Source organism: Pinus tabuliformis, chromosome Q, assembly GCF_031772625.1.
Source record: "Pinus tabuliformis cultivar Carrire ecotype Pingquan chromosome Q, CPIR1, whole genome shotgun sequence".
Taxonomy (NCBI): domain Eukaryota; kingdom Viridiplantae; phylum Streptophyta; class Pinopsida; order Pinales; family Pinaceae; genus Pinus; species Pinus tabuliformis.
The window spans coordinates 666,422,968-666,562,488 of NC_142296.1; the positions used below are offsets into that span (position 1 = coordinate 666,422,968).

The window sequence follows — 139,521 nt, forward strand, 5'->3', positions numbered from 1 at the left end:
GAGAATAGGGATTTTGTACCCCTATTGCATGCATCTTCGTGCCTTAGTAGATTGAGGACTTCGCGCCCTGATCTACTCTAAAGATCCAAGATTCCACACCTTGATCTTTTTAAATATTCAAGAATCTGCGCCCTAAACATTTTATTATAGATACAATACTCCACGTCTTTATCTTTCATGGATTTAGGACTCCGCGCCCTAATTTCCATGACTTCTCATTTACACTGCTTTGAAACTCCACACTTCACCTTAAGGTAATAATTGTGAGCTCATACCCATTTGATGGTTTGTTGGTAAGGCTTTGTTCCAAGACTTGCACATTGATGAGCCTAGGGATTGCAGCAAGAATGATGCAACTCCCAGGATTACCAGCTTTACTTATCAACCCGGGGTTCGTACAAACTTGGAGGTGACTGTGCTATATACACAAGTAGAAGTGAAGATACTACCTGTTGTCACTGCTCATCTGACAAGAGACCCCAGGGGTTCCAAGCCAGAGTTCTATAGGGTCAGAAGAAGCTTGATTTTGATGGAAGGAGAGCAAACCTAATCTAGGGGAGAGCTATTCTACTGTAGAAATGGAGAAATCAACATGCAAGCCTAACTCACACCAAACCCTAGCTAACCAATTACACAACTATGCTAAGAAGAATCAGAAATTAACACTAACCTACTGCTACTATCTAGGTTGCAGAAGCAAAAAGCACCAAAACTAGGCTAAGGGGTGAACAATGGAAACTAGGCTAAGTCTGTGTTTCGGCGGAAGAAGTGGTCAAAGGTCAAAATGGTGAAAAGAGAACGTAATGGGAAACAACGCATGAGGACTGTTGGATCAGGAGGGTGAAGGGAAAATGAAGACACGAGATCATATAGTAGGACAGTACGTAGGAAAATGGGCGAACATGGTGGACTAATAGAATGGATGGATGGGGTTATGTCACGGAGGCGAGCGATAGATGAATGGAGAAGATCGACCAAGCTAGTTGGCGATCGGGTGATGCGACAACTATTAGATCAAGAGACAAATCGACGGTGGAGAGTCTAGGGAAACAAAGCGATCGGGTGATGCGACAGCCATCAGATCTGGCAGGGCAGATCGATCGTGCAGGATTGAGCGTGAAAAGAAATGTGCGGAAATGACGAGTAGGTTTGGAGGGCAGTAAGATGTATCTTGCGCGCCCTCAAAGATGTAAATGGTTTTTTGAGAATTCACGTGACTAGCCTCCTCGGCCAACATGTAGCATGGGGAAACCAACCATCTCGCGCGCTGTTAGCTCGATAACGTTCTGACAGAAATCCATGCGATATGGCGCGACGGTCGTCGGATCTAGCAAAGTAGACCTACGATGGAGATGTGACTGAGTAGGTTGGTGAGCGACCACATGATAGCTGTCGGATCTGACAAGGCAGATGACGGTGGGGATTTAAAGGGCAAAAAGTCAAATGCGAAAAGTGGATTTGAGCGATGATTGGATGATTTGGCTTGTGAAAGGAATTTGATGATTAAAAACCGTTTGAACATGGATGAACAACTTTCGCTGAGCTTTTCATGCTATAGGGGAATGAAAGGGGTATGCGAGTGAGGTTTGATGATAAAAAGAGAGTGAACGAGAAGATGAAGGTTAGGGGAACAAAGCAATATGAAATGATTCCAGTTCCTGGATTAAACAACAAACTCCATGAAAAATCAAAACTGTGTGTTTTTCGGGTTGCTGCAGGGTTTCTTCCTCACATCATAGTCCCAGAGGGAGGAGGTGAGGCTAAGACACCTGTGAACAACCTTAGGAACATTTTTCTTTGCCAACCTACTGCTTAGATGAAAGCATGAAGGGAACAAACCGAAACACAACTACTCTGTTCTACCCTGCTGTAATGAAACTGCAACCACTCAGTAAATGAACAGGAAAGTCAGGAATCTATGTCGAGCCACTATAATGAACATGCATCTACTTAACCAAATGAACAATCAAACCATGCATCTATGCTAGTGCTGTAATGGAAATGAACTACTCTAAGTGAATGAAAAAAAATCATGAATCTATAGTGCTGCTGTAATGAGACTCATCATCACCCCCTTACTGAAAATGTTGCTCATCCTCTGAGCAACTTAGTGACTTTGGTAGCCTCTCTGACATCTCATGCTTCTGCTGTGGTCTTTTATTCTTGTTTATATCAGTCTTCTTTCCTTTCTCCTTCTTCCCACTGATATTCTTTGATCTTCAAGCTATGTGGCAGTGTGTTATCTATTTTAGCAGTGTTATAGACATTTTTGTGCCTTACAACATTGAGCATGAAATGTCAATAATCCAAGGGATCCAAAGTCCCTAAATGAGTTGTTCCTACCCCTAAAGGAACAAGGTCAACCAATGACAGCTTCTCCCAGAAGTTCTCCACCAAAAACCACTCAGAAACAGTCAATTCAGGATCAATTCAGAGGCTCCACTAGCTGTCTGTGCTGAAATGCAGAGGTTACATTGGCCATTTGCACTGAAACGCAGGTAGAAGCACTACCAGGGTGCGTTGAGCGGGAAATGATAAATGAAAAGTTCATTCAATGAGGTGGAAAGACCCTGGAAGCTTCCAGAATCTTTCTCAATGACACTTGCCTCAATGAATTCGACTAGTGATGAGTAAGAGGTTCTCAACCTCCAAGTGGAAACAAGAACTGACAGAGAGAAGCCACAAGTCAAAACATGAGCTGACTCATCCTCTCTGCTCACATCTATATATGGATCTCTCACCCAGAGGTTCAGGAGGCTGGAATTTTGTACTTTGCAGAGAATTACTGTTGGTTTGAGATTGAGATTAGTACATTGGGTGATTTATGCTTTGTTGGAGGAGAGGAAGGGATTCTTTTGCTGGGAGGTAGATGCTAGATCGGGACTCACTTGGTTGTATTTCCTCTTGAACCTTGTTTATCATATCAATAAAGCTACTTGATTTTCTCCTATATGCTTGTATTTCAATGATGTTTTGTTGTATTTGCATATTTAGTTTATATCTGATCCTAAACTAGTTATGAATGTGAATCTATATCTTTCATGTAGTCTTCTGCTCTTGTGATCTTGCAGGAACCATGTGAAGCTAGACTAGTGAAAGAGCAGGCAGCAGGAAGTGAACGAAAGAGAGAGTGATTGGATTGACAAACTAGCGGAAGACACCGGTTAGTTACATCCTTCTTTCTCTATTTGCATCTCATAAAGAAGAATACTCAGATAGCTTTCCTTGTTTGTTGTTAAGGCACTATCACCTCTTAGAGTGGGATAGGGGCATTCCGTATTGGATACTTTTCCCAACAACAAATTGGCGACTCCGCTGGGGAGAGTATCTTGTTAGTTTATTTGTGTTTCTATTGCTATTCATTTCATAAACTCAAGAGTGCCGAATCGAACTGCATTTGCTATTCACAAATGCAAAGTAGAGATCAGCTACTCTAGTCCTCTCACTGGGCCTGTTTATGATCTGAGAAGCTGATCCACAAGTGCTCTAACAGCCCTTTGTGATAGATCTTAGTCCTCCTATAAATCATCCTCCTAATTGTACCTAATTGATAGCTTTTATCCGGCCAAAAACTGTAGAAAAAACTGCAAACCGTAGCCCAGAACCCAGAAACAACTCTCGTTTCTGCTTCAGCGCAGACTCTGTGAAGAGGTTCTACATTTCAACGCAGGTCCTGTGAAGGCTACTTGCGCTGAATGTCAAAACCTCTGTGTTAGGAGTGCGCTGATCAGTCTTTGCCTTGTGCAGCTGTGGTTCCCTGCTTCCTTTTGCTCAGTTTCATCTCTGTTTTTTGCAGCCTGTTATCAGTCAGTGTACCTATCTGAAACCCCTTTTCTTTGCCTCAATTCCGCCTCGGTTATATAAAGAAACTGTATTTGTTCTTTGTGTATTTGTTACATCATTTGCAGTTTCCCATTACAGAAGTAAACTAGTCATACTGTCGCCCCTAGATCTAGACCTGTCGTAAGTGTCGTTTTGATCTTAGGAGTGAGTTTGTTTGCTGTTCACAGTTGATTTAGCTTTTACTTTTGTCTTTTGGTTTGAATTTATGCATTTCAAAGTGTCGAAACAAGTAAATCATAAAGTGTCGTAATCGTCTTTTTGATTTCGAAAAAGGAACTTGTTTGTGTTTTCACTTGAAATCGAATTCAAATTTATAAAACAACTTTCTTTTAGGCATCAATATTAAGAAAGCGAAAACAAATACATGCATATGTGCATTTGCATTTTGACAGTTTGTATGTTGATTTAGGGAAAAGTGAATTACTGTGTGCTCTATGCTCTTTGAGAAAAGACGATGTCTTTCTTTTCCCATTGTAGCTAGGATTTTCATTGTTGAAAAGATATAAAAGCTTGCTTATCATCTTTAGACTGCATTTAGGAATTGTATCATACATCTCGTGGTGATCCAAAAAGGCAAACTTCTAAAAAGATCAACCTAAAATAAATTGAATGAACTTAACAACGCTTTGTAACATAACGCACAACATAGAGGTCTAAGCTAGAGACGTGTTCCGGCGTCGTAAAACCTGGTCACTGGTCGCCTCACTGATGGTTGGGTGATTCCTCCTGAGAGACGATTAGTACCAGTACGGATTGTGCTCCCACGTACCGTCGCGTATATATTGGGAGACCCCTATAGGAATATAACCTTTATCCATAAGAAGCCGTGTCGGCCGCCCTACTGGTCGCAATGCACTGAACACAGCATTCAGGAAGATTGACCGCCCGTACCCTAAAAAGTATTCTGTGGTTTTGCGAAAAGTTTGGCACACCCTCTACCTAGAACTCCAGAGCAGTTCCTTTTGGCCTTTTTCAGACTCTATAACGGAAAAAGTCCATTTGAGCATTTGTCACTTCGGGCTCGTTAAAACATCGAAGGAGACTAGAGTCATCTTTAGCTTTTTCTCGACTCTTTAAAATTGAAAAAGCAAGTTGTGTCTAAGCGTCGTTAAAATTTATTTTAAACGGAACAATCACCCCTTTTTCCTGCGTTGATCTTTAGGTTGAGAAAATGGAGCCCACCAACCAAGGAATTCCCCTTGGTGGAAATCCTAGTCCTTTCTCCTCTTGGGGAGATGTTGGTGCACCCCATATGGCCACATTGTCGCTTCCAGGACTGACAATTGGTCTACCGGTCTGGCTTTTCTCAACCAATGTCGTTCAGAACACCACTATTCCTAAACAGTCGAATCAACAATTAGACGAGTCTAGAATTTCCCACCAACCTTCTACTTCCTATAATTCTTCCTCTCTTCCTTCCTCTTCGCGTGACGGAACTGGTAAAACTAAAAACCAAGTTCCTAAGGAGAAGAAGGAAAAGAAGAAGAAAGAGAAAAAGAAGAAGGAGCCAAAGGCAAATAAGGGAAAACAAGTGTCGTCTGATGAAAATTCACACACAACACTGACCAGGCCTAAATCGCCATGTGTCATCTACAAGGGAGACCACTTTCATAGAGATTGTCCCTGCATCCCTAGGATACTAAGGGACTGGTCTCCCCGTTTGCACAATCCGGTGTCTTCAACCTCTGATAGCCATGTTGAAAGTACACCGTCAACTAGCGAAAGTGAAGTTCTAGGACAGAAAGGGAGGGCTAGACCTCCCTGTAGACTCTGCGAAGGAAACCATGCCCTCCACCGTTGTCCCTTCTTAGATGAGGCTAAAAGAGTCTTGGAAGATCGTCCGGTTTCACCGTTACGGCTTCCTCCTGGATATCAAAAACTCTTGCCAAGTCCTTCGTTAGTTGAGAATCCAGCTGGCCCGCTCAAGTGGTCAGCTGAAGCGTCTATCATTGAGGATAAACCGACTGAATCCATACCCGATGAAAGTCAAAAGGTCGAGGTGGCAGTTGACCCGGTCTTGCCTTCAGAGGATTTATCTTCGAATGATGCAGTCACTGAAGAGGGTAAGGATGACACCATCCAGATTCTTTTCATCAACAAAAACTCCGACGAACACGGGGGCAATGCACCCATTCCTTTATCGCAGGAAGGAAGTTCGTCAGAGCGATATCCGGCCGTCTATTCGGTCCCACCACCAAGCAACCTAGTTGTGTCCTTCGACTGGAACCAACTAGGCAGACCCCGGTTGCCAGCCAGCATACCATTCAGAATTATCGTTCAAATATACAGAATGGTAATGGCTGGCACCATCATCGATGAGGGGGCATCTGTGAGTATCCTTTCCTCTATTGCTTGGAAAGCGCTTGGTTCGCCAACACTTTTGCCTGAAATGAGAAATATGACAGGCTTCGATAAAGGAACCAGTCGACCTTTAGGGATCCTCCCCAATGTGCCTATCACATTGAAAGGGAAGACCGTTCAAATGAACATGATGGTCGTTCAAGGACCCTTAGATTATAACCTACTCCTTGGATGAGACTATATATATTGCATGGGAGCCATCGTCTCCTCACTCTTTAGAGTAATGTGTTTTCCGCACGAAGGAAGAGTGGTCAAGCTCGTGGACCAGCTTTCATTTCCCGGATCACGCATCGCAAATAGTCACATACCATCCCTAAATGGTCTCTTCACGCAAGAAATTTCTCAACCCACGGTCCGTCCTCTCGATGAGCGTGAGTGATTCGGAAGGATATGACTGGAACCCAGGGGGCATGTGTCCTGGTCTGTTTCGGCAGGAAAACTTTGGGTATAGAGTAGGTTTCCGCGGGAGAATATGACTAGTCCGTACCCCGTCCGTGATTGGAAGAGGGGTTGTTCTAGAATACAATTCTTTTTTCAAAGTTATGTGTTTGGCGCTCGTTGTCACTCACCTTTATCTATCTCGGTAAACATCGCCGAAGAAGTGTTTTGTTTGCTGCATTGATGAAACAATCTTTGGGTAACCTGAAAGAGGTAGGCCTCTCTCGGTTAAACAAATGTTTTTCCTGCAAATTGAGGGGTAACCTTGAAACTCTATTTTATACTTGGGGGCATGCAAACCTTTTGGAGTGCAAGCAAGGGGCGGCTATTTATTTTTTAAAATTTTAGGTCCTCCCTTTAAACCTGTAGGTCTAACCCTTTAAACTCGTAGGATTAGTCGTTTCCGAACTTGCATAACGAAAGGATTTCAGGGCAAAGCTTTGTAAGGCGCAAGCTCCATAAAAAATGGCATCTTACATGAGACATTCTTATCATATGACTGGAATCGAGCAGTTTTATTGTATAGTTCATGCTCGTTAAAAAATAAACATAAGATCGAGCAAGTGTTTCAATCCGCGTTTAAGCTCGTTAAAAAATGAACTACCCGGTAAATAGCCACTGCGAACGTAAATTATCAGCCATTAAAGCCTTGGTCGTGTTTGCACCATCACCTCCACTTTTCCATTGGTCGATCATTCACCTCCATTTGATTGTTTACCTATTTTGAGGAACAGCTGCGAAGAGTGATTTCACTTAGCCATCCTTGTGACACTGCCGTGATTGAAAAATTCCAAGCCTTACCTGGAATCAGCTGCTAACCCGTTTATCACTCGTTCCTCAAAAGACGAGTCTTCTTTAAGCTCTTTTCATCTGACTCGTAAAATATGAAAATATTGCCGAGTTTTGGCCTTCCAGCTCGTTGAACCAACCGGAAGTGCTATCCCTCCTCTAGATTTTAATCTTTTTGGACCTGAGGGATTATTGCACAAAAAGATCGAGCGTTTGTTTTGTTCGGCTCGTTAAAACTATCGAAAACTCATCCCTTCTGTATTGTTTTATACTTTTTTGGACTTAAGGGATTAGATGACGAAAAAGGAACTTTGGAGTTACCTTTACGTACCTTTTCAGACTCTCTAAAATTGAAAAGGACCGAGTTATCTTTGTCGTTAGACTCGTTAAAAAGCATTAATAGCGAAAAACTTGTCTTTAAACGAGAACGAGTTTCACTATCGCTAGGCTCGTTAAAAAATAGCGATGGGTTTGCCCGAAGGGAAAATTATAGAACAAGCATATGTTATCCTCCTCAAGATTGACAAAAATAAAGAGGTACTGGTCAGAAATGACTGGGGAAAAATTGGGAAGAAACTCAAGGAACTTTTATTGATAGCAAGTCGCTCTTGAACATGACACTTCCACTCCGTGCCTGAGTCGGGTTGGGTTGTTTCATTCACCAGTCACATCGCCATGGTCTCGCCATACCATCCACCTTTGGGGTAAATGCTACCGATCCATCACACAAGTGTCGCCGATATGTTCAAGAGAAGTCATTCAGAGAAGTCAACCGTGTCCCATCCACTACCATACATTATCCTTCATCCTTTCATGACCGCCACCCTGAACCATATATCATCAGATCGTTTTCACCTCCATCAAAATCATTTGCTCCGTTCCGTGTCACTGATGTGGGATACATTAAGGCCCTCCTTTGACGGATCACTTCTTGTCGACATCAGCTCATTATCCAAGAAGTTGATCTAGGAACACACCCTTCAATACTTTGAAGCTTGCATGCCTCAATGGCAAGTTTCTCACTTCTGGCGACAGGTATACATCAATGACCTTCGACCGAAAGATTTTTCGTGGTGTTCGACGCCAAGTCCTTTATTCACACCACGTGAATTGTACTGCAGTACCTTGAGGGTCATTATCATTATCGGTGATTCCTCTCGCGCTTGTTAACAGTTTACATCATTGACTGGTAATCAAGCGATGTATTTCCATGTTCGACTTCAGAACATTTCTCACATGGATCGACTTGTACTTAGAGTGAAGATCGAATGAGATTGAAGACCCCGGATCTAGTTTCATCCATCTGGGCTGCGATATATATTCAGGAAAAATAAAGACATTGACATGTACATCATTGCAGCAGATAATCATCCTACCAAAAGGATGATGATTTCATCAAAATCATCAGTCTACCATCAGAAGATTGTCTGTTCTATGTACAGAAAAATGAATTTATAAAGCTGAGCATGGGAATGCCCGCCTCAACTAGATCATGAAAGCAGTATGAAAAATAATGTATTGTATTGTATCTTATTATAGGTCTCCTCCCAGCATTGGAAGAACTTCGGATCCTCCTAATAAAGCATTTCACCCGATAAACGGCCTCATACTTTAGGGGGCAACTGTTATAGACATTTTTGTGCCTTACAGCATTGAGCATGAAATGTCAATAATCCAAGGGATCCAAAGTCCCTAAATGAGTTGTTCCTACCCCTAAAGGAACAAGGTCAACCAATGACAGCTTCTCCCAGAAGTTCTCCACCAAAAACCACTCAGAAACAGTCAATTCAGGATCAATTCAGAGGCTCCACTAGCTGTCTGCGCTGAAATGCAGAGGTTACACTGGCCAGTTGCACTGCAACGCAGGTAGAAGCACTACCAGGGTGCGCTGAGCGGGAAATGACAAATGGAAAGTTCATTCAACGAGGTGGAAAGACCCTGGAAGCTTCCAGAATCTTCCTCAATGACACTTGCCTCAATGAATTCGACTAGTGATGAGTAAGAGGTTCTCAACCTCCAAGTGGAAACAAGAACTGACAGAGAGAAGCCACAAGTCAAAACATGAGCTGACTCATCCTCTCTGCTCACATCTATATATGGATCTCTCACCCAGAGGTTCAGGAGGCTGGAATTTTGTACTTTGCAGAGAATTGCTGTTGGTTTGAGATTGAGATTAGTAAATTGGGTGATTTATGCTTTGTTGGAGGAGAGGAAGGGATTCTTTTGCTGGGAGGTAGATGCTGGATCGGGACTCACTTGGTTGTATCTCCTCTTGAACCTTGTTTATCATATCAATAAAGCTACTTGAGTTTCTCCTATATGCTTGTATTTCAATGATGTTTTGTTGTATTTGCATATTTAGTTTATATCTGATCCTAAACTAGTTATGAATGTGAATCTATATCTTTTGTGTAGTCTTCTGCTCTTGTGATCTTGCAGGAACCGTGTGAAGCTGGACCAGTGAAAGAGCAAGCAGCAGGAAGCGAACGAAAGAGAGAGTGATTGGATCGACAAAATAGCGGAAGACATCAGTTAGTTACATCCTTCTTTCTCTATTTGCATCTCATAAAGAAGAATACTCAGATAGCTTTCCTTGTTTGTTGCTAAGGCACTATCACCTCTTATAGTGGGATAGGGGCATTCCGTATTGGATACTTTTCCCAACAACAAGCAGGCATGTATATTATCATTTCTTTAGCATCCTAAATAGATCCTCATAATGTGTGCTTTCTTTCCTTTGGAGAACAAGATATCTAAGTGTTATCTGAGGATTACTTGCAATTATATGCTGATTAGGGCCATGGGATTTGATTGTTCAGCTGCTTCTCCGTCCCTGAAGCCACTTATCTCTTTTGTTTCTTTTTGCTTGTTCTTGTTTGTTTCAATGCCTTATTTCTCTTTTGTTTCAACATCATGTTCCTTTGTGTTCTCCTTCATTATGTCCCTCTGTATTAGTTTCTTCTGGATTCATCTCCTCCCCATATAGCTCTGTATCAACTGTTTCTTATTTTGTCTCCTCCTTACTGACAGAAGGAATAACACCGTAGATGAAGGATTTGAAGTCATCCTTTGCTGGTAAGTCATTAAATACTATCCATGTTATAGGGATCCCGAGGTTTTCCAGGGCATAGCCTTTTTAAAGGAAGCTGGCCACCTCTTTACTTACAAACCACTACCTCTTAACCTTTGCAACGGTTGATCACATGATGCAGATGAGTGAGTGAGTAGGATACTTACCTGTGGCTTAAATGCCACGTTGCAAGTGTCAAGGATCAGTGGTGCTGCTGATGATCATTCTTCTTCCTCCTCTAATGTTTGTTGATGGTTTCTTGATTGTAGATCGGATGCTGCTACTGTTGCTATATGGTCATATTTCTGCCTCTTCTTCTATATGTTGATGATGTCTGTGATTGCAGATTAGATGCTTATGCATGTACAGAGGGAGTAGGGGTGTGTGTGAAGGCAGGGATGATGGTAATGGATGAGGTGATGCTGTAGAAAACACAATCTTCCCCTGAATTGAAGTAGTGAAGTGAAAAACAATGGAATTTATGGAGGGATGCATGGTAAGGAGTGGGGGAGATGAACATATGTGAGGCAAGGCCCCCTTTGGATCTTCTCCTTGCTCCTTGATTGTCTTTCTCATCCTCCTTCAAATAACAATTATGTTTTTATTATTATAATTATATTTTTTTGAAAAACACCTAGGTTGCCTCAGAGAGGTTTTCACCCTAGGTCTCTGCCTTGGGCACCTCATGGAAGGTTTTCACCCAGGGATCTTCTTTTTCTTTCCTTTTTATCATCCTTGGGCCACCTCATGGAGGTTTTCAACCCAAATATGGGACTCTGATGCCTCATGGAGGTTTTCACCTGAATCCTTATTCTGTTTTTTCTTTCTTTTTTAGTGACCTGATGAGAGAGGAGCTGAAACTTACTCCACCATCATCACTATCTTATTGATTTTGTCAACGAACTCTTGTTTAGATGAAGGCCTCTTGTATAATTTCAATTTGTTTCCATTAACTAGCAATGGAATGGCTTCTTCATCTATAGTCTTGATTCACACTGAACCATTGTCATGGCATCTTTCCACCACATATGGTCCGAGCCATCTTGTTCTTAGCTTTCCCTTGAAGTCTTTGTACCTTGAATCATATAATAAGGCCCAATATCCCTCTTGAAATAGATTCTCCTTGATATGATTGTCATGCCATATCTTTCTCTAAAGCTGAACTATCTCTGTATGGAGGAGTGCCTGCATTGTGAATTCATCTAGGCCATTCAAATGGAACAACCTTTCTTTTTGTGCATGTCTGAGATCTAGATCTAGTTGGGCTACCATCCAAAATGTGTTTTATTCAAATTCAATGGACAAAAAATACTTTTTCCCATAGACCAACTCATAGGGTGTGAATCCAGTGGTGGTCTTCCATGTTGTATTATAGGCCTAGGTGTCTTCAACTAGTCTCTAAGCCTAGTCCTTTCTGCTGTTGTTCACTACCTTGGTTAGGATGTTCCACAATGCTTTGTTGGTCACCTCCACTTGCCCATTATCTTGTGGGTGATAAGGAGTGGAGGTCCTATGTTTGATCTTGTGATGCTTGAGCAGTTCTTCGATCATGCTAGAGGTGAACTGGCTGCCTTGGTCTATGACTAGTTCTCTAGGGTACCCAAATTTGTAGAATATGTTCTCCCTTAGGAACTCAACCACCTTTTCTTCTATTTTTGCCTTGATTTCTTTGGTTTCTTCCCACTTAGTCAGATAATCAGTGCACACAATGATGTACTGTTTTTTCTTGGAAGGAGGGTTGATAGGCCCAATGAAGTCAATGCCCCACTTATCAAATGGCTCAAAAGTCACTTGAGGCTGCAGGGGAATTTCATCCCTTAGAGTAGGCTTTCCCATCCTCTCGCACTGATCACACTGAATAACATACTTCTTCACATCCTGATGAAGAGTAGGCCAATAATAGCCTGTTTGAAGAACCTTGAATGTTGTCCTTTTTGCTACAAAGTGACCTCCACAAGACCCATCATGATAGGTTAGAAGGATTTCAAAGACCTCTTCTTCCCTTACACATCTTCTCAAGATTTGATTTGGGCCAAGTTTGAATAGATTGCCCCCAATCCAAGTGAATGGGGTACTTTTCCTGATTATATTATTTTTTCTGGAGGGCAGGTTTGGTGGGAATTATGCTGACACCAGATAGTTTTCTATATCAGCAAACCATGGGGAGAGCACTAAAATAGAAAGCAAATGCTCATATGGGAATTGATCATCCACCATTCCTTCTTCACCTGCAGGTAGATTCATTCTAGACAGAAATTCAGCAACAACATTTTCTTTACCAGGCTTACCAACAACAGTTAAATCAAACAGCTGCAATAAAAGTAGCCGTCTGATGATTCTAGCATTTACATCTGGTTTGTTCATTAAATATTTAATTGCAGCATGATCAATATGCACAAATTTTTGATAGCCTGTAATGTATTGCCTAAACTTGTTCAATGGATGCACAATGGCCAAGAGTTCTTTTTTTGTCATAGTATAGTTTAGTTCAGCCTTTGACAGGTTTTTACTGATAAAATAAATGGCATAAGGCAATTTCTCTTCTACTTGTCCTAAGGCTGCTCCTACGGCTCTATGTGAGGCATCAACATGAATGTGAAATGGGAGGGCCCAGTTTGGGTCTATAAGGATTGGTGCAGTGGTTACCTTACCCTTTAAAATGTCCATGGCCTCTTGACAGCTCTTTGACCATATAAATTCAGAATCTTTGGCCAATAAACCAAACAAAGGAGAGGCTAGCTTGCTGAAGTCTTTTATGAATCTTCTATAATATCCATCTAGCCCTAAGAAACTCCTAACATATCTCTACTTTTGTGGAGGAGGGACCCTTTGAATTATTTCTACTTTGTTTGGGTCCACTTGCAGTCCTTGCTGAGATATTGAGTGACCTAGCACAATCCCTTCAGTCATTAAGAATTCACATTTTTCTGGATTAAGGGACAGGTTCATCTCAATGCATTTGCATAATACTTTGCCCAGGTTAGTCAGGGCCTCTTGGAAATCACAACCATAAGGTGTAAAATCATCCATGTAGATCTCCACAACGTCATGAACTAATTCAACAAAAATACTTAGGACTACTCTCTAGAAAGTGGTAGGAGCATTGCACAGGATGAAAGGAAGGAATCTATAAGCAAAACTACCCCATGGATAGGTGAAAGTGGTCTTATCCTGGTCTTCTGGGCAAATTTGGATTTGGTTGTACCCACTGAATCCATCTAGGAAAGAAAAGAACTTCTTCCCTGCCAGGCCATCTAACACTTGGTCAATGAAGGGTAATGGGAAATGATCCTTCTTGGTGGCTTTGTTCAGCTCCCTATAATCGACAAAAATCCTCCAATTCCCATTTTTCTTGGGCACTAACACCAAAGGAGAGATCCACTCACTGTCAGAGATAGGGTAAATGAACCCTGCATCTAACAGTTTCTTCAGTTCTTCTTTGACTATGTCTTTAAGGGTTGGATTCATTCTCCTCTGTGGTTCCCTGACTAGGTTGCAACCTTCCTTGATGTATATGTGGTGAGTACACACCGAGGGGTGTACTCCCTTCATTTCCTTGTAGTTCCAAGCAAAGGCTTCTAGGTTCTCTTTCAACAAGTTGCATAGCTGCTCCTCCTCTGAAGTACAGAGATGGATTAAACTTCAAAGTTTTCTCTGGCCCAAATTCTATGGTTTTGATTTTGAATGGGTTTAAATTGGCCAAGCATAAGTCAATTTGATGACTGTTCATTGTTTCTTTTACTTCTTCTTCTATGGGTAATGGACTAGGAGTTGGACTCTGGAGCAGGTATTCAATTAAATCGTCCTCATCTTGCTGTCCTCCCCCTATGATGGCTTCCAAAGTATATAGTTTGATAGAATAAAGCTCATCTTATTCCTCCTCCTCCAACCATAAAGGTAAGTCATGCTCTAGGGAGGGTTGTGCAGGAGGGTATAGGACTAATTGTTTGGACATATGCCCATTCTTAATGGTCACATTCCTAGCTTTGTAGCTAATGTAGGCATCAACTGTGGCCAAACATGGCCTCCCAAGGATGAGAGGGTAACGAGTTAGATTAGCCTTAGGTTGGAGAACTAGGAAATTTGCTGGGTACTCCCAAGAATCAATGGAGACCATCACATCCTCCACAATTCCCTCAAGGGTGATTGTGGAACGGTCTGCAAGTTGCAGCACTGTTTTGGTCTTCCTTAATGACCCTTGGAGGTTAAGCTTGAGAATGGTGTCCTTTGTCACCACATTAATGGCAGCCCCAAGATCAATCAGAGTGTGTGGGAGACTAGTGCCATTGATGTGGACATCAACTACTAGGCTTCCACGGTCTAAGTATTTTGGACATATTACCTGCCCCAACATTAAGTCAGATAACTGCCCAATGACATTAATGGTAGGGCGATCCCTTTTTCTTCTTCCTGGATGCTTAAAGCACTTCTCCTTAATCAATTTATTGTAAATAGGCACATCTTTGATTACTTGTAGAAGGGGAATATTTACACATGGGTTTTCCAATTCTCCCAGAAGTTTAGTTTATTTTGGGGTAGGCTAGTGTGGTTGGGCTAATATTTTAGGAAAGGGTGGATTTGCTTTAAAATTTCTTTCCTTTTTTTCTTCCTCAACCTCCTTATGTGGAGAGGGAGGTTGGTTATATGGGAGAATTCTCCTAGATCTTAGGTTGATCTCCTAAATTTCAACAACATAAGCTGGGTATGATGTCTCTCCACCATATGTTGGTTGGGCCTACCTATTGTTTGGGTTTGGATTTGGCTGGGCAGAAATCTGGGGTTGCCTAGGTGGAGCATAGTGCAGGAGTTGTGGTTGGGTAGGTGATGGAGGCAATAGAGTTGGACCATTGTTGAATTGGGGCCTCCACCCCTGGGGTGGGGTATTCCATTGATGTTGTGGCTGATTGTAAGGTTGAAATGACTGGTTGGGTGGCTGGGCATGATATTGAGATGAATAGGACCAAGGAGGGGGTGTAGACTAGGAAGGATTGGTAGGGCCCCTCCAAGAAGGTTTAGCTATGTTTTGGTTGGGTATGTAATATGCATGGGATGATCCTTGCATACACTGCTGGTATGATCTAGGCCCAAGAGGTATCCTTTGGTTAATGTAGAAAAGCTGCTCAATGACCCCTTCAGCTCCTTGATATACAAATTTGAGTCCAGGAAAGGAAGGGCACTTGTCTGTGGAGTGATTTTCTTCATATACTGAGAAAATCTCAATACAGTTTAATGGGCATTCATTCCTAGGATGCCTTCTGGTGCACCTAGGACATAAGATGGCCAGGGCTCTCTCTGTTTCCTCTTGCTCTATTATGATATTCATGGTATCCAATTGTAAGGCAAGGGTTTGCAGCATCTCACTTTTGAAGCCCTTCAACATATTTCCAATTTCACCCTTGATGGATGAGTTGGAGGATGATGTACTGGACATAGGTTGACTACTTCTACCCTTGTTTCTGGTTGCCCTAGAATGGTTTCTAAACATAGTCTTGATGTCCTCATAGGGTAGTTGGTAGATATCTCCTCCTGATAACATATGTAAGGTGTCTAGGATATCCTCCCTTACTCCTCTAAGTAGGACCAACTTCAGTGACTCAGGGTCAAGTGTGCACTTGGCCCTTTTGTAGCTGAGTTGGAATCTTTCTTCGTAGTCTTCTAGGGATTCATAATGGCCTATGACCATCTTTAAGATTTCATCTTTAGTGTCCTTTGACCTAGAGTAGTCCCTATATTTGTTGTTAAAGGTTTGCTGCATCTGAGCCCAAATTGTTATGCTATCTCTAGGTAAACCCATGAACCAGCGCAATGCTACCTGCTTGAGGGTAGATGAAAACAATTTCAACTTCTGCTCATCATCTGTGTAGTCATAGGTTCGAAAAACAACAAACTCAAATAGGAAAGTGTCAGGGTCCTCTGTGGTCAAACCATGGAAATGAGGTAGAGTAGAGGGGCTTATGTTCTTCATTTTCGTGTCCCCATTGGTTTCCCTAATGGGGAAGGCACTCCCAATTCTCCCTCTATCTCCTCTGTAATTTAAGTGTTCAACCATTGGTTCAGTAGGAATGGGTTCTTCCTCTTCTTCTTCCCCTATAGGTTCTTCAAATATTTCAGGTTTCTCAACCAAAGGGGCTTCCAATTCACCGTCAGTGAAGAAGAAAGAAGGTTGACTATGGGATGAGGTGGGGTTGTTTGGAAAGAATTTTCCTGAAATATCCCTAATCCTACGAGGCATGAAAGGAAATGTTTTTAGGTTTTTGTGAGATTTTATTTAGAGTTGGAGAGTATTTTGTGGAAAGGGGATTGCTGATTAAATGAAAGAAAACTAGCAGAATGGAAACTACTTGCATAACGAAATTGTTGAATTGAATGAAAACCACTAACAAAAGGAAACTACTTGCTGAATTGAAACTGCTGAATGAAAGACTATTGACTGAAAGAGAACTACTTACTGAATTGAAATTCTATTTGCATGAAAGGTAACTAGATTAACTTGTAGAATGGAAAGGAAAGAAGATAAATGACAAAATGAAAGAAAGAAACTAGATTACTTTTGTAGAAATAAACTAATGGAAGAAGGTTGGAAACTAGAAAAGATAAGAAAAGAGAAGTAAGCACTACTACTCTAACACCTCCACGGAAATGGCACCAAAAAGTGATGAGCCTACGTATTGTAGCAAGAATGCTACAACTCCTAGGGCTACCAGCTTTACTTATCAACCTCGGGTTCATACAAAATTGGAGGTGATTGTGCTATATACACAAGTAAAAGTGAGGATACTGTCTGTTGTCACTGCTCATCTGACAAGAGACCTCAGGGGTTCCAAGCCAGATTTCTATAGGGTCAGAAGAAGCTTGATTTTGATGGAAGGAGAGCAAACCTAATTGATCTGAAATGGGGCACTAAAGGATTCTTGTCTTGCTTAAAAGAACCTCTACCACTCCAAAGCTTATATATATTCCCTAGATCTATGCTTATGAATGATGATTGCGGAATTAAAAGTGCTTAAAAGAGGTGTATACTTATGTTTGTTTTTAGACTGTTTATGTGCTTTGTGTTCTTTGCTTATGCTAATATTTAAACACATGCAAAAATAAATAATGCAACAAATAAGCAAACACAAAAGACAACATTGTAATATGGAGTTCACCCTGATATCTTGGGCTACGTCTCCTTGAGCTCTAATCAACTCGACTAGGCTCTTTGGGATTATGGTAATGATTCTTTTACAAGTTCGACACTTAACTCCATTGGTTTAAAACTGCACCTATGGGCTTAGAATAACATCTTATCTCTGCTGGCTATCCATACTCTGTAGACAGATCTAGGCTTCTCTGGACTAGATTCCTTCAATCAGCACTCTGGGCTATCTTGAGCTCCTGGCTTGCACCAACTCCCTCAGAATTCTTTTACTATCTCTAGAATTCCTTCTTCTATCTTCAACACACTTCAGACACTAGCAACAACTTGATCATTCGATCTCTTTGCTGTTCGGAACTTCATTGCAGCTTCATGGCTCTTTAGAAGTCCATTGAGCCCTCTAGCTCTGCAGCTCTGCCTCCAACCTCTGGTGGCTATGCCTCTGTCAGTGCTCTAGCTCTGCCTTCCAACCTCTGGTGGCTATCTCAAGCTTCTCTAAGCTTCTCCGAGATTCCTCTAAGCGTTACTCTGCCTAAGCCTCTGAGAATCCTCTTTCTCTGTGCTTTCTGTGTTTTGCACGGCCTCTGCGCAAAATCCTTGTCAATTCTATTGTCTGTGTATTTGTAACCATTTGGTTACAATAATCTAATGCCTGGAAACTTGACTATTTCCCAAAAGAATCAGTTTTCAATTGGAAAGGAATCGGTGGGCACGGGAACTCGATTGTTTGGCCTTCCCACTGCCATAATCACAAAAATAGCAATATAACGAAATACACAGGAAACACATGAAAAACAAATCATGATCCGTTTAATCGAACTTCAAATAATGTGTAATCGTGCTTAAAATCCTATCAGGTCTGCCTTTCCATCGCATGTCGCATATTGCGTTGCGTATGGCCAAAAAACCCAATACATGGAAAATACACAGAAAATCTGAAATTCTGGTTTTCAAAATTTATGCAATCGCGTTTATAACACTATTGGGTCCACGCTTTGATTGCAAATCATAATCGAATATGTCAACAACCCTTTATATTGGGGATCCACCGATTTCCAATCGCCAATTGCTGATATCGGCGCATCGTATATCGCTATCGACCCCATCACATCGGCGTATCGCTCTCGCCCCCCTCGCATCGGCGCTATCGCTGATCGACGCCATCGCATATTGCAATTGCAACGGCCCGATGGATTGTATCTCTGCTCCTCCGATCACTTGATCACCTGATCGACGCTTATTGCATATCGCTTATCGACATATTGCATTTGTAATGGCCCCAGGGTCCAACCACTATTCCATGGTGTTTCGCGATGCAATATCGCAGCGATCGCATATCGCAATCACTCGGGGTTGCAGTCCTGCACACTCCGCCCTTTATATGATTACGATGCAATATATATATATATATATATATATATATATATATATATATATATATATATATATATATATATATATATATATAGATAGCATTCCCTTTATGCCTTTGCGATGAGATATTCTTTAAGGAGCCCTTAAGTCCCATTTATAAGAAATTGCCTCCTTTTGTAAGGATAATGAGCAATCTTCTTTTTACCATAACTCCTTCGTCTGGAGTCCATTCTGGTCCATTCAAATTACAGTAGATTTAGATTGAAAAGATCTATGCAATGAGACTATTCCCAAGCGCATCCTTTGACTTTCATATTCCTCTGTGAGGAAGATTCATAGACTTAGAAGTCTATGTTAGATCCATTTTGGATCATGCCTTCCCACTAAAAAGCTTTTGGGCTCCAAAAGACTGATATACTGATCTGAATAGTAAATGAGAGTACCTCACCCTCTTCTTTCAGCCTCTATACACTTGCCTTGGATAGTGCCTCTGAACCCAAGCCTTTGAACACTTCCTTCCCAGATGTGCTTGTCCTCCTAGGAAGAACTGTCTTCCTCCTTGACTTCCTGCAGAACTCCTGCTGAGAAGGTCATAGAAGGTAGTTTGAACTTCTCTTCCTTGATCATTGATCCCAGGCGGCTCAAACCAATGTGAAGTTACATCTGCTTCACAAAATTTTCATTTGCACCTGTTTGACATACTGTCAACAACAACAGGATTACATACAACAATTGGATGGTCTAAACTCTTGCTTCAAAAAAAAAAACAGATTTCACATCTTGTGAACACCTCCATGTCTTTACATCTGCATGAAAATGATTGAATATATAACAAGCCAACAAAACATGCCTTTAGAACAATTGACCCTTCAAGTCAAGCATGTGGAAAAATATCTGTAGGATTCTTTTTCAAAGATGAAACACTTCATCATTATCTCCATCTTGGAGACCAAATCAACTTTTTCCAAGTCAACAATAACATTACATGCATGTTTAAAAACAAAGCAATCAACCCTTCAAGTTAATTACACATACATGTTCAAATACAAGGAAATCATCAACATCCCTATGTTCATGCACACCATGCTTATGCATGCATTTCATCTTTCAAATTTCGCTTAAGTACACTGTGCTTTCGAAGCTGAAACGAATATAATGTTGCAATAATAAAGTGAGTCTCCTACTCAAATTTTCCATTCACTTTCTTGGTAAAATCCTACAACTTTCATTCCATTAACAAAGAAATGCAAATAGATGTGATACATTTCTGTTCACATCAAAAGATATGCAACTTTAATTAGATAAGAACTCTAACCATTTCTTACCAATCCATTTGAAAGGTCCTTCCTTTGTCTGCACATCAACAAAAACATGTGAATCATCTTGAAACACGCCATTTATGGAAACTTCCTTTCCATTCCTACCATTTTCTCTTTCCACCTTCTTCAAGTTTCATGGAAGAATTGTTGGATTCAGAGTCCAACATTTTGCAGTAATATGTCCTTGCTTATGGAAGTAAGTGCAACACATGTGCATATTCTTGACAGCATGATGTGCCTTGTCCAATGGACCTTTGGCTCTTTGCTTATTTTCCTTAAAAAGTTTCCTGTATGTGGCCATTCTCTTCCAACATCTAGAAACATTATGGTTATTCGAACCACAAAAGGAACATGCAATTCTTTTCCCATACTTATATGGAAATTTACCATGCTGAATATAATCAAAAGGAATATGATTAGAACCAGATTTATACCTTTCTTTTTCACCTTTATTGCCTTCATGAGGAGGTGAATCAAATGAAGAAGTGGTTCCCTTTGGAACACCATCAATCTCTTCAAGGCTTTCAGAGTTTCCAAAACTCTCTAGTTCAAGTGCATGCTGATATACACCTTCTTTCTACAAAGTATGCTTCACACTATTGCATTCCCAAAGAATACAATATTCACACTCTTGAGGTAGAAGACCTGAAATGAAACTCCTTCTTGGAACTGTTTCACTTGTCTTCAAGGCAGCTTTGGAACTTTCTCCATAAGCTTGTCCATAGCCAAGACCCAAATACTTAGGCCTTTCCTCAACCATTATTGGCTCAAAAATACCCTGTGCATGTTTTCCCAAGCCTTTTCCTTCATAGCCCATCTTGGGCATTAACTTGGACCCTATGCCTCTGGTATGTTTTTCAAAAGAACCAACATAAACATTCTTAGAAGAATTTGAAGACAAACAAGAATTGTTTACCTCTTCTTTAATCTGATACTTGACTAAGGCTTCTTTGGCAAAGCTGTGTCTCCAACTCATGCACCCTTTCCAGGTTCATATTTGCAATATGAATTTGCCTCTCCATTTCCTGCAATTTGTCAGAAAGAAAATGCTTCTCTTCTTTCATGGAATTCAACTGCTCTCTAAGTATGATGCTCTTCCTTCCATCCCCATACATTTCTCTCACCATATCCATCATGGTGGACAAGTCTTGCTTCATGTCTTCATTAAAGAATCTTGTGAAGAAAGAAGAATTTGAGGACTCACTTGTAGAAGTTGTCATTATCAAAATGAACAAAAGAACTTCAAACAAGATTAACAAAGAGCTTATTCAAGCAACCTTTTGCAACAAACCTCTTGTGCTTCAAGGATTACTTTGAGGTCCTTTGGGATAAGAAGAATGCCTTCAACTCTTCTTCCTTCTTGTCCTCTCTTGGACTTAGCTATCAATAGCTTTCTGTTCACCTCTGCAAACTCAAACAACAATAAATTTCAAACAATCAAACATAAAAATCCTTGCTACTGTTTGAACACCTTTCAAGTCAAACAAGCATATATATATTTCTCTGTCAATCAAGAATTCTAATCTAGTACTACTTGTATCATGATACAACTTGTCTCATGATACAACCTACTCTGGTATAACTTACTCTGATACAACCAACTTGGATATCATCTTCTTTGAAGGTGGGGTTAATCAACCTGATGCTCTGATACAACCTGATCTGAAATGGGGCACTAAAGGCTTCTTGTCTTGCTTGCAAGGACCTCTTCCACTCCAAAGCTTATATATATTCCCCAGTTCTATGCTTATGAATGATAATTGCGAAATTAAAAGTGTTTGAAAGAGGTGTATGCTTATTTTAGTTTTTAGATTGTTTATGTGCTTTGTGTTCTTTTCTTATGCTAATATTTAAAAACATGCAACAGTAAATAATGTAGCAAATAAACAAACACAAAAGACAATAATGTAATATGGAGTTCACCCTGATATCTTGGGGTATGTCTCCTTGGGCTCTAATCAACTCGACTAGGCTCTTTGGGATTATGGTAATGCTTCTTTTACAAGTTCCACACTTAACTCCATTGGTTTACAACTGCACCTATGGGCTTATAATACCATATTATCCCTGCTGGCTGTCCATACTCTGTAGACAGATCTAGGCTTCTCTAGACTAGATTCCTTCAATTAGCGCTTCGGGCTATCTTGAGCTCCTGGCTTGCACCAACTCCCTCAGAATTCTTTTACTGTCTCTGGAATTCCTTCTTCCGTCTTCAGCACACTTCAGACACCAAAAACATCTTGATCATTTGATCTCTTTGCTTTTTGGAACTTCATTATAGCTTCATGTCTCTTTAGAAGTCCATTGATCCCTCTGGCTCTGCGGCTCTACCTCCAACCTCTGGTGGCTATGCCTCTGTCAACACTCTGGCTCTACCTTCCAACCTCTGGTGGCTATGTCGAGCTTCTCTGAGCTTCCTATAAGCATTACTATACCAGAGCCTCTGAGAATCCTCTTTCTTTGTGCTTTCTGTGTTTTGCTCGGCCTTTGCATGAAATCACTGTAAATTCTGTTCCCTGTGTATTTGTAACCATTTGGTTACAGTCCTCTAGTGTCTGGAAATATGACTGTTTCCCAAAAGAATCAGTTTGCAATTGGAAAGGAACCGGTGGGCACGGGAACTTGATTGTTTGGCCTTCCCCCTGCCATAATCCCAAAAATAACAATATAACAGAATACACATGAAACACACGAAAAACACATCATGAGCCGCTTAACCAGGCTTCAAATAACATGTAATCGCGCTTAAAATCCTATCGAGTCTGCCTTTCCATCGCATGTCACATATCGCACTGTGTATGGCCAAAAACCCAATACACGAAAAATACACAGAAAATCCAAAATTCCGGATTTCAAAATTTATGCAATCGCGTCTATAACTCTATCGAGTCTGTGCCCTGATAGCAAATCGCAATCGCATATGTCAAAAACCCTTTTATATTGAGGATCCACTGATCGCCGATCATCGATCGCCGATATCAGCGCATCGCATATCGCTATCGGCCCCATCGCATCGACGTATCACTATCGACCCCCTCGCATCGGCGCTATCGCTGATCGGCGCCATCGCATATCGCAATCAAAATAGACCGATGGACTATATATCTGCTCCTCCAATCACCCAATCGACCGATCGGTGCTTATCGCATATCGCTCATCGGCATATCGTATTTGTAACGGCCTCGGGGTCCAACCACTGTTCCATGGTGTTTCGCGATGCGATATCACTGCGATCACATATTGCAATCGCTTGGGGTTGCGGTCCTGCACACACAACCCTTTATATGATTGAGATGTGATATATATATATATATATATATATATATATATATATATATATATATATATAGCCTGTCCTTTATGCCTTTGGGATGCGATATTGTTTAAGAATCCTTTAAGTCCCATTTGTAATAAATTGCCTCCTTTTCTAAGGATAATGGGCAATCTTTGTTTTACCATAACTGCTTCGTCCGAAGTCCATTATGGTCGATTCAAATTGCAGTAGATTCAGGTTGAAAAGATCTATGCAATGAGACTATTCCCAAGAGCATCCTTTGAATTTCATTTTCCTCTGTGAAGAAGATTCATAGACTTAGAAGTCTATGTTCGATCCATTTTGGATCACTAATCTAGGGGAGAGCTATTCTATTGTAGAAATGGAGAAATCAACATGCAAGCCTAACTCACACCAAACCCTAGCTAACCAGTTACACAACTATTCTAAGCAAAATAAAAAATTAACATTAACCTACTTCTACTATCTAGGTTGCAGAAGCAAAAGCACCAAAACTAGGCTAAGAGGTGAACATGGAAACTAGGCTAAGTCTGTGTTTCGGCGAAAGAAGCGGTCAGAGGTCGAAATGGTGAAAATAGAATATAATGGGAAACAACGCATGAGGATAGTTGGATCAGGTGGTGTTGTGGGGAAAAGTATCCGATGCGGATGACCCTATCCCTACTCTAAAGGTGACAGTCTTTAGCAACAACTGAAAGTAAAGTTTTGATGATTTCCTTTATGAAAGTACAGAGAGAATGAAGAAAGATTAACCAACCTGGTGTCTTTCGCTTAGTCGATCCTTGTCCTCTCTCTTTGTCTCTTGTTCCCAGCTCCTTGCTCTCTTTGCTGGTCCAGCTACACACAGATCCTGCACAAAACAAGAGAGCAAACTACAAGATACATGTACTCATAACTGAAGCATGGATTAGGATGAATCAAATATACATGTAAATACAATACATCAATGCAATACAAGTATATAGGAGAACATGCAAAACTTTATTGATAGAAGTAACAGGGTTCTGAGAAGGTTACAACCAATGATGGCTCCAATCCAGCAGCACCTCCCCAGCAGCAAGAACTCTCCTCTTCACCTCTAGTAAAACAATCACCCAATAGCTCTAACTGTAAACCAACAGCACCTCCTTGCTTTACACAAAATTCCAGCCTTCTTAGACCTCATAGAAGAGCTCTATATATAGGAGAGAAGAAGAGAGGATGAGTCAGCTTGAGACTGACATGAAGCTGCCTTGTGTCCTCTCCCTCTTCAGTTAATCTTCAGTTCTTGAGTCCACTTGGAGATCCTTGCTTACACATGGTGATCAAGTACCTCTTATTCATCACAGGGCGAATCTCATGAACCAAGTGTCAGTTTGGAAGCTTCCTGGGCAGTTGACACCTTGCAGAATGACTGTGCCACTTGGCCAATCTCGCCCAGCGCAGGTAGCCTTCATTAATCTTGACTTCCAGCGCAGGTACAAGGAGGAACAGTTGCATTCCAGCGCAGATGCTCAGTGGAGCAGCTGACATGATCCAAAATTACCCTGTTTTGAAGTGTTTTCAGGTGGAGAACTGATTGGAAGTGCTGTTGTTTGATGACCTTGTTCTTTTAGGGGTAAGAACAACATGTTTAGGGACTGAAGATCCCTGTAATTATTGACATTTCATGCTCCATGTCGCGAGGCACAAAAATGTCTATAACAGGTGGGTGAAGGGCAAACGAACGGACGAGATCAGACAGTAGGAGGGTACATAGGTGATCGAAAATGGATCCTAAAACACTCTCTAAGTTTTCATGAACTCTTTAAAAATCATGCTAAATATTCAAAGTCTTATAAATATCAAGCTATCAGAAGGAATCCTCAGACAGTTGCGAATTGTGGTTAGTGCAGATCAACGAGAGCCGTCGATCTAGTGCGCAGAGCGACAGACCATGGTAACACGCGCTGACACTAACCAGCAAATGCAGGGACAAAATGAAGCAGCAGAGGTAGTTTCTGATATGTGATTAGCGACAAGTCGCTAATTGCATATCGTAGGGCTAACCTCTCAGTGAAGGAAAGCCCCGAGCGCCCGGACCTAAAATAATTATAAAACACGGAAAATAATGCTTCGGTTCCATCGGAGCGGGATTCCAAAAAACCGAAAGGATATCGAAAGGGTTTCGAGCAGTAAGCAGTTTTGGTTGAGTTTTACTCAATGCCATGCAACGATTGCCGCGTGTCCTGGCAGGGAGAGAGAAAACAACTCACATCGGACAGGTAAACGTCATGCTACTTAGCTGCCCGATATGAACGATGATTGTAGGATTTGGAGGCTCTAGATCAATGACGGAGATGCGTTCCGATGGATGACCGGATTTGACGAGGTTAACAGGCAGAGTTGTATAGGATTTGAAGTCCGATATGGATGATGCATTGGCAGAAGGTCGTGTTTCATGGGAATTCTTGGAGTTAACGGTAAAAATGGTCGTTTCAAGTATGTCCAAGAGAACTGACACTCATCCGTTATGAAATAGGTGGCCACCTCTCTATGTGGCTTTATACAGTGACTGATGATGTAGGACAGAGGGATTCTAACAGACAGAGGCAGGGAAACCGAAAAGCCGGGAAGCGGAAACGAACAATCAAGAAGCAGATTGGATTTTAAGCCACAAACTGACAAAAAGCAGAAAAGCAAGAAGCAGAAAGCTAAGAGAAGAGAGTAGAGAGAAAAAGTTGAGCTAACTTGCAGAAGCAAAGGTAGCTTCGAGCCAGTGTTAAGACAGAGCGAGAGAGAGTTAGAGAGTCTGTGTACTCTAGAGAAGGCTTGAGAGGTTCAAGAAAACTCCTCTGTATATGCCCGTCATGTATTGAGTCTCAGATTGGAATCATACCATTGTGACCAATAGAGGTCAAGATTCAATAAGGAGAGTCTGTGTACTCCAGAGACTTGGGGGATCCAAGTACAGTCTTGCTGATTTGTATCTATTGAGTGAGACTCAAATTGAGCTCACTGTTGTAGAAAGTCTGCTTGAAAACATAATAGAGAGGCCACCACTAAAGGCTGGACCAGGAGACGTAGCCCAGGAGTATTGGGTGAACTCCTTATTAAACTTGTTGTGTTTATATGTGTTGTCTGTTATTTTTTCTTTGACTGCTTCAGTGTCTGTGTATTTCAAAATCTTATCGATCCGTTGCACAAAATAACATAGGCACATCCATGCACATGAGTCTTTAATACCTTATTGTTTGTCTCAGATCAATTTCAAATCAAGTGGTATCAGAGATTTAGGTTGCTAAGGTTAGACAAGCTTGTGCTGGATTTTTTTGTTGAATGCTAACTAGGACAAAGCTCAAATTAGGAGAAGGAGAATTGGTTGAAGCTAACCCAGAAATTGGAAGAGTCTATCCTAAGAGGAAAATGGCAGAAGAAAGTCCCTTGGAATCAGACTCCCAGTTCATGGATAGTTTCATGACCATGAGAGCCATGGTAGAGGAAATGTATAGAGAATTTAAGAAAGGTAGAGATGAAGATTCATCAAACTCCAAACAAGATAAAGGAGCAGAAGAATCTCTCCTCCATGACCATTCTAAAGGCAAAGGGAAAGAAGAAAAGCTTCCCACACCTCCTAATAGCCCTGAAAATAAAAAGAAAACATCTTTGATTAAATTAGATGTTAAATTTGATTTACCGATATATGATGGAGAGTTGAATGCAGAGAAGTTGGATAATTGGATTAGACAGATTGATGTATATTGCAGGGTGCAGAGCATTGATTCAGACAAAAGTAAGATTTAGCTGGCCAGCCTACGCCTTGGAGGCACTGCCTTGGTATGGTGGGAAGGCAGGACACAAGTTGACATGAAGAAGCATGGTAAAATCCTTTCTATCTGGAGTGAATTTGTTTATGCAATTAAAAAACAATTCTATCTACTAGATTATATGCAACAAGCCATGATGAGTTGGCAAACTCTTTGCCAATTGAAAGAACAAAGTGTACAAAGCTACACCCAAGAACTTAGAAAAAGAGCTTTGATTCTAGGAATTTCTTTAGACTCACCCGAAACTATGCTGAAGTATATAGGTGGTCTACACAGCTATTTAAAGCACACCATTCTCATGTTTAATCCCACTAGCATAAATGAGGTATTTGTTGAGGCTACACATCTAGAGGTTAGAGGCAAGAATGTGAACCCAGAAGTTGGGGGATCATCAAAATCCACTGCAAGCAAGAATAAGGAAAAGAGAAAGCAGAAATGGAAAAAGAAGAAGACTGCTGCAGCTATTCAAAAAGATTTGGGGTCAGACTCAAGGAATGAAACAACAATCGTAGCCACAGGTATAAAAGGTAAAAATTATGAATCATCTACTAATAATTTTTCACAATCTGTTGATAATGAAGAAAATGAGAGAAAAAGACATGAGCTTTTTCATACTAGAGTTATTTCCAAGCATCAAAAGATTGATACTTTGTTTGATAGTGGCTCACAAGTAAACTTAATTTCTGAAGAAATTGTAAAGAATCTGGGATTACTAACCACACCTCACAAAAGGCCATATCCATTGGGTTGGTTATGTGATAAAGCAAAGCTACAAGTGACTAGACAATGTAAACTTAGGTTTTCTTTTGGGTAAACATTTGTAGATAAGGTTGAGTTAGATATAGTTCCTTTGGATATATGTGGAATTGTTTTAGGAAGTCCTTACTTGTATGATAGAAAAGCCATTTTTTATAGAGCTGAAAACAAGTACCAACTCATTAAAGATGGAATCAAATATATTGTAAGAGCTCATAAACTCAAGAATAATTATACTCTCATAAACTCAGGGTAGATGAAAAGAATTGTAAATTCATGCAAACAATTTTTATTGATGGTTGTAAAGGAAAAGAAACCTGATAAAACCAATGTCTTTAAAGGCTGTAATGCTAAACAACATACTGATTTAGAAAAATTTGTTTCAGAATATGATATACTATTTCAAGAATCTAAGAGTTTGCCACCCAAAAAGGAAATAGTACATGATATTAATTTGCAGCAAGATGCTCCATTGCCTAACATCGGAATGTACAGGTTGTCTGTTTTAGAGAATGCAGAAATCAAGAATTAGGTACAAGAGCTACTCGAGAAAGGGTTCTTAAGACCTAGCACATCACCATGTGGGTCTCCAATTGTCTTGGTGAGAAAGAAAGATGGCTCATGGAGAATGTGCATTGATTACCGAGCACTGAATAAGATAACGATAAAAAATCGTTATCCCCTTCCTCGCATAGATGATCTATTAGATCAGTTGAAAGAAGTTGTTTACTTTTCCAAGTTGGACTTGCATAGTGGCTACCATCAGGTCAGAGTTGCAGAGCAATATGCATGGAATATTGCTTTCAAAACAAAGCAGGGATTGTATGAGTGGCTAGTTATGCCTTTTGGCTTAACTAATGCTCCTGCTATTTTCATGAGAGTAATGAATGATGTACTCATGCCTTTTATTGATGATTTTGTCATTGTATATCTAGATGAAATTCTTATATTTTGTAAAACATGGGAAGAATATTTGAAACATGTAGAGCAAACTCTAGATGTTTTGAAAAAAGAAAATCTTTATGTTAAGCTATCAAAATGTGAATTTGGAAAAAAATCTTTGAATTATTTGAGTCATATTGTAGGGGGTGGTGAATTGAAGATAGATCCCTCTAAGGTTGCATTCATTGTAAACTGGCCTAAACCCAAATATGCTACAGAAGTTAGAAGCTTCCTAGAAGCAGCACAATATTGGAGAAAGTTTATTGCTAACTTTTCCTTGATTGCAGCTCCCTTACATGCTTTAAAAGGATTGAACAAGGTGTTTCAGTGGGGAGGAAAATAGAAGAAAGCCTTCGACACCTTAAAAGAAAAGATTAGTACAGCACTGCCTGATCTTCAAAGACCCTTTGAGATTGAAACGGATGCCAGTGACTATGCTATGGGAGCAATGTTGATGCAGCATGGTAAACCCATATGTTATCATTCTGAGACATTTAACTCTGGAGTAGTTAATTATCCCACATATGATAAGGAATTCTATGCATTAGTACAAAGTGTGAAAAAGTGGAAACATTATCTAATGGGCAAGGAGACAGTTATACATACTGATAATCAAACACTTCAATATTTACACTCACAAACTAAGTTGCAACAATCAAGACACTATAGGTGGATGGGTTTTCTACAACAGTTTCATCTTGTCATCAGATATAGAAAAGGGATACACAATAAAGTTGCAAATATGTTGTCCAGACCAATCATAAATGCTTCTACTATACTTAAGCATAACTCAGTATTGCATGAAAGCTACATTGAACAATCTGCTCAAGATATAGATTTTAAAGATGTATATGCAACTTTAAGTCATGGAAAACAAGTAGAATAACTGGATTATCATGTTAAGGACCGACTCTTGTATCATTTTGGAAAGTTATGCATTCATCAAACCGAAAGAGTAAAGATAATTTGAGAAGCACACACTTCTCTAATATCAGGTCACTTTGGTGTAAGTAAAACAGTTGCACAGCTGCAAAGATTTTGTTATTGGCCAAAAATGAATGAAACAATTTCTAGATATGTAAGAGGGTGTACCATGTGTGCTAAAAGCAAGCCCAGCAATAGAAAACTAGGCTTGTACACTCCACTTCTAGTTCCTTCTCATCCTTGGGAAAGTGTTTCCATGGATTTTGTTGGGGGACTGCCTAAATCTAGAAAAGGTCATGACTATTTATATGTTATTGTGGATAGGTTTAGCAAAATGTGTATTTTAATACCCTGTAACAAACAAATTACAGCTAAACAAACAACAAAGTTGTTCTTTCAGCATGTATGGGTTCATTTTGGATTACCCACTTCCATTATATCTGATCAAGATTCCCGATTTGTTAGGAAGTTTTGGTCAAGTATGTGGGAATTGATGGAAACCAGACTGAAGAAGAGCACAACCTTTCATCCACAAACAGAAGGCCAAATAGAAGTGGTCAACATGACAGTGATCTAGTTGCTCAGAGGCTATTGCAGCAAGCATCCCAAGCTTTGGGATGAACATCTACGTTATGTGCAACATGCTTACAATTGTGCTAAACATTCTTCTACACACAGATCTCCTTTTGAGACCTGTTTTGGTTTCACACCAAGGTCTCCCTTGGATTTTTTCTTTGGTAAAGACATAACAGTTGATGGACACAGTGATTTGGACAAGGCAACCAAGTTCATTGAACAAAACCAAGAAATTCACTAGGCGGTACAGGAACAGCTGGAAAAGAGCCAAGCCAAGTACAAGAGAAGGCATGATAAGCATCAGATTGAGCATAGTTTCCAAGTTGGTGATCAAGTCTAGCTGTATATCAACAAAGATAGAATGCAAAGTGAAGGTAAGAAGTTGAAGCCAATAAGGTATGGACCTTTCAAGATACTTGAGAAAATTGGTGAGAATGCTTTTCGCCTTGATTTTCTAGCTTACATGCACATCTATTCGGTAGTTAATGTAGAAAGCTTGAGACTATTTGAACCTTCATTGATTGAAGATCCAAAAGAGAAGAGTCAATTTCCTTCTATTGATGATCTGTTTCCTGAATATCTTAATGAATTGCAGGAAGATACAGTTCTAGACAAGAAGGTGAGAAATACGCGCAGAGGGGATGCCGAGTACCTCAGGATTGGACTCAATGGTTCAAAACCAAGCAGTACAAGATGGATAGAAATTGGGCAAGCGAGGAATCTATACCCTCACTTAATTGATGCTTAAAAACCAACTTTTGGTGGTCCCAAAGCTTTCTTAGTGGGAAGGACGTGATCCAAAATGGATCCTAAAACACTCTCTAAGTTTTCATGAACTCTTTAAAAATCATGCCAAAGATTCAAAGTCTTATAAAGATCAAGCTATCGGAAGGAATCCTCAGATAGTTTCGAATTGTGGTTAGTGTGGATCAACGAGGCCCGTAGATCTAGCACGTAGAGCGATGGACCATGGTAACGCACGCTAACACCAACCATCAAATGCATGGACAAAATGAAGCAGCGGAGGTAGTTTCTGATATGCGATTAGCGACAAGTTGCTAATTGCATATTGCAGGGCAAACCTCTCAGTGAAGGAAAGCCCTGAGAGCCCGGACCCGAAATTATTATAAAACACGGAAAATAATGCTTCGGTTCCGTCGGAGCGGGATTCCCCAAAACCGGTAGGATATTGGAAGGGCTTCGAGCGGTAAGCGATTTTGGCCGAGTTCCGCCTGATGCCACACAGCGATCGCCACGCGTCTCGCGAGGAGAGAGAAAACTGCTCACATTGAACAGGTAAACGTCATGCTACTTAGCTACCTGATATGAATGATGACCGTAAGATTTGGAGGCTCCAGATCAACGACGGAGATGCGTTCCGATGGATCACCAAATTTGATGAGGTTAATAAGCAGAGTTGTATAGGATTTGAAGTCCGATATGGATGATGCATTGGCAGAAGGTCATGTTTCGTGGGCATTCTTGGAGTTAACGGTAAAAACGGTCGTTTCGATTATGTCCAAGAGAACTGCACTCATCCGTTACAAAATAGGTGGCCACCTCCCTTTGAGGTGTTATACAGTGATTGATGATATAGGACAAAGGGATTCAAATAGACAGAGGCAGGGAAATCGGAAAGCTGGGTAGCGGAAACGAACAATCAAGAAGCAGATTGGATTTTAAGCCACAAACTGACAGAAAGCAGAAAAGCAAGAAGCAGAAAGCTAAGAGTAGAGAGCAGAGAGAAGAAGCCGAGTTGACCTGCAGAAGCAAAGGCAGCATCGAGCCAGAGTTAAGACAGAGCAAGAGAGAGTCAGAGAGTCTCTGTACTCCAAAGAAGGCTTGAGAGGTTCAAGTGAACTCCTCTATATATGCTTGTCATGTATTGAGTCTCAGATTGGAATCATACCATTGTGACCAATAGAGGTCAAGATTTAGTAAGGAGAGTCTGTGTACTCCAGAGACTTGGGGGATCCAAGTACACTCTTGCTGATTTGTATCTGTTGAGTGAGACTCAAATTGAGCTCACTGTTGTAGAAAGTCTGCTTGAAAACATAATATAGAGGCCACCACTGAAGGCTGGACCAGGAGACATAAACCAGGAGTATTGGGTGAACTCCTTATTAAACTTGTTGTGTTTATATGTGTTGCCTGTTATGTTTTCTTTGACTGCTTTAGTGTTTGTGTATTTCACAATCTTATCGATCCGTTGCACAAAATAACATAGGCACATCCATGCACACGAGTCTGTAATACCTTATTGTTTGTCTTAGATCAATTTTGGATCAGTAGGAAAATGGGTAGACATGATGGACTAATAGAATGGACAGCTGGGTTTATATCGTGAAGGTGAGCGACAGATGAATGACGAAGATCGACTAAGCTAGTTGGCAATCGGGTGATGCGACAGCCATCGGATCAAGAGACAGATCGATGGTGGAGAGTCCAGGGCGATAAAGTGATTGGGTGATGCGATAACCATCAGATCTGGTAGGGCAGATCGACGGTGGAGGTTGGAGTGAAAAAAGAAACGTTCAGAAATGGCGAGCAGGTTTGGAGGGCGGTAAGCTGTATCTTGTGTGCCCTCAAAATCGTAAATGGTATTTTGAGAATTCACACGACTAGCCACCCCGGCCAACACGTAGCATGGTGAATCTACCCATATCATGCACTCTCAACCCAATAACGTTCGGACAGAAATCCATGCGAAATGGTACGACAGGCATCGGATCTAGTAAAGAAAATCTACGGCGAAGATGTGACTGAGTAGGTTGGTGAGTGGCCGCGTGACAACCATCAAATCTGACAAGGCAGATCAAAGGTGGGGATTTAAAGGGAAAAATGTCAAACATGAAAAGTGGATTTGAGTGGTGATTGGACGATTTGGTTTGTGAAAGGAATTTGACGGTTAAAAACTATTTGAAAATGGATGATCAGCTTCCGTTGAGATTTTCATGCTACAGGGGAATGAAAGGGGTATGCAAGTGAGTTCGATGACAGAAAGAGAGTGAACGAGTAGATGAAGGTTAGGGAAACAAAGCGATATGAAATGACTCGAGTGCTTGGATTAAATGACAAACTCCATGAAAAACCAAAACCCTGTGTTTTTTGGGTTACTGCGGGGTTTCTTCATCACACCATAGTCCTAGAGGGAGGAGGTGAGGCTGAGACACCTATGAACAACCTTGCGGACCTTTTTCTTTGCCAACCTACTACTTAGATGAAATCATGAAGGGAACAAACTGAAACACAACTACTCTGTTCTACCCTACTGTAATGAAACTGTAACCACTTAGTAAATGAACAGGAAAGCCATGAATCTATGTTGAGCCACTATAATGAACATGCATCTACTTAACGGAATGAACAACCAAACCATGCATCTATGCTAGTGCTGTAATGAAAATGAAATACGCTAAGTGAATGAACAGAAAGCCTGAATCTATACTGCTGCTGTAATGAGAATGCATTTGATTAAGAAAATGAACAGAAAGTAGGAAACTATACTAACATAACAGTACAATAAAGAGGAGCTTTGGCTACTAGGGTTGGGCCCTAACCCAAGAGCTTTAGCCCTCTAAGTTAACTCAGTGTTGGCTCAAATCAAAACTCATCTTCATTATCAAATAACTGTATTACATAAAAACTGTTACAAAGTAGAAGTTCAAATCCTTGTTACTGAATAACTGACTGTCTAGCTGACTGGTAACTAACTGACTAAATAAACTGAGGTCCTAAGCCTCTCTATTTATACATCTGAAGTCCCAATGACTTCCCTTAAAATTAGGGAGGTACAACTTCCAACTTAATGGTAACTTGTCCTTTCACTTTCACTAGCTCAGTTGCCTTCTAGTATGGAGGCTTCTTGTACTTCCACTTGCTTGGCTGTCTTTTAGTACTTCAGATTTGGTTGTTTGTACTTTCAACTGATAGAGGGATATTAGAACAGATGGGTAGTAAATGAGGAGGATTTACCTCCTGTAATTCCTCTCCCTTGTCCCATTTGAGTTTTTACCAAGGTCTTTTACCATAGTTCCTTGCTTTTACCTTTTATCCCTGGATTTCCTTTGCTTTTATCCTTTATTCCTGCATTAGATGCACATTAGACCATAAAGAAAAATATCCTACTCTAACTCATCTCATAAGAAAAATATAATCAAAAGTATGCAATAGGTTGTGAGAATAGTTGGTTTAATTAGGCTAGGAGGTGAATTAATGCCAATTAAGGCCCATATAATTACTCAATGATGAGACTCATCACACACATCACAATCTCATGGATCAAAGGAATCAACGAATTTAATAATTAACGTATTCACATTTTACCAAAGATTGTGCATGACTTCCACAACCATTTTGGTTCTAGAGAAATGACTTCCGCAACCATTTAAAATTTGAACATACTTGTTTGAAAATAACCACATTCCATATCACATCCCACTTAATACAAGATTAAGCATATAAAATCATAAAAATCATGTATGATGACTTCCAAAGTCATTTATAATTTGAGCATCCTTGTTTTCAAATAACTATGTACCTGCCACATCTTTCTCATTACAAGATTAAACATATATAATCATATAAATAATGTATCATCCATAAATCATAAATAACCACATGTTCCACATAACCATGATCATCCATGGATCTATGTGTCTCAATCTTGAATCAACATCCATGTCATACACATATTCTCAAACTAAGATACCAAAAGGGAAAACATCGATAATATGTTCTTAACCAAAATCAATTATTATACACACAACCATAGATATTATCCTAAGCACACAACAACTAGGTGACCCAAACCAGGTCTATAGCATATAAGCATGTACATAAGTTTCTCACGCATAATATTATATCATTATATCAAAATCACCCTCTCTAAGTGTCATCAAAGCTATCTCACCAAGAAGCGACACTACATAGTCCCCCTCTTGGGCTAAACTTGGCCCAAAGTTTTTCCTACAACCATAAGATACTTAGTTATTTTCGATTCTCATATCACTAAGGTGTTAACCTTATGTATATGTATTTGATATATTTTTCTTCATGCCAAACCATAGTTTAATGTTTTCTTAATTGGAAGCAACTCCATGAAAACCAAAACATACCATTCTTAATCAAGTAGAAAATATAGGCATGTTTCTATATAAAATGCCAAATATTTCTATATCAAAACCAACCATACAATTTATTGTACCATATCAAAATACCATTTTATGTAAATGATATGACATCTAATTAAGATATGTATAATATTTTGATATTCTACATGTTCTTTTTCATAGTCTACATGAATCCTACATGTGTCATCTTCTTGGTTCTATAGTACGTTGAGCTTGCCAAACTATAAATAGCCCACACATTGGTTGTAAAAAAAACAATATGGTCCATTCCATATGACAATCAAATTTGCATACAAGAAGCATAAAATCATCCACATGCAATCAAAATCTTTAGGATCTACATGTAGTTTTTACTAAATGCTTAATCTTTAGGAAAAATTAAAATTTTAGGTTTAAGACACCATTTTTTTTTAAACTAACAAGCTAAGGTTCCATACAGTCCTCATTGACCCACTTTTGTATTATAGACCATTCCTTTAATTCCCATAATCTTCATTATTATTCACTTCTTTTACTTGAGAATCAATTATGAATGATTTAGTTAGAAGATATTCATTCCAAAAATAATTAAATATATCTTTTCGAAAGTGGCTTGTAATCAAGAAAATCTTTTGTAATTATACAAATACAAGATCTATATTATTGAATCTATTTTGATAACTATAATTCAACTTGTTTTCCCACTATAAAATCACTCATAATTTCTGTTCAATAATTAATCAATCCATTTGGTTTCACGTCTTATTCCTTACTATTAATACATACAACAAAAAAACAAGTTATGAAAACCATACATTCCTCAAATTATGAAGAATCTTGTTGATTTTAAATAAGCTGTAGAATATCATAAAGACATTTCTAGCCTAAGGATAAGTTTTTTTTTTTTTGTTTTTGTTTTTGTTTTTTGTTTTTTTTTACTACCTCTCAAAAGATTATAACCATTTGTAGGATTACTAACTTCTCATACAACTATACATCCAAGAAAAAAAGTCCTAAATCCTTCAATCTCTTCCATTCCACATATAATACAATCATCTTAGGCTTCTAAATCATGCACGAATTCCAATTCATCAAAATTTGATCTCACTCTCCTTCAATCTCTCCCTCCAAAAATATCACTTCTTGTAAAGCAAGAACTCAAATAAGCTTTTCATTAATCACATACCTTTTTCTTTAAGTTCAAATAAAACAAAATTCTCACCACATAAAATGTTTATCTTCTAAACATGTTATTCTCTTAACAATTTTCAATTTAATCAAATTCCAAGAAAGCAGTTCATCAAGTTGATAAACAACATGAAATTTGACTCGATCACCTAACTAGCAATAGTCTAGAGCAATTCATGAATTAAATCCTCATAATTTCTCTAATTAATTTGGTTAAATAGAATTCAACCAATATTCAACTGACAAAATAATTAAAGAGACTATTATGGATTTCCTATACCTAATTTGTCTTGAGCCAATAGAAAGGATATTTCATCAACTTATCACAATAATATTTTTCTACATTTCAATCATTTGAAAATCATTTTAATTCTACCTAAATCCAACACATACAAAATAATTAAAATACTATAGGATAGATACCTAGTTTACACTTGACTCCATATATCAAAATCAATTATTCCAAACATTCTAAACCACCTAATGGTGTTTAGTATACCAATATTAGTATCTTCATTTGTAATAAAAATAAAATAATGGATTTAAATCTCAAGCAAATTCATGTTACGAATCTCTATCCATTTAACTTTAATTACACATAATCAATCCTCCTTAATCATGTCTGAGATTTCATCAAAATATTTTTGTTCATTCTAACCAGAATAATTACTTAGCTCATAAATATATATTATTATGGATTCCACACCCGTACCTTACCTCATTACTTAGCTCATAGATATACGTTAGTATGTATTCCACACCCATACATTTGCTCATAGATATATGCTAGTATGGATTCCACACCCATATATATATATATATATATATATGCTAGTACAGATTCCACACCCATACATAACTTAGGGAAAACATAACCTTCAAGTGTTCCTTCAAATGGATTCCACAACCCTTCATGCACCAATCATTTAAGCCTCTTGTTTATTAGGAAGGTCATACCTCAACCTAGTATTTGAGTAATTTCAAGTTATTTGATGCATAAATTCAACCCAAACTACACAAATTCATGTCAAAGAAATCATAGGAATTCCATTCTTACTCATTAAGAATGTATTCCCAAATCATATTTTAACACATCAAATTAATGCACATACATTACTCTTGAATCTTCATTCATAGTTAAAAGTGACATCCTTCAAGTTAGCTTATGTTAAGTTTCCATTAGTGTAGGTAAGAAAAGAGTCAAAATTAACATGACGAACTCAATCATCATGTTAATTGAATATTGGCCTTACACTTGACACACATTCCCAAAGAATACACACCAATGCCATCATGCTATAGTTTAGATTAGGCTAATATTTTTCTTGGTAGATACAATTTCAACTAGTAGAGATGACTAGTAGGCCCATATCACATTGATAATGATGCATTAAACATATATGAAACCATGCATCCACTCCACATATCTCACTCACCCATTGAAAATCAAACCATTCACATGCTTGGGTTTAACCCCAACTTCTCAAGCACATCCTTTCCCTACATGTCTTTAAGTCCTTACCATATTTCTTATAATTTGTCTTAACAAAAATATAAAGGAATATAAGAAGCCATTATTTTTCTTTCACGAGTTTCTAAATGACATAATAATAATAATATCCTTTATGCAACCAATATGCTTCCAAGTCAACATGCACAATAATTCAACATGCATGAAAAATAACCATTCATGCATCAACCTACAAGCAAGCATGTTGGCCCATTAGGCCCTAGTGTTTTAACTTGCCTCTGATACCATATGTAAGGTCCCACCTTACTAACCATCAATAGTATAGACAAGTAAAGGTCACATTGAATACTATTACTCAATTTTTATTTTTATTTTATTTTTGTTTTACTCATAATATGACGTATTTAGCTATCATGTAATCATGTTCCTTCAACTATTTCAATGTAAGGATATAACATAAAAAGTCAGGGATAACTTTCCCTTAAGACCAATTCCAAAACACATTTCATCTCAAGTTTAAAAGATCATAACACGTGCTCTTTTCATACTTATACATGAGCTATAAGTAAGAGTGGAAATGAATTTTACCATAATTCCATGTGCGACCATTAAAATAGATCAACCTATTCGATTTCCTAGATTATGCTAAATAAGCTTCATTTACTGACTCTTGATATCATATCCACAAAACTCAAGTAAAGCAAGAACTCAAATAAGCTTTTCATTAATCACATACCTTTTTCTTTAAGTTCAAATAAAACAAAATTCTCACCACATAAAATGTTTATCTTCTAAACATGTTATTCTCTTAACAATTTTCAATTTAATCAAATTCCAAGAAAGCAGTTCATCAAGTTGATAAACAACATGAAATTTGACTCGATCACCTAACTAGCAATAGTCTAGAGCAATTCATGAATTAAATCCTCATAATTTCTCTAATTAATTTGGTTAAATAGAATTCAACCAATATTCAACTGACAAAATAATTAAAGAGACTATTATGGATTTCCTATACCTAATTTGTCTTGAGCCAATAGAAAGGATATTTCATCAACTTATCACAATAATATTTTTCTACATTTCAATCATTTGAAAATCATTTTAATTCTACCTAAATCCAACACATACAAAATAATTAAAATACTATAGGATAGATACCTAGTTCACACTTGACTCCATATATCAAAATCAATTATTCCAAACATTCTAAACCACCTAATGGTGTTTAGTATACCAATCTTAGTATCTTCATTTGTAATAAAAATAAAATAATGGATTTAAATCTCAAGCAAATTCATGTTACGAATCTCTATCCATTTAACTTTAATTACACATAATCAATCCTCCTTAATCATGTCTGAGATTTCATCAAAATATTTTTGTTCATTCTAACCAGAAGAATTACTTAGCTCATAGATATATGTTAGTATGGATTCCACACCCATACCTTACCTCATTACTTAGCTCATAGATATACGTTAGTATGGATTCCACACCCATACATTTGCTCATAGATATATGCTAGTATGGATTCCACACCCATATATATATATATATATATATATATATATATATATATATATGCTAGTATGGATTCCACACCCATACATAACTTAGGGAAAACATAACCTTCAAGTGTTCCTTCAAATGGCTTCCACAACCCTTCATGCACCAATCATTTAAGCCTCTTGTTTATTAGGAAGGTCATACCTCAACCTAGTATTTGAGTAATTTCAAGTTATTTGATGCATAAATTCAACCCAAACTACACAAATTCATGTCAAAGAAATCATAGGAATTCCATTCTTACTCATTAAGAATGTATTCCCAAATCATATTTTAACACATCAAATTAATGCACATACATTACTCTTGAATCTTCATTCATAGTTAAAAGTGACATCCTTCAAGTTAGCTTATGTTAAGTTTCCATTAGTGTAGGTAAGAAAAGAGTCAAAATTAACATGACGAACTCAATCATCATGTTAATTGAATATTGGCCTTACACTTGACACGCATTCCCAAAGAATACACACAAATGCCATCATGCTATAGTTTAGATTAGGCTAATATTTTTCTTGGTAGATACAATTTCAACTAGTAGAGATGACTAGTAGGCCCATATCACATTGATAATGATGCATTAAACATATATGAAACCATGCATCCACTCCACATATCTCACTCACCCATTGAAAATCAAACCATTCACATGCTTGGCTTTAACCCCAACTTCTCAAGCACATCCTTTCCCTACATGTCTTTAATTCCTTACCATATTTCTTATAATTTGTCTTAACAAAAATATAAAGGAATATAAGAAGCCATTATTTTTCTTTCACGAGTTTCTAAATGACATAATAATAATAGTATCCTTTATGCAACCAATATGCTTCCAAGTCAACATGCACAATAAGTCAACATGCATGAGAAATAACCATTCATGCATCAACCTACAAGCAAGCATGTTGGCCCATTAGGCCCTAGTGTTTTAACTTGCCTCTGATACCATATGTAAGGTCCCACCTTACTAACCATCAATAGTATAGACAAGTAAAGGTCACATTGAATACTATTACTCAATTTTTATTTTTATTTTATTTTTGTTTTACTCATAATATGACGTATTTAGCTATCATGTAATCATGTTCCTTCAACTATTTCAATGTAAGGATATAACATAAAAAGTCAGGGATAACTTTCCCTTAAGACCAATTCCAAAACACATTTCATCTCAAGTTTAAAAGATCATAACACGTGCTCTTTTCATACTTATACATGAGCTATAAGTAAGAGTGGAAATGAATTTTACCATAATTCCATGTGCGACCATTAAAATAGATCAACCTATTCGATTTCCTAGATTATGCTAAATAAGCTTCATTTACTGACTCTTGATATCATATCCACAAAAGTATTATACTTATTTTACAATAATCACATATAAGTGTATGACTATTAACCTACCTATAGCAAGGTAACTGAGGGAAGAATATGTCTCTCTTCATCAATAAATATAATAAATATGATATGTTCATGAAATAGAATCACAAAATATATTGACCCAACAACATTTCCAAATTCATCAATTAAAATTCCCAATCCCAATTATTAAGGAAATGCTGCAATCATGAGAATTATATATTGAATGTTGAAACAAAAGCAACTACTATTACTAATTTAGAAGCATGTTATTCTTCAAAAAGTGTCATGTAAAACAATGAAACTACATAAATTGGACACAAGTAGTTGTTTTCTACAGTCATTGAAGCACAAGAATGCACCCATGAACACATGAAGCTCAAACAAAACTTATTATGCCCACTTGTACAAAATCCTACAAAAAGCCACTATAAAATTATTTCCAACAACCCCCCTTTTTTATGAAATATTTAGATAATAAAAGTAACAACAATCCTATTCTCTATTCACATTTCAGCAAATTATTAAATTGATTTTCACGTTCATACCAAAAATTTGCAGACATGAGAAGTTACATCTATCAAATAGTCTATTCATAAATTTCTAGTACATAAAAACTACGGGAAGTAGGACTTTTACTCTAAAAAATTATATGCACAAAAACTACAGCCATTCATTTCTTTTGACAAACACTTTGCATGATGGTAAGTAGAAATTTTACTCTAACAATTTATATGCACAAATACTACAACCATTCATGTCTTTTGACAAACGCTTTGCATGACGCTAAGTAGGACATTTACTCTAACAATTCATATGCACAAAAACTATAGCAGTTAATGTCTTTTGACAAACACTTTGCAAACATGCAATCTACAGCCATTGAGGCATTTTGACAAACACTTTCCAAGCATGAAATCTACAACCATCGAGGCATTTTCCAAACACTTGGCAACAATGAATTTGAGATTCTTCTTCAACTTATTCAGCTCAGAAAATTAAAAAATTGAAACTTCAAATGTTGGCATCTTTAAACAAGGACTAAACAATCTTTGTTTTTCATCAAAAACTTGAAAACAAACACATAATTGACAACAACAATCTGTAAAATCGCCCCAATTTTCAATTTGGGTTCTGTAAAGAACTTTTGTGGAATCAAATGGGGGGTTAAATGGCCAAATGGCACGGATACCCCCTGATGTTGAGAGGAAAAGTAACAGAACATTCTAGAGCTGCGATTTACTAAAACAACAACAAAAACATTCCTACTATCTCATTTATCACTTCGTCAAACACTTAGTGTGAAAAATTCATCTAAAATTGTACATGGAGAAACAAAAACTCAAATTTATGATAATATGGTATTGTAGTCAACTCATGGAAACCTGTAATGGACAAAAATTCATTATAAAAAAAAACTTAAAACTTTGGCAACACGATATTGTTTTAATCCCCCTACACGTACATTCTCAACTACAACGACCATTCATTGGTTAGCTCATAAATAAATATGTAAATATCTCATAAACATTCATAAGTAGAAATTTCCAATGAATTTTAAATTTCTACAACACTTTTATGCTCCAGCTCCAATGATATTGTGCTCTTGCTCCAATATCCTTACCAACTCATTGTGAACGATTCGGTTTTCCTCCCAACCATATCCAGGGAGAATTTCTCCCTCTGGAACCCCTGAGCTGTAAGAGCTCACAAACAATACCAAAATACAACAGTAGAGAGATATCCAAGGCCAGCTGAGGAAGATAAGTTTCACTTCCTCCCAACACCACTCATGGTCAGCTCCACTAGGTAGAGCTACATAGTAATTTAGATTAGGAATTTCAAAATCATTTCAAAAGAAATTGGCTACTCTCCAAGTCTCTCACTCTCATAATACTTTTCAAATCTCTCCAACCCTTGGTATCACAATGCACCTTCCCCCCCCCCCCCCCTACACGTACATTCTCAACTACAACGACCATTCATTGGTTAGCTCATAAATAAATATGTAAATATCTCATAAACATTCATAAGTAGAAATTTCCAATGAATTTTAAAATTCTACAATAATTTTAAATTAATAATAAACTAAAATTTCAAGAATGCTTATGAACATACCTGGCAGTGTATTTATACAATTCCAAAATGATGAGAATATGCTCCAGCTCCAATGATATTGTGCTCCTGCTCCAATATCCTTACCAACTCATTGTGAACCATTCGATTTTCCTCCCAACCATATCCAGGGAGAACTTCTCCCTCTGGAACCCCTGAGCTGTAAGAGCTCACAAACAATACCAAAATACAGCAGTAGAGAGATACCCAAGGCAAGCTGAGGAAGATAAGTTTCACTTCCTTCCAACACCACTCATGGTCAGCTCCACCAGGTAGAGCTACATAGTAATTTAGATTAGGAATTTCAAAATCATTTCGAAAGAAATTGGCTACTCTCCAAGTCTCTCACTCTCATAATATTTTTCAAATCTCTCCAACCCTTGGTATCAGCATGCACCTCCCCCCCCTCCCTCCCCCACAAGTGCGAATACATGAGACACATATATAGGAGAAGAAACAAATTCTTGTCATAAATGAGGAGTAATATGCATGCATTGTATTCCATTTAGAGGAGTGTAAATCATGCCATTAAGGAGAGGTATGCATGCCTTAGTTAAGGATAGTGTAACTTATGCATTAAAGAGAGCATAAGAGGAATTTTTTATGACATGTCTTTAACGAGTTGAAGAGAAATATGCCATTCTTTGATGAGTGCATAAAATAGAGTGTAATGTATTATTAAAAGAGAGAGATTTACATAGAGCCATGAGAGTCATCAAGGAGAGAGGTGTGAAGTGATTGAGGGGATGAAGGTGACTTATAATTCTTTTTTAATAATAATATCGTAGTCTCATAAAGATAATAATAATATTAATAATATTGAGGATTAATTTGAGATTGAATGATTAGGATTGATTAATGATAAGTCAAGTGATTTTCCTTCAGCTATACTTGATTTCCAATTTATGTAAGTTGATTTACTATTTTTGGAAAGTCATGCTTGAGATGCTAGACATGACTTTCTATTTTTAGAAATTCACTCTAGGATTGTTATAAAAGAGGTTTTATTAAGGAAATTCGTCCCTGAGCTTCCCATGAGTGGTATTTTTCTTCTGGAGAATAGGGATTCCATACCCCTATTGCATGCATCTTCGTGCCTTAGTAGATTGAGGACTTCACGCCCTGATCTACTCTAAAGATCCAAGATTCCACACCTTGATCTTTTTAAATATTCAGGACTCTGTGCCCTAAACATTTTATTATAGATACAAGACTCCACGTCTTTATATTTCATGGATTTAGGACTCCACGCCCTAATTTCCATGGTTTCTCATCTACTCTACTTTGAAACTCCACGCTTCACCTTAAGTTACTAATTGTGAGCTCATACCCATCTAATGGTTCGTTGGTAAGGCCTTGTTCCAAGACCTGCACACATCACAATATCATAGATCAAAGGAATCAATGAATTTCATAATTAACTTATTCACATTTTACCAAAGATTGTGCATGACTTCCACAACCATTTTGGTTCTAGAGAAATGACTTCCGCAACCATTTAAAATTTGAACATCCTTGTTTGAAAATAACCACGTTCCATATCACATCCTTCTCAATACAATATTAAGCATATAAAATCATAAAAATCATGTATCATGACTTCCACAGTCATTTATAATTTGAGCATCCTTGTTTGCAAATAACTATGTACCTGCCACATCTTGCTCATTACAAGATTAAACATATATAATCATATAAATCATGTATCATCCATAAATCATAATTAACCATATGTTCCACATAACCATGATCATCCATGGATCTATGTGTCTCAATCCTGAATCAACATCCATGTCATACACATATTGCCAAACTAAGATACCAAAAGAGAAAACATTGATAATATGTTCTTAACCAAAATCAATTCTTATACACACAACCATAGATATTATCCTAAGCACACAACAACTAGGTGACCCAAACCAGATCTATAACATATAAGCATGTACATAAGTTTCTCACGCATAATATTATATCATTATATCAAAATCACCCTCTCTAAGTGTCATCAAAGCTATCTCACCAAGAAGGGACACTACATCTCTGAACACTTTAGAAGCTTTCGATGGTCGAGGTTTCTTCCCATATGGTATTCTCAACTCCTTACTCATTTAGTTGGAGGGAAAGACGACCAACTTAGAAGTCGAGGTTGTTTATGCTAATCTCAATTACAACCTTTTACTTGGTTAAAGTTGGACTCATGTAATGTTTTGTGTGGTCTCATCTCTTTTCTGTGTACTTCATTTTCCTCACCAAGGGAAAATTGTCACTGTTGATCAATTGGATTTCTTTTCCTCTGATTCTTCAATAGGTAATGTGCCTTATGTTGGGAAAACCAACATTCCTTACGAAAGTGTCGGAGTAGGTATTTTCAAGGACCCTGCTTTAATGGGAACTTTTTCCCTTCCTCCTCCCTCTAATGTTGCCTCAATTAACATGATCTCATCTAAGTATGACCCATGGATCATCCCTAGTCTTGACCAGATCAATAATTTTGGTGACACCATGCCACTTAGCCCAGTTGAGCAAGCTTATCAAACTGTCCTTTTGGCTTCTGTGGTTGCATCTACAACTCATGATCGATTGAGATTTTCCCTAGACTCATATCTACAAACTCCTTGGCTCGGTTCTTCTGATTCTGAAGATCCTTTGAATGAGACGTTCCTTACTGATGAAAGCATTGCTGAAGTCAAGTTTCTTGAAGAAAACTCTTGGAATGATTTTCATCATCATTCCTCTCTTCTTCCTAGCCTTGGGTCAATTCCTACTTGTCTAGGTACTTTAATTTCCCCTGAAACAACTACTTCATTTTAGACACCTATCTTGGTTCACGAAGTGTTGTTTGAAGGAAATTTAGGGAACATTTCGGAAACCATTCCCATTGACATCTTGGTTAAACCTAGGATTGTCAAAAACATTCACATAGGGGCTTCTTATTCTCTTGACGAGATTAATATCTATACAGTCATGTTCAAAAAATTTCATGATGTCTTGACTTGGTCTTAAAAAGAGGTGCATGGCATCAATCCCAATATTGTGGTACATGAGATTCCCACCTATCTAGACGCGAATCTTGTGCGACAACATCTTCGTCTCGTGCACCCAAGGAATGCAACCTTGATTAAGGGTGAAGTTGAAAAAATTCTCAAAGCTGGCTTTATTTATCCTATCCCACTGATAGATTGGGTTTCCAACATCATTCTGGTAACTAAGAAACAAGGAACCATATGAGTCTGTGTTGACTATCGAGATATCAATCGAGCCTATCCTAAGGATAATTACCCTACTCCCTTTATCGACCAGATTATTGATGAATGTGCTGGGAGTGAAATTTTCTCCTTCATGGATGGATTCTCTAGATATAATCAAATTAATATCCTTCCTACCGATCAACACAAGATTGCCTTTATCTATCCTTGGGGGACTTTCACCTACAAAAATATTCCTTTTGGCCTGAAAAACGCTGGTGAAACCTTCCAATGGGCTATGTCTTATGCATTCCACACTATTAAAATATCGTTTAGCCATATCTTGATGATTTACCCACACACTCGCTTAAACGTCAAGACCATCCAACTCACCTTCATGTGATTTTTCTTCGCTACCGACACTACAATATCCAATTGAATCCTCATAAGTGTGTCTTTTGCATTGAATATGGTCATCTCTTAGGATTCATAGTCTCCAAAGAAGGCATCTGCATTGATCCTCTCAAGGTGGAGGCCATTGTCAATTTTCCACCTCCATCTTCCTTACATCAACTCCAGAGTTTGCAAGGAAAGGAAAAATTTCTTTGTCGTTTCGTCCCACAAGGGTTTTACTCTCCTTATGAAGAAAGGATTCCCATTCATTTGGGATGAAATTTCTTAGAAGTCATTTTATGCTTCAATGGCCGCACTCATTAGGACTTTTGTTGCATCCTCCGAATTACCATCGCGATTATCTCCTGTACTTGGTCGCCACTGACAATACCATTGGTATGGTGTTGGTTCAGGATGATGATGATGGAAATGAGCATGTTATATACTACTTGAGTCATAACCTTTTTATGCTAAGACTCGATATGCTCATGTAGAAAAGTTGGCATTGGTAGTAGTTCATGTTGTCCAATGTTTTCGTCACTATATTCTCTTACACAAAACTGTAGTGATATCTGATTGCAACCCCATGACCTATATTCTATCTCATCAGTTGCTTAGGGAAAATACTCCAAATTTATTGTCATCCTATAGGAGTTTGACTTAGAATTCACCAAAGCTAAGTCGAAGAAATAACTTGTTTTTGTTGAATTAATTTGTGACCTTCCCTCTGCAAACACGACTGCTATATTTGATGAGTTGATTCCTGATGAATATATCTTCCTTATTAGCACCCACGATCCATGGTATGGAGATATCATCATATATCTCCAAAATTAGACCTTTTGATCAGAGTTATCTCACTCTGAGCAACACCGAATCTGGTACCTGTCCCAACCCTATCACATTATTGGGGATACCTTATACCACCTTGGCATGAATTCAATCCTTCGACGATGTCTAACGCATGAGGAAGCTGAGAAATATTTGAATGACTGCCACTATGGAGCATGTGGTGGTCATATGTCAAGATGTGCCACCGCTCAAATATCCTTTGCGTCACTTATTTTTGGCCCTCTATTTTCAAAGATTGCATTCTTGCAGTCCAAAAATTTCATGCTTACCAGATTTACAACTAGAAATAATGAACCCACCTACTACTTTATACCCAGTTATCACTGTTGACCCATTTTCCAAATGGGGCATTGATTTTATGACTTGTAACCCTCACTCGGTTGGGGGGCATGGATACATCATCATTTCTATTGATTATTTCATAGAATGGCCGAGGAAATGCCTACTTACAATGTTGACGCTGAAACTATGACTTTGTTTCTATTCAACCATGTCATAGCTTAGTTCTGTGTACCGCAAGACATATTCACGGACCATGGATCCCATTTCAAAAATCACATGATCAAAAAACTCACTACTTAGTTGGGCTTACGTCACGATAGCTCAACTCTGTATTATCCACAGGCCAATGTCCAAGTTGAAGCTGTTAACAAATTCTTGGTCACAATGCTTCAACATACCATTTGGATGCATAAAAAGAACTGACATTTCATGCTTTTTTTTGGCATTATCGGCATATTGAACTGCTGCCAAAATGACGATAAGATTCACACCTTTTCAATTGGTTTATGGTCTGGAAGCTGCCCTAGCTGTCCAATGAAAAATCCCATCTTTAAAACTAGCTGTCGAATTATTCCCTAGTACTTCACCTGAGGAAGAACGATTACTTTATTTAGAACATCTTGATGAGACTCGTCGAATTACCACATTGGTAACTGAGTCTTAGAAAAAACGAGTTAAAATTTAGTATGACAAAACTGTGACCCCTCGTGCATATGTAGAAGGTGACTTAGTCCTGTTATATGATTAGGCTAATGACAAATTAGGAGTCAGGAAATTCGAACCTATGTGGCATGGACCCTATATCGTTAAACGTGTATTACAAAAGGGTGAATACGAGTTAATTGACTATGATGGAAATCATTTTTCTGAGCCCCATAATGGGATCAATCTAAAAAAATATTATGCCTAGATTTTGCATAGATACCTTGTACATTAGTGTGTAGTTTTTGGTGTGAATGTTTGCATTTTTGCGAACATGTTTTCCATGCTTACCACGTGTTCCACTTGGTTTGCAGATGTCGACAAACCTTCTTCCTCATATCGGTTTCGTTGATGGTGCTTGCCGTAGTACACAAAATCTCTCTTCCATTACGTGGGAACTCTATGCTCCTAATGGTGAGTTAGTGAGTTTATAGGGCATATGTCTAGGTCGTACAACTAACAATATTGCCGAATATAGTGTGGTTGTTGAACTATTGTCAGAAGCTATTTCTCTTGGTATTAGGGCGTTAATTGTTAAACTTGACTCACAACTCATTGTATTACAGTTAAACGAGCATTATTCCGTCAGAAACCCTAATATTTTAAGGATGTACTTACGTGTTCGTCTCTTGGAAATAAATTTTGATTACATTACCTATCAACATATTCCGAGACATCTAAATACATTAAAAAACATAGTAGGAACAATAGATATAATAGGATATATATATATATCTATATATATATAGATATATATATATATATATATATATATATAGAGAGAGAGAGAGAGAGAGAGAGAGAGAGAGAGTTTTCAAAATGTCTATTACATCAAAATATCAAAATCTGTGTTTTGAGACACATGGCTTCTTGAGCCTACATAAGTGTAGAAAATGAAAACTAGAGATATGGCTATCTGCTGACATGGTGCTCATGGTAGCATGAAACAACTTTGATAACTTGGTTCAACAATCGACATAGTCTGGATGAAACTCCTACAATATGCCTCTAATACCGCAATGGCACCTCATCAATAGAAACATACTCTGGAATGCCTATTGTAAAGGTTTCTAGGCTGTGTTCCACCTCTATTATTGAATCAACTCCCTCATAGAATGCATCCTCGATCCGCCAAGCCACCCTCCTAGCTATCGAAGAAACTCCTGGAGGTCTCTCTGGTCCAACATCTGCAAAAATCATAAGTCTCAAATCTCAATTCACATAAAACAAAAACATCAAAAAACTTGAAAAAATTAAAAAAAAATAGTTTTTCTTTCATCAGTCCACTGTGTTCCTAGTGGAAGTGGGAGGTTGGGACCTCCCTAGAAATATGTACTGGCATATGCCCAATCATCTACCATGATGAGATGCAATTGCAGCTGTCCAAAGAACGTTGAAGGAAAAGACATCTGTTAACCACCTCCATGAAAAGGCATCAACTCATCCCACCTCAGGAGTCATGGATCCCTGGGTCCTAGAGCCTCCACCTCTATCCATTGATACCTGAATAATAGCACATGTTTTAGGAAGAACGTCACCAAGATCAATTTATAGTTGAATTGTTTCAATCTCCTTGTCTTGAATTTTGTGAGGTTGTTTTTCATGTTGACCAACAACCCTTCACACCAATTAAATACTGTGGGACTAAGACAATCTATTACATACTGGAAGTGAGACTTAGTCACTTCATGCAGGGCCTGAGCTCTAGCTATTTGAGCCATGGTATGCATAATTGTTCTCAGTGGGATATTTGTGATAGTTTTTATATCTATCTTCCCACTCTTTGTTTTTCAAGAGCCTGGGCAATGTATCGCTATCAGCATATATGTACTCTCTCCCCTAGTACGAGAACCATACAATTGAATTCATTGTCCCCTTCTGGACAAACCTGTAATGAAATAGATGTCTGCAATATCTATCTCGAGTTCTTGGTCTCCTATGATAAACATTTGGCAGTCTACATCCCACCATCCAACTAAATGTTGCAGTAATTCCATCTGGGTCCTAATCCTAGGGATACAAAAGAATTTGAGTATTCCACATGCCCGAAGAGTCGCTATGTAATTTGGATCTTGGGTTGCTTCATGGTCTTCTGCTTCATGACCTCTTTCCTTCCATTCAATCACCATTTTTCAGTGAATAACCTGTGAAACATCCATAAACAAAGATTTTATTAGCTTCTATGGAAGAAAATTTCAAAAACCATCATTAATATTGGAGGATTTTCGAAATTTTTTATGTCTTGGTGCTAGCGCGACTGTTTCCCAATTTTTCCACACTTCCAACTTGATGGCACAGTTGAGCTTAGGGTGAGCGGCACAGGTCCGATGGGTAAAACTTGCCCTGATCGCCCTCGACATAATTTTTTTTCCAGCCCTCCTTACTGTTAGCACCTAAATCTGCCTTAGGCTGAAGGAAGGCAAAAATTAGAGTAACCACAAACCACGCTCAGTCTGGTAGCTAGCCCTACCAGAGCAGGAGAGGGCTCTCTCCGAGTCACGCTCAGTGAATAGATAATCGAGAACGGTTTGAGATGACTTACAATGCAATATTTACCTTAGGCTAGTAAGTGAAAAGGGATTCTGGAAACAATTTTATGAATGACCGAGCTTCTGGGATGTTATGGGACCGACGCTCAGCAAAGAACAGAGAATTTAATACAAAGGCACAGATTATTTCGTGAGGCAAGGTAGGTGGAAAATGTAACAAGCTAGTTTGAGGTACCGCGGCATGAATAGATTGCTGAAGAAAGTGAAAAGGGCATAGTGACATGAATCCTTTTCAACAGAAGAATAACACTGAACATGAAATTTTCCCACAGGCAGAGCAATAAAATTGAATTCTACCTAATCTCACTCAGAAAATTTCACTGGAAATGAACATGAATTGAATTATGAAACATAATGAAATACATATGAAAACATAAGAGACACATTTTCTACACTCACAACCACAAGAATCTCATGAAACAGAGCTGCTTCCTTTCATTAATTCTCTGTCAAAAATACACAGTGAAGAAATAAAGTTTCTTTCCCACAGTCTCCCAGAAGTTACAAGACAACCAACCCTTTGAAAATAGCTTGCATACACTATATAGAATGTGTGAGGAACAGATAGAACGCCAAAGGGTTGTGGAGTTACTTGAATCATTACAAAATGGAGATGGAGAGACAACCATCAGCTACAGGTGCAGCACTGCAAACATGACATTTGGCTTGGGGTGACCGTTTGCCTTCCTTTGCCACTTGGATAGAAGCCAATATGGAGAAAAAACTCTTTAAATGCCGCCTTTGGTGCCAAAAAACCGAAGTGTAGATGAGCGGGCCCACTTGGAGAAGTCACGAACCGAAATTTCGCGAAACAAAAGCAAATTGGCAATTTTTTCCTCTGTGCGCCGCGCCATTTTTTATGTGCATCATGCTACTTTAGGACCTATTTTGGGGCACTTGCAGGTGTCAAAAATGTGCCCAAGTAAGCTTGTTGGAAAGCTTGTCCTGTCTACTTCCTAACCCAACTGGAATTTTCAAATTTGGTGCTCATTTTCCCCTCCAAATCTCCATTCTCCCAAGACTGCTTTCTGTGTGTCAAAAACGTGGCAGAGAGGCCATTTTTGGGTGTTTTTTTGACCTTTAGAAGACCTAGATCTTGCCGAAATCTCTTGCCTGGACACCAGTAGTCATAATTTTCCATGTTGAATCCAAATCTACAAGCCATTTCTCAATTGGAGCCCTAGAATTTTAGCGTCGCACCAGTGGTGCGGGGCACAGGGAGAAAATCCCTATTTTTTACCCAAAAAATTACCAAGTGACCAAAATTTCCCCAAATTTTTTGAAATTTGGGCTGGAGGATCTCGATGGGCCAAGGAAACCTCAACCAATATTCAAAGCTGATCTTTCTCTTTTGCCCATTTTGCCCTTCTTGTTGCTTTCCTCAATTTTTCTTTCAAGCTCCTTATCCGGGCCTGTGCACTCATGTTTCGCACCCTATAACGGAAAGCCATATGTATCAATAGAGCAAGGTCCTGGTCAGCTTTGTCCAGCAGCCTCTCCAAATGCATGTTGACCCTCCCAAGGTTGGCCTCCCGATCCTCATTGATTGCTTGCTCCAAAGATGTGAGCACAACCCTTCTTCTTTGAGTAGCTTGGCGATGCTCAAGGATTTTCTGCAGTTCCATGATCGTCTGTTGGTCCTCAAGCTGTTTGTTTCTCCACTCCAGGTAGTTCATGTTCCATTTGGCCCTCTCCAAGTCAAGGGACAAGGAGTCAATCACTGACTACTACTCCTGGATGATCTCTGTGAGCTCCTCATTTGTTGGTTCTGCATCTGTCTCATCATCCTAGAGAAGAACAAACTCGGTCTCTCGCTCACCTGATGGCCCTTCCTCCTGTACTGGCTCCTTACCCTTACCCTGCTCCTGTGATGCTGATGTCAGAAGCGAGGCCCCCCTTCCAACCCGGGTGGAGATAACACTCGCATTGATGCTGCAAATAAGGGTCTACTGCCTTTCTGATAGGTGATGTATACTGGCATAGTGGCAGTCTCATGTCGCTCATACTGATGAGATGGACCCCCTACCTCATGCTCTACCTCTGAAACCACCTGTGGAGTGCTGAAGAAGTCATGGGAGATGAAGTCCTCCCAAGCAATACCCTACAATCCCAACTGATGGTCTACCAAAATCCGGATAAGGGCAAAGTGATACATATTGTTGAGCTGCTATCGAGGGGTCTTGTGCTGCATGAAATTTCTCATCCTCTCTATGTTCCCGCAGATGAAAAATGGGAGGTTCATCATCTGCACCCCGGTAAAGTGCATGAGCAACTTGATGTGATAGGCATAAAGGCGAGAAAACCTCCCCTCGCAACTGAAGTACTTCATGATCATTTCATGAGCGGGGCATACTCATCTTTCAGAAATCTAAATGGAAAAACTCTCGTGAGGTGGCTCAAATAACTGCATTTGATGTAAGGCTCATAATGATGCCTCTCTACCTTCTTTTTCTTATGCCACTTCTCTCCAATGTTTGGTATGCCTGTTGCCACTAATATGGTCTCGGGTGTCAATGTGAAAGTGACCCCAGCCAAGATAGACTGTCCTCCATGTAGGTGAAGTGCAAAAATACGGGACAACTCATGATGAACTCTGACATTTTCCACCTTCTGACAAAATTCGAAACATGCTAAGTGTTGGAAACAAGACATAGCAAGAGGGAATGCCTGCAACTCGGTGAGGGTGTTTGGCTCGTCTCTAAGATGTCTGCCACTCCGCTGATGTATCCTTTGGGCCCTTTCTCCTGAAGCTGTGTCACTATGGGTCTCCTCCTTATATTCTGATGAAACTTCGGATGCCATTACTGCTGTTTGTACCCTGAGTTTTATGCTGCCCTTGAAATAAAATGAAGCTGGTAGCTGCTCTGAAAATCTGCTGCCAAGGGGACAATAAAACAAGGAGTATGAGGAGGGGAATGATGAAATAGGAATAGGGGTTTAAAGGGAGAGATTTATCAGGGATTTGGGAGTAGATTGGGTATAGGGTTGATGGGATAGGGTTTGAAACATATTGGCAGCACTGTCACTGTAGCATAAACCCTAGGATTATGTCTTCTTTGTGTCTTCTTTTGTTGGCTTTATAAAAATTTTTGCATTAGATTTATACCCCTACAACCATGTTATCCCTTTCAATTTTGATGCAAGAATGGAGGTAGGTGGCCTACCTTTCAAAATTGGTGAGCATCCAAAAATTTTTAGGCAGATTGAATAGTTTTTGGGCTTTATATCTCTGTGCGCCGCGCGCTGGGTATGCGCTGCGCCAGTGTCGGATTTACACAGCGGACGGGCCCTGTGTGCGCCGCACCCAATGAGTGCGCCGAAATCCTTGGTGTGTGCACCGTGCGCTATGAAAACACCCAAACTTTCTCCTAATCTTTTGACTCTTTAACCCTTCGACCATGCACCCCTCTTCCATAGATTTTCTTGCCCAATAAGCCGGTCCTATGGTGATTTTGCATTAACCAAATAATGGAGGAATAGGGAGAGGGTTTGGTAGTGACTGTTGGGTTGTGTTATATTCTTTCCACGTAGTTAATAGGGGGTTTGAAGGGCACCTGTAACCCCACTTTATGGGGTCCGGGGCAGCGCCCCGAAAAATTTTGGTTTTGGACCATATGTTAGGTTGGGCGGACCCACCTATGGTTTTGTGCATGATTTTCGCACATGTTTTTTGGACGCGATGGTTTTCGGTCCATGGTATTGGATGCTTCGACATGTATAAATATGTATTGTAACATTGAAAGGAACATAATGAGAAATCAAGCTGTGCATATGTGTTTTATGGGTTATGCTCTCGCATTGTTTATTTCAGTAGGCAGTAGCTTTGGATAGATGTCTTTGGAAGGATAGCTTAGCAGGTATGATTGCTTGGAGGTAAGGCAGTAGAATTAGTCGATCTCTTTAGGCCGGTTAGGTTGCTTGCTTGTAGGTTAGCGAGTCATGTTTCTTCCCGTGATTAGCTCTTGGTTCAGTGAGCTAATGTTCTTCCCTTAGCTATTGTTTCAGTGAGACTTTTACGGGCCCTAATCTCTATTTTATGAAGCCGCAACTACCATATGCTCATATATAACTACCACCATTTCACCATCAATTAGGCGGTTTATAGGATTCGCTCGAATCATCAATCATAATATCGTATACAAAGAGATATCTCATTCATGCATAATGACCAGCAGTCACTTACTCATTGTCTTGGTCGGCATTCATTATATACGTAATTACGTCATTCGAGATAGGAACCAGAATAGAATCACCCACCTCCTCTTTTCAATTTAATTATTGGGTCTCTCAAATAAGTAACTAAAGGCAGTCGAGTGTGCTAACGCACCCTCACCATATGAATAGTGAGTGACCCCTCACCATATGAATAGTGAGTGACTCCGTCCCTATGAAGAAGTAAGGGCGATGGCGGCCCCCCTCTCAAATAAGTAACTAAAGGCAGTCGAGTGTGCTAACGCAACCTCTGTGAACCTGGCCTATCGCTATCAAATGGGGTAGGGGCCTAATCGGGAGGAAGCAAGGTGTTCGATTTGCTCTAACCCCGTTATTTTGATAGCAGGGTCGATCTATTAGGGAGAGGTGGTCAAAAAGAAGAAAGGTGGTACCAAGTTGAAGGAAGGCCCTGCTGATTCAAGTTGAAGGACAAGGCAATGGCTTTCTTTACTCGCATCCCGGCGGGCTCTAGTGAACGGGGTTGAATGAGGTGGCAGGGATTGATAGTGAGTTATTTATTTGATAGCACACATTCTACGGTAGAGGTAGAGGTGGTTCCACCGACCAACGATTCACAGCCTTTACCACCGGCCAAGAGTATACGATATTATGATTGATGATTCGAGCGAATCCTATAAACCGCCTAATTGATGGTGAAATGGTGGTAGTTATATATGAGCATATGGTAGTTGCGGCTTCATAAAATAGAGATTAGGGCCCGTAAAAGTCTCACTGAAACAATAGCTAAGGGAAGAACATTAGCTCACTGAACCAAGAGCTAATCACGGGAAGAAACATGACTCGCTAACCTACAAGCAAGCAACCTAACCGGCCTAAAGAGATCGACTGATTCTACTGCCTTACCTCCAAGCAATCATACCTGCTAAGCTATCCTTCCAAAGACATCTATCCAAAGCTACTGCCTACTGAACCATCCTTCTACTGCTACTTCTCGGAACTGCTGCTTCTATCGCTACGGGGAAGAACCTTTTCTCGCGAGCTCACCAATACTTCTCCAAAGCTAACTCACCCAATACTTCTTTGTTCTGTTGGGCCCCAAAAGAGAGGTCCGACAGGGGCTCGACTGATAAGGAGAGGAACGCGAAGAACACAAGGCCGCCATCGACTCACTATTCATATGGTGAGGGATTGGATCGAGAGATGGGAATCGTAAATCGTAAGAGATCAAGAGGTGGCAGGTAGTGCATCATTGGTAAGCGTGTGGTAGCGTAAGGGGTAGGGTGAGAACCGTAGGGGATAGATCGAGTGAGAGAGATGGGAATTTCACTAACGAAAGTGGGCGTATCCAGATGATAGAGAGATAATGTGAACGCGGCCTATGAGTAAAAAGCTGTGAATGCGTCCTCGCCCTCCTTATGTCAGGCGAGCCCTACATCCTATCAAGATGGTAATTTCACTAATGAAAGGTGCCGTGTCGAGATGATCTTAGCGAGCCTGTGACTGGCATCCTTTCTATCTTTCATAAATATCCTTCCTGTTCTTTTCCTTCCTTCAATGAGGTAGGACCTATTCCCGTTGGAATCAGGAAAGCACTAACCCTTCTCCTTATTCAATGAGGTAAGAACTACTTCTACTCTCTAACAGCCACCATCGCCTATCCCTCCCTTCCAAATGAGGTTGGAATTCTTAATACCTTTCCGAATCAGGTAAGCTTGCCTCTCCTTCATTGGGATCATACCTTTTCTTCCTTCCTAATAACCCGGCCAGAAACTCTCTGTATGGTCCAGGGATTAAGGAGTCGTCACCAATCCTTGCTTGAGGTGGGACGAAGACTAATTTAGAAAAAGGCTCTGAAAGGCTAGCGTAGGTGCCGGTACTATGCCTTATCTTTCCTTAGGTGGAGGTTCCCTAGCAAGGAAAGTAGGTGTCGGTACAATGCCTTTCCCGTTGCTTAGGAGGTCTGCTGAGCCTACCTATTCTCTAGCCCCAGAATATATATATATCAGTCAGCCTGAGTGAAATGCCAGCCTAATTCGGGTTCTTATCTATAAGGCCCCGCAAGCCAGCCTTCATGAACATAAATAGAATGCTAGCCTGCTTTCAAGTCGGTAACTAACTACAGAAACCCCCTACGCGTTTGGTAGACTGGCAGATGCGGGTTCTTACCAGCAAGCCTTGAACCCCAAGCCTGATGGACAGGACAGATTGAGCTCAAGCCAGCCAAAGAACCCCAGCAAGCCAGCCTTTAATGGGAGTGAGTTCTATCAAGCCAGCCATTAATTCCCAATTCCCGTAGTTGTGTCTGGGGAGTGGGAATCTCATATCTAAGATACTTTCAACAACAGACAACCAACTGGGTAGGTGAGGTTATACCCTTACAGGACAGGCTTTACGAGAATGCCAGGGAGATAAGGCGCTAACGACGTCTACTTTGCCCCGGATATCTTTCATTACTCCTCTAATGCCGGTAACTAGCCCCCCTACCATATGAGTAACTTATCAGTGCATAAAGAGAAAACTCATACCGTTTTCAATTCCAATGTATACTGATTTATTCAGTTCCTATAGGGTTATTCATATTGATTCCTTACCGCTAGGGTTATTCATAAGCGTGGGGAAAAGGGAGGAGAGGAGACTGAAACACTGAAGCGTGGTGAAAAGGTAAATTTGATTTAAGACTGAAAGGGAGACTGAAAGGATATAAGTCAGACTGAAGCGTGGAGAAGCGTGGAAAAGCGTGGAGAAGGGCTAATTCCTCCAAATGAATAGCCGAGTGGTTTAATAGAGTCTGGTTTCGAGTAAAATGGAAGGGAAGATCTTCTTTACAACAGGTCCGGAAAGGAGAGCAAGGCGAGGGATGGGCGGTAGATTGAACGCGATCATGGATCAGTGGAGGGGGGGAAATCTACCCGACTACGAAAAAGCTTGGCAACACCCCGGTTCACCATTGATGCCGCTGGAATACCTGTGAGATCGGCCATTTTCGTTGTTACAGTGGGATAAGATTTTGAAGTAATCATCAAGCCAGGGAAGAGTAATGTCGGGCCAGACCATTTATAAAGAATCACTTAAGGGTAAGAGGCAGGAAATCTAGATGATGCTTTGCCAGATGCACATCTCTTTCGAGTAGAGATGATTGAGGATGAATTTTGAGAGATAGCAAGTTTGTTCACTATAGGTTGCACGCTGGAATACTATACTGTCACAAGGAATAAACAGCTAGCAACCAAGGCCGAAGATTTTCAGCTGATTGCAGGACAGCTGTATAAATTAGGAGCAGATGGAATCCTTCGAAGATGTGTGGTAAGGCATGAAAGATAGATGAACAACTCCTTTTGGGTACGAGGGATCTACGACTGGTTACGTATAACTCCTGGGCTTTGTGCAATTGGGAATGACCCTTAACTTACTGACTCACTCACTGACTTCACTCACTCGGCCCCGTACCATGTACCGTCCGTGGTACAACCTCTTTCGAAAGCTGTGGGCAATAAAGAAAGACCTTTCCAGCATCCACCTCCCTTCCCTGACTGTCCCTACACCTGAAAGCACAATGTGTCTGGCATCCTCAAGTATAGGTGCATTATAAGTAAAGCATCATCGATAAATTCGATAACATTGTTCCCTGAAGCCCAGTTGATTAGCGGAGTCGCTTAGCGCATTGGATTAGTAACCAATCCATAAACACAAAAGCTCTAGCGCAGGAATGGAATAACTAGCCAGGGGATCTACTCAGCAAACACACTCATGCTCTACCACCAAGCTATCTACCCATATGCCTAAGCTCTATAACCATCCACGTTCCCAGGTCATGCTATCTAATCAGGCCGTGCTTGGCCCAATATATATTACTCCCTGGCTAGCCTTTGAAGCCAGCCATAAAGTTCTTCGTCGGAAGCAGCAAGGTCTTCGCAGTCGTCAGTCAGTTGGCAAGAAAATCGAAATGGTTATAAAGATAGAAGATCTCAGGCAGGTGTGAACACAGTGTCAATCATTCATTCAACCCCGTCCGTCTCAGGGGTTCGGTTCCAAAAGAAATCCGTGCATCCTGTCCCGGGGTTCATTTCATCACTTTTTATCCCATCCCGCAATCAATCCAGCAAGCACGTAAGTAAGCCCGCGCTCAAGCGCCCCAGCAGCTGATTCGTCTTCGTTCGTTCCTGCAGGCGGCGGGGTCAGCACGCGCACAAAGAATAGATATATCCGTTTAGTTACTTATTTGAGAGGGAGGGGCCCACCCACCAGCGAGCTAGCCAGCAAGCAAGCCCGGTTCTTTCTTATCCCTTCCCTGTGTAGTTGTGGTAGTGTAGTTAGTGGGTGGATTTGTGTTTGATTTAGTGGGGTGTGGTATGTCCCGGCATGTAAATGCTCCTGTGGGCGGGCTCGTGGGCTTCTTTCTTTCTGGGGTCTAATCATTTCTCTGTGAGGCCTTCTTACTAGGCTGGGTTCTTTCTTCTTTCTGTCTCTTGGTCCTTTCCCTTCCTTCTCACATCCCATTGGGACCATTCCTGCCCGGACCAGAACAAAATGGTCGATAGAGAGTGACATATATAATGAATGTCACTCTCTATCGACCATAATGACATATATAATGGATGTCACTCTCTCTGGTCTCGAAGTCGAAAATGAATGACGTAATTACGTATATAAAGAATGACTGGAATCACTGGTCGAAATGACATATATAAAGGTGCGAAGCCGCTTGTCCCTCCGGGGGCAAGGACCCGGAGGGGGCTCGACTGATAAGGACCTTTAGGTGCTCGACCATTAGGGAGAGGAGAGGAATTTATTGCTTGCTTGACGTTAGGAAAGCAAGGACCGGCAGGGGCTCGACTGATAAGGATGCGCAAGCAGGCTCGACTGTTAAGGCCGCCATCACCTTTAGGGTGCGTAAGCACGCTCGACTAATAAGGACCCTTTAGGGGGCTCGACTGATAAGGACCTTTAGGTACTCGACCATAAGGGAGAGGAGAGGAGAGGTACTCGACCATAAGGACCTTTAGGTACTCGACTGTTAAGGACCTTTAGGTACTCGACCCCAAGGGAGAGGATGCGTAAGCAGGCTCGACCATAGGGCCGCCATCACCTTTAGGTACTCGACCATAAGGACCTTTAGGTACTCGACTGTTAAGGATGCGTAAGCAGGCTCGACCATAGGGAGAGGACCTTTAGGTACTCGACCCCAAGGGAGAGGATGCGTAAGCAGGCTCGACTGTTAAGGCCGCCATCACCTTTAGGTACTCGACCATAAGGGAGAGGAGAGGGAGAGGAGAGGGAGAGGAGAGGCCCGGTAGGGGCTCACCATTCCGATGGTGAGGACCGGTAGGGGCTCGACTGTTAAGGACCTTTAGGTACTCGACCATAGGGAGAGGAGAGGAATTTATTGCTTGCTTGACGTTAGGAAAGCAAGGACCGGCAGGGTGCGTAGCACGCTCGACTGTTAAGGATGCGTAAGCAGGCTCGACCATAGCCCCCCCACCCAATAAGTAAATTGAACCTTTAGGTGCTCGACTGTTAAGGACCCTTTAGGGGGCTCGACTGTTAAGGAGAGGAGAGGAGAGGGCTCGACCAATTCACTTCCATTCCATAAGGGCAGGATTCTTCCACAAGCCCATGCTTCCGGGGCGGGAGGAGCAAGCACATAGTCCCGCCACCGCGGTAAGGGCCATCGCGGCTACTCCGACCATGAGTGCGTGCAGGAGAAACATGGTTGGGTGCGTTAGACACACCTGGTGGGGTGCGGGAACAACCTTCGGCCCAATTATACAATGAATCTACATTACGGGAAGTAGGCGGCCCGTATCCCACTCACATTAGCACTCCATCCCAGGGCCAGAGCTTGGTCAAACGAACATCACCCCTATGAAGGAAAAGGAATGAAGTGGTGATCTTCTATCGAAGGGAACAGCCAAGCATCACCATGACACTCGAGCTATCCCCTCCCCATGGATCATATCCCCCCCTTAGGTTATCTCCCTGGATCCCGTTCTCCCTCTTCCGGAACTTGCAAACGCCCCAGACAAGGCCCTAGAGACCGGGTACAGGCACAAGGAACCAGAAGAGACACAGGGATGAAGAAAGAAAATTCATTGAACAGGACCCTTTAGGGGGCGGCTCGACCATAAGGGAGAGGAAGTGGACCCAGAGCAGAGGGAGGACAGTAAGAGGGGGAATGATTGGTGAAACTTCGCCTAATATTCAGCTTTGAATGGAACTGGGGGAAATATCTTACCGCCTAAAAGGCCGCCATTCGAGTCACCAAATTCCCCTAAAACCTAGAACCTGAACTCGATAGAATCGATTGAACTTCCAAGGGGCGCAGGCTACGCAGAGAGCTCGAACAGACGATCACTGAAGGGACGATTTCTTCCCTCTATGGGACGCGTCCGGTCATCGGATGACCTCCCGCGCTTCGGGACATGCATGAACTGTCTCCAGCCATGGATTCAGTTTCTCGAGGCATTGCCCCGAAGTCTCCGGATAGGCCTGCTACAGTTCGGCTCGATGTCCAATCTTCGGCCTGACCTGACAGGATTCATAGGCTCGCCGATTTTCTTGCTGGGGTGAAGCGATGGGCTTGACCGACCCTCAAGGTCCGTTAGGCCCCTCCCATAGTGATTCTGCAAGAATTCCTATGACCGACTAGTTAGTAAAACACTATAATATGATCAAAGGTGGTGGGTGGCGGGGGAACGATGGGTAGGTCGGGGTTCCCGCCTTTGTGTGTTTTACCAACCGCTTGTTACGATATGTAAGACGATGTAGGAATTTCGCTATCAGGGAGAGAATATGACCAATGAATGGAACGAATTGGAAGAATAATTACACCCTCAATTTACAAGTCTCACCGACCGCAACATATATAATATGTTGAAGGTGCGAAGCCGCTTGTCCCTCCGGGGGCAAGGACCCGGAGGGGGCTCGACTGATAAGGACCTTTAGGTGCTCGACCATTAGGGAGAGGAGAGGAATTTATTGCTTGCTTGACGTTAGGAAAGCAAGGACCGGCAGGGGCTCGACTGATAAGGACCTTTAGGTGCTCGACCATAAGGGAGAGGAGAGGAGTTACTGGTCATTATTCGGGTCAGCCATCCCCGTAGAAACTATTGTTTATGCCTTGGGAGCGGCTATGACCTCTGCGGAACCGGATATATTTATGATACACCGTCATTTGATCCCTGGGTGAGAAGGCAGGGATCAGATCGAAGCATAGGAACTTGAGTGGGCAATTGACTAAAGATAGGTCAGCTTACTGTGGGAAGATGTTCATCGGTTAGATAAGAGCTAGGATGCTCCCTTCTCTACTGCTACCTTAGTGAACCAAGAGGAGCACCGACCATATACTTCTTCTTTATAGAGATCTCGAACTGCGGCTATAGAGACTAATGACCCTGCTCTTGGAACTTGGTAACCTGCTTTTAGCTATCAATCTGTAACCCCCTCTCTATCTTTCTCTGCGACCCGGATACGCTGCTTCTTCAACGAGTTGGCTATCAGTGGAACCATATATCCATATATAATATACCCATATATCAAGCTAGTTGGTCCCTATCGCTTCATCATCCTCCTATTGCAAATGGTGGAACAGCAAGATCTCGATCTCGAACTGGAAGGTACGCGTAGCAAGGTGACTATGAATCTGGTTCCTCGACCGGTGCCTCCGTCATTGCCCACGCCTTTGCTCATCATGTTGGTGTTTAGAGGTCAGGTTACGGGTCAACTCCAACTCCTGCCGTATTCCCCATCGCTGGTTACTACTCGGATGCTTACTTTGGTACTGGTGCATCTGAATCTCGATATGGATCTGCTACTACTTGTTCAAGAGATGCTGATAGCTATGTGGCTCTCAAACCACCGAATACAGGGGTGCCTTTGCCGCTGCTTATACTACAGACTTAGCCTTTCCCGTCTCTGCTGCGAGATCTACTATAGGTTCAGGATCTGTCTTTTCTTATGGTACCGGATCTAGGTCAACTGAGTCAAGGTCATCAACAACCAGATCTCGATATCGATCTAGAATAGGAAGGGACATGCTAGAGGTAGCCTTGACACTTGATATTGACTTATGAATCAACAAGTGCTGGCTTTGGATCGAAATATGGATATGACACTCTAAGAAATGGGTCTGGTTCGGATGCTGTAACTATAAACTGGCAAACAAGCTAGCTCCTCAGCTGGGACTGGTTCAATGCCTATCCCTCAACTATGACAAAGCCGGGTTGTTGTGGTTCAGGTACCATATCCCTATCTCCAGTAGGAACTCAAGGTTGTATTAGCACAAGATGCCCTATTTTCCGGGTTCAACAAAGAAGGGGTGAGATGCTGTGGTTTCAGCTGTTTATCCGCTTGACGCAGTTGCTTGCCTTTACCCAGTCTGATCAGTTTCATACTAGTAAGCAAAGGCAGGAATCCAACCTATAGATGAAGAGCCTGTTCTCGGTATTAAGATTATGACGCCAGGTAAAGGAATGACTAACTAGTAGTTGATCCAGTACTAGGAGCTTATCTAGCATAGTCAATATTGGATATAACATAATAGTAAATAGCATAGATATAAAGAGATACATAAACAAACATCAAGGGAAAGAACAAGATATAACCAAGGTTTTAGAGCCAGCTAAGATAGCCATACATAGAGTGAGTGTGGTGGGGTTTTGAGTTTCTCCCTCAGCTTAGGTTATGGGGTTGAGTAAAGCTAGGTGTTGAGGAGCAAGCAATAGAGATAAAGGGAAGAGACAGAGATACAAAGTATTAGTTTTCATTCCTCTCCCCTGGTCGCTCCTTCCGGCCAGCAGCCATCAGCCGGATCTAGCATCAGGTCTAGCCATTGTCTCGGCACACGTTCTCTTATCGCCTAACTGTTTCTGCCAGCCCTCGTGCCAAGCTTCTTTCTTTCTTCGTCGGGCGGGTTCCTTCTTTCATCAAGCCCACCTAGCCAGCAAGCAATAGAAGCTAACCAACCAGCAAGCTAACCAGCTCCTAAGCTCCCCAGCTCCCCATCCAGCTCCCCATCCAGCCCGCTCACAAGCCGGCTCCTAAGCTCCCCAGTCAGCCAGGGTCCTTCCAATCAATCCAATCAATGCCAATCGTGGCTCTTGTCGATATCAGCGTCCACGGTCTAAGTGGTTCGATCGGTGGTTCGGTTGGCTCTGAATCCTAATCCTCCAGCTCCTCCTTTATTTATTCCCTTCCCGGTCAAGTATAAAGCAAGCAAGAAATCTTTCGCCCTTTCTTTATTCTTTAAGCGAGCAAGCATTGCGTACTGGGCGGGTACCTACCTATCTACCTACCTTACGCGTACTGGGACTGTCCAGTTAGCTCTAGGCTTGCTTAAGCAGGCGGCAATAGAGAGGGCAGGTAGGTGAGACTGTGTTCTTCCTATTGGTTTTCACATCCCTCACCATATGAATAGTGAGTGACTCCGTCCCTAGGTTTTGTTTTATATCGTAAGTAAGCAAGAGACCTACCTTTTTGGCAAGCAGCAGGTTGGATCAGCAGGCTTAGTGGTGTGATTCAAAGTGTTATCGATCATAGTGCTGTACCTGTCATGCCCATCACCTTTAGAGAGATCTCTTTTTACTAGATTGGCTTCAACCTTGTAGGCTTGTTGATTCATCCTAGGGAATCTTCATTGGCTTAGTCCCACTCATACCTTGGAGGTTGAAACCCTACAAACTATAGGCAGGTTCCATAATATCTAGGGAAAGGTAGTTCTAATCACCCGTGAGATAACTAGGGTCTCTCTACTCTACATTATCATTTATGTATCTTTACAGTAGTAGATCTACTGTTGATTGATTATATATAGTAGATCTATTTTAGATTGTAGGATCGGGTGAAGCCTTGTCTTGCAGGAAATTGGAACTGGTGTAGGATCCTCTCGGACATGGATCACTCTTGGAAGGCCAGTCTCTGTATAACCAGGAAGGCAGTCAGACGCAGGCAAGCAAGCAAGCAAGAGAGGACCCCGCTTTCAAGTGCCAGTGCCTAACCCCTCCCCTTGGGGAGTGTGAGAGGGGGGGGCGAGGGGGGACCCCCGAACAGTGTTGTCTTTGGCGTAACCAGAAGCGAGACTGCGGACGGAATGCAGGGGCGTATCATCCATCAAGCGATAGCGATCCAACCAACCTCATGGGGAGATGCTTCTATCCAGTTAAAAGAGGGGTAATCGCAAGGGGAACGATTAAGTAGCGATAACAATCAAGCAAGCAGTATGATAAAACCACAAGCTCAAGGGGTCCAGCGGTTAGTTCGCTCGCTCTAATGACCCAACCAGAAGCGGTCTTTCTTTCACTGGCTCTCATTCATTCCCAACCAAGTCTTAGCGGTGGTTCTTTCTTGCTGTTAGACCTATATTAAGTGGGCATCGCTGTGCCCCGATCCAGCCAAGAGCCCATATCAATTGTAAAGAGAAAGAGGAACTTAGCTGAGCGAAAGTGAAGAACTAATTCTAGCTAGAAGTTCTCTTTTTTCTAACTGATATTTCATCTTTGGATAGACATTCTCCCTCCCGTAGTACTTGTTGATTGGACTAGGACTCAGGGCATGACTACAGTGGAACTGATAACGAATTTGATTGAGGATAACTTTCTGAGAGAAAGCGCTATCTCTATAAAAATTGATTATACCTAACCTCGAATCTCACGGCATGTATGTACCACCACGAATGAAGGACGCTAAAGCACCAGTTTTCCATATAGAGCAGTTCCCGAATCACCCAGTTCTAGACTGCCCGAAGTTACTGCTTTATTAACAACTGCCCATGGGTCTCTATTCTACCCGTTCGAATCACAACTGGTTAATTCTGATGCTGCTTTTCGCCTTACGTGCAGCGTTCAATCTACAGTTTTCATCACACCCAGTTCTTACCAATAGCACTCAGTTCTCGAATCACCTAGTTACCAAATAATAGATGTTCTGACCACGCTATTCAACCAGTTACCAAATAATAGATGTTACCTACTGCTCAAGGGGCTCTATTAGTCCTGGTATCTCCCGTGTCTAATCATCATCGAGATCATTGTATCGAAACCACATTTGTGTAACCAAGCTCATTCAACAGTGCTTTTCTTTCTCCTCCGGTCGCTTTTATCTCTATGCGGGCTTTCCCGGTGCGGTCGTTATTATTTCCGGGTGGATGTGGCGTGTTGAGGGCAAGGGGAGAAGCATCTGTCCAGTTGAAGCGGGGTAATTGCCAGGGTAAATTGTCTGTAGCGGGGAAACAGGGGGAAAGCTGTTGTAGCTATCCAAGCGAGCTAATGGGGCAAGCTCGATCCTTCCTTCCAACCAAGCTAAAGGTTCGAAGCATCTGTCCTGATAATACGGGGCTAAGGCATTTAGAGCTTCCCGGGCAGTATCAAAAGAAAGGGGAAGGTTCGAAGTGTCTGTCCTGTTAACGCGGGTTGAAGTGTTAGAACCTCAAGGGTCAAGGTTCGAAGTGCATGTCCTGATTAAGTGGTTTCATTGTTAGAGCTATCCAGGGCCTGTTCCAAATAAAGGGGGAAGTATCTGGCTCTGTCTCTGGCGTTGAACACCATGGCCACTGCCCTTTCCAAGGCCAATCACCACCACCAGAACCACTACCAGCACCAGCACCACCTCCACCATTGCTCATTCCCCAACATGGAGGCAAGCGATAGCGATCAGCGCTCTCAAATATATGGCAAGCGATAGCGATAAGGGGGCTATTCTTCTGTAACCAGGGCTCTTTCAACCAGGGTGAGGGTGAGCCAGCCGAACTCTCGACCACTATTTACCCACCCACCCCAATCCCCAAGGCCCGGTAGGCCCGGTAGGGGCTCACTATTCATATGGTGAGGGTGAGCCTGCCGAACTCTCGACTAAAGGCCGCCATCGACGTGTGAGGATAGGACCCGGTAGGACCGGGTAGGGGGCTCGACTAAAAGGCCGCCATCGGGCTCGACCAAAAGGAGAGGAGTGTTAACGCTAACCATTCATATGGTTAGGCCCGGTAGGGTGCGTAAGCACGCTCGACTAATAAGGCCGCCATCGATTTCTCGCTCACCTCCCCAAAGAGGTGAGGGACTCGACTAAAGGCCCGGTAGGGTGAGGGTGAGGGACGAACTCTCGACCACTATTTACCCACCCACCCCAATCCCCAGGGACGAACTCTCGACAGTAGGAGAGGGACTCACTATTCATATGGTGAGGATGCGCTTTAAGGCTCGACCACTATTTACCCACCCACCCCAATCCCCGAGGGGCCGCCATCAACGTAGTCGCTTGTCCGCATCGGGCAAGGCCAACTCTTCATTGAACACAATCAACTCAGATCATATGAATTTCATGCACCGAGATATGATTTGATCGATTCTGAGATCACGTAATTACATATATAATATATGCATTTTCTGGTGTAATGAAATCGATCATGAATGAATGATAGATCGATTTCTTCACTGGCATTTTGGTAGCAATATAGGGTGAGCTTGCCGAACTCTCGACAAAGGCCGCCATCGACTCACTATTCATATGGTGAGGAGTGAAAGATGTTCAAAGTACCTATGTTCCGGAATCTGCTAGTGTTCCTACAAGCGCTGTTCCAACGGTAGCTTAGTCCCTAGAGATCGGTGTTCCTATGGTCCCAAGAGCGAAATACAGATAGCTTAGTTCCGGATACCGTTGAAGCGATGGAAGCGGCATCCGCGCAAGCCAAGCAGTTTACGACCTAGCTTAATCCATTTCATAACCAGTCAATTGAGTAGACCCAGAATCCATTCCAGGGCCATAGCCCGCTGTTTAAGATCCAGATCCACCAGTCGAAGAAGCACCTAAGGCAAAGTCAACTAGAGTAGAGACAAAGATAAGGGTAGCGATCCACTCGGATCAGTACTTTCTTTCATGGGTGGGACATAGCTGGCAGGGCTTACTTAACCGAATACATGGAATTGGGATCTCTCTCGGCGGGTAAGGTGACTCAATAGGGAGGGTACTTACTTCGTGTATGGGAACATGGCGGCTATTTGCTTTTTTTGACTGCTATGTGCATTGGACAGGCTATGTTAGCAATGGCCTCATGACAAGAGTTAGTTACTACAGCTTGTCATTATATATATGCACCCGCTTAGGATCGGATCACACGCCCTTCAGACATTGCCAATCATTCCAGTCATAGCCAACCAACCATTCATAGCTGCCATAGAGCATTGCCAATCATTGCCATAAGGTACAGCCGATGATAGCCAGTAATAGCCATACAATCAGAGCCAGGCTGCCTGCCATACATAAGTCATAGCCGAGAGTATGCCATAGAGCATATTTAGCAATACAGACCAAGAGCGAGGTACTAATCTGTGTGGGCATACAGATGCACCTGCTTTAGGTTGTTTCACACACCTTAAAGAGAAAGAAAGATAGATAGATAAGCCACACAGAAAGAAAGAAATACATTCAAAGAGGGCAGCTTGGTTGAGCCTTCACTATACAGGTAGGGAAGGAAGAGAGGTGGGTTAGGCTTGCCCGGATAAATATTGATTGAGGGCCCACACGGAGTAAGGTTGTTACTACTCATGAGAGGGGTTCCCACAGACTACTGCGCTCATCCAACAGAGGGATGGTCCCACGGACGGACTAATAATGCCCATATACACCGGAGCCTGAAGGCCTAGCTTATCATTGCCAGGTGTCAGTGCCACTCATAGCCCATAGGGGGGGAAACAGTCTCATAGCCACTCAGTGATAGAACTCTTTTAAGTGCAAGAAAGAAGCTCTAGTCAGTGAATGCAGTCGGTTCAGCTAGAAACTATGGAGCATATTGCATTTTATTAAGCAAGCAGTTACTCCACACTACCTCTACGCATCAATGCTCTACTCAGTGCAGCTAGAACTCTGGGCAGTGCATGAACGAAGCTATAGATAGCACAACGAGCATGTTTTTATGGGGTACTCGGGATTCACTCTGCACAATCCAGAGGGGTTACATCGCAGACCACCGTATCGCGGAAAAGAGAGCCCATAGCGAATGTGACAGCGCAGGTGTGGGACACCAACAAGGGGTTAGAGCGTCGTCCGTGACCCAAACGAGACGATATGGGTGTAGGTGAGGAGTTATAGGGAGGCCAAAAGCTTTGACCATAGCTGAAGCGACTAAATTCTTTTTACTCCCGTTGTCCAGGATCAGCATAACCAAGCGATCCTTCCAACCAGCCTCATGGGGAAGTATCTATCCATCCAACCAACCTCAAGGGGAAGGGTATAAGCCTATGTCCTGCCTATCTGTTCGTGGGGTTGGGGCCGCACCACGTTCCTTATTCATCAACCTGCGTAAGCGCTCCATGCTAATGGGGGGAGGTATAAAGCAAGCAAGCTCAAGGGTCGAAGCTTCTATTCTGTTGAAGCGTAGTAATCGCCAGGGGAACAATTGAGTAGCGGTAACCAAGCAAGCTGTTGTAGCTATCCTTCCACCCTCATCAAGCAGTGTTGATTCCTCCGAGCGTTATCGATCTTTCCTTCGACCATGAGCGTGAGCGATTAACTACCATTCCGGCAAGCGATAGCGATCCTTCCCTCCTTCCTAGCGGTAGCGTCCATCGTGCTTCCTAGCGGTAGCGCTCAATCATCATCAAAACAAGGCTTTATCTTGAAACAAGGCTTTCTCTTTCTTGTACGCTCTGCGCCACGACTGCTCTGCTCAGCTCAGTGTTCGGCCCCCGGAGGGGACTCATGCGTATGTGAACGCCCCAGCCCGCCCGCCACGGCCTCATGCTGGATGTGTCTAAATGACTTCCCACGTATATTCTTCAAGTCCACTATTTGATCAACTGTATCCTACTCAATGTAGTCAAGGTTTCTTTTTGCAGGGATAAAGAAACCCCACCTTTCAATTTATCAACCAATATATACCTACCCCACTTAGGAAGGGCGAATGCCCCAAACTTACTGCATTCCACCCGGCTATAGAGCTTTTGAAAAAGCTTATAGACAGCCAGCAAGGAATAAGCACGTAAGTAAAGCGATCCCGCCCGTCGTTTCCTTTTTTCCGCCCAGGCGCCTGTACTATAGACCGAATTAAGCACCACAAGAACTACCAGCACCACCAGCACCACTCTGTAGAGTATATCACACTTGCTCAAAGGACGGACGGTGGGTTAATGAGGAGCCTTCCTTCCTGAAGCTGGATTCATGACTTGCTTGAAGAGAACCATCCTCCTTCGCGTCAGCATCATTCATCGAGTTAGCATTAAGGTAAGGGCCATCGTTCAGTGGTAAGAAGGAAGATCACCACGTATCGCAACATAAAGCAGGTCAGGTAGAGTGCTGAAGTTTAAGTTCATGGATTCAGGAAGCACTTCTCCTTTTTAATTACAATCTGGCTTCTAAGCTTTAGCCCCCCTATGAATTGCTTTAGCCCCCTAGGAATTGAATGGTGAGAATAGCGTTAGTCTCCTATGTGGTTCTAATAGCTTTAGCCCCTATGTATGGTGATAATTGGGACTCATTTCATCCTTTAGTTAGTTATAGTACCCCGATCTACCTTCTATTTTAGAGAAAGCAATTCTATATGAATATAATGTGCTCCAAGGGCAAACTCCAAGGGGAAATGAGAAGGTTGATAACAATTGTCTAAGCTTCCTCTATATGTTCAATCTTTACTTTAGTTGCTGGCGAGGTAAAAACTCGGTTTAACCTACTTACGGATTCTATCCAGATAGAGACTACTTGGAAAACCAGATGCATGGATATATGCTGCTTCGACAAACCTTGATTTATTGATTGACTTGCCTCGCTCGACAGAGTGAAAGGATTGTGATCACCGATTGAGTCTTAAGGAAGGCAGGGCCCTAAAGCAGATTCTTGGGAAGCTTAGGTGAGGCGGTAACCCATTTATTGTGTATTATAATATACAAATATTCTACCATTGGGACCTTTGTTACTTCAGCAACTGAATAAGTGGTCTAAACTAATATAGGAAATTCGCTAGTGAAAGGTGGAAGCGAGGTACGGAGTGCTTGCTCTATTTTTCCCTTTTTCTCTATTATCACCCAACCAGGCCCCCAAACAAGAGAGGACGAACGATGATGCGAAACCTTGAAACTAAGGTATAACCGAAAAGACTCTTGCTTGCTAAGCTAACTTAACCCCAAGCCAGCGATATAAGCCAGCGACCCCATCCATCCCGCAGCGAGCCTTTCCCCTTCCTTACTGCTCCCCTTCATCCTGAAAGAGCGGATAGCAGGTGACTTCAAGGAGCGGTCAATAGAGAGAGGGTGCTTAGCAGGTGAGGTATAAACCTATAAAATAGCCATTTTAGTGCCCTGTCTCGCCACACTTTTACCCTAGCGCAGGGTGGACCCAATTGGAGGTTAGAAGTGCGTGATAGAACGCGTTTTTATTGAAAAAGATGGGATTAATGGGGGATGTCTGGCTGGCGTATCAGTAAGGCTGGATGGTATAGGAAAAGGGAATTTCCTCTCCTTAACAGTCGAGCCCCTACCGGGCCTCACCATCGGAATGGTGAGCCCCTACCGGTCCTCTCCTTGACAGTCGAGCCCCTCCGGTCCTCGATTCTTCGGCTCGACCCATCCATTCAAACTTGAAGGAAGAGAACGGACACTCAACCCATGCATGAATGCCAACGTCGAGGGCCCTTTTGAGATCGAGAGAATCCCTATAATAGAGATATCTAATCCAGATGAGATCTGCTTTTAGATCCGCTTATATATAGTCCGAATCGGGTGAGGTCAGTACGCTGCCGGTGCGGTGAAATTATGATGAGGGGGAATATGGGCACATGCCGCTGTAAGGGCCTACTACCTACTGTATATACATTGAAATGAAAAAAGGTTATACCTCTCCCGACGCCTCTACTCAACATATATAGGGGCGGGGGCATGCATGACTCACTATATATCCATCTGGGGAATCGAACCGGGCTTCGCATATACCTAGATAGGATGGAATGAATCGTCGAACCGGACTCCTTGTTGTTTCTCGGAATGAAGCGGGCTGATTGATTTCCATATTGGGAGATAGGCGCTGATACTATAGATGTAATACTATAGATAGTGACGCACGCCCTAACCAATCTCTTTCCCTCCCCCAGTTATATATAGGGCCCTAACTAATAGTAACTAATCCTAACATATACATATATATATGGTAGAGTTTTCTATCTATAGTGTCCTTGGCAGGTGGTTGTTGTGCTGTGATTCTGCGTATTTATATATAAAGTACCTGAAAAGCCAATCTTAAGTAATAAAAAGTGCATTTTAGTACCTATGATCAATGCCTGAGAGCCTATAAAAGGGAGATTTATGTAAATGAAAACGTCAAATGCGGATGTTTTCTGTGATCAATTAAAAGCTAATTTATTGCCTGCCTGCCAGCTATGTTTCTTTCCTTTAACGCGCCTGGGCGCCTGTACTCTAGTACGGTATATTATTGATAAAAATTGTCAGTCTCTAACCCAGTATATCTACGTATATAACACAACACAGCTAAGTGCTATTGGCTATGGCATATTTCATATAATTGGTGACGTCCTGACCCCGGAATATGTGCACGGATCCCGGACTGACTGACTCACACCCGGGCTAACTGACCTGATTGTGTATCCACTTGGCTATCGGCAGCTCTCACTCGTTCTCCACTCGTTCGTTTATGCGGGAGGTTCTATCTTATGGTTCTATCTTCCGGCTCCGGGGTGTCTATCTCGAGCGGTATCGCTCCATCCTCATGGGGGTAGCTATCCTTAAAACCTCATGGGGGCAGGTAGCAATCCAACCAACCAAGCTCAAGGGGCAAGCGGTATCGCTGTTTCCACCCTCATGGGGCAAGGTCGATGAGTAATCGTGTTCCCGTCAGTATCAGCTCTGAGTCACTGTGTTCCGTTCTTCCGTCAAAGTGAGCATGGAGGAACAGTGTTCCGTCAGGTGCAGCTCGCTCTGTAAGCTCTGTAGCGTGAACCATCAGGGGCAAGCTGTGGCGATCCAACCAACCAACTAACCTAAAGGGGGAAGGGTCGAAGCGTATGTCCTGTTTACACGGGGTAAAGCGTTAGAGCTTCCTGGGCAGGTTCCTTCTTACGCGGACTGGGTGGACTTCTCTTTTCTCTCGTCTGTCGGTAAGGGTACTTGGAATGGGTGCACCTCACGCTGGGGGAAATGAGAAAGCAAGCAAACCAAGTTCATCATATCCAGGGATAGCAAGATCTCCACCTTCGGCAAGGAGCAAGTGGTACAATGCCTTTCCTCATTCATTGTAGGGGGAGCATCCTCACACGCAGTCACTTATTGAAGGAACGAAGGAACCACTGCTGATGCTAAGGATGCCAGGATGCACAGAAGGATGGAAGGAAGGGTGGGTAGGTGGAAGAAGGGAAAGAAGCAAGCAAGGACGGAAGGATGGATAGAACGAACCACACGAGAGCAAGCCCAAGCGGACTACTTCCTTGCTTACCCACCTGCAGTGGACAGGGAGACCACGCCTTGGCTACGGCACAAGCTTACTACCGATACTGTATACGAACCCTACACTCGCTACCGATGAAGACATCCCACCCTGCTTGCTTGTCTGAAGAAACAAGGTATAGGGATCCCTACCTAGATGGCAGGCATAAAGATACCCACCTACAATGATGGGACAGGGCACGAGGGGAGAGCGACAGGATGAAGGCGGAAAAACTTCCCTAACCCCCGAGAATTGCAATTAGCGCCTTGAGGGAATAAAAGAAAAGATAGCGGATCATTTTGAGTTGGCAGCTTCAAACCCTTCATGCGCGAGGGCGCGGCGGGTGAAGAGCCACGGAGCCAGGTTACTTCACCTACATAATGACAGTTCGCTTTCGTTCCTTCCTTTTGAATACGCTGAGCTAAACTAATTGAATACGCTGGGCTCCGCGCTAATCGACTGGACTACTCAACTGTGCTAATCGGCCTAGCCTACCGGACTGGGCTACTCAACTCCATTGTAACAACAAATCAATACATTGATAACAGTTCTCATACCCTGTGCCCCGTAGTTGCTTGTGCCCCATTGTCCGTGCTAAGTCGTTTCCGTGCCCAGTTAGACCTAGTATGAAACCTTATGAAATCAATACTCGCATAGATACGTCCTTGCAACAGAATAAGAAGAAATGATCTTTCTCACTCTCTCTTCTTACTTAGTTCTTAGCTTTAGTCCCATGCCCTCCGAGTTCAATCCAAGAGCCTTAGTGTGGAGAGCGATCGAGGGGGAGGTACCCCGCCCGACCCAAGGCAGTAAGTAAGAAGTGTTGTTTGTCGTTATTCCTCAACCCATAGCGCTCCTCCTCGCTGATAGCCAGTCATTGCAAGAAGGTGGTCATGGAGACGTTGACCTTGTCCAAGGATAAGACCTAGCTGGGAAATCTAACCGGAGTCAGGGGCATAATCAAAGGAGCCTAATCTACAGGTGGAGAAGAAACGTTGTTCATGCGTGCCAGTTGTATGTGCCCCGCCCCAGTGTACGTGCCCTGGGCAGTGCCACCCATAGCTGCTAGTCATTCCTTCCTTGCCAGGCAGGGGGTTCCACACAGGAAGAGCCGTGCATGCCCGTTTCATCCATATGGTCTCTCTACGTCGTGTTCATATAGGCCATGGAGACGTCCTTTCCTTTCCATCACACTCTACAAAGGAAGGTATGGAAGGAAGGCCACGATAGTTCACCTTCAAAGCAGATCATGCATGGGCAAGCGTTAGCGATCAACCACCAACAAGGAGGCAAGCGTAAATGCCTTCATGCGGGAAAGAGAATGCGGGACTGAAACTGTCCTTCCATTCAAGGGTTCGTTCTCTCGTCGTGTCAGTTGGTCACGCGGGTGTCTTTTTCCCTCCTCTCTTGTGCGGGAATGAGACTCCTTCTTTCTGGGTGAGTGTCCAGGGCAGGCGGACTGAAAGCGTACTGAATGCGGGCAGATTGGTTAATGTGTGAAACCGGCCAGCAGCAAACCTTCGCAGACATCATCTGGGTACCACCCCTCTGTCGAAATATCTGGGTAAGCGGCATATTCTTTCTTTTTTCTATAAATCCACCTAACACGGCTACATCATCCGTCCGTTGGTCGACCCACCAATCTCGAAGACCTACCCAGGCATGCCTAGTCCCGGCCCCCCCCACCCAATAAGTAAAATAAAGTAAATAAAAGCAAGCAATTGCCAACACAAATAAATCGTTCATGGCGAATCAACATCAACGTCGAACTCGAAATGATCGTGTAACCAACATATCACGCACGAAACTTGTGTACGGGGGAAAAACAACTGGTCACATCGAACTGGTAAAACATGACCATTTCAATCCAGGGCACGGGGTATCGCAACTGATGGGGACAAGAACCCTCCTGGGCACGCCAAACTGTTCACATCGAACAGGGCAAGGGGTATCGATCAAATACCACACAGATAATCTACCCCACCTCCCTGACTGAAACTACCTGACTAGCGTGAATGAAACTAGCTGACCTGCATGAATGGCTCAACCTAGCCTCTTTCGCTGAAGGCTCTATCTATCTGCCCTCCCCTCTCTGAATATCTCTATGTGTCTGGCGTATGATCCTCACCCACCTGGTGAATCGTATATAACAAGCTGTAGTACCTCACTCTTGGTGTGAAGATATCACTGCTGCAATAGCCCCCCCTGTCCCATGCACATCGTCGTTCACCGCACCCCCTATTATATATCTGGGTCCCCTTGCCCCACCCACGAGCTATTCAACTCACTCTATCAACAGCACAAGCTAGGCAACTAACTCTATCAACGCGTCTATCCATTCTCTCATATGTTGCATGGGGTACATCTCCTTAGCTATGATGGGAAACTTCTCTCGTTGTCTGTTGGCAACTTGGCTCAACCTCATCTCCATCTCTCTTGTCCAACCCCGTCTGCCTTACTCCCGGCAAGTATCAAAAAGCAAGCAATCCACTTCCATTTCCTTGCCCCACCCACGAGCTAGTCAACTAACTAACTCTAGCAACAGCACGAGCCATTCTTTTCTCATATGGCAATGGGGTACATCTCCTCTCTCGGGTAGTAACGATGGGGTGGTTCTTTCTTCGCGACTGTGTGACTACTCTGGGGGACTTGGTTGGTCTGGCTCTCTCGGTGATCCGTTTGGTTCTATCTCCACCATATGGAAGGGGAGCTTGCCTCATTACTTGTCCCATCGCATTATTACATAGATAAAGGACAGGAGTTTCATAATTATACATTTAGATAGATAAAAGGAGTAGCTCAATAAACTCCTTGGCTCTCTTGGCCTTGTCAAGACTAATCTCTATCCTCTTCAACGATGGAATGAACAAATTGACTAGTTTCACTTTCTAGCGGAATTTCATAATTTAGCAGTTAATTCAAAAATAGAATCCCTGCTTATCATCCGTTCTATTCTATCACATTCCGAAAATAGAATATTGAAATATTTCAATCTCTAACTCATAGAGGGGGGTCCTCTCTCGCTCGACGCTGATAAATAAAGGTGCGAAGCCGCCAGAGAAGAAATAGGAGGGGCAAGGGTACGTTAGTACGCTCGATTGCTAATGAGAGGGCTTTTGAGCTTGCTATCGAGTCTTGTACGCCCGAAGCAAGGAACTGACTGAACCTAAACTACCACATGCTCATATATAACTAACTACCACCATTTCAGCAGTCACTTACTCATTGTCTTGGTCGGCATTCATTATATACGTAATTACGTCATTGCTACTTACGGAGGTGGCTTATCTGCCTTCTTAGCATGCTTATCCCTACGGCGCTGCTCCCTTCGTAGTTTCTTATCAGACTTCACCTTAGAACCATGTGTAGGGTGCTTGAACTGAGGAGGTCTTTTCATTGGAGATTCAGTCCTGCGTAGGCTGAATATAACCCTAAGAATTGATTAAATTTACTTATTGGGTGGGGGGGGTGGCGGAGGTTTTTCAAGATTCCCCTCAATTTACTTATTGGGTGGGGGGGCTTATGGTCGAGCACCTAAAGGTGATGGCGGCCTTAACAGTCGAGCCTGCTTACGCATCCTTTTGGTCGAGCACCTAAAGGTCCTATTATAGCAACTATTTACCCACCCACCCCAATCCCCGGAGGCAGAATACACTCTTAGTTTTGGATTATCTCGATTGTTCAAAGTGGCTCCATGAAAATAGCGTATATAAAGAAACGGCATCTCCATGAGCATGAAGGGAAGTAAGGAGATCGATACCCAGTGCCAAGACAAAAAGCTAAGCTATCTTATTTAAGGGAGATGCTGTGTGAAACAAATATATGCTCGACTGAAAGGCCGCCATCGTGTGATATATGCTCGACTGAAAGGCCGCCATCGTGTGATATATGCTCGACTGAAAGGCCGCCATCGTGTGATATATGCTCGACTGAAAGGCCGCCATCGTGTGATATATGCTCGACTGAAAGGAGAGGGAGCGCATGGGCATGCTTCACCAACGCGAGAGGAGAGGTCCACTCTTACTTCTCCGAGCTCCATAGGGCAATGAGCTCCATAGGGAAATAGGTAGATTCAACCCAGCTAAGCATCACTTAATGGAGAACTTCATGCTTAAGGTCACTAAATCCCGAGACCATTAAGAGGGATCAGCTCAGCTAAGAGCTCCTCGTATCAGACTATTCCCAACCTTAGGGATCAGAGAACTTAGCTTATTTATCTTCCCAACCTTAGGGGACGCATAGGAAGACATTGTTAGTTAGACATCGTTAGTTAAGAGCAATGCTAAGAAGAGCAACATACATGAGGAGACTGCCAGAGCAACACAGCTAACAACACGGCTAAAAAGGGCATGGCACAACTAAGAGCGAGAGGGATAACTCAGCCTAATCGTATAAGATCAGATCATATTGACTGGGATATTGCCAGGCCAGATGGAGGGAGTTTACAGGCCTACCCGGAACATTCATTCAAGAATAAGGAAGGTAGGGAAGACATACTATTCCTCTTCTACCTACCCAACTCCGATAATATCATCTTTCTCATGAACTCGGAGAATCTCATCTTTATCAAGCCAGATCAGATTTATCCCCAGAAGGAAGAATGGCTTGCTTTTTTAGTTACTTATTTGATAGGGGTACCCAATAAGTAAATAAGGAAGCCTATTCATTTACTGATGGGTTTTCAGGATATCACCAGGTCAGGATTGCAGAAGAGGATAAGAAAAAAACAACCATCACTACAGAGTGGGGTTCATTTGCCTACAATGTGATGCCCTTTGGGTTGAAGAATGCACCAGCGGTATTCTCACGGATCATTATCGCAGCCTTTCGAGAGTTCATCCATAAATTCCTAGAAGTCTATATGGATGACTGGACGGTGTATAGCATGTTGAAGGAACACATCAAGTGACTGAGGCTCATGTTTGACAGATGCAGGCAACTGCAAATCTCTTTGAATCTGAAGAAATGCATCTTTTGTGTTCCATTCGGTAACCTGCTGGGACACATAGTGTGCAGAGAAGGAGTTTTGGTCGATCCAGCTAAAGTTGCAGTGATTGTAAATCTACCTCCTCCCAAGACCGTTAAGCAGTTACGATCCACTCTGGGTCACACTGGGCATTACAGGAGATTCATAAGGTCCCGGAGGGGCTTGCGCTTCCTAGTGCAAGGAATTACACAACTATTACAGCGTCGCTGGAGAAGCTACTGAAGAAGGCAGAAGTTTTCGAGTGGACCCCTGCCTATGATGATGCCTTCAACCTGCTCAAGGAAAAGTTGGTAAGTGCTCCAATCCTTACTTATCCAAACTGGATTGTTGAGTTCCATGTGCACATTGATGCCTCTAGAGTTGCGTTAGGTGTTGTTCTTATATAGCTGGGAGAAGGAAGTTTGGACCATCCATTCTATTTTGCTAGCAAAAAGTGGTCTGAGGCGGAGCACAACTACACAACTATAGAGAGAGAAGGGCTAGCCATCCATGGTTTACGCTCTCCAGAAGTTTCCCCACTATCTTCTGGGAGGGCATTTCAAATTCTTTACTGATCATTCTTCTTTGAAGTATCTGGTCAACAAACCTTTCTTAGAGGGACGGATTTGCCGATGGTTGCTCCTATTCCAGGAGTTTGATTTTGAGGTTGTGGTAAAGGCGATAAAGCTCAACGTATGACCTGATCACTTATCTCGGTTGGAATATGGAGAATCAGGAGTATATGTAGATGATCAACTTCTGGATGCTTACTTGTTGAGAATTGAAGCTATTTCCGACTACCTTGCAGATATTGCATTGTTCCTCAGTACAGGTACCTTTCCTGAAGACTATTCCGCAACTCAGAAAAGGCATATGGTGGTTCGAGTAGCTTATTATCAGTTGATTGCGGGACAGTTGCACAAACTTAGGCTAGATAGTATTCTTCGAAGGTGTGTGATGGACCATGTAAGGCTAGATGTGTTGTGGGAATGTAACAGTGGAGTTGCCGGACGCCACGTAGGAGGAAAAGCTACTGCCAGAAAAGTGCTTCAAGCAGGATTCTCGTGGCGTGTTCAAGGACTATAAGCAGTATGCCAAGTCATGTGATGAAATGCGTATAGCTTTTGGATGAAACTGTGTAGTCAAATGAAACGTCCCAACGTTTCGAGTGGACACTCCAAAAATCATCATGGGAAACCAAGAAAGCTTTCAAAAAGGGTAATAAGAGTAAGCAGATATGATGAATAAAAAGAACATTTCACTATGTATGTTTGACTGTGGAAATCCACATATTCAGAAGTCATGTGATGTCTGCCAAAGAGTCGGTGAACCTTCCAGGTAGGATGAACTACCTTTACAGCCAGTCAAAGCTCTGCGAGCTTTTGAAAAGTGGGCAGTTTACTTCATAGGCCCCATCAACCCTCCATCTCGTCATTCTAAAGCGTGCAACATTATCACCACAACTGATTACTTGACCAAGTGGGCTGAAGTAGAACCAGTGAAGGATTGTTCTACCCAGACCACAACCAGATTCATCTTTGAAAACATTATGACCTAGTTTGGATGCCTGCTCTGTTTAACCATCGATCAGGGTACTCACTTTGTCAGCCAGACCATAGCCGCATTGACCAGAGAGTTTCTGATCCAGCATCACAAAAGTAGCCCTTACCATCTGCAAGCAAATGGTACAGTAGAATCCTTTAACAAAATCTTAGAGCCGCCATCGATTTCTCGCTCGACCAACGGGAGAGGACTTTATTGCTTTGGGGGGTGACTTATTTAGAGGGGCCACCAAATAAGTAAACCAAGGAGGGTCGTTAGTTTCCAAAGAGAGTGAGCGAGGGGGCCTGGGGTTTCAACCAATATCAAAATCAAAGATGGAGTTCGTTGTTAGGAGTTATCCCTTTCCGAGCCGAGGCCGAGTTAGTCGTTCTGATGAGCTAGGAGTCCGCTTAGCGCTACTGGTTACCCCGGAGTGTCCTTATGCGCCTCTTCTATTACCTCTGAAATGCTCCTTTCGTTGATCTGAGATGATATGAGTGACATGATCTGATATGATGCTGATATACGATGCTGTTGCTAAGTTGCGAGAGAAGATAGTGGATCGAGAGAAGATAGTGGATGTTGGGATGCGATGCATGGTGGTTCCTTTGCTAACGATTACATGGATATACGATGCTGTGTTGTTACATGGGATTGAGATAAATGGGATAACCCAATGAGATGAGTGATAATGAGAATGAGATTGCTAACCTTACCTGTCGTTAGGATGAGTTAGATGAGTTAGGATGAGCCCACCTGAGTTCAATTCGTTAGGATGAGTTAGATTCGTTGAGTTAGGAGATGCTCACCTTACGATTTAGGAGGATCCCCAACCCAATCATGGCACCCAATGTCTTCGTGGATACCCATAACCTTAACCAATATTCGTTACCCAAATAGTTGAGTTGTACCCTGAGATGAGTTCCATGAGATAGCATCATGATGTTGATACGCTACGCATTACGCATTCGTTGTTCCCAGTTACGCTACGCACATGATATACGATGCTGTGTTGTTACATGGGATTGATAGGATTGATATCAACATGGGATTGATATAAGTTGGATATATCTGAGATAATAAGAGAGGATAATAAGAGAGTTCCTTCGGCACATAACCTGACCTGTGATTCGTTAGGCACAAAGAATATAACCTTACGAGTTAGGAGGAGGCTTGGACTTACACCTACCTGCATTCGTTGAGTTGTTATTTAGTTGAATCAGACAGAGTAGCCCCAACCCAATTAGTTGAATACCTAACCTGAGTTGTTAGTTGAATACCCAGCCTAGTAGCCCCAATTAGTTGAATACCCCAATAGTACCTCATAGTACCTCAACCAATACCCTTCGTTGTTATTTAGTTGAATCAGACCAGACAGAGTGAGATGTGCTTTCCCAATGCTCATGGTAGTTTCCCAACCCAAATGATTTGAGTTGTTAGTTGAGATTGCCATAACTAGTTTGTTTTACCTTGAGTTAGCCGGAATATCAAGTTGATTGCGCTTAGTATATATCCCCTGTTCCCCTTTTCATTGAATCAATCTGAGTCTCCGAGTTCCTACCCCTTTTCGTTAGTTGATTAGTTGAAATTGGGATGAGTTGCTATTGGGAGATATCTGAGATAAGATGCTGAGCTAACATAACTGTTAGTTTATTTGATATGCCTCCCCTTCGCTTCGCCCTTCGTTGTGAGTTAGTTGATATAAGAAGTTGCTTAGCTGAGCCTTGCCATAGCGGTAGCGATTGAGTTAGTTTCCAAATCATGCTCCTTATTCCTGAGCCATGAGCCGAGCCCCTGACGTAGCCTTCCTCAACCTGATGCCATGCCTCCTGCTGACTCATTTCCTCAACCTGACTCATTTCCTCAACCAATAAGGATTCATAGCGGATTAGTAGCCTTGCCTTCCAAACCAAATCATGGGAGTTCGTTTCCCAATTAGTTGATACAATTCGTTGATGAGATTGAGTTGCTAGTTGCTTCGCCTTTCCCCTTGCCCATGAGTTAGTTAGCCTGAGATAGATCATGACATCTCATACGTTTTCCTCATACGTTTTCTTTGAGTTCAACTGATAATACCCACCACCCTCCTTCCTATCGTTCCAACCTTAACCCTTATACCTTTTGGTATTAGATTATTAGCTTGATTGCTTTTAGGCTGTGACAAAACAATGACACAACCAACCGAACATAGCTTACTTTAGACCCACCACCTTACCTACCTCTGAATAACCTACCCTTCTTACCTTCTGACCGAACCTTTCCTTCCTACCTACATCCTTACCCTCTGAATGAACCTTCCCTTACTAACCTTTCCGTCCGCTTTCTGTTCGCAGCCACTGGACTAGTACCAGGATGCTGAACTTGATACTGACTTCAATTAGTGAGCCATAACTTAAGGAGTGGAAGTGAACTAGTGTGTGTGAGGTCACCGATACTTATTTGATTCTGATGCTGAGGCTGGCCAGGAGGAGTGTTGGACCGAGAGCACGGAACTCAAGTCGTGTGAGTGAGGTGGGTGGATTGGTGCACTGATGAACCGAATCAACAATACTACCTGGCATGATGTGTTCCCACTGACCGGTAATGCCTGAACGGACCTGCACTGATACGACCTCGAGACCTCACCTCAATAATCATCCCTACGCCCTCCAGCCTATGCCCTACTCCTTGGGCCCTCCTGACACTCAGCCTTCCTTGGGTACCTCACCCCTACAGCCTTACACTCACCCATACTGCCCTGGTACGCATACTTGGGAAACGACTCCCCACCCCCCCACTTACACTCAAGCCTTGGGAACCTCAGACTCTGACCTATGCCTTGGGACCTTACACTCAGGACATACTGCCTCAGCCCGCATATGAACGAACCTTGCCAGCCTACCCCTACCCTATGAATGAAACTTACCTTCTGACCGAACCTTGCCAGACTTCACCTCCAACCTATGCCTCATAACTCCGCCTTGGGACCATCCTTACACTCCATGCTTGTGCTTTTAATGAAACGAAGCTAGCTAGGTGCATGCTTTGAATGAATGTTGCTTCTGTGGACCTTATCATGTCTAGCCGGGGACCTAAGAAATAGCCTAAAATGGCCATTTTCACTTCATTTTCACTTGGCGGAGGTTTTCACATCTTTCCCTACTAATTCGGCCATTTTAGCTTGGCGGAGGTTTTAGCAGAATACACTCTTAGTTTTGGATTATCTCGATTACGGGGATTGGGGTGGGTGGGTAAATAGTGAGTGGCTCCATGACAATAGCGTATACAAAGAAACGGCATCGAAAGTAAGGTAAGATCGTGCATCAGTTCCAAAACATCCAAGAAGACGTCCTCCATCGGTTCCCAGACAAGAAGACATCTCCGAAACATCCAAGAATACATCGGCCCCACCTTACATTGAATGCATCAACACTTGGAGCAACACCTGGCATTGCCTCCTCCTGGGGTCAAGTACCGGATGGAGTACCGGCATCTCGTGAATCAACACCTGGCAATCATAGGGAACCGATCTAAAAGGGCATAGTTCAGTAATAATCAAATCCACTTTCAGTGCCCTGATGATAGATTATTATGCCTCGGCCCCCCTAAGAAAGCAATTTCATTATCCAAGAATGGTGACTGAGGCTGTTGTCTATAACCGGTATCCGATCCAAGTAGCCCAGCTTGAGTATCCAAGGTAGAGTAACCAAGCCCATCTGAGTAACCAATAACGCGCCCGGGCGCCTGTACTTTAGCACGGTATTGTCATAGAAATTGTAAGTATCCGGTATATATACGTATATATAACTCCTCAGCTATGTGATATTGTATATGGCACTATTGTGTAAGCTAACTCGCTATGTCCTCACCACGTAATAACGGGATCATCACCACGGCATCACGACCACGTCTTAATGTTCCACGTAAATGGCCAGGCCTCAAGTGTCCAGGCCTCTATCGTGTGTCCAGGCCTCCTCTATCGTGTGTCCAGACTTCTTCAAGTGTCCAGGCCTCCTCTATCGTGTGTCCAGACTTCTTCAAGTGTCCAGGCCTCAAGTTCGACGGCATCCCGGAAAGACTCACTCACTAATGGCCTAACTCACCTCATTGTCGCATATCGTTGTGGAACCTCAAATGGTGTATTGTGTCAAGACCTCTATCGTGTGTCAAGGCCTCTCGTTAAGGGACTCGGCTTGTTGGGTGAATGATCCAGTGTCTCGTCTATGCGGCAGGTTCTTGCTCCCGGGTCTCGCGCGGTAGCGCTCCAACCAACCTCATGGGGGCAAGCGGTAGCGATCAGGGGCAAGCGGTAGCAAACCAAACAACCTCATGGGGGCAAGCGATAGCAATCAGTCATCATCCAGGGGGCAAGCGGTAGCTATCATTTCCCAATCAAGGGGGCCAGCGGTAGCGATCGATCATCATGTAACCCGCGGTAGCGTTCCTCATTCCTAAAATCATGGGGGCAAGGCGGCGGTAGCGATTCTTTATTTACCAATCCAGGAGGCAAGCGGTAGGGATCATTTCCAAATCCAGGGGCAAGTAATGGGGGATGCGGGAATGGTAAGCGTTAATGGGTAATGCGTATGGAATGCTTCCTGGGCAGTGAAAAAGTGTAATGAGTATCTTCCCTTGCCAACGCCAATCAACTTGCCAACGCCAATCAACATCAAAAATGAACTCGACATGCATCGTGGAAACGTCATCGTACCTCATGCATCGAACCTGCTGCTGCATCGTGTAAAATTATGCATTGTGTAACCTCTCGCATCGTGTCCTCATCTGCTACGTGTCATCATCATGCATCGTACCTCGTTGTGGAACCCTTCTTATCGTGGAAACCTCATCTCACTTAACCTAACCTTCATCGTGTAACCTAACCTGTATCGCTCATGTAAGCTCTACGTGTAGCTCAACGTGTAACCTACCTCATTGTGTAACATCAAGCATCGTGTAACCTTCATTGTGTAACCCATTGTTCCATATTGTTAAGTGAAAGGAGATCAGTAGTTGTAGGAACCCTGTTCTGTATCGTGAAGTGAAAGGGGAAGAATGAAAGGGTACTAATACTCCTGGATCTCCCTCCTAGGGCTACGAGTGTCACGTACCTCCTTCCTGGCAATAAGTGTGTTCTATGCGGAGTAGCTCATTGTGTAACCTCAAGCATCGTGATCAAGCATCGTACCTAATCGAACCTCAAAACGTGTAACCACATTGTGTAACAACCTCATTGTATCATGTCATCGACATTACATCAACCTCTACGTGTCTCTGTATGAGTATCTGCCTCTGTAGGGACTGTCCCCCTCTGTAGGAGTATTCCCCTTGCACTAGGAAGCGCAAGCCCCTCCGGGACCTTGATTCCCATGGGATCACTGTAGGAGAAAACCAATTGATTAGTCCCATTGGCTTATTCCCTTCCCTTCCTCCCTCCCCTCCCCATTGGATTAGTGGCGTACCTGTGCTCCTCCCTGTGTCTTATTGCTCACCCTGTGGAGAAGTGTGGAATCAATCATTATGAACTAACCGGTGCTACTCGCCATCGCTGACTGTAATTCGTTCACACATGGTACGAACACATACCTCCTGGGCACGTGGGATCAATAACTGTTCACGTCGAACTGGGCACGGGGTATTGTGAATGACCCTCACTCACTGACTCACCTAAGTCACGCGTCCTGTACCTTATTCCCGTCCTGTGCCGTCCCGTACCGGCGGATGTGGCATGTGATGAAGGTGAACGGGTATGCAGGTGAACGGGTATCATTTCCTTTTCCTTCGTCTTGGCCAGTGTGAATCTGGACCCCTCTCGGAAGATGTGGGCTATCGATCAGTCACTATTCGGCAAGCATAAGAAACCTTCCAATACGGACACAACTGGAGACCTGGGATATTATTGATTGATACCCGTCGATTGAGAGAAGGTCCGGAGGGTCTTGCGCTTCCTAGTGCAAGGAGAGAGATTTATGACTGATCATTATATATGTCATTTCATACATGACCAGAGAGATGTGAGTGAGAGAAGGTCCGGATGGAAGAAGTTCACAATTCGATCTCTCAAAATAGCATAATGACATATATAATATATGCATGATCTGCTAAAGCGTAATTACCTATCTCATTCAGGCAGGGAGATCGTCATGAATTCGATCATGACCGTAATGACATATATAATATATGAATATGAAGGCTGCCGGCATTTGAAAGAAGGTGCGTGAGGCAGATACTTTACCCCCTACCTTTTCTCCCCCCTCGAGCTGCATTGCATGGGCCGGACCCTCTCTATGATGTTGGAGGTGTTGGACTCGAGTCGGTTGAAGTCCAAGTAATAATCTCATATAATAAGAATGGATCTAGCATTTTAGAATGAAATAACCATAATTGCATAATGACATATATAATATATGCATGATCTGCTAAAGCGTAATTACCTATCTCATTCAGGCAAAGCGATCGTCATGAATTCGATCATGACCATAATTACATATATAATATCTCGAATTACTCACATAACTCATTGACCACGGTGACCGAGAGTCCCAAAAGCTCTCGCATCGAACAACCATGTCGGTGATAAAAACCGCAACCTCAGTGGGCGCATAAGGATAAGTCGAATGGCGTACAATCAAAAGGTTGGCACGGCGGGATAAGCCCGTGCACGCAAAGGAATAAGAGGATATACTCCAAACCTGCTGCTCGAGGGAAGCAGCCCGTAAAAGGATAAATCATCCCTCTCGCGGAAAGGGCTTTCGCGAAGACTTCGGCAACCCGAGCGGGCTCTGAAGAAAACAGTTGGGGAGGATCGTCCTCCTCGGTCAGGAAAGGGAACAATCTACCACTACTTATGAAAAAAACAAAAAAGACAGGTTTATTGGTGGGCAGACCCAATTCTCACTCACATCACCGCTCCTGTCCACAGCCATCGCAAGTGGTAAGGTGGGTAGAACCCCTTGACTTCTATTAGTTCAACTATTGATTTCTCTTACGGAATGAGATTGGCACGACTCTGTTAGCTTGATCCTTCTTCTTTTTTTATTGAGGGGGTGCAACCTTACACCCATAGGTCCTAGCTGGCTGGCTAACTAATCTCCGTGCCTTTCTCCACCTCCAATATGCTAAGGATTACTCGTCCTTGTCCTTACTGGGTGAGCAATCCTACTTCAATATATCTCGTGTCACCCGCTTGCTTGCATACTTTCATCCGTTTTCCATTATTAGGCTCTAATTCCGCCTCTTCCATGGGTACGCTGGTAGACCTCTTCCCATCATCCGGTGGTGATACGTCCTGCCTACAGGCATACAGTGAAAAGTCTTTCCATAGGATGGCAGATTTAGGGTAAGGGTGGACGTATCCTCGATGGGTGCACGATTCTGATTCTTCCGATTCTGATTCTGAGTCCGATTCTGATTCTGAGTCCGATTCGGATTCTGAGTCAGATTCTGATTCTTCTTCAGATTCTTCAAATTCAGGGGCGGAGCCACTCACTATTCCGATGGTGAGGGCTTTCAGAGGGAGTATGGGTCGGCTCCGTTCCTCCGGTACTACGTTCTTCGGAACTACGCCGCGGCTCGACATCCCGCAACACTCATTATGACAGCGGAACCATTCTAGGCCAGGCGGGATTGCCTCGCCGACCTTATGGTTACAGCCAAAGCCAAAGCCACTAACTCTGGGTTCAACCTTCCTGCATGTGACAGTCTCCCATAACCGATAAGGATGGGAGAGGACCCTTCAGGCCCGGGGATGAGCAACAGACTTGACTTATAAAGGATCTAAGGCTTGTCCTCCCGGATATCAACGAGGCCTAAGGTGAACTTATTTTTTAACCGGGTGCACGAACCAAATGGAAGGGCGGAGGCGAATCATTTGGGTACGGACCGTGGGATTGAATGGGAAAGAAATATACAAACTCCCACGGCAGGGGTTCGATTTGGTTTCGTGCGAAAACCCTCACCATATGAATAGTGAGTGACTCCGTCCCTAAGATCTAAGAAAGAGGACCGGTAGGGTGAGGGTGAGCTTGCCGAACTCTCGACAACGGAGAGGTTACGAGGTCGAGGAGAGGAAGCGAAAGCTGGCTCGACCAACGGGAGAGGATGCGTAAGCAGGCTCGACTAACAGGTGCTTCGTAAGGCAGGTAGTGAAATCTGCTCGTTCAATCAATGGGACGAGGTAATGGAATCCACCCTTGCTATCTCCATCTCAGAGTTCAGGCCAGGGCTTCAACCTATAACCATCGATCTCAAGCGGGTCAAGGGGAATCGATCCAAAGGAGGACTGCTCAACCCCATCTCCCGATCAATCATCAGACGAGGGACAGCAGGAGAGGCTGGTGGATATTCGGATTGTTACGGGGTGAAACCGTAATCAGAGAGCCTTCCACCTCATTCCCTCAAACTTAATTCATCCAGGCCAGTAAGGGTTGTTCAGTCAGTTGGTACAGAGTTCATCCCCCTCCCATCTGATTCAGGGGTTGGCGCGGATCCCATTGTTTTCCGTCACTATAGGGATAGCTAGTTGGCCCCTCCGACACGGCTTATCTCGGATGGAGTAGGGATTGACCGAGAACTTATCTAGCGGACTAAGAACCCGGTCGGATATCGAATCCATTCTTTTTTCCCTCCCATGGCGACGGACCTTCGGATCGGGAAGAATGAGGTCTCGTTCCGGCGGGTGGGGGACAGGTTTGGGGGTATAGGACTTCTTAACGAGCCATCCCCTGGGACGGAGAGAAGCATCGACCGGCCTCCCCCTACAGCTGCTTCATTAGCGGCACCTGGGCCGGGGAAGAGGTCAGGCGATCTCGGTATCGATTTCCCACCCACCACTCCGATTCGTCGAGCGAGATTCCTTCCTTGATTGCTTATTGGGTTGGTCCTCGCCGTATTATCTCCTTTCTTCTTTGTCCCTCCCTTTCTTTGAGAGAAGAGCGTCGGCGCTCTCTTAGCATTCGTTCGCTAAGTTGTCTGGTTCGAGCCCATACTTCTCCATGTGAAACGAAAACCTATATCATCGTATGGTTTTACTTTTCAACCCATCCCCTATCTATTACGGCAGCACAGTAACTTTTGTATTGACACGCTCTTATTCCAGATTTACTCAGTATCCGGGCCATGGCCGGTTCAAACAGATTTTCCCTTTAATACTCAATCAGGTCGAATCCCTTTATTTTGAACATAATGTCGATACGAAAAGAGACGTGTACCCTATCTCCGAGGAGGAGTGTCAACAAATAATAGCAGCGCTTCGTGATTTATCTTTTAGGTTCCTCCCTTTATACCGAATTTACATTCCCAAACCTGGGAGGCCTGGCAAGTATCGACCCATTACAATTCCTCATCCGCGTGACGTCATAGTAATGGAGGCATTGGAGATTAGATTGACTGAGCTATTTGAAAGCATATTTCTACCAAGCTCACACGGATTTAGACCAAAAAGAGGAACGAGAACCTGTTATTGGGACATTTTAGGGTTGAGTAACATCCACTATTGCGTAGATGCAGATATCGTCAGTTGCTTTGATGAAATACCTCACGAGAGATTATTAGATTATATCGACACTATTATTGACGATGAAAGGCTCCGGGCTCTGATATCTTTCTTTCTAAAGGCGGATATAGTGGACAAGAAGGGCACTAATTATGGAGGAAAAGAAAAAGGAATTCCCCAAGGGAGCCCTACCTCTCCAATCCTTATGAACATATATCTGCATCAGCTGGATGTTCTCGTGGAAACATTTTTAGCGAGGTCTCCCTACGCCCATTACGTCCGCTACGCAGATAACATACTACTCGTTTGCAAAATCAAAAACATCAATCCTCAGATCTTCCTCGATAAACTTCAGGATTTCGTGACCGATCTGCGACTAAGTCTGACCATCTCTATTCATTCGAGGGGAGGGCCCCCATTTCTGTTTCTAGGCATCTATCTCAAGGTGTATTCGGATGGGCATATAAATCTCTTCGCACCCTTATCGAGAATAGAGCGAAAAATTGATACCATCCGAGAGCAAGCTAAAGGACTTAGGGAACCGATTAACGACCCGGAAGCGCTAGAAGAGAAGCAAAAGGACTTAATCAACCTGTATAATAAAAAAATAGTGAGTTACTTGGCCTTTTACGTTAAATGTCAGAATTCATCCAAAAGTAAGGAACTTCTGAAGAAGAAAATGTTAGATTCATGTATACAAGATCTGGCCAAGCTCGCGAAAACATCCGTGAAGAATATAAAGAGGAAATGGGGCCCATCGCTTCAACGAGCACCTATCCCCTTTATTCCTCGCAAACAAATAGACCGCGCCTTTAGTAAAATGCTTCGCAAATATGACCGGCAGGGGAAAGATTTTAGAGTAACCGGAGTCTAAAAAGGCGTTTAGAAGAACCGAAACAGTTAAGAGAACCAAATAATGAATGATGCGCTTTTTGGTATTTCTTTATTTGAGGTCCACCATTGGGTTTTTTTAGTTTCACTTGCCCGCACAAATTCGTCCCTTTATGCCGGTCCTTACTAATAACCTAACAGAACTTGACTTTGTGCTCGCGACCCTACCTAAGGCTAACTACCTAAGGTGCGTGAGGCAGATACTTTACCCCCTACCTTTTCTCCCCCCTCGAGCTGCATTGCATGGGCCGGACCCTCTCTATGATGTTGGAGGTGTTGGACTCGAGCCGGTTGAAGTCCAAGTAATAATCTCATATAATAAGAAAGGGTCCTCTCCCTATGGTCGAGCGCCTCCGGTCCTTAACAGTCGAGCCCCTCCGGTCCTTATGGTCGAGTACCTAAAGGTCCTATGGTCGAGCCCCCTCTCCTCTCCCTCTCCTTAACAGTCGAGTACCTAAAGGGACGGAGTCACTCACTATTCATATGGTGAGGTCCTCTCCTCTCCCTATGGTCGAGCCCCCTAAAGGGACGGAGTCACTCACTATTCATATGGTGAGGGTCCTTAACAGTCGAGCCTGCTTACGCATCCTTAACAGTCGAGCCTGCTTACGCATCCTCTCGATGGCGGCCCTCACCATATGAATAGTGAGTACCTCCGGTCCTTATGGTCGAGTACCTAAAGGTCCTTGGGGTCGAGTACCTAAAGGTCCTTATGGTCGAGCACCCTAAAGGGTCCTTATTAGTCGAGTGTGCTAACGCACCCTAAAGGGTCCTCTCCTCTCGATGGCGGCCTTAACAGTCGAGCACCTAAAGGTCCTTATGGTCGAGTACCTAAAGGTCCTCTCCCTATGGTCGAGCCTGCTTACGCATCCTTAACAGTCGAGCCTGCTTACGCATCCTTATCAGTCGAGCCCCCTGTCGGGTCCTTGGTTCATTTCGACCAGTGATTCCAGTCATTCATTATATACGTAATTACGTCATTCGAGATAGGAACCATCAGATGCTTATTCAACTTGGGGCGAGATAGCGTAATTACATATATAATAACGGTGATAATACACCCTGCTTTGACTCATTCCCTCCTCTCCTCTCCCTTTTGGTCGAGCACCTAAAGGTGATGGCGGCCTTAACAGTCGAGCCTGCTTACGCATCCTCTCGATGGCGGCCCTCTCCTCTCCCTCTCCTCTCCCTCTCCTCTCCCTCTCCTCTCCCTCTCCTCTCCCTCTCCTCTCGATGGCGGCCTTAACAGTCGAGTACCTAAAGGTGATGGCGGCCTTAACAGTCGAGCCTGCTTACGCATCCTCTCCCTCTTGGTCGAGCACCTAAAGGTCCTTATGGTCGAGTACCTAAAGGTGATGGCGGCCCTATGGTCGAGCCTGCTTACGCATCCTCTCCCTTGGGGTCGAGTACCTCTCCTTATTAGTCGAGCGTGCTTACGCACCCTAAAGGTGATGGCGGCCCTAATGGTCGAGCCTGCTTACGCATCCTTAACAGTCGAGTACCTAAAGGTGATGGCGGCCTTAACAGTCGAGCCTGCTTACGCATCCTCTCCCTCTTGGTCGAGCACCTAAAGGTCCTTATGGTCGAGTACCTAAAGGTGATGGCGGCCTTAACAGTTGAGCCTGCTTATGCATCCTCTCCCTTGGGGTCGAGTACCTAAAGGTGATGGCGGCCCTATGGTCGAGCCTGCTTACGCATCCTTAACAGTCGAGCACCTAAAGGTCCTCTCCCTTATGGTCGAGCCTGCTTGCGCATCCTCTCCTTATCAGTCGAGCACCTAAAGGTCCTTATCAGTCGAGCGATGGCGGCCTTATTAGTAGAGCGTTCATTGGGTGGCCCCTCTCAAATAAGTAACTAAAAAAGTCACTTAACGTACCTCTCCCATAGGTCGAGAGTTCGACAGGCTCACCCTTTTTTTCCACTTTCAATTCCAAAATGAAAATTCCTAATCTCGATCGCCAAACTAGCAATATAACGCATTTTGATTTCATAAATTGGGCTTTGCAGGAAGAAAACCCGGCCGACCTTAACATTACCGATCGTCATGAAATGACCGGAAAAGACCAGAATCAGTCAGAAGGTAAGGTATGGAATACTCTTTCATCACTCCCTTCCTGGCTGGGTGCTTCTTGCTTGCTTACAGGTGACGTCTGCCTTTCTGGCTTTCATTCAGAAGCGTGCTTAAAGTCAGATAGCTTATCTTATGAATGAGCTTTCAGTGAGAGCTGATTATTTCTCTGATTATTTCTCTGATTAGCGGATTCATCATCTTGTTAAATCACTATAAGATTAAGGTTCTTAAAGATATTCAAGTGCTGAGCTATAAGCTGCTTCGCTTATGAATTCACTATCAGTCTGATAGTAGTCAGTCTCCCTTTTTCCTCGCTCGCTTCCAGTGCTTCTGTCTTCCGTGCTTTCCAGTCTGACTACTCTTTATGAACAAGAAACTCGAATTCAGTGATAGCGGATGAAAGGGTAACTTGTTACAGAGCATACACTTTCCTTAACCCTCCCTTCTTTATTGAATACAAGAATGGAACTACTCGCTATCATGAGGTATTGAAAATCCGTGCTTACTTGAGAATAACTCCACTCTATTGCTTGCCCGGAAGACAAGCTTCCCTCGCTTGCTTGGTAGCAGCTATCAGTTATAGCTTAGAGCTAGCCTTTACTTACTACTATCATCTCATGAATTCACGATAAGTCTTCAATTCAAGTGGGCGGACTCCCTTTCTTCTGGCTGGCAGGAATACTGGATCAGAGGAACTCTATTGCTTGGAATGAGCTAGCCTTTCTTACTTTACCACAAGACAACTCCCATTCTTGCTTGCTTGCCTTAAGGTGGTCGGTATCCCTAAGAGGATAGATAAGGTGACTGTTGTTAGATGATGGATTGCCTACCGGACTACTTCACTATAATGAATTCGCTCATAAGAGTCCCCTTGCTTCCAGTTAAAGCTATCGCTCGATGGCGGCCCTTTCTACCCTTCTTACGTAGAAAGTTAGGGCATGGTATGACTATGGCTTCTACCACTTAAGTATGGTTTGAAAGTTAGCTAGCTTCCTTATGGTTATGGTTAGGTCCTTACCTAGCTTCCTTAGCCATTCTCCTAGCCACTTCACTACCTTCCTTATGGTAGTTCATTACCTATCTCCCTAAATGTGGTGCTTCTTCTTTTTTCGTCTATATATAAAGTCTTTGGATCTTGCTTGAGAGAACACTTCCCTCCCAAATGACCCCCCCAAAAGACAGAAAAGATATATTGGGCAGGTGAAGGGAATCAAGGAGGAGAGTGAAGAGAATGGAAGGCTGTATATGAGCTTGGATTGTTGGAACGGGCTTGGGTAGGGAGCATTGGGTGAATAGCAGGGACAAAGGCGAGGGGCGGAGGCAGAGGGGCAAGTGAGGTGGTTGCCAGCCAGTAAGGCGTGGCTGGGTGAGAGCAGCTTGCAGATAGAAGAGCAGGGAAGAACCGGAGGGTCAACAATCCCATCCGCAATAGGAGCATCTGCTGTGGGCCAACTTGGTGAACGAACACTTGGTAAGCCGGACCATCCATCTAACCACTCAGAATCAATCCTGGGGCAATCAATGGGCCTGCTGAAGCTAGGCTTTGTGGTGAAGCATCATCCGCCATGGAGAGATCTTAAACGGGAAATGCTCTTGATTATGCCACCGACCCAGATGAACCACCTGACTGAACCATCTCGTTCTGCATCAGCCGCATGCATCTCGACGCCAAAACCTGACTCTGAATCGTAGGTTATCTCAGTCGATATTATCTCATTCACCTTCTTCAGCTGCAATGGTCGATATGTATACAATGGGTCATATTTCTGTTATTAAAAACATGGATTGGCTGCTACATCCGCATCTTCTTCCTTCGAAGTCACTGCAAACCTTTTATAAACAGGATATAAACCTTTCGCAATAGACTTTACCTTTGGTGAATACGGAGGTACTTAAGTGGGGGTCATATGGGTCAGATAGGTCAACGAGAGATACTGTAGCTGCTACTGCTGCTGGGTTGTATCATTCAAAAAGAAGGCCGGTCCACTTGTTCCACTTATTCCTAGTGACCTGAAAAAACGGGCAGAGGACGGCTCGACTGACAAGGATAGGAACTATGAAATTGGAATTGACTGCGGGTTTCTCCGAAGCAGATCTAGCCACTACAGCAGATGAAGTATTCCGATCTTGACTTATTCATATAAAAGGTGGTAGGGCCTATGGTTCGTAACTGAAGCCAACAACACCTGACTCGGGTATAACTTATGATTCCGGATCATCTAAAGCCACTGGAGCGACTTGAACTGCTGATCAAAAAAACACTTGCGCTCTTTGCAGCAACGGTCATGGGTTCAAGTGTAAATGAGAAATAGATACTGACTCTCACTTGCTAATCATTCTTCCCATCGCTACTCACTCTACTATGCTAACTATCCTTCTTCCCATCACTTACTTCCACTCACCCTCTGAAAGCATTCTTCCATTCATCGCTTCGCTCACACACTCACTATCACTTGCTAAATCAAGAATACTACGATCTATACTCACTTGGGATGGAACACACTCGCTTAGTTTATACGTATTGATTTGAGGCAATTCACCCTCATAGAGCCACTTATATGTTCAGGTCAATAAGGCATGTGAGATAGTTCAGTTCACTCCGTTCAAAAAGTTTCATTGAGTTATTGCTTTGGTTTAGGTCACTTGCTAGACCATTTGTTCGTGGACAATGGATCCGGTTATCGATGGTACGAGAAGCAGTAGACGGTGATATGGCTTAGTTCGAAGGCTATAGCGATGGATACTTGGTATGATTCCCTCCTCCCGATAGGGAGTAATCAAGGTTCAGCTTTAGAATCAGTCAAGGTAGGCAGGTAAGGTAGCTTATATGGTGAAATTCGTTTTCGAAAAGTTGTGATGTAAGGGTTATAACCTAGATTCGGTGATATATGGTGTTATAGAGACTAGCTATTGCCCGTTCAGTAGGCTAGCGATAGAAGGAGTCGTCGGGTCGTTTCTTCTTTCCATAATTCCTCTCCCTTAATTGATCGAATCATGAAGGTCCGGAGGTCTTGCGCTTCCGAGTGCAAGGAGATCTAAATTCAATCGATCATGACTGTAATTACATATATAATAGTGACCGGCTCTCTCATACGAGAATCCGTGCCAGTCGAGGAGCTAGGATGCGTAGCTTGAACCCTCACCATATGAATAGTGAGTGACCCCTATGAAGAAGTAAGGGCCCTTCGACTCACACCGAATCGACACACATCGAATGAATGAATGAAAAAAATGAAATGCATAATGACATATATAATGATATTGATTTCGGTAACTAGAGGCAGCCTTGAGCAATATATCAACCCCCCAAAAGAAAGAAAAGCGTAATGACATATATAAAGAATGACTGAAAGAAATGGAAGAAGTTCACGAAATCTCTTTTTCTCAAAATAGCGTAATTACATATATCGAGTCATGGTTGGATTCGAGAGCGTAATTACATATATAATATATGCATTGTCTTCTAAAGTGTAATTACGTATATAATAAAGCGTAATGACATATAGAATTCATGACCAGCAGCCACTGACTTATTGGCGTAGTTGGTTAGGTAATGATTTAGCGATAGCCAGAGATGCCAGTTGAGGTAGGTATTGATGAAAGGAACGCCGAAAGAGGGAAGAATCAACGAAGAGAAACCAAATCCGAAGAGAAAGACTAGGAAAAGAACTGACAAGACAGAAACCTCCTTCTCAATATGCTGGAAGGTGCGAAATTAATAGGTGCTGGAGCAGCTACAATTGCTTTAGCGGGAGCTGCTGCCGGTATTGGAAACGCTCTTAGTTCCTTGATCCATTCCGTGGCGCGAAATCCATCATTGGCTAAACAATTATCTGGTCATGCCATTTCGGGGTTCGCTTTAACCGAAGCTATTGCATTGTCTGCCTCAATGATGGCGTTTCTGATCTCATTCGTATTCCGATGGAGTTGCGGAAATATGGAGTGACGTAGACGGAAACTTCTGCTTCATCTGTCTCTTAAGGCCCCCGGAGGAATAGGCGGGCCTATCCATCTATACCTCCTGGGGGGGGAAGGGAGTGGCGGCGGGCCCTTCCCACTTTGAGGTTCTGGGCTGGCTTACTCAATATTATGGAAGAGCCAGACCGGTTCTTTCTCTGAATTCTTTGGTGAGATCAAGACGTGGAAAGACTTATCGGAGGCATTCTTGGCACAATATTCGTTTAACATGGAGCTCGTGCCACAGAGGTCAGACCTCGAGAGGATGTCTCAGAAGCAAAACGAAAGTTGAATTGAGTATGCTTACCGGTGGAGAAAGGCAGCCTCCCGTCTAAAGACCCCGCTCACAGAAGAGGATCTGATCACTTCCTTCCGTCGGACTCTAAAGAAAAGAACCCGTATCACACTCTCTTGGTTGGCCAGACCCTACCGGACTTTTCTACTCTGGCAAGAAAGGGAGCAAGAATTGAGGCCTCAATTAAGGCAGGGGCCATGCAAGATATTCCGGGGCAGAGCAGTAGCACCGGAACTCTGGCGGCTAGCACTTCGACCGTTAAAACGAGCGCCAACAGAAGGACAGGAGAAGCAAAGAAGAGTGAAGGCGAAGTGCACCTGATCCTGCCAGCTCCAACACAGCAGGTCCAAGCAATAGGCCGAAGCCCTCTCCTTCGGACCCTCTGCGGATTCCCTCCCAGTTAGCCCAGCAACAGCAGCCGCAGCAGCAATTGGAAGAGAAAAAGAGAAGAGTATTCACTCCGCTGCCCTACACTCGATCACAGTGACTCCCGTACCTTGTGCAGCAAGGATACTTGGTACTGTTACCACCAAAGCCAGTGTCCGACCCACCGCCAAAGGGATTCAATCCCAATGAGCACTGTGATTATCACCAAGGCCGGGGCACTTAACTGAAAGCTGCAGGAATGCCACAGCTGACAGAATCCCTACCGCATTCTGTCATTTTATCTAATAGTTGATGGAGGGTCAATCTTGTCCTACCTGTAAGTAAAGGGCGGTATGAATCCACTATACAACTATTGGATTCAGAAATCTGAATTCGTCTTATCGTAGATAGCGAAAAATGCGTTGATTCGGAATGTGTTCAGTTTAGGTGTCCTCACTAAATACTAAAGGGCGGATCTATTCTATATAAGTAATTCCCGGGCTAGATCCCATGAAAACCTTGCTTCCCCATCTTAATCTTAGCTCAGAACGACACTCTAAGAAAGGGAAGGCTAAATAGCCCTTTTATTAAACTAAGAGCGAAAAGGGAGAATAAGTTACAAGCTAACTGCTGCTCCTTCTGATAGCGCCATAGCAGAGACTCCTACTAGCAGGATACAATACACTAATCGCCAAATAGACAGACGGAAGACCCGATCCGGTGTAACTAACTCGACCTGATTGAGGGCAAAGGATCAAAACCTTCCTTCACCTGATGGCGAATACAAGAAGAGTTCGGCAACGCAAAAGCGGGCTTAATAATAAGAAGATCGCGTTAAGAGACTCGTCCCCTGAACTAGATAGTTAACGGCGGCAAGCTGTGATCTTGCTGTAGGGTCAGAGCTGCACCGAAGAACTGTTATTATCGACTCGATGGCTCTGATCCGCGTGAATCAGACGGTGAGTGACTAGTTCTTGAATTGAATCCCGAGCGCCAAAGAGCAGAGGGATCCTGCTCGAGATAGGATGCCTCCGGGTAAAGGCCGCAAGAAAAAGGTGGAAAGACAGAAAAGACCATAGAATATCAATAGGAATGTATCCGCTGCTATTCGACAACTTTCTCCGTGGACAAAGGCCCGCAGCTAAAGGTTAACAAAAGATTGAAGAACCCATGACGATCTCTATCTAAACGATACGAGACGGATCAGTCAAGGGCCACCAGAGTAACAAAGCTGGCGAATATCCGTGAGAGTGGAAGATAAAAAAGGTATAGGTAAGTAAGGCTTGCACTGCACCTCTTTTAAGATCAAGGAGTGTTAAAGTATGCAATATAGAAAGAGGCTGATGAGCCCCCCAACGAAACTAACTAAACAAGGGTCGCCTGACTACACTACATTCAAACTTGACGGAACTTTCAGCACGGTCCGGAATTCGAAAAGTCTACCCTGACTACACAGATTTGACTACACTACATGAATAAGAATGGGCTTCCTAGTGCCGGCAACCACGAACGCTCAGGGGCTGGAAAGGGGCCCCAAGTAAAGCAGTCAAACCAGCCTCAAGAAAGCTGCCATCCTCATATCAATATGGATAGTCGGGCCTTAGTCTATTCCTTCGGAACCTTGGTAAGGAATAGGAGTGCTTTCCCCTATTAGGTACCTCGATTTCCGCAAACCTCAACCTCTGACTTTTAGAAGTAATCCTTTCGGAGGTGCATTCTACATTCTACCTTCCTTGGAGTGGAGAATCATGGTACCGAAATGATGTCCAGATAAATGATGTGTTTTCTTATGCAATAGCTACTCAAATTATGACTCAAGACCTAGAGCCTCAATCAGTAGAAGAATGCCACAAAAGAGATGATTGGGACTCATAACGAGCTTCAGATTGCCTCTTTCTTTTGTACCTTCATTCAATTCAAATATCAGATAGTGATTGCGCTAATCTTTCTTTAATGAATAATTAGTATTCGATTGATGCCAGGAAGACTTAGCCCTCTCCCAGCCTACTTGTTCCTGTAGCTAAGGGCATGCAGGATAGCAAGTCTATCTCTTAGGTTTAGTCTGTAGCTGAACTTGCCTCTCGGAAGGAGTCTAGATCCTAGTTCAGCTGGACTCTCTCGTTCTTCCAGTTTCCTTCGATTCTGTAGATTAGTCATATGGACTCGTCAGTCTTGTTGGTAGCCCGTAGTCCCTTTTCCAGTCTCAGGGAGGGATTCAGATAGAACCGATTCAACAACAGAGGACCGGCAGGGGCTCGACTGTTAGGGAGAGGAAAAAACTGCCTATTCCAAGGAGGTGGGAAGGGCTTTCAGCCCAGACTAATTCTTCTAGGTTCAATTCTTTTCCTCCAAAGAAGGGCTAGGTCTGTCTAGGGTCACTCGACCTGGAAACAACAGTTTTTCCTAAATAGAAATAGGTTTCATTTTACTTATTGGGTGGGGGGGCGTTAGTCGAGAGTTCGCTTACTCACCCTTATGCAAACTGAGATCTTTTTCCGGTTCGGGGAGGGAATTCGATGAATCTGAAGCAGCAGATACCACAGGAGAATCCGCCGAAAAGGAATATTCCTTTGAAAGAAAGGGAACGAGTGGAGTATACGAAGCGAAAAGGGAAGGTGGGAGGGTAAAGTTGAGATAGGATCGTAAGAAAGGATAGGCTCTCCGCCGATCCGGGATAGCTCGCTTAAGGAAGACTACCTTTGGAGCTAAATATTCCTCTCCTTATCAGTCGAGCCCCCTGTCGGGTCCTTAATTCTGAGGGAAGTGCGACCATGAGGCTCTACCCTTCCTTACCGAATTCATTCTATGCGAAAGAGGAAGGACAACTGAAAAGGTCAGATGCTCAGGTGAGCTTGCTTGCCCACTTCGTGGAGTTGGTTCTGTCTATAGGAGAATGACGTAATTACATATATAATATATATTATGTCATTATGCATTTATGATTATTTCATTCTTAAATGCATATGTCATTACGCTTTAGCGTCGTATGGGATCGTAGCTCGAATCATCGATCGTACCCGTAATATCGTATACAAATAGATATATATATCATTATATATGTCATTATGCATTTCTTCCAGTCATGATGCTAACGCAGGCTCGACCATCAGGCCCGGTAGGGTGAGGGACGAACTCTCGACTATAAGGCCGCCATCACCAGCAGGGTGAGCCTGCCGAACTCTCGACTATAAGGAGAGGCCTGGCAGGGTGAGGTACGTTAAGTGACTCGACCTATGGGAGAGGTACGTTAGTGACTCGACTGATAAGGATGTGTAAGCAGGCTCGACTGTTAAGGATGCGTAAGCAGGCTCGACTGTTAAGGACCCTTTAGGGGGCTCGACCATTAGGGAGAGGAGAGGACCCTTTAGGGGGCTCGACTGATAAGGACCTTTAGGTACTCGACCCCAAGGACCTTTAGGTACTCGACCATAAGGACCTTTAGGTGCTCGACTGTTAAGGAGAGGGAGAGGGAGAGGATGCGTAAGCAGGCTCGACTGATAAGGACCTTTAGGTACTCGACCATAAGGACCTTTAGGTGCTCGACTGTTAAGGATGCGTAAGCAGGCTCGACTGTTAAGGCCGCCATCACCTTTAGGTGCTCGACCATAGGGAGAGGATGCGTAAGCAGGCTCGACTGTTAAGGCCGCCATCACCTTTAGGTGCTCGACCATAAGGACCTTTAGGTGCTCGACCAAGAGGGAGAGGATGCGTAAGCAGGCTCGACTGTTAAGGCCGCCATCACCTTTAGGTGCTCGACTGTTAAGGATGCGTAAGCAGGCTCGACTGTTAAGGCCGCCATCACCTTTAGGTACTCGACCCCAAGGGAGAGGATGCGTAAGCAGGCTCGACCATAGGGAGAGGACCTTTAGGTACTCGACCATAAGGACCTTTAGGTACTCGACTGTTAAGGCCGCCATCGAGAGGAGAGGGAGAGGAGAGGGAGAGGAGAGGACCCTCACCATATGAATAGTGAGTGACTCCGTCGATGGCGGCCTTGACAGTCAAGTGTGCTAACGCACCCTTTAGGGTGCTCGACCATAAGGACCTTTAGGTGCTCGACCAAGAGGGAGAGGATGCGCAAGCAGGCTCGACTGTTAAGGCCGCCATCACCTTTAGGGTGCGTAAGCACGCTCGACTAATAAGGACCTTTAGGTACTCGACCCCAAGGGAGAGGATGCGCAAGCAGGCTCGACTGTTAAGGAGAGGACCTTTAGGGTGCGTAAGCACGCTCGACTAATAAGGACCTTTAGGTACTCGACCCCAAGGGAGAGGATGCGCAAGCAGGCTCGACTGTTAAGGCCGCCATCACCTTTAGGTACTCGACCCCAAGGGAGAGGAGAGGGGGCTCGACTGATAAGGACCTTTAGGTACTCGACCATAAGGGAGAGGAGAGGAGAGGTGCTCGACCATAGGACCTTTAGGTACTCGACCATAAGGTCCGTCAGGGGCTCGACTGATAAGGACCCTTTAGGGGGCTCGACTGATAAGGACCTTTAGGTACTCGACCCCAAGGGAGAGGAGAGGAGAGGGCCGCCATCGAGAGGATGCGTAAGCAGGCTCGACTGTTAAGGCCGCCATCACCTTTAGGTGCTCGACTGTTAAGGCCGCCATCGAGAGGAGAGGAGAGGATGCGTAAGCAGGCTCGACCATAGGACCTTTAGGTACTCGACCATAAGGACCTTTAGGTGCTCGACTGTTAAGGATGCGTAAGCAGGCTCGACCATAGGGAGAGGACCTTTAGGTACTCGACCCCAAGGGAGAGGATGCGCAAGCAGGCTCGACTGTTAAGGCCGCCATCACCTTTAGGTACTCGACCATAAGGACCTTTAGGTGCTCGACCAAGAGGGAGAGGATGCGTAAGCAGGCTCGACTGTTAAGGCCGCCATCACCTTTAGGTACTCGACTGTTAAGGACCTTTAGGTACTCGACCCCAAGGGAGAGGATGCGTAAGCAGGCTCGACTGTTAAGGCCGCCATCACCTTTAGGTGCTCGACCATAAGGACCTTTAGGTGCTCGACCAAGAGGGAGAGGATGCGTAAGCAGGCTCGACTGTTAAGGCCGCCATCACCTTTAGGTGCTCGACTGTTAAGGATGCGTAAGCAGGCTCGACTGTTAAGGACCTTTAGGTACTCGACCATAAGGACCTTTAGGTGCTCGACCAAGAGGGAGAGGATGCGTAAGCAGGCTCGACTGTTAAGGCCGCCATCACCTTTAGGTGCTCGACTGTTAAGGATGCGTAAGCAGGCTCGACCATAGGGAGAGGACCTTTAGGTACTCGACCCCAAGGGAGAGGATGCGCAAGCAGGCTCGACTGTTAAGGCCGCCATCACCTTTAGGTACTCGACCATAAGGACCTTTAGGTGCTCGACCAAGAGGGAGAGGATGCGTAAGCAGGCTCGACTGTTAAGGCCGCCATCACCTTTAGGTACTCGACTGTTAAGGATGCGCAAGCAGGCTCGACTGTTAAGGCCGCCATCACCTTTAGGGTGCGTAAGCACGCTCGACTAATAAGGAGAGGTACTCGACCCCAAGGGAGAGGATGCGCAAGCAGGCTCGACTGTTAAGGCCGCCATCACCTTTAGGTACTCGACCATAAGGACCTTTAGGTACTCGACTGTTAAGGATGCGTAAGCAGGCTCGACCATAGGGAGAGGACCTTTAGGGTGCGTAAGCACGCTCGACTAATAAGGAGAGGTACTCGACCCCAAGGGAGAGGATGCGCAAGCAGGCTCGACTGTTAAGGCCGCCATCACCTTTAGGTACTCGACCATAAGGACCTTTAGGTACTCGACCATAAGGGAGAGGATGCGTAAGCAGGCTCGACTGTTAAGGAGAGGACCTTTAGGTACTCGACTGTTAAGGCCGCCATCGAGAGGAGAGGGAGAGGAGAGGGAGAGGAGAGGGAGAGGAGAATCTTGAAAACCTCTGCCAAACTAAAATGGCCAAATTAGTTGGGACGTAGTCGCTTGTCCGCATCGGGCAAGGGAGAATGTCCAAAACCTCCGCCGGAACATAAAGCACCTGGACTTGAACCAGGATTTCCCACCCCGATGAGCAGGATTTCCCGATGAGGGGGTGTCTTTCCATTTAGACGATGCCTTAATCGGCGGATATGAGAGTAAAGTCATGGCTTGCAAGAAGGAAAAGCGAGTATGGAAGATGGGAAGGAAGGGCGAGGAGATCTTCACACTATTATTCCTACGATTTCTTACCTTAGCTAGCCCGTTATTATATACGTAATTATGCAGAGAGGAAAGCCAATTCAAGGATGCTCTGATGGGGTAGTTAGTGAGTTGCTTTCTATATACATTCTGATTGAAAAGAAAGACCTAGCTATAGAGCCACTACCTGAAGTCCAAGCTATAGAGCCACTACTTGAAGAAGGAAAGATGAGTAGGGAAGATGGAGAGGAAAGGTAATTGGCTATGGAGCCTCTACTTTTCTAATTGAGGAAAGGTGAGTTACTTTCTATATACGTTCTAATGGAAAAGAAAGTATAAGCTATAGAGCCATTACTTTCGAGTGCTTGCTTGAATATACAGTGAGAGGATGCGCAAGCAGGCTCGACCGCTAGGGAGAGGAATTAAGCGGTTGGAGAGAGAGTTTCCTTACTGTGCTGGGACAGGTTGGAGAGAGAAAGTCAAGATGCGGTCTTTCCGGCCCACCCACGAACTCCTCAGTGGGACATGAACTCTTAAGTTTCCTTCCCCCGTTTCTCAATATCCTATCTATTGGGTAACTACTCTTTCTATAACAACGGAGTATGAGTGAGTCCGCCTAGACTACTACCTTGACTCTTACCCCTGTACTTGGAACGGGAGGATATGATGGAACCGGGGCATACTATCCTCCAACAACAGATTGACTACTCCAGTCCGTCGCTTTCAACCACTCCTATCTAACTCAAGTGAATTTATCCCCCCTCCCTACTACTCGCTTCGCAACTACTCAAAGAAGCTTACTTACTCTATGAACCCAAGATTCACCGCTTGCCTGGGTATATTGATTGGGCTGTAAAGCCAGAGGGGACCGATCGACCAACCAGATAGTAGATCTACTAGTTTCGATCACTTCAATCGAAAACCACGGCATCGTATACAAAGAGAGATGACAAATTGGCTTCTATGACGATACGATATCTCATTATTGAGAAGGATGGACAAGACCCTACCCACCACGCCTAGCAAACACTTCCTCAATCACAAGTTAGGCCCGCATATCCTCTTTCTTTGTCAATCAAAATGTGTTATATCGCCCGTTCTACCCCGAAATAAGGGAGGCCTACCCGAAATAAGGGAGGGGGCATAGTAATTGGATTTTTTTATTAGCTCAACCCACCGTAATATCTATATCCCCGAACTCGCTCTTTGAGGGGAAGAAATATAGGGGCGGTTATACCCCACTTCAAAACCTTCGCCAAGACCTTACTGGGTGGGTTGACCAGGACCTTACCTGCCAGCCAGGAAGGTGACGGTACTTTCCCCGGAGGTACTTCCCCCTGCTAGGAGATTCAATACCTCGTCAGGCCGTAACGCTTGCCTTCTTGCTGGAGAGAGAATGTCGAGAGAGATAGAGATAGATATTTGTTGGAAGGGATATAGATATGGAGGGTTGACTTCTCTGGATTACCATTCCGGAAAGGAAGGTGAGCGTTAGCGAGAGAACCCATTCCTTATCCATATATGTGTGTGTTTCTCCAGAGATAGAGATAGATATTCGAAGGGAGATATGGAGGGAGGGTTGACTTCGCTGATCCCAGCTGGGTTGACCAGGAAGGAAGAATGGACCACCACCACTTATGACTCTGGCCTGGACTCTGGGCCTGGGCCTGGGTCTGGGGCTGGGGCTGGGCCTGGGGCTGGGTTGGTTTACCGAGAAGGACCCTATACTTATTTTGAACTCAAAGCCAACCGGGGCCAGAGAAAAAGAATAGACCATAGTACCTTTCCCTTCTAAAGAAGGGCAGGATACGACTTTCTTATCCTCAAACTTCAATAGATTCCCAAACTCTCTTGAGGGGAAGGAAGAAAAGTGCCTTATCTTCCCGAACTCTAACTCATTTTCACCCGGTAAAGGACCTTACTTTCGCAGAGCTCTTTGAGGGGAAGAAATCAAGTCAATCCAGAATCTCGTATACAAAGAGATATCTCATTATATATGTCATTATGCTTTCCTTCTTTCCTCAAGTCAAGATCGGCCGGATTCGAACCGGTCTGGCTGAAGCTCCCCTGCTTCCCGATCTTCGATCTGTCGTCCTCCTCATTATAGTCCTCCAATCCAAAGCCAAAGCCATTTTTCGTCGGAATACATCCTGTCTTTCCCCTCCTCTCAATTCATTAACCACGGGCATCCTATGCATAGTTGTTCTTACTATAGCCGCTCAAAAGAGCAGTCCAACTTCCTTACCTTTCCGACATAAACCGTGATGCTTGTAGTAAGAGAATGCTTCCCAAGAGTACCGGTAACCAAAACAAGATGATTTTCTCGTACGCCTGCTAAGCAAGTGCCTTCTCTTCTAACTGATAGCCGAAAGTGAGTGTCGTGACTTGAATGGATATCTTCTTCGGTGCCTAAGCTTGAGCGCATCGCTTTCCAACTGCGCCTACTTATTGTTATTGCTTGAAAGTAACCCTCGACTTCCAGCTGTCCCGCTAACCGAAACTGACTTTCACTAGCGCTTGCCTCCACCTTTTCAATATGCGAACGGAACTCAAACTCTCTCTACGGTCTGCGGCACCTGCCGTGGGCTCTAGTTACTACTGACCGCTAACCAAACGAAAAGAAGGAATACTTTTGGCAATCCCAAGCGAGTAGAACGAACTGCTTACCGCAACTGGTACTTTCGGAGAGCGCTGGAACTTGACTATCGAAGGTGCGAAGCCGCTTGTCCCTCCGGGGGCAAGGAACAGTTTGATTCTCTAAGCAAGTAGGTTTTGGTATTGGATTCCTCCTTCCTGACTTCAGATTCAAATCGTCGATGCAGAAGCAGGCTCGACTGTTAAGGAGAGGATGCCCCCGGCAGGGCTCGACCAAAGGGAGAGGAATTGATCCGCTTACAGAATTTCCTTCATCCACGGCACCGATTAGCAATGGGTCCAGAATGAATGAGTGATTGGTTCGGGAAGGCACCGGGACAGCCATTGGTTCGAAGGAGAATACCTGAAGTTAGTTCCGGGATGTCGGGTTGCATTTGGTTGGGGATGGAACCGATAGGCTTCGCTTCTACGACTGGTCCTTCCTAATGCCTGTCTTAACACTCAATCAATCCTTGAGAACGGTTGTTTTCCTTCCTTAGGTTGGGCGCCTCATCCTTCTCTGTTGCCAACTAATCCCTTCAATGTTCAATTCGTACGTATGCGCACCGAGATCAATTCTTTTCTCAATTCTTCGATAGCGTAATTACGTATATAACGAAATAATCCAGAATTCCCTCTTTCCAACGATGATGCTTTGAAGGCTCAATCCCTTCCACATCGAAATCATATAACATGTGGGGCAGAAGATCAAGATGAATGGTCCCCTCCTAGCAAAATGAAATGAACTGGGGAACTGCATTTCCCAGTTTCTGCTTTCTGGGCAGAAAAGCCAATAGGTCTGCTCACCCGGTCAGGCCGTCGGGTTTCTTCTGTGAAAAAGGGCCCACTGGAAAAAATGGTTGGTCAGGTCCGCCTGATCGGTCGGGACGTAATACTCGGCCTGGTGCATGCTACATCACCGACACCCAGGCAAGAGGTACTTCTTTGATCTGAATGATAGCCCTCAATACACCAATGACTAAAGGTGCGAAGCCGCTTATCCCTCCGGGGGCAAGGAAATCCTAACCCCATCTAGCCATTAATCAATCGTCTTCCAAAGCTCCTAAAGGAGTGAAGACGGACGATTCAGGAGAACTGAGCACAAGGTTCTAACCCACATACTCACAGAATGAAGGTCCGGAGGGTCTTGCGCTTCCGAGTGCAAGACCCTACCTATTTAAAGCAAGGGCTTGCTCGCTGATACGGCTAGCTGGGCTGGCTGGGATCGCTGGGATCAATGGGTAAGCCGGATGGGATTGGTTGCTGGATGGGAGGGGCAGCTGGAAGAGCTTGCTTGGTTAGACTTACTTGGGATTTATGGGGATTATAGGTATTGCTGGCTTGGGATGGCTGGCCTTGCTTAGTGAGCGACTGGTAAATGAACTAGTAAAAACCTGGCCTTGCAAGTAGTGATAACCTGGCCTTATATCTTCTTTGGCTCTTTCAAAGGTCCCGAGACGCCACCTTTTCTTCCTTGCCCTCAGAAGCGCAAGACCTACGGACCTGAATTTCCCATGCATGCGTGACTTAGGTTTCTTAGGGGATTTGACCACTACTTAATAGGCTACCCTTGAACTAGCAAAATTACCACAGCTTGGCTACCTTCGTCATGGGGGGATGAATTAGCTACTCTTCAATACGCCACCTTTCAGTGGGGAATTTCCCATCCTTCCTTACTGTATAGTTAACCGTCACAGTTGGGATATTGTGATCAGTAACTAACCCTATTATTAATGTTCACGCTCTCCTTCGTAAGGCCATTCCCTCTAGCGAGTTGCTAGATAACTCCCCCACCAGCCCAATAGCAGTCATTAGGAGGGAGGGTCTCTTCTCCGCTTCTTTGTCACGGTTATTTCTTTATCGATAGCTTGTTCGTGTGCCACCAGTTCGTTTAGCTTAACTGCCCTGCTTATTCCCTCCCGGGTGGGAAGGTAGAGCCTTTGTTCTATAGTTGTGAGAGTTAGTCACTTCTGGATAGCAGGCTAGCCTACAGATGCAGTCTTAACCAGCTTGTTGAACAACTACTATGGAAGGGGAATTGTTAACCTTCCTCCATCAACTACTTTCTCTAGCTCCATCAACTACAACTGCCATCCGCCCCCTGTTGAACTAAAGGAGGGGGGAGCTACCCTGGATCGGAGGATCATAGGACCATCCGGGGGTGTAGATGAAACTAGAACGGGGGGTTCACTATCTTTCCCAACCGGGGAACTCTCTCTGGGTGGCTAGCCGTTCTGTGGGGGAATGAATTCTTAGGGCTAGTTGTGGGTGGGTGGATGAGCTTAGAACAGGGGATGTGGGAAGGAAGGGCCCTTCAATTCATATACCGTAACCGGCCCATATAATTGATTGGCTAGACCGGGTGGGAGGACGGGAGTTCTAGATGCCGTTGGAAGCTATGGCACCCCCGGAGCTAGATTAGGAAGCTATGACCCGATATAACGTATGTAATATGGAGCCTATCTGAGGGAAGGGAAGCTTGTCCTCTCTCTATAGTATAGACAGTTAGAACCGAGGGTGAATGAAGGAAGGATCCGGATGGATGCATGGTTCCGGATGGATGGTACAGCTAAAGAAAGGATGGCCAGGGTGGGTGGCCCGATGGAGACTTGACCTTCCCTGGGTGGGTTCATCGGGATTCTAGTTTCACTCTCGTTGAAACTGGTATGGGTCCCTCGGTCATTGTAATGAACTAGTTGAATTGGCTCCTCGGCAACCTCTTTCCTGGGCTCCTCGGCCATTAATGAAAGCATGCTCGAGCAACTACTATGTCAGGGGTGGGCTGGACTAATCCCGAGGCCATGGCAGAAGGCAAGATGACCGATGTTGTATTGACTTGCTTGGTAAGATGGGATTGTCAGTAGAGACTCAAGTAAGTGGACCTTGTTCAGATCTTCATTGTTGAGCATGTGGATCTTTTCTTGTTCGGGGCAGAGACGACACTCGCCATGTCTCCAAAGAATGAGTTAATAAGTTCGGGTTGAGTGTGGAACCTGGGGAAGACTACTCCGGCATAGTTGATTTGTATGCCAATGAGTGCGTTGGCGAGCTCGGTAGGCGACCACCCAGAAGCATTGAATGGACGTATCTAGGGCCATATCCGCGGGAAGCTTATTCATTTAAGGGATTGCTTATAAAGGGTTCCATGGTTTATGGGGAATAGATAGAGACGAAAGCGAAATGAGTTCAGCCGCGAATGGGTAGTGGGTATTACCTAGGAGCAGTATACTATGAATATCTGGCTCATTTTCTCGTTGTGGAGAAACTCGCTGGGTGGGAGGGAATAGTTGTTGTGGGTGGGAGGATATAGAGACTTGCCCTGGTTTATATATATATTCTCAATATCACTCCGGTAATAAGCCTCTATCCTACCCCCCGAACTTAGCATATTATCCGGTCCAGCCAGTAGCACCAGTCCCCAGGCTTAACAGATCTAAGTCAGCAATTGACAGATCTACAGTATAACTCCGTAAAGTAGCATCCATCCATCGTTCGTTCGGGGAATCAAAAGTCAATAATATGTTAGCTAGTCGGGGCCAAAGGTAAGAAGATCTAGCTATTCGGGCTGTACTCGGGGAATCAAAAGTGTGAAGATCGTAGCTAGTGGGGCTGGGTCGCTACTAATGGATAACTGATAGGCCACCTTTTATTACTTAATTTCCCACTTTGACGGGGTGGTCCACGGAGGAATGGGCGGGGTAGCAACTAACTATACGCCACCTTTCCTCTCACGAATTCCCCAGTTTATTGGGCCACCTTCGCACTATCTATCATCTTGATACGCCCACTTTATGTACCGAAATTCCCATATTCGCTTGGGCCAGGTTCAAACTATCTATCATCTCGACACGGCACCTTTCATTAGTGAAATTACCATCTTGATAGGACGTAGGGCTCGCCTGACATAAGGAGGGCGAGGACGCATTCACAGCTTTTTACTCATAGGCCGCGTTCACATTATCTCTCTATCATCTGGATACGCCCACTTTCGTTAGTGAAATTCCCATCTCTCTCACTCGATCTATCCCCTACGGTTCTCACCCTACCCCTTACGCTACCACACGCTTACCAATGATGCACTACCTGCCACCTCTTGATCTCTTACGATTTACGATTCCCATCTCTCGATCCAATCCCTCACCATATGAATAGTGAGTCGATGGCGGCCTTGTGTTCTTCGCGTTCCTCTCCTTATCAGTCGAGCCCCTGTCGGACCTCTCTTTTGGGGCCCAACAGAACAAAGAAGTATTGGGTGAGTTAGCTTTGGAGAAGTATTGGTGAGCTCGCGAGAAAAGGTTCTTCCCCGTAGCGATAGAAGCAGCAGTTCCGAGAAGTAGCAGTAGAAGGATGGTTCAGTAGGCAGTAGCTTTGGATAGATGTCTTTGGAAGGATAGCTTAGCAGGTATGATTGCTTGGAGGTAAGGCAGTAGAATCAGTCGATCTCTTTAGGCCGGTTAGGTTGCTTGCTTGTAGGTTAGCGAGTCATGTTTCTTCCCGTGATTAGCTCTTGGTTCAGTGAGCTAATGTTCTTCCCTTAGCTATTGTTTCAGTGAGACTTTTACGGGCCCTAATCTCTATTTTATGAAGCCGCAACTACCATATGCTCATATATAACTACCACCATTTCACCATCAATTAGGCGGTTTATAGGATTCGCTCGAATCATCAATCATAATATCGTATACAAAGAGATATCTCATTCATGCATAATGACCAGCAGTCACTTACTCATTGTCTTGGTCGGCATTCATTATATACGTAATTACGTCATTCGAGATAGGAACCAGAATAGAATCACCCACCTCCTCTTTTCAATTTACTTATTGGGTCTCTCAAATAAGTAACTAAAGGCAGTCGAGTGTGCTAACGCACCCTCACCATATGAATAGTGAGTGACCCCTCACCATATGAATAGTGAGTGACTCCGTCCCTATGAAGAAGTAAGGGCGATGGCGGCCCCCCTCTCAAATAAGTAACTAAAGGCAGTCGAGTGTGCTAACGCAACCTCTGTGAACCTGGCCTATCGCTATCAAATGGGGTAGGGGCCTAATCGGGAGGAAGCAAGGTGTTCGATTTGCTCTAACCCCGTTATTTTGATAGCAGGGTCGATCTATTAGGGAGAGGTGGTCAAAAAGAAGAAAGGTGGTACCAAGTTGAAGGAAGGCCCTGCTGATTCAAGTTGAAGGACAAGGCAATGGCTTTCTTTACTCGCATCCCGGCGGGCTCTAGTGAACGGGGTTGAATGAGGTGGCAGGGATTGATAGTGAGTTATTTATTTGATAGCACACATTCTACGGTAGAGGTAGAGGTGGTTCCACCGACCAACGATTCACAGCCTTTACCACCGGCCAAGAGCATCGTCACATCCAACCAACAGGGGAGGGAAAGCAAGCTACGGCACCAGCAAAGCCCCGCATAGCTCATTGCTGGGAGGTCATTGCAAGCCGGTAAGCCACCAATAGCCAGTATAGTGTATCATCTTATCCAGTCACATTGAGGATATTGCCATACCATAAAGCCGTAGCATATCTACGTGAGACTTGTCCATTGTAAGTAAAGTGTCTTGCTCATTGAGGACTAAGGAGGCACGGAACTAATACCTAGGTACGTTTAGTGGCTCGACTAAAAGGAGAGGATTTCCAGGTGGTGATTCAATAGATCCAGGTAGGTGCAGAAAAAAGAAAACGCCTACATACTAGTGGTTGTTATTGCATAGACAACCTTACTCTAAGCACTACTACCAAAATATACAACGTTTAGCGGATCCTTGCCTTCATATGGCCGATACTCACATATCTACGCTTCACTTGTCCTTGCCAGCTGGTCAGCCGTCGATAGTTATCATTGCCATAAGGTCATTGTAAGAAGGTCAGCCAATAGCTAGTCATTGTCGGAAGGTCATTTCCGAAAGGTTATTTCCGAGAGAATCAGCCCCCCATATTGCATACCCGAGTCACCTTCATTGCATACCCGAAATAAGGTAGGTCCCCATCGTTACTTCGTACCCAAGAGAGGAAGGAAATGTCCGTTCTCAACAGACCTGAGGAAATATGATGCCCAATGTTCACAATTTCCACTCATTGCCAGGATTAGTCATTGCCGATGATAGCTGGTAGTCATTGCCAAGGTCATTCCATAGGGTTAGCTGATAACCAGTGGTCGCCATAGGGTCATTCCATAGGGCTAACCAATAGTCGAGACAAGAGTCGATGCCAGTCAGTGATAGAAGGTCCGTGCTATACGACCTAGAATAAGTAAACTATTCGACGTGAACTGTTGTCCATACCACATGCTCAGTTAGACGTGAACAGGAGGTGTCTTCGTGCCATGTTGAGTTCTCCATGCCCCGTAGTACATAAACCATACTCTCCGTGCCCAGTTCTCCGTGACCTATACTCCGTGACCAGGAGGTTGAAAGTGACCAGTTTTCAATCCCACGTGCCCAGTTATCATACAGGAGTCGATGCCAAGAGTCGATCCGCTACTCGATACAGGTTCGATGCACTGATCCAGGATTCTTTGCCGCTAGTTGATGTATGCCAAGAGTCGATGCCGGTACTCAATGCTGGTAGTCGATACAGGTGTAGATGCCGCTAGTCAATGCCTGTTGTCAATCCCAGGATTCTTTGCCAATCATAGCTGGGCTGGGATCATGGGATCATGGGCTGCTGGGCTGGGATACTCGGCTTGGCTTGGCTACTCGGGCTGGGCTACCTGGATCGGAGCAGGCAAATAGGTCGCTTGGAACTGAATTCACCAAACCGCCTAATTCGCCATTATTGATTAATCAATTTGCTTTGCGGGGCCGAGGAATCAATCATTCTCATCGGAACACTTAAGTGGATTTTCTTCTTACTGACTGATGACTACTGGGCACTACCGCAATAGGATCCCGGTAAATGACTTCTGCTGTTGGCGGTTAGGGGTATCTGGGCGAGGTGGTAGTAGGCAAGCATGAAAGTGGCGACTAAGCAATCATTTCTTGGTATTGGATAACCTAAACCTGCCTTTGGTGATGCAGTCGAAGCAGGTTGGTCCATACTCATACCTAGCATTAGTATACCTATAAACATACCCATAGCCCGCATACCTTCCAACTTATCCACCACCAGCATCCGGTGATTCTGTCGTTGATGCAGCAGTTGAAGCAGCAGTTGGCTCAGTAGCGGGAGTAGCATAGTAAGCAATAGGATGGGCAAAGGCACCTAGAACAGCAGCTTATCCAGCACAATATCCAGAAGCTACCGTTTCACCACCACCGGCATTTCAAACCTAGCATATCTTCCTGTCCCAGTAGCAGCTTTAGAAGATATAGTTCCAACGGCCTTTTCCAGCATCCCTTAAAGTAATTGAAGTGGAACCACCAGCAAAAACATATCTACATATATATGTTATTGGTCTAGTTCCTCATGACCGTGAGCGTGATCCAGCTCCGGATGATCCAGGTTCAGATCCAGATATCGAGATCGAAACCCAAGAGCAGGAGCAAGTCCAAGGCCAGCAGCACCCTACGACGACAGCGACGGCCACGACGGCCACAACAGCGATAACCACAAGCCAGAATAATGATAAACAACGCCCCTCAAGCAAGCTAGTAGAAAGGACGAGAGACCAGGCCGACAACCAAGAACAACAGGGGGATGGAATGGAGCAGCGAGAAAGAAGATTCAGTTATTAATCCGTGGAACTCAATCTATTTCGTCTGGCGGTCAATGTGTCGATCAATAAGCTCTACGGCTATGACTGTTTCTGTATTACTGTAAGGCTATGACTGTTGCTTATGTAAGGCCGCTATGTCAGTTGCTTTCTGTATGTCCGCTATGACTGGCTATGACTGGCTATGTCTGGCAGCTATGTCTGGTGCTTATGTATGGCTGCACTGGCTCTGTAAGGCTATGACTGGCTGTGTCTGGCTGTATGGCTATGTCAGTTACTTATGTGCATCTTGTATGGCTCAGGCGTATGACCCTCAAAAGGTGAATTGCATATAACAAGCAGTAGTAAATCGCTCTTGTTGTGAAGGTATCGCTAACATAGCTATGGTCGCATGCGCATAGCCTTCATTCACTGCACATAGTGCCTTCCCGGGGTATGGGGGAAACCTCCTCTATCGGGCATGTTGTTAAGGGGGACTTCTCCTCACTCGGGTAAGGTGTATCGAAAGGGGACTTCTCCTCTCTCTGGTCTGGCAGTGCGGACTTCCCTTTCGATCAGCAGGCGGGTAGTTTTGTGATTCAAAGTGTCGATCATAGTGCCGTGTGCCATCCCTGCCGTGTGCCGTGCCGGGGCTGTTTCGACGCGGTCTGTTGGAAACTTGGCTCTATCTAATCAGTTGGAGAACTTGGGGGACATCTCTCCTCATCTGGTGGCGGTAAGGATGCGCAAGCAGGCTCGACCATAAGGGAGAGGACTTGACTCTCCTCTGGTCTGGCGGTGCGGACTTATCTTATTTAGATCGTGTATGTTGGAAACTTGGGGGGCCATCTCTCATCTGGTGGGGACATAGGGGCAGTGAGAAAGCAAGCAAACGTTGGCAAATTCATCATCTCCAAGGATAGCAAGATGAGAAAGGCAAGAGACTTCCCTTCGGCAAGCAGCAAGTTGTATCGATCAGCAGGTAGGTTTTATTCGCAGTGTCTGTCGATGATTCCGCCCCGTGGCGTAGCGTATCATCCCCGTGTTGATTCGATGTGCTGGTTGGCTCAATCTTATCCTCTCCTGGTTAGTCTTCATTCGTCTGTCCGTGCCTATCTAAGAAGACTGTCCTGTTCTGTTGTGCACCCCTATCAGAAGAATTCAGTCTCGATAAATCAATCACTAAATGCCAATCCCGGAAGACCTCTGCAGTAAATGCACCCAGGCCACCCGTAAAACTGTCCAATGGGCCCTCCTCTAAGAAGCCATTCATTCATTATTGCTCAATGAAGAAAATCTAGCAATCCCAATATCAACAATAGTTCGGTATAAGAGCGTACCCGTATGGGTTTTCATTTGGCGCACCCATTCCCGTGGTTAAGTGCATCACTTGTTTGTTTCTCGCAGCCCGAAATCAATCTATCCAGCGACATCCCTACCTGTGGCTCCTCTCAACTGAGCATCGATCAAATCAATCAAGGCTGTCCCCATCCCGCACCTTTCCTTCTTCATATCCCGGCAACTCCTGATGGGCAGGCAGAATCCTTATCCATCATCCAGCTCTTTCTTCAAAATCCATCATCAATTGTCCTCAGCTCCTTAACATTATTGATTGGCCTATGGCTCCTCTTCTTATTGTGTGAATCAACGTAAGTAAATATATCGTAGGCATCATGTGGTAGGAGGCTAGGGCTTATCCGGCTTCTGGTTATTCCCTCCCTTCCCTGGTTTAGGTGAGGCTAAAGGTGATTCGCTAGAGGTGCTACTCTTATTCTGGTAATGTCTTTATGTCAATGACCTTCTGTCAATGATCGGCTAGGACTCCTGGCTCTTTCTTTCTTTCATTCAAAAGAACTAAGCTCTTTCCTAAGCATGAAAGAAAGGTCCCGGAGGGGCTTGCGCTTCCTAGTGCAAGGAAAGAAAGGCTCTAAGCATGTTCCTTACTGAAAGAAAAGCATAATTACTTATATAAGATATATCATTGAGTGGAAATTCGCCCTTCAAGCACAAAGACTCTCGACTATGTGTGGCTATGGCAGCTCTGTAGTAGATAGAGTTCGAGGTCTATGTTTCCTCCATGAGTTCGAGGTATAGGCTCTAGGTAGAAGGTGTCTAGGTCGAGGAAGAGGTCGAGGTAGATTTCGAGGTAGAGGACCCTTTAGGGGGCTCGACCAAAAGGGAGAGGAATATGTTTCTGTAGAGTTATAGGGTCGAGGAATAGGGTCGAGGTCTCTGTATGGCTTGCCTCAATGTGGGCTGTGGATTTCTACGATCGTCGCAATCGGGAGCATTATTATTTCACTCTTTCTGTGTGATCGCGGGAGGTATCGTTGCTAATGCGGGGCGTATGATCGAGGGCGTTAATCAGGAGCAACCTCGCATGCTGGGACTCAGGGGCGATGCTTGTACTCAGTGGTGATGGTATTCAATGGCCGGGACTCATTACAGACAGGTGTGATGCCAGTCATAGATGGGTGGGCTTGGTTACTCGGGCTTGATACTCTCTACTTGGCCACTCTACTTGAATCCGTTTGGTCCGCTTGGAAAATACGCTCGGCTTCTCGGTTGAAGCCGCTGGGATAATCCTCTAATCGACTCGGGTGGGCTAATTGACTCATGAGCAACTATGCTAATCCACTGGCTCTAATACGATGGCCCTATTCCCATTTACTCTAAATTGACTCTAATTCGATATAATACGCTAGGCTAATACACTGCTGGCTCTAATCAACACTTGGGCTAATTGAATGATCGAGCTAATCCACGGGGCTACGCTAATAAACCGATCTAATCCCACTTTGCTCCCCGGATGCTCTAATCCACTCGCTCTACCACTTGCTTTACCACTTGCTACTCCGCTGATCCAATGGGCCCAATTCATCCACGGGGCTACACGTTGAGCTACACAATGAGTTAGGTAGGTTACACAATTAGGGTTATACAATTAGGACACGATAAGCGAGGTTACTTGTTGGAGGTTACACCATGGATGCATGATGTTACACGATGAGCTACGATGCTTGATTTTACACGATGATGACACGATGAGCGATGAGGTTGGTTACACAATGAGCTACTTCATATAGAACACTTATTGCCAGGAGGTTGGTACGTGACACTCGTAGCCCTAGGAGAGCCAGTCTTTTTCCCCTTTCAATCTTACCCTTTAACGTAACAATACGCTACACACTACCTGGACCACATTCTCACATTCACGCATTCCCTTAAATCCCCATTACTCATTAACGCTTTCCCCATTACCCTTGCACTCCACGTACGGAACAGGGTTCCTACACCTACTCCTGCGAGGGGAATAATACATGCCGATACTCCTACAGAGACACAAAGAGCTTTACAATGCAGGTTACACAATGAGGTGAGTTAGATGATGGGGACGGGCTTCAGATTGATAGGATATGATGTCCAAACAGCCAGGAGACGCCTTTTATAACTAATACTTTCCTTTAGGAATCTGCCGGAGGTATGGCATCTATATGAATGCACTTAGTTAGTCGGGAATGCTATTAACTCTTTACTGCCTTGCCTTATCAATTCTTCCGGGTACCACTCTTCTTCTGGGTATAATGTTCCCACCGACGGAGCGATGGCGGCCTTTTAGTTCTTCGAGTTTCATTTTACTTATTGGGTGGCCCCTATCAAATAAGTAACTAAAAAAGTCACTAACGTACCTCTCCTCTCGATGGCGGCCTTATCAGTCGAGCCTCCTGTCGGGTCCTCTCGATGGAGACAGAGGACGGATACGGAGGACGGAGATGAGACGGAGGACGGAGACGGAGGACGGAGATGAGACGGAGGACGGAGATGGAGACGGGTCCACCACTCCCGTCAGTTGAGTGAGTGGATCCAGTTAGGCTGAGAGAGAAGAGTGGATCCTGATCAGTGGACCCAGTGGGAGTGGACCCAGTTAGGCTGAGAGATAAAGTACGGGGAGTGGATCCAGTTCGGTTCAGAGAGAGAAAGTCGGTCACCCGCCGTTCCACCCCTATCGGTCGGTTAGAAAGAGCGGTCATCCGCCGTTCCACCCTACCTGCCTTTAGGAAAGTCAGTAGTCGGTCACCCGCCGTTCCACCCTGGTCGGTGCCCGGCCTCCGGAGGACACCTGCCTTATCGAGAGAGAGAAAGTCGGTTACCTGCCTTACCTACGCTTCGCTATCGAGAGAGAGAAAGTCGGTCACCCGCCGTTCCACCCTGGTCGGTGCCCAGCCTCCGGAGGACACCTGCCTTATCGAGAGAGAGAGAAAGTACGGGGAGTGGATCCGTCAGTTGAGTGAGTGGATCCAGTTCGGTTCAGAGAGAGAAAGTGCATCCTCTCCTCTCCCTATGGTCGAGCCCCCTAAAGGGACGGAGTCACTCACTATTCATATGGTGAGGGTGCGTAAGCACACTCGACTGTCCAGGCCGCCATCGTTTTAACTCTCACTCATCATATGGGTGAGGGTGCGTAAGCACACTCGACTGTCCAAGGAGAGGGACGGAGTCACTCACTATTCATATGGTGAGGGTCCTCTCCCTCTCCCTCTCCTTAACAGTCGAGTACCTAAAGGTCCTTATGGTCAAGTACCTAAAGGTCCTATGGTCGAGTGCCTCCGGTCCTTAACAGTCGAGCCTGCTTGCGCATCCTTATCAGTCGAGCCCCCTGTCGGGTCCTTGGTTCATTTCGACCAGTGATTCCAGTCATTCATTATATACGTAATTACGTCATTATGGTCGAGCCTGCTTACGCATCCTTATGGTCGAGTACCTAAAGGTCCTATCCCTATGGTCGAGCGCCTCCGGTCCTCACCATATGAATAGTGAGTCCCTACTGGCCTTGGGTGAAAATGTTTATATACGCTATTTCCGTAAGCGCGAAGCCCTAACCATTTGGGAGTGGATCCAGTTGGTTCAGAGAAAGCAAGCCGTTCTTTGGAGCCACGTGAAAATGGCGATTTTTAGGTTCCCCGCTAGGTGGTGTCCCCAGCTTGGGCCTTTTAAGTAGCCGTCACGCAAATGCCATCTCCGCTCCTCTCCTCTCCTCTCGATGGCGGCCTTATCAGTCGAGCGTGCTACGCACTCTGACGGACCTTATGGTCGAGCACCCTAAAGGGTCCTCTCCCTATGGTCGAGCGCCTCCGGTCCTTATCAGTCGAGCATGCTTACGCATTCAACTAATTTCATTTTAGCTTGGCGGAGGTTTTTCAAGATTCCCCTCCCATTATTGCAATTTGAGGACCCTTTAGGGTGCTCGACCATAAGGACCTTTAGGTGCTCGACTGTTAAGGAGAGGGAGAGGAGGCGGAGGTTTTGAAGCGTAATGACGTATATAATATATATTGGGAGCCAATGCTGTTCGAGCAAGTCTCATTTAGCTTGGCGGCGGTTTTTCAAGATTCCCCTTTCATTTTAGTTTGGCGGAGGATGCGTAAGCAGGCTCGACCATAAGGGAGAGGTTTTTCAAGATTCCCCTTGCCCGATGCGGACAAGCGACTACGTTCCTTTCATTCTTGCCATTTTAGTTTGGCGGAGGTTAGCAATCGCTAGGCCTTCAATCACCAAATAGATGGGACGGTAGCGAGAGACCCACTATGTGTTGAATTATACCCACGTAGTTCGTTGGTAAAACCAACAATTGTTCCTAGTTTTCGCTGAGGGAGGCTTCAGCAGTCTCCTTTCAGCGAAGTAAAGACTAGTTTCCTGCCCTACTCGAGGTCTTGCGCTTCAGAGGGCTAGGATACTAGCAAGAAATGAATTGACAGGAGAACTATATCACATAACGATGACTCATTTTCTATTACCCGTGGGTTCCTTATCTATAACTGCTCGACCCATCCATACTTTCCGTAAGGACGGGGCTAAACTCCCCTGCTTTTTCGCGGAAATCGTCATTTATTTTCCCCACCCTGTTGAGGTTGAGCTAAAAGATCTCTTTTTTTATATAATCAAATATTTCAGGAAACCTTTGGTATTAATAATCGCTAGAAGTAGTGCTAAAGATTCTGGGTTTCCGGATAGACCAAAAATTATGATTGGGTTCAGACCAGAAGAAAGTATAACTTATGACGACTTCTTTTCGATCATGAATGCGTTCGCGCGGGAGCAGTGGTACACCACAAGCCTTCATACAAAGCCTCCGTTCTTCGACTTGAATCTGCTTTGCGCAGAAATGTCCAAATCAGATATATACGATGCGGTGTGCTGGGGGATTAGTTTCGAGGAGTTTTGTATTCGAAATTTGGCGATCAAGCACAATATCTCGCTAAGAAAGAGTGCAAAACTGTATTTCCAAAGTGTGAACCCTTTCAAGGTCCGGAGGGCTTGCGCTTCTGAGGGCAAGGAAAAGAACATCCCTGAGGCCAAGGCTGAAAAAGATGATGACCCCAAAAACATAAACTCCGTCCATGAGAATCGCGTCGAGGACCAGCAGGGTGAGCCCCCCGAAGAGGGAAAGGGGAGCAAATGATATTTATTAGCTTTCTATGGAGTGACGTAGACGGAAACTTCTGCTTTATCTGTCTGTTAAGGCCCCAGGAGGAATAGATGGATAGGGGAGGGAGTGGGGCTTCCCACTTTGATGTTCTGGGCAGTCGAATAGATAGGACCCGGAGGGGATAGGAATTTATTACTTGTCCCGCACCGGGTAAGGAACGTAGTGCTTGCTTGACGTTAGGACTTTGAGGGGCTGGCTTACTCAATATTATGGAAAAAGCCGGTTCTTTGAATTCTTTGGTGAGATCAAGCCTTTACCTCATCGCACGTAAAGTCTTGATTAGAGAGGCGGTTGTTTCCTCTCTTAAGTTGCCTATAAGGACCCCCTGAGCTTAGGGTCCGCCGATTAAGGCATCGTCTAAATGGAAAGACACCCCTCATCGGGAAAATCCTGGTTCAAGTCCAGGTGCTTTATGTTCCAGCGGAGGTTTTGGACATTCTCCCTACTAGATTGGCCATTTTAGGTTGGCGGAGGATGCGTAAGCAGGCTCGACCATAAGGACCTTTAGGTACTCGACCATAAGGACCTTTAGGTGCTCGACCAAGAGGGAGAGGATGCGTAAGCAGGCTCGACTGTTAAGGCCGCCATCACCTTTAGGTACTCGACTGTTAAGGATGCGCAAGCAGGCTCGACTGTTAAGGCCGCCATCACCTTTAGGGTGCGTAAGCACGCTCGACTAATAAGGAGAGGTACTCGACCCCAAGGGAGAGGATGCGCAAGCAGGCTCGACTGTTAAGGCCGCCATCACCTTTAGGTACTCGACCATAGGGAGAGGAGAGGGAGAGGGAGAGGTTTTCAAGATTATCCTTATCAGTCGAGTGTGCTTACGCACCCTATAGGCCGTTCTCACGGTCGGTTAGAAAGAGCGGTCACCCGCCGTTCCACCCTGGTCGGTGCCCGGCCTCCGGAGGACACCTGCCTTACCTACGCTTCGCTATCGAGAGAGAGAGAAAGTCGGTCACCCGCCGTTCCACCCTACCCGCCTTTAGGAAAGTCAGTAGTCGGTCACCCGCCGTTCCACCCTGGTCGGTGCCCGGCCTCCGGAGGACACCTGCCTTATCGAGAGAGAAAGTCGGTTACCTGCCTACGCTTCGCTATCGAGAAAGTCGGTCACCCTGGTCGGTTAGAAAGAGAGGAACTTTAGTTGCTCGACCACCGGGAGAGGTACGGCGCTCAGCTAAGCGTCGGTTGCGGTAACTTCGGTCACCCGCCGTTCCACCCCCTATCGGTCACCCCTATCGGTTAGAAAGAGCGGTCACCCCTATCGGTCGGTTAGAAAGAGCGGTCACCCTGGTCGGTGCCCGGCCTCCGGAGGACACCTGCCTTATCGAGAGAGAAAGTCGGTTACCTGCCTTACCTACGCTTCGCTATCGAGAGAGAGAAAGTCGGTCACCCGCCCCCCTCCCTGGTTGGTGCCCGGCCTCCGGAGGACACCTGCCTTATCGAGAGAGAGAGAAAGTACGGGGAGTGGATCCGTCAGTTGAGTGAGTGGATCCAGTTCAGTTCAGAGAGAGAAAGCGCATCCTAACCAGCGCATCATGGAGCGGCGGAGCCCTAACTAGCGCATCATCGGGAGTGGATCCAGTCGGTTGTACCTCACCCTATTCGATCGAGAGAGCGTGAATGCATATATTATATATGTCATTATGGTTTCTCAACGCCATCTCGCCGAGGTGCACATCTCTATTTTATGAAGCCGCAACTACCACATGCTCATATATAACTAACTACGCCGTATCTAGCAACCAAGCTACTTACGGAGGTGGCTTATAAACCGCCCAATTATGGTACTTTTCTTAAGAAAAGAAAGTGTTTGTTCGGCTCGTTGGGCTAAAGTAGAGATAGCGATCGCGAGCATGCTGTTTTGGGCGCTGGAGTTCGATCTCAATCGCATCTATCCAGCTGGCTGGTTTCTAGTTTGAGAGAATTGGTTGGTTATATAACCAAACAAGCGCTCCTCGAGGACTCGAGACGAGATCACCACGCTGGGAAGCAAGCCGGCTAATATACCTATAATAAGCCCCAATATACCTATAGTCCCTGGCCTGCCTGGAGAGATATTTTCATAGGCTCCGACCTGTGAGCTTTTTGATTTCCGGGCCTTTAGCATTCCTCTGCTGGCTGGCATTCTCACGTCGTAGGTTCCTGGGTTAGCCAAACACGCCTACCAACGGCAGTTCGTTGTGCATCAGAATGCCTGCCTTGCTAAACTTTCGTAGACACCTGAACATCTTTCAATATCCCTTACTTTATGAATACCGGACTTTCACTGGCTTTCCCTTTACGCCCCAAACGACTGAAGTGGGTAAATCAGTAGGAGTAGATATATCCGTATGGCTTGTGCTTTTACTCGCTAACTCATCACATCACGTATTGACATCATTACTTTTCGGTAACTAGGCAGCCTTGAGCAATATATAAACCCCCCAAAGAAAAAGAAAAGCGTAATGACATATATAATAGCAGCCTTTAAGGCAGTAGCAGAAGGTGATATTGGTTTGATGGCTTGGATGATAGCTTGGCAGGAGGTACTGAAACCGCATTCTTGGATAACTTATCATACCTGCTTGTACTGATAAGGAACCCGTTAAGGAACCCGTAGCTTATAAGTTATCACTCAGAACCCGTTCATCTCCCATTAATACAGATAAGCACTTGTAAGCTCGTAAGGGCAGACAGTCTTGCTCGTACAGATAAGGACAGATAGAGGATAACTTATGAAATATAATGAGGGCGAATAGATAAGGATAGAGGATGCGAAAGCACGCTCGACCACCCTTTAGTTACTTATTTGAGAGGGGCCACCCAATAAGTAAATTGAAACTTTAGTTGCTCGACTCTTTTTTTACTTATTTGGGGGGGCCAATAAGTAAACCCTAAGAGGAGGGAATGAGTCAAATGAGTCAAAGCAGAGTGTTTTATATATGTAATTACGCCATCTCGCCGAGGTGCACATCTCTATTTTATGAAGCCGCCAGAGAATAAATAGGAGGGGCATGGTTGTAGTTAGTTATATATGAGCATGTGGTAGTTATTGCCTATTCATTATCAAGAGGTACGTTAAGTGACTCGACTAACAGGAGAGGTCATTTCTTGCTCGACTAACAGGTATAATATATGCATTTTCTGGTGTAATGAAATCGATCATGAATGCATACGTTATGGTCGAGCCTGCGTTAGCATCCTAATGAAATCACCCAATATCTTATATATGTTGCGCATGAAGTTGGTCAGGCTCCTCGCAAGCCAGCTGAGGATGCGCGGCTCGACCAACGCCATCATGCGAAGCATAGCTCGACTGATAAGGCCGCCGCTGTACCCTCCTAGTCTATTTTACGTAGGTTTTACCAACTAAGGATGGGTCGTAGGGCCTAGACCATGGTCGAGGAACGAAACCAAGTGCCTTGGGATATTGTTTCATCTTCTCGGGCAGCCTTGAACAAGTCCTCGAACCAATACATGATTCCTTTACAGGGGCTCTTTGCGGGCCTTCGGGTGGGATACAAGCGCCATGAGTATCGAGTTCCCCCATTTCGGCACGGATAGGGAAATGAATGCTGCTGCTGGGTGGATTCATTATTGAATGTTTGACTGTTGGGCACATATTGATTTCCATCATACGGATAGGGCCCTACCCCTACCAGTGAGATCACTTCACTGTGTACGGGTCTTTGTGCGCCAGTGAGGTCTTTTCACATGCTGATATAACATTATAGATAAGTAAGGTTTGAGGTGAGCCTGACTTCGGTGAGGTGGTGAGCCGTTGATGTAGTGCACCTCACGCGCGCCGCTATAGTACCCGGCGGTTCTAGCCTTGATTGAGACTGAGAGCAGAGCAACTCAGATATTATTCGTTCTTAGGTTCGTTTCTTTCTTTCTTGCCATAGAATATTTCATGCCTCCACCCCCCTGATATCACTAGAGTAAACACATGGCGACTCCACAGGGAGGACTGTTAACACACAGGCCAGAACTCAGATTCATGCTTTCGTTTCCTAATCACTTTTTGGAAATCTATTTGGCAGGGGTGTCAGCTGAGTTTATCTACGACATTTCACCCACAAATGGACGACCAGACTGAGGTAGTTAATTGTATCCTAGTACATGCACTCTTAATTTCATACAGCAGGCACAAGCAATGGGATACATACTTACATGTACTCCATCATAGCTACAACAGGGCAGTTAATGTCTCATCTGGTTATTCTCCCTTCGAAACATGCTTTGGCTATTAGCCTTTTCCTCCTTATGAATTGCCTGTCACACTTCCACCTCCTGCTTCGCCACACCAGCAACGTGAACAACATAGGCCCTCCTCATTTGTGCAGAAAATGGCTCACATCCATTCACAGGTCGCAGCAGCTCTAGCAGCATCTCAAGCACGTTATAAATCACTTCAGGATTGCCATCGCATCCTAGTGCAGTTCCAGGTCAGATAGAAAGTCTAGTTATACATGGACAAGCAGTGCTTCAAAGGCTAGCAGCATCATAAGCTCAAGCCAATTCGCCATGGTCCATATACCATCCTACAGCAAATCAATGACAATGCTTATCAGCTGGATTTACCTTCTCAATTGGGCATTCACAATGTGATTAATGTTAATCACCTGAAGTTATATTAACCATCCCTAATAGCTCTTTAAGGCGCAGAGCTCGGCGTTGAGGAAGCGTTAAGCTGTCTCGACTAAAAGGAGAGGTTTTTTTGTGCCCGAAATAAGGTGAGTATTAAGTATGGTGGATGGATACCCCCCTCTCAGCTCTCTTCACCTGCCTCACTATAGCCTTACCCCCGCTTTATCCCCTGCCAAGCTAGACTGATTCTACTGAACGACCCATCCAAGTAAGTAAACCGCTCTTATGACATAATCGTATATAAGCTACTAGAAAGAAAGAGGGAGATATAGCATAACGATCGATATAATCCGATGCATGGGTGTTTTATCTATCTGGTAAGCTCAGGCATGATGGGATATATATCTATCCAATCAGCTCAGGCAGGCATGGGGTGGGCTTCTGTGCCTCATCATTCTCATGGGGAAGGCTTCGCATGGGGCAGGATTCTCTATCCAAGTCACCCCAGTCAGTAAGGTGGTAAACCCAGCCAGTCAGTAAGGTTCTGGTCTGCTTTCCCAGTTCAGTAAGGTGGTCCCCAGTCAGGTTCTAGCGAGCCTATATCAATCAAGCTCAGGACGAGTCATCTACGACAACAGTACAGCTAGCTCCCTCCCTCCAACCAAGTACGAGCGCTAGCCCATTCCATCAGTTTTCCCGAGCCTATTCATTCAGTGGGCGCAGGGAAGGAGGTTTGATTCCAATACCGCGAATAGTTGGGCGGGTAAGTAGCATCGGACGGATGTGGCACGAAAGCCAGCGTATGAGGAGGGCTCTGAAGGAGGTAACGTAGGACGGAAGAATCGGGTGTGGATCCCGGCCGGATAGGGGCGGAAGCAGTGGAGAGTTAGAAAAAAGGAGAAGGAGGAAGCCTTAGGTAGGATAGGATTAGGAGTCGAAATCGGTCGGAAGGGAATTACCCTTTCTTTGTGGTTGGAGGATGGGATGGACTTTGGCCCGACCCGATTCCATCTATCTCTCTCTATCTAGTTCCTCGCTTGTCGTCATCAGACCGATCACTCGTACCGAGCTTCTCTTTCTCGTACCCTGTCTCCAATTCACCACTGCCTGCCTCTCCATTCCCGCTACTAGCACTAAAATGCATGTCATAGTCTGACGAGTCCCTCCTTTTGTTCTAGGGCTTTCAGCTTGTGTCATGGGCGGCCTTTGGTTGGTTCGACTGTCATTGGTTCTGGGCTGGATTCCACTTCCTTGGGTAATGAATGGCTCGGTTACCACCGGCAAGCAATAAGGCAAGGGACGGCGACGAGTGGGCGGCGACTTCGGGTTAGGGGGGTTGGGCTGCCTTATCCAGTGGGGGGGAGGAATATAAAGAAAGAAAGGATAATCAATCAAAAGGTCACTCCTTATTCCTGGTGATGAGGGGACAGTTACCGTACAGATAGATGCCAACAGACCTCTCGAACTTCTACACAGACGGGCCGGGGTAGCGTTAGTTACTTATTTGAGAGGGGCCACCCAATAAGCATCAAGGAAGTACGCCTATAAGAAAGCGTAATGACTAATTGAAATGCATAATGACATCAATGCATAATGACATCAATGCATTATTACATCAATGCATAATGACATAGATAATAGCAGCATTTTCTGCTAAAGCGTCTGACGTAGATCATGCCTGACAGAGAATGGTCGAGCGGCCTAACGACACCTTATGGTCGAGCAACTCAAGTTCCTCTCCTCACACGACAGGCTCACCCTCGGCGGAGGTATGCAATATTGAGCAACGCAAGTCATTCATGCATAATATATGCATTCACGCTCCATTATAATGATATATCTCTATTTGTATATGTCATTATGCAATCGAGATCTCGAACTAATTGGTTCATTTCGACCAGTGATTCCAGTCATGAATGAGATCTATTATATCGGCCGGGCTCTTAAGCAATTGGTGATCTATATGGACCCCAAAAATTTGATGGTGAGAAGACGGCCCTACTTAACTCTCCGATGAACTATCTCCTGGTTTTTTCCGATGATAGTTGTTGAAAACCAATGAAAAGTAGACGATCTTTTTATTGAAAGGTGGGTGGGAAGATAAAGAGTGCCGGCCGCGGGGGATATGGGAGGGATTCGAACGTAGGTGGCACCATCTTGTTTTGGTTCTTCCCCACATTCTCTTTGGAGCAATTCAAACGAATTTCCGGATTATGACTCATTAGACCCTGCCTGCAGGTGGCGAACCCACTGAGCAAGCAAAACTTCTTCTCCCCCAAACCCACCCTACCTAGCGAGATGTTGTGTCGAAGAAGAAAACCAACCATCTTCTAAAGCAGCCGATCCGAACCAACTGGGACTAAGGAAAGCCAAGGAAAGATAGTGATCTAAGTTCGAGTGAAAGATTCCTATTCTAGCTTTCTATGAAGCGCCTGCCCTTGCTTGTAAATGAATGAATTTGCTCTATAAAAGCCAAGTACCTGATCGATGAAGCACCTTGAAAACCCTACCTCGAAACCTTACCTGTCAAACCTTTATACCGAAGAGGAGAGCCATAATCTTATCTAAGAAAGAAACGTGGAATCAGCAAGTTGAAGTGAGAGATGGGGTGGGGATAGAAACCCAAAGGATGATATACGAATTATAGCATTAGATCCCAACCTCTATTTGTGGATTAGTTGTGAAGGTATCATTTCATAGAATTGTTTTCAAATAGAAGGGTAGAGGGGTTGATTCGATCAAATGTGATGAAGGGACTCACTATACTAAATAAGAGTTTACCTTATCCATAAATGACCTACGAAATTCCATGATTCACTCCGGGATCACCGAGATGTCAGGGCGAACCTCTGCCCCTACTATATATATCTATAGCAGGCAGGGAGGTGGGACAACCTATTTATATATCCTTATTTCTATAGCGGGTGAGATAACATTATCTGTCAAACGAATTGTTTTAGTTCATGATCGAGCGTCGGAGAATCCGCGAATTCACTTGCAGATAAATAACCAACTGATTCATTCATAGATCACCGGCTCATTCACATCTATTGGAGAAGAGCGAACTACCTTACTTCTCTCTCTCTCAACTCAGCTATGACTCATCAACTACATAGGCAACTCCGCGCAAAAGATTCAATTGGCAGAGGCAACTTCAGGCGAAAGCAAGTGCTGAACCGCCGAGCCATTAATTAGCAGATTCTTATCTCCAAGTTGGAGCTATATCCTCATGATTCAGGAAACCAATTCGACAGCTTCCGGCATCTCTAATCCATAAGAAGACTTAGTTTATGAATCTGAGTCAATCTAGAATCTTTTTACTTCGCTTTGGGCCCTTTGATATAGCCCATAAGTAGTTATAATGTAGATAATAGACTCGTTAATATACAAGATATTGGTATAAAACCCATGCCTTGGTGTGGTCCTTTCACCTTTTCTTCATTGTTCATTGCTGTCCCCCGCAGCTGCTCGGGCGGGGAATGGAAATGTATGAATATGGCTCAACCATGAAAAACTTTCTCACAAATTCATCTACTCAGAATTGTGAAATGGCAAATCTGTCCTATTGTCATCATTGCATTGTCACGATTCTGATCTTCCACACTGCTACAGCTTCATTTCAGATCCCAGTCGACCTCGGCTCGGGGGCGCAAGAACTAAAAGGACAGCTAGTACGAATGAAATTGGGGAAACATTACAAAAAGTACTAGCCTGCATCGAAGGAACGAACCCGGCGTCGGCCGCCCTCCGCTTTTCGACCTTGAGTTACTTATTGGGTGGGGGGCCGAATCTGGTATGACACATATCTAATTCATGACCGGAAGAAATCCATTTTTTTATGAAAGAATCTGGCCATTTTCAGAATAAGAAAGAGGGCTCTTTTAGGGGAAAAAAGAGAAGTCAAACTGTTGCTCATTGGTATTGGAGCGCCCCCTTCCCCTGCGCTCGGTTCCACACTCTGACCTCAACGAATGACATATATAATTCAATGTAGACCGATTCACTTACTCGATCTATCTCTCTTTTCTTTCTTTGGGGGGTTTATATATTGCTCAAGGCTGCCTAGCTAGGAAATCACTATCATTATATACGTAATTACGTCATTCGAGATATGTCATTCTGCCTTCGCAGAGCAGCAATATCTGTTTGGGGTAATTGGGGTCTTACCTTATAGTCAAGGAGACACGAAACTGACTGAACCTAAACTACCACATGCTCATATATAACTACCACCATAACAAGGAGCCGTAAGGCCGCTCGACCATAAGGTCCGGCAGGGTGAGGACCGACAGGGTGCGTAAGCACACTCGCCCCTAAATAATATAGGGCAAGGCCGCCATCGGCTCGACTGCTAAGGCCACCATCGTGAGCCTGTCGAACTCTCGACCAACGCCATCGATTGATCAAAGCGCGCCGGGCCTTACTGATAAGAAAAAGGATGGGATGCTGGGCCGCCATACAACCTGAGCTTTCTCCCCCTTGCCCGGTGCGGACAAGCGACTACGTCCCTTCAAATTTGGTCGGCCTTCGCTTGCTCCCCCTTGAAGGCCACCCTACAAGGCAAGACCTGAGCAAGGTGTGAAGCCGCTTGTCCCTCCGGGGGGCAAGGAAATCTCTCATGAATGACTGGAATCACTGGTCGAAATGACATGAGTAGGTGTTTCGAGCAAGAGCCAATGGAACAATTGATCATACCAGGTCGGTCGAGATCTCAGGCCTGGCATCTAGGGAGAGGAGAGGAGAGGGAGAGGAGAGGTACGTTATGCGGGGAAAGCTTTTTCAGGCCCCATTCTCTTTGTTCAAGTCCAGGTGCTTTATGTTCCGGCGGAGGTTTTTCAAGATTCCCTCCCATTCTTGCCATTTTAGTTTGGCGGAGGTTTGAACATCTGTCCCTCCTCTCCCTTATGGTCGAGCACCTAAAGGTCCTATTATAGCATTTTCAGGACCCTTTAGGGTGCGTTAGCACACTCGACTAATAAGGAGAGGGGGCTCGACTGATAAGGAGGCGGAGGCAGAATACACTCTTAGTTTTGGATTATATCGATTAAGTGGCTCCATGAAAATAGCGTATATAAATAAATGGCATCTCCATTGGGAATCCCTATGGTGGGGAGGTTATAATGTTGGCCATCCTTCTTATGGGCAGCCTGTTCAAACTCACGATCCTTCGCGCGCTGCCTCGCACGCAAGTGCCAGTTCGACCACTCACCATCATGTTCATGGTCCTTCTTTTAGTGGGACTGCCTGTGGTAGCGCCATCGCAAACCCGTATTATCCTTTTCCTCAAGCACCCTCCGCACCACCGATGCAAGCACCTCAGCCACAACAGAATCTGGTGCAGCAAAATCCTCCCCAACAAGGGCAAGTATATGCCCAGCAGAATGCGCCCAATCCTCAGAATATGCAGCAAAAAAAAAGAAGAAGAATGAGGGGAAGAAAAAAGCCAATAATCAGGATAAAGGGGCTGGGGCAACCAACAAAATGCATCGGCAAATGCTGGGGGCAATCCTAATCAGAACTCAGGACCAAATAACCCTCCCAAGCAAGGGAAACTGAGAACAAACCAACCTTGTTCCATTTGTGGTGAATATGGATATTATACTCATCATTGTCCACTTTTACCGAAGGTGCGCCAAGCCATTGAAGCGAATAAACTTAAAGCAGCCCAAGCCTTGAGAGGCCAAGCTCCCATTGTTTATAAACCCAGGTCCAATCCTCAAGTGTTGCAAAATTCTTTCCCATCGCAAGGGACGGAGTCACTCACTATTCATATGGTGAGGGTTTGTCGCGGCCCAACAACCTGCACCCCCACCTAAGAAAGAAACCTTCATCATCTAATTCATCCGAAGATCCTTCAGACTGTATTCATGACCGCCGCGGATGTCCACCTTCAAACTCGACGGCACCAATATGAGATGCCACCTGAACTAACTGCTACCGAAAAGAAGGCGGACCCTCCCTTATCCAATGGCCCTTGACAAATTCCGCGACCACCCGCTGACTCGGTACCCAAAATACCGAAGGCGGCATTCAATTTACTACTTTTAAGGGTATGCGGGTGGGAACATATAAAAAAATAGTTAGGTTGAAACAGAGGAATAGTAGTGAATCCCGGTTGTTATTACGTTTATAAGTCTCCTTTAGCCCGAAACTTGGTGGCGGAGCTTAGCCCTAAAATCACCTCTATAATGGCCCTATTATTATGATTTAAGGGGCTTAGCCTTCGATCTATCTATAAGCCCCACCTCTGTCTACTGAGGAAGACTTCTATCATAGCTCCTGTTCAACCCGAATGGTTTGGAGGAGAACAAAAGGGCAGGGCTGCCGGAGGGACAGGAAGTGAGTAGGAGTAAGAAAGGGTCAAAAGTGGGTTCCACACCTTCAGTTGAGACAGCAAGTTGTCATACCTATTATTCTCGTCCATCGAAGCAGAGAAATCTTTCTTTTAGTTAGGAGGAGCAAGCACTCCCTTCCGGGAGGCGGAGAAGGGCAATTCGTAGTTCATCGAGCATTATTAATGGATAGAAAAACCTGAAGTACATGTCATCATTCAAAACCTATGTTTTAGCGCTTCAAGATGAGCCTTAATTCATACCTATCTTCTTCCCTCAATCTGCTATGCTTGAACTCGGCGGATAATTGGGAGGTGGTACCTGGGGGCATAAGTTATGAACTTCCCTCCTTGAATCAAATATCTTCCTCTGCTCGTCTGGACTGGAGGCAGGAATTTGGGTTGTTTATTGGCCTTATCTCCCGGGTGAGCTTGACTTCCTGTCCTTGTTTGATCCTGCATCACCCCATATTTCTCACTTATACCGCGGGCGGGGTACCGGTCGAGACATTCCTCTTTCGACGTCCGCGCACCTCATATGGGTTGTTAATGCTCCCGATGATTGGCCTTGCACCAGCCATCATTTGGTTGATGAGGCGGATAATCCCTATCTTCTGCTATCCATTCCCCCCGTCCAATCAATAGGTTGATTCCCAGAGTCTTTAAAAGCCATACCTCCCTACGGGCATATCAGTTCTATGCATCCCCCCCTATAATACCCTATTTCCCTCCTCTATTTCCTTCGATCATCGGACGTGAAGGTCTGCAGCCACCGAAATCATCCTCCCTTCATCCGCTGGCATTCCTTGTTTGAGGCATATCGATTATAGAAGACATATGGGTTGTTGTAATCCCCATGGAGTCCATTATTGTAACTCAACCTCGGGGGAGGGAGAGAAAGCACCCTCATCGATCGAAGCAGCTGATCGACGTCGAGTCTCATACGGGTGGTGGAACCGGGGATCTTATAATGCTCCAGATCACTCTATCAATCCATTCCAGTCCCACCTTCATTCGTGTGCTGCAACTCATCAGCTATAGCCAGTGGCTAGGAGTTCTCACTTCAAGCGGATATTCGAGAAGCTGGCCGCAGCACCTCTAGTAGTTGGAGAAGGAGATAGGCGTCCACCTATTCGATCATATGCCATACCTTTTGGGGGGAGATCCCCTCCTTTCGTTGGACAGACAGAAATTGACTGGTAATTCGCCCTCCTTTGCAGATTATTTAAAATATCAGATGGACACTCCCAATCATGCTCTATGAATTGAACACCTCCTGGGCAAGCAGCACCAGAACGAAGGTTATCTGCCTCGAGGGGCGGCTCATCCAATCAAAAGAAGAAAATTGATGGCGGCCTTATTAGTCGAGCGTGCTTACGCACCCTTCACCCGGATCGAATATTATCGGAGTTAGAGACTGCAAATAAAAGCGTCTAGTTTAACCAGTGAAGGCAATCTTGGGAAAGAACCGATATGTACTGATCTTACTGGTCAAACCGAGCATTTATGGGGAGCCGCAAGATACGGCCAAAAAGCAACGAGCGAAGTCGCCGTAGCCGTAGTTTATATTTCAATCCGCTGTTGCCTATAGTGGAGATTGAATTGAACGAAAAGACTGGGAATTAAGCAATCAATTGAGCTGCTATACCTGGAATTAAGGAAGATATTTCTCTTTCGCCGGGGAATAAAGTCAAGCAATTCAATATCCCTTATAGCGCCCCCGGTACTACATGAAATCAAGCAATTGAAGCTTATTGGTCCCGGTCGGCCTTAGAGGAAATCCTTCAATTGAGCTTATGGGAATAAATCAATCTCTTTATGTAGCCCCCCGGGAATACACAGGAAATCAAGCTTCTTCCTTTCGCTTCGCCCTCTCCTTAGTTTAGGGAATAAAGTCACCCGGGGAATGAATGCTATCAACAATTTATGTAGCTTCTGGGGTACGATCCAGATCTGGCTCCCGATTACGAGACTCGTACTCCTCACCTCTATAACGAACCTTAGTTTCTCCTCTGTCAGAAGGAATGACTCTTCCCATCGATAACGCAATTACGATATGATGGGTCGGGTAGCGAATCGGGCGCTGCCTTAGCTGCCTCTGTCTCGTCTTTGCTTGTCTTCCTCTGAACCGAGTTCGTGCTCAAGGGTCAATCAAACCACGAACCAAAGGAACTCTCTATTAACAACTCCCCCGTGAATGATCCCAAATCATTCTTAAAGCTGGGGCCAGACATAAAGATAAATGGAGTGAGTCCTCTTCCTCTTCTCTATCTAGGTATCACCTCCCCTGTAATGAGAACTCCCCTTAGATTGACTGACTTATGCCTCAGGCCCGGCTATCCCGATCTGTATTATAGTTCTATCCTCCGATGGGCTTCTCGATATGGCTAGACTTTCTTTCCTAGCGAGGTGATTGATTGCAATCTGAGATTCATACTAATCAGACTAACCAGACTCTCTCTCGTCAGTCTGCATGATCCGACTTGTAATATATATAAGAATATAAAAGTATATTACATAATCTTTCTTAAAGGATTGTAGCTAGGAAGACTGCTGAAGAAGAGAGAAGACCTTGGTAGCCGCGTATCTTTCGATTGAAGACGGCTTAACTTTGGGAGGTGGTGGCGTGGTAAGCCACTCATAGGAATAGTCAAGTAAAGGCTCTCAAATCTAACACACAAAGATGCGCCTCAGAGAGTGTCCTTTCCTTCCAAGGGCAATGTGAAAAGCACGGTCAGAGATCGAACTGAAGGATTTTTATGGGGTGGAGTGCTTGGTCGTAATTCGCGTGTCGGCAGCCCTGCTAGGAATTAGCTTGGCATCGTCATCGTCACTTTTAGTTAAGGAAGAAGCAGGTCAACGGAGGCCTAGAGAAGGAGGTTCAGCCGGGCCAAACCAGGAGAGCGAGCAAGAAGAGTACACGAGGATGGAAGAAGTTCCAGCGCTTGCCGGGATGGTAGGGAAGAATGAAAAAGCCAGCACGTAGCTGTCAGTAAGAAGAAGGATGTAGCTCCTACTCGTTTTGGTAGACGGCGACGGAATTGTTGTAGATATAAGATCACCGAAAGACTCATCTGCGGATGAAAGACCAGATAGATGAAGCGCTCGCAGCTACAGCGATAGATAGAACACTCACGCGATATTGATCAATGGATCGGGCTTTCGCCCATTGTCCAAGATTGGGCACCAAAAGCCAGCTCCCCACTGCTTGGACACTCCTCCGCCCGAGGATGCGGAAGCAGGCTCGACTGATAAGGATGCGTAAGCAGGCTCGACTGTTAAGGAGAGGACCTTTAGGTACTCGACCCCAAGGACCTTTAGGTACTCGACTGTTAAGGACCCTTTAGGGTGCTCGACCATAAGGGAGAGGAGAGGGAGAGGATGCGTAAGCAGGCTCGACTGTTAAGGATGCGTAAGCAGGCTCGACCATATTCTTTTTGATCAGCTCCCTTGGCGGAGGTTTTGAAGCGTAATGACATATATAATAGAGCAAGTCAGTCATCTGATTTCATTTGAATGAGAAGGTCCCGGAGGGGCTTGCGCTTCCTCTCGATGGCGGCCCTCTCCTCTCGATGGCGGCCCTCACCATATGAATAGTGAGTACCTCCGGTCCTTATGGTCGAGTACCTAAAGGTCCTTATGGTCGAGCACCCTAAAGGGTCCTTAACAGTCGAGCCCCTGACGGACCTTATGGTCGAGTACCTAAAGGTCCTCTCCCTATGGTCGAGCCTGCTTACGCATCCTAATGGTCGAGCCCCCTCTCCTCTCCTCTCCCTTGGGGTCGAGTACCTAAAGGTCCTTATCAGTCGAGCCCCCTAAAGGGTCCTCTCCTTAACAGTCGAGCCTGCTTACGCATCCTTATCAGTCGAGCTCCCTAAAGGTCCTTATTAGTCGAGTGTGCTAACGCACCCTAAAGGGTCCTAGTGCAAGGGAACGAACGACTTGTTCTTTTGTCTATCCTTTTTTCGGTATCACCCTGGCGACGGGGAAAACTACCATCATTCGGTAGGGAAATGAGAATCCAGAATATGAATATGTATGTTACCCTTATATTAGAAGCATCCTCCTGTTTCCACTTCCGCTACGACAACGTGTCCCAAACAATATTGGAAATCGTTGGTTGGGAAGAGAGTACAAAGTTAGCAAGCAACTTTGTTGTGAAAAACGGGTGGGATACAATTGTGGAGAGGGGCGATGGCATTTCTCAATGTATATGTCTTCTTGGATTCAAGGGAGATAGTTCGGGGGCTGAATTACATCACCGCCTTATCTCGGCGTTGAAGCCTTTCAGTCTTTCCGTGAAACATTTCTTCGTGTATAGAAGTTTGAGCGCCGCCTGCGTAGCCTTCTTATTCAAGGGGGAGCGCCGTAAGGGATCTATTTTGACTATCTGGGGTGTGACAGTGGAAGAGATATACAGCCTCGCTTACGCAAGATGCCACAAAAAGGCTCTTAAGCACGCTCGGTACATCGTTTTTTCTGAGGACCCCAGTATTGAAACCATTCTGGGATCCTATCTCGATAAGGGCGAAGCGTAGAATGCGGTGTCAGAAGGTTCTTGGATGTTTGGTTGGAAGGACCGGTAGGGGCTTGCTTGACGTTAGGAGAGCAAGGTGAAAATGTTTATTAGGGCTTTCGATGCCGTTTCTTTTCGATTCGATAAGGGCGGGCGAAGCGTAGAATGCGGTGTCAGAAGCCAGAAGGTTCTTGGATGTTTGGTTGGAAGGACCGGTAGGGGCTTGCTTGACGTTAGGAGAGCAAGGTGAAAATGTTTTTAGGGCTTTCAAGGGAGAGGAGAGGAGAGGAACGAAAAAAGCGACCAAAGGCCCGCCATCGACTCACTATTCATATGGTGAGGGTAACCTCCGCCTCCTCGTGGGGCCAAATTAGTAGGGTTTTAACGCTCGACCAGGCCCCCCACCCAATAAGTAAATTGAAGGGAATGAGTCAAAGCAGGGTGTATTATCACCGCTATTATATATGTCATTACGCTTTCGGTGACTTGACTTATCGGCTTGGTGGCTCAGCTGCCTCGCTTGAGGAAGAGTTTCACGGAAATAGGGCCAGGCCAACCAAAAAGTAATGGCGCTTTGGCAGATAACGTTTCTATTATATATGTTGCGGTAGTTTGTTGATTTGGTAAAATCCCCTACCCTAAGAAACTAACCCAATATCTTATATATGTTGCGGTAGTTGCAACATTTTTTCTTGTGTCACGATGTACTAGCCTTTGGATTGTGACCAGTTCTATTATTATATGAGTCACTGGTCTTTTGGTTTGTTGGATCCGTCCAAATGAGGTTCGCCGATAGATTGGGTTATTCCATATATGGGTGAGGGTGCGGCCGCTTTAGCCACCCCCCCTTTTGATCGGATAAGGCATGAAAGGTAAAAGCATTCAAGGTAAAAGGAAGGTGAAGCGGGACTCAAAGGGCAAGCATTCAAGTCACAAGCATTCAAGTGAGAAGTTGGAAGGGTCAATAATCCGTCCACAACTTTATCTCCCTCACTTGGTTGGCATCCGTCCACTTCTATCTATCCCTCCTATAGCATCCATAATGTATCCCCCCTCCTCCTCCAGCTATCATCGGCTGGCTATACCCGAACGGAGACCCGCCCTATATAGATATATGGCTCATCGGTTATACTATCTATTTGGTATTATATCTATCTATATGAGGAAGAAGAAAGAATATGATACTCCCTTCTACTCTATGAGCAAGAATAGGATCAGGAATAGTAGCAATCTTTCACTTTATTAGGATTATGATACTAGATTAGTTATTTCATAATCTTATATAAGATGATTTCCATATTATACTAGCTTAGTAAGATTAGGTTGAGGAATAACTCCCTGTGCTTATGCTCTTGGTACTGCTGGGTACTCATCAGCTGGTGCCATGTTTGGAAGGAGTCTATTCACTGCAAGAAACGGACAGTGGATTTTATCTACACCAATCAATATAGCAATTGAAACAATCTTAGACTATACCTTTCTGTTTCCGCTTTATGTTCGCCATTGGATGGATGTTCGCATTCAGCCAGAAACCATACCGAGTGGTTGTGTTAGGTGGTCACCTATGAACCGAACCACCAATACTATTTGGATTCTTACAATGATGCTGGCTGGCCGTATAGGAGCGGACAAATGGGACCAAAAAAGTCAACTCGTATGAGGGGGGTCACTGAGTCCACGAACCCACATAATGGCATTATGTGTTTACTATTAGCGAACCAGAGCTTAAGCAAGTGATGTTGCCGATGTGAACGAGTTGTTTGTGTGAGGTGGGTGGGTGATTAGCTTTTTCTTGTATGTATTCACATATATAATGCAATCATGGCTTGTGCAGTGAATGAACGGCTTCTTTGTGTGATTGACTTTCTGTGTTTGAACAGCTTTCTTGAAAGTCATTCCAATAGGAGATCATTGCTGCATAGTCGATCAGGAATAGCTGGGCTTGGCTCCCGGGCTCGACTGGGCTACTTGGATCAGCTACCGGTTCTAGAGAACGTCTTAAGTTACTTATTGGGTGGGGGGGGGCGTACCTCGGTCCTCATTCACAATTATTGGCTAATCAAATTGCTACTTTTGGGGGCCAAAGAATCTCTCATCAGACCTCTTAAATGAATTTGTTCTTTACTGAAACATACCCTTTCAGATAGTTTCCCTATGATTGCCAGGTGTCAATGCACTCAATGCCGGTAGTCGATGCCAGGAGTCGATCCACTAGATGCCGTCCATTTCAAGTGTCCATGCCAGGTTTCATTCAATCACTCAATGCCAAGAGCCGAGCCAAGAGGCGATCCCAGGTTTCAGCACCAGTAACATAGCCATTGGCAACAGTCTCATAGCCAGTCAGTGATAGAACTCCGGTCAGTCAGTGAGTGAGTGAGTCAGTGAGTGAGTGAGTCAGTGAGGGGCATTACTGATAGCCCGTGACCAGAATGGTGTTCTTCTACGTGACCTGTTCTCAATCCCCCATGCCCTGGAATGAGGTTTTTATTCTCAGTGTTGTGTTACCAGCTCGACGTTAACAGGAAGGAAGCAGGTTGTCGACGAGTTTAAGACCCACGGGATGTAGAAGAAGGAACAGTTTCTTGCTTGCTTTCTTATACTTTCCCGGGAGGGGAGTAAGGAGCCAGGGTTGCACGAAAGGAAGGAAATGGCGTTGGCAAGGTCCGGAGGGCTTGCGCTTCCTAGTGCAAGGGAAGATACACATTACACTTTAAGTTACCCTGCCCAGTACGCATTCCGTTATATATGCATTCCCCAATCCCCATTCCCCCATTCTCCTGCATACCGCATCACGCCCGCATCCCCACACGTCAACCAAGGCCCAGTACGCGGAAGGAAGGAGGCCCAGGACACGTACAAGTAAGAAGGCAACCGCCCAGTCTGCCAAGTCCGCCTAGTCCGACAGATTAGATAAGAGAAGTCCCCCTTCAATCACCTGAGTCACCTTCACACATACATGAAAAAGATGTACCATACCCCCGGAATAGGGAATATGTGCTGTGAACAACGGCTATGTTGGTGGTGATACCTTCTAACAAGAGCGAGTTACTACTGCGCATTATATACGATTCACCTGTTTAGGTCCATAGACATAACACATAGAGCCTTTCAGATCAGGGAGGTTGAGCCATTCCCCAAACAAACTCCAACTGGTGCTCCCTCGCTTACTCGCTTGCTTACTTGCTTACTTGCGAGCTTGCTTACTCGCTTGCCTTACTTCGAACAACCAACGACAAAGGGCTGGTGCTTGCTAGACGTGTGGATAGACAAGACAACACCAAGTGAGTGGCACCCATAACCACACTTCACCCAGCAAAACACCGAACAATACACAACGTTTACCTCAAGAACACAGCTAGCAACAACGCTCTGTGAACCCGGAGTCCGCAGTTCAACAAACTCCCGGGAATCGAATCCATGCTCGATCTCTTTATGCCTTACTGAGGAGATCTCGATTGAGACCTTACATAATGAACTTGACAGCGGGCTTGCTCCTTGCTTGCGAAGAGGCTAGAAGGACGGACGGAAGTACCTGTGCTGATCCAAGTGGTCGAGAAATTGAGCGCCTACCAGATTCAGCGCAGACACAAAGGTTGCTTGAATAGATTACGGAAAACATTCGCATTTGCTGTTTTCATTTTGAAAAACCTAAGTTCCTTAT

General features: G+C 44.1%; 1 long non-coding RNA gene across 2 annotated transcripts; it reads right to left on the reverse strand.

The window, feature by feature from the left end:
* Positions 1–60,423: 60,423 nt before the first annotated feature.
* On the reverse strand, positions 60,424–121,221 carry LOC149221306 (uncharacterized). 2 transcript variants are annotated; one of them, XR_016248837.1, is made up of 7 exons: positions 121,093–121,221; positions 103,004–103,277; positions 102,734–102,854; positions 102,180–102,348; positions 101,671–101,833; positions 60,646–60,725; positions 60,424–60,438 (listed from the first exon to the last, which is right to left on the reverse strand). It is a non-coding gene; the product is annotated as an uncharacterized LOC149221306 (long non-coding RNA). The 2 variants fall into 2 exon arrangements; XR_016248838.1 differs by lacking the exons at positions 60,424–60,438; positions 60,646–60,725; positions 101,671–101,833 and having other exon boundaries at positions 102,342–102,527; positions 121,093–121,213.
* Between the last annotated feature and the right edge of the window lie 18,300 nt (positions 121,222–139,521).